General features: G+C 42.9%; 1 protein-coding gene and 1 long non-coding RNA gene across 4 annotated transcripts; one reads left to right on the forward strand and one right to left on the reverse strand.

Annotated features, from left to right (window-relative positions):
- Positions 1 to 1,784: 1,784 nt before the first annotated feature.
- Positions 1,785 to 80,538, reverse strand: SUSD4 (sushi domain containing 4). 3 transcript variants are annotated; one of them, XM_082217688.1, is made up of 9 exons: positions 79,913 to 80,538; positions 78,989 to 79,216; positions 32,280 to 32,492; positions 23,549 to 23,728; positions 20,149 to 20,337; positions 6,723 to 6,914; positions 5,241 to 5,385; positions 3,892 to 4,274; positions 1,785 to 2,516 (listed from the first exon to the last, which is right to left on the reverse strand). In XM_082217688.1, the coding sequence occupies exons 2-9, from the start codon at positions 79,179 to 79,181 to the stop codon at positions 2,488 to 2,490; spliced, it is 1,524 nt and encodes a 507-aa protein (XP_082073814.1). In that variant the 5' UTR covers positions 79,182 to 79,216; positions 79,913 to 80,538; the 3' UTR covers positions 1,785 to 2,487. The 3 variants fall into 3 exon arrangements, with proteins under 3 accessions (XP_082073814.1, XP_082073815.1, XP_082073816.1); XM_082217689.1 differs by lacking the exon at positions 20,149 to 20,337 and having other exon boundaries at positions 79,913 to 80,536; XM_082217690.1 differs by lacking the exons at positions 20,149 to 20,337; positions 23,549 to 23,728 and having other exon boundaries at positions 79,913 to 80,529.
- On the forward strand, positions 16,885 to 17,879 carry LOC309527836. Its single transcript, XR_014217393.1, has 2 exons — positions 16,885 to 17,063; positions 17,761 to 17,879. It is a non-coding gene; the product is annotated as an uncharacterized lncRNA (long non-coding RNA).
- Positions 80,539 to 132,350: the final 51,812 nt, after the last annotated feature.

A 132,350-nucleotide genomic window follows, 5' to 3' on the forward strand; every position in this document is an offset into this window, starting at 1 on the left:
AAAGGTGGTTCTCCTCCTGGACTTTTTTTTAAAGTCGTGATTTAAAATCTAAAAGCAACCTAGTTGCATTTTCTCTGTGCTTTACTGTGAGGCTATATAATGGCAAGATGTAGCTAATATGTCAATAGCATTTGTAATCTGCAATGCTTGTGCAGTTGGGAAAAGGTATTGTTTCCTAAACCAACCAGTATCAAGCTATCGAGAAAATTCTTCTCAGAAATTACATACACTAGAGAAGTAAAAAGTGCACACATTTGGGAAGCATCCAAAATTGTCTTATTTAACTGTTTGTCTAGATATATACAAATTGTTATTGTCACAGGTCAAGATACAGGTGCACCATGCAAATATCTTCCTATCTGCACAAGCATTTTAGATAGCAGAAAATCCAGAGCAAAAACCTATCTTTTTTTTGGGGGGGGGGTTGCATTTTGTTCCATGTGTTTGTTCATTTTAAGCTGTATTTATGTTGCAGTGCTGTGTGAATTAGTCACACTTTTGCATTCCATCGCTAGAATCTTTTGAAGAAGTGTGGTTAAGAGATATTTTAAATAAGTAAAATGAATGCCATTGTATTATGGAATATAATTTTTGTACATATCTTCAAATACTTGAGCATGTGGAAGCCTAAATGAGTTGGATTTAACAGTAGCTGAAGTAACAGCTTAGATGTATTGAGTGGGGAGGATAAATCTGCCCTTGCCCTCCCAGAAATGATATCCATGCTTCCCTTTTGTGTCAAAAGAACAGCAACAACACTCAAGACCATGGAACAAAAGAAAAAGGTTAATCGACACAGTTGTGATCTGGATTGGGAGTGAGGAAGAAGTTGAAGAAAATTCCAGATACAGTGGTACCTCGGTTTACAAACTTAATTCATTCCGGAAGTCCATTCTTAAACCAAAGCATTCTTAAACCGAGGCGCGCTTTCCCTACTGAGGCCTCCTGCAGCCAGTGCCCTTCCACCATTTGGATTCCGTTCGGCTTCCAGGGCAAAGTTCGCTAATCGGAACACCTACTTCCGGTTTCGCAGAGTTTGTTCACCGAATAGTTCGTTAACAGGGCTGTTTGTAGACCGAGGTACCACTATATACAGTCTGGCATTTTGTGTTAATGAAAAAAAGGAAGAAAAATAGGAAGCTGTCTTATACCAAATCAGACAATTGATCCACCTAGCTCCAGAGTTTCAGTCTTTCCCAACCCTTCTTTCTGCATGCAGAACATGTGCTCTGTCACTGAACTATAACCGTTCCTGATCATACTATGTGTAGTATGACTCTATAAAGTTCTTAGTACAAACCTCAGCTTAGGTGTGAAAGCACTAGTAACTAGTAATACTGATATCTCACAACAGAGCCAGTCCGGTCTTCCTCCAGGATGTTTCTCCTTGTAAGTAGCTCAAACAGGCCAATTAACCTCCCTCCCTCTCACCAGTTTCCTCTTTTCCTTTTTCAGCAGATATTCAACATCCCACGATTCTTAGATGCCACTGAGCATGCTCATTCCTCACTGACTTATTTAAGCAGAGACTTCCTCTTTGAGTTGGGGTCCAACCAATGCCATTGCCTTCCTCTTGTTTCTCAGTGGCCTCATTAAACATGGGTGCGAGACACTACTATTTCAACATTTGCCTAAGTTTGGCTTTGCTACTTTTGTTTAGAACTTGGAACATTCATGAGAAAAAACAGGTCAAATGCAATGCAATTGTGATAATATTGTGATAATGTTTCATAAATACTTCTATTTTAGATCTTTCTTTTTAAACAAAAAACAAAACCTTTAGATCATGACTCAAGCCTCTTCTTTCCTTTTATTATACGTTTACCCAGAATAAGTTCTTTCTTGAACTCAGGTGCTTTGTTGCTGCAGCCGCCTCTTTAAATGACATCACCACAAGAGCTTCTCTCTACAAGCATGGTTAAAACAGACCATTCAGGAATGACCTTTCCCCAATTTTAATTTCAACACTGTTTATTTCCCCGCACCCCATAAATTAGGATTCCTTTGTAAATTGTGGTCCATCATAAATATTTAGCAGCTTCAATAAAGCAAAAATTTACATCATCTGACATGCTTTCTTTAGGCAGTTTGTACCTGTGCCACAAACCACTTTCACTGGTGTTTCTAAAGAGCAGTTAAGACTTCCTGCGATGCAGATACACTCATCACTATTCCATAAATCTATAGTTCTTTTGCAGTGACTAGTCTCATCAAATCCTCAGGATTCATTTTTGTAAAGCTGCCGTTGAATAGCTGATGCTCTCAACCCCCAAAGTTGATTAAGATATGTGCACAAAAAAAATCTGGTGACATCATAATGTGGAAGATTTATAAAAACCGAAAATGCCCTCCCCCGATATTTAGTCAGTCTTTATATAGAGATTTATATAGATATATAGGTATGTTTGTATACATATGTGCATGATTCTTTTACGCCCTCCTCCCCCCCAAGAGGTGTGAGCAGGTAATGATCAAGATTTGTGCAGATTAAGGGTCTTCATCCATCAATGGAATTTCTAGAAAATAAAAGAAAGAGTTAATTGGGTTTTAATAGTGAACTCTGTGAAGGGAGGACCTGAAATGTTATTTTGCTATAACATGCCATTAACAGGGCCACTGTTGCTAAGAGGTTAAGGCACTTTATGCATGGAGTCAGACAACCCATTTTTTTTCTTTTACTTTACTACATAGCGACCTGGTGCAATCACAAAGTACGCTAAGTGGCTGCATACAAATCAGGCTAATTGTTCAAAGCACTTTGCAGGTGGCTGTGCAGTGAAGTAGTCCTCTGATTATTCTTTCTTAGGCCAGGCTAGTTTTCAGAATGAGAATTAAATGAAGATTCAATTCCCCACCCCCACCCCCCCGTTCAGCTTGTGTGCTTGAAGCCTGGCACACATTCATGACTAATTTGGAGTCATTTAATTAGTATGTTTCATGAATTTGCAGAGGAATAAGAGGCCATGAAACCTTCAGCAAGCCAAATTTTAAAGATGGCCAAAAATCACATTGGCTGTGGAACCTATTCAATAATGTTGCATCCTAAGCGTGATCTTACTACCTGGGGAAATCCAGCCAGATGGGCGAGGTATAAATAATGAAATTATTATTATTACTATCATTATTTGCTCTCATCATAAAAGATGACTTAGCGTATGTCTTCATTAGAGTAGGTGACCATGAAAATCTGCCGCTAACACCAGTTTGCCACTGACTCTGACTTTGAGCATTACACAAACCACAGTAAACTATACATAGCTCATTGAAATACACAGCTGGATGTTGGGAAAATCAATATTACAACAAGGTAATTGGAAGGTAATTGGATTGGACTTTCTGACAGAGTAACAAAAGACTAGGTAGATACTATGTTGAATTTTACTGTAATGTAGTGTGTGCGCTCATTACTAAAAAAAAAAGAAAGAAACACCAAGAAAAAAAGAACTAGCGCATAGGCTGATGAAACAGGGCATTTTTGGCTACTCTCATACTCCAGGCCCAGACTATAACTCCACATGTTTTTAAAGATGTGCCAGGTACCCAAGAAAACTAGCTAAGCTGACCTCCAGCAAATGTTCAGTCTTTTGCAGTGGGGAACACGTTAACCCTCTCCTGCCATAAAGGAATTTTTAGGCACAAATCCTTGGTAGAATCTGATGCAAGGTGGTGGTGAAACTTTGAGTTGTAAAGAATTTGCTGCTGCTGTTGATGTGTTTGGTGTTTTTTTTAAAAAAAAGTCAGAAGCAAAAGAGACATAGGCTGGAACAGAAAGAAAGACCCAATATGCAGTTAGGTTCCTTCTCCAAAGCACAATCTCATGGCTTCTTCATATGGAAAAAAAACCCTCTGACACTAAAACAAGCTCACATAATGTTCAAAAATCAAAATTACCATCTGCAATGTCAATGCTTGGGCTGGTTGATGCTACTTCCCCGGTGGTGCTATTGATAGCATCAGTTCTCTCTGAGATAGGATGTGCTCCCACTTGACACACAGAAGATGTGTACAAACTTTGAAGAAGTTCCGAAGAGCCTGAAATGCTGTCACAGGTATCAAATTCCGCTGGCAACCTGCCCAAGTCATCTGGCCCCGGATAAGCTGGAGGGTTCTGATCATCAGCCTGTAAAACATACCCCTGGCCAGCAGGGGACACACATCCAGGTGCCAAGGCATTCAATCCACTGCTCACAGCTTCATCGTAGGAAGGTAGCATCACAGGAACACCGTCCACCACCACGAAGTCAGGGCCACTGCTGCAATTCTCCTGAGCTCCTCTATATTGGAAGGAGAGAAAGAGTGTGCGTGAGTGTGTGTGTGTGAGAGAGAGAGTGAATGGCAGAATATCATCTTCCAGCAACATATGAGGTTCACCACTTAGAAAGTTTTTAATAACCCGAAATCGAGGCAATGCATCATTAATATTTACTTCAAATATGCCCAGGTATCTGTTCAGACCGATAGCCATGTGCAATTTGTCACAATAAGCTAAATAGCTCCAGCAAACCGGGGAAGAGGTGGGAGAAGGAAAGCAAGCAGCTGGGTGGCAAAGATAAGGAACTCTCTTATTCCTCATTCTGCACTGTGAACACCAGCCTACATTAAGATTCCCAGAATCACAAGTTAGGCTGGGAAATCCAAGGTTGGCAGTGAGAAAATCTCAGCTAACTTTCACGGTATACTGCATCTGTATTGTGCATTAAGGCGACGGACACATCAGTTGCGAATAGCAACTTTATTTACTTTTATTAAATTTGTCAGTTGCTTTATTTTGCCCAGGGCAACCCAAAGCGACCTGCAACTAAACAAATAGACAATAAATCCCACATGAATACATTAAAACCAAGAGGAAAGAGAAATACTTTAAGAACATCCCACCCACTTCTAAAAGGTCACAGATAGTTAAAGGCCAAAGGCCTGGTTATAGATGAAGGTTTTTGCCTACAGATACATAATGATGGTGCCAGGAGAATTTCCCTGGGGAGAGCATTCCACAAACAGGGAGCCACCGCTGGCAGCCACCCTAGTTTTAGATAAGAGGGTTGAAAGTACATTATTGATTTGCTTGTTCATTCAGGGCTTTTGTTTACCACCCTTGATAATACATATAAGAGAGTGGTTCGCAATATTTATTAAAAAAGAATATAGTGCAGTAAAATCAAGTAAGGATTAAATACAGTACCACACTGCCAACTACTGGGAGAAGGAGAAGGAGGAGAACATAAGAGAAAAGCGTTACTAACCTTGGAAGAAAGCGTGCCTTAAATTTGGTCTGGAACATTCTGGCAAGGATAACTAACAGAAGCACCAGAAGAACACTGGTAGCAGTGAATGCCACAATCTTCCATGTTGTCAGGAGAGTTTCCTGTGTATTTGGCCAAGTTTGTTCTGTAGCACAAACGATAATGAAAAAGGGTCATGTTAGGTAATAATGGTTTAATACTTATTTTTCATTAGAGCCATAAAAGATCAGGGCCCAAATACTTTACAATCATGCAGATGACACAAAACTGGGAGGGGTAGCTAATGCCTCAGAAAACAGAATCGGGATTCAATATGACCTTAAGAGATTGGAGAACTGGGCCCAAACTAACAAAATGAATAGTGATAAATGTCAGGTTCTACATTCAGGCAGGAAGAACCAGCCCATATAAGACGGAGGACACTTGGATTGCCAGTGGAACATGTGAAAAAGATCTAGGGGTCTTAGTATACTACCAGCTTAACATGAGTCAACAGCGTGATGCAAGAGCAAAAAAAATGGCAATGCTAATCTGGGTTGCCTTAATAGAAGTACAGTGTGCCACACCTGGAGTACTGTGTATATATACTGTATATACTTGAGTATAAGCCGACCTGAATATAAGCCAAGGCACCTAATTTTAGGACAAAAAAACAGGGAAAAATTATTGACTCAAGTATAAGCTGGCTCACCACACCACAAACCTGGTGGTGGCGGCAGCGGAGGAGGAAGAACAAGCAGCTCCAAAAGGCTGCTTTCGGGCTGCTCGTTCCTCCTCTGCTGCTGCTGCTCGCTCCTCCTCCATCTCCGCTGACAGCGGAGCAGCCGCTCATTCCTCTGCCGCTGCCTCTGCTGCTCGCAAGAGCAAGCATAGGAGCCCGGTTGGGAGAGGCACAGCGCAGTGCCTCTCCCAGCTGCGGCTCCTGTGCCTTCCCTTGTGAGAGGCGGGCAGCGGCGGAGGGACGAGCAAGAAAGGGCTCCTTTCTCACCGTTCGTCCCTCCGCAGCCAACCGCCTCACTCGAGTATAAGCCGAGGCAGGCTTTTTCAGCATAAAAACTATGCTGAAAAAGTCGGCTTATATTCAAGTATATACAGTAATATGCCCTTTAAAAATTATCTGCATATATACACATCAACATAACAACAACCAAAGCCAAAATAAATGTTACATTGGTAAGATTGTGCACTGTTAAATAGGGGACCCCACCTTTCTACTTCTATTTGCCTGAATGTTTACTGTCTAAACCAGGGGTTGTCAACCTGGTCCCTACCGCCCACTAGTGGACGTTTCAGGATTCTAGGTGGGCGGTAGTAGGGGGTTCTACGGCACAAGATGAATCCTCCTTCCATCGAGCACTGGTGGGCAGAAAGGAAATTTTTACCATCAAGAAAGATGCATTAGTGGGCGGTAGGTATAAAAGGCTGACTACCCTGGTCTAAACTTTCATGTACAGGTCAGGTTCTCAAGTTGTTGCTTATTACCTGTTTTGACACAGTATACTTGATATGACGGAAACCATTCTCCATACTGGCAGGTGATATATTTGTAATCATTGGTGAGAGTGTAGCCAGGATCACAATAGAACTCAACCACAGTCCCATGGTTGTAATGCTCGCAAGGCCGCGGGTGGCAAATGTAATCTCCATGAGTCACCATAGGAGGTAGTGGACAAACTTGGACAAAAAAAGACCAAACATACGTGAGGATGAGTGAGGTACAACATTGCATGACCGACATCAATAAATATAAAATGAATGCAATGTTGGATGATAATCATAATCATAACCATAATTTATACCCCGCCCATCTGGCTGGGTTTCCCCAGCCACTCTGGACGCCTCCCAACAGAATATTAAAAACACAGTACAGCATTAAACATTAAAAACTTCCCTAAACAGGGCTGCCTTCAGATGTCTTTTAAAAGTAAGATAGTTGCTTGACATCTGATTGCATGCAATCTCAATACACAAACAAGCTTGTGCACATCCCTTTATTTATGCCATTTACAAACCAATATATTAGCAAACTACAAGCCTGAGCCCTGTACAATGGCAGTTATAATTTTCATACCAAGGCAATAAAACTAACAAGACACAACCCAGCAGACTACAGAGCAATTTCTACCTCTATTCTCCCAGTCATTATAATGATTATTTTGAAATGGTTTTGTGGTATCTTGTGCTTTATTGCACCTATGTTATATGGTTCGTCACAAGCTTGAAAATTTATACGAGTGGGCAGTCTATAAATATTCTCATAAATAAGTAAATAAAATGAAGGGTTTTTTTTTAATAGAAGAGGACTACCTAGGCATTCAAAATTCAGCCTTGACATCTCTAACGTAGTTCAGGCAACAGAGGTTTATCACCTCCAGCTCTTAAAGACCACAGAAAGCTACAAGTACACAAATAATTATTTCAGGTGGAGGAAGGGGAATAGTAGTTCAATTAGTTTATTGGTTTCGATAAACGTTTCTATCCCCACTGGAACTTGCTATTTGTCTGTGGAGCAGATATACATACACCAAACATTAAATGCTTCCTTGGAACCTCATAAAGAAAGAAAAGTTCAGAAAACAGAAACACTTCCTAATACCACCAGGAGGGGATGAAAGTGGAGTGCAATCCAGCACAAGGTAGGCATATGTAAAACTCACTGAAATTGACGAAATCAATGAAGTACACAGCAAAATACTCATCCCACTGATTTTGTTAAGGAAACCTAACTTTCAATGAATTGTACTATATACCTGCAACAGATGTTAAGGACTGTTCAAAAAGGTACATATGAAAAGAAGCATCAACAGTTTTATATTTCACCGCAATTAAATGTGAAGGGATAGCCATCAATGCACCACCATTTACAAATTGCTCCAATCCACTAGCATTTCATTTATTTTATGAAGGTTGTTTTACAAAGAAAAGAAGCAAGCAACAGGTGTTTAAATTGGCATTTTGGTGTGCAGAGTATTATATAAACATTCACTAACACATCAAGTAAGGCAGGTAACTGGCATTCCTATTTTATAGATACAAATATTTGAATTCATAGTATTTTTTACTAAATATAGTTGTGCATGCAACATTAGGAGCAGTTTTGCAGCTGTTTAGAAAGCACTGGATAATTTAGCTCCATACCATATCCACACAGACTCCAGAAACTCTCCATTTACTCATTGCTAAATAAAAGGTAACCACAACCACTCTCACTTAGATTAGGGCTTCCAGGCAAGAGGATAAAACTAATGGGCTGAATTCAGCCCTGGCGCCCTTCCTTTTACAATTTAAGAATCACCTGTTGCCAGTGCTGCATTAACCATTTACACAGACTCAAAATAACCTTTTTTTGGGTTTTAGCATCATTTGTGTAATGGATCTTTAGAGACTAGAAAGCAAATCCGCTACCTCAAGCCAAAATAGTTAACAGAACAACCCCCTTCAGATAAGTTCCAAAAGGACTTACTCTCAAGTAAGTGTATGATTGCTCTGTATGCGGAATTCCTGCTACTAGCATTTTCATTTCAATAGCTGAACTTGCAGAATATTAATTTATTATTAAACAGCAGCAGGTGCCTAGTGCACTGGAGATAGATTTGGGTTACCTAAAAAGGGTCAGGCTCGGCTCCTTTCCAGGAAAGAGCAAATTTGTTCACTGCTTCCTTCCACAGGCTGCTGTGTTTGGATTTCATGCCTCTATTATGCAGTAAAGACCTACTGCATAGATATAAATAATGCACGCATCAATTCACAACAGTAGATTTCCCACAGAAATCACAATTCAGTAACTTCTCCCTATGCATCTACTTACATGAATAATGTATTTCAAAAGTAATTCCCTACCCCACCTACCCCAAAAAGCACAACAAGACATTAAACGAACCTTCAGAAGAGCCTGATTGTAATGTGCAACACTTTCTATTCTGCATGCCCTGGAGACATGGCTTTGTTTGCATTTTCACTAGGCAAAGCTTTATAAATTATAATATCTGGAAACTAGAGCACATAATTCACACAGAAAGCAATATTCTACATCTTTTCCAAGCTGGACTCAACCTAAGGGAATGCAAGATGATTCATTAGGAAGGTCTGAAACGCTTTCCTTGTTTGGCTTAAAACAACTGCTCTAAATGGGAAGGAACCAAGGGAAAGAAACTGCTGATAAGCTCTCTCAATGAGCAAACCTCTCTGACAAGAATAATCTTAGCTGATTAGGGGACACTCTATTACCTGCTGTCCCTAGCCATTTCTCTGCTTCTCTATCTAAACATCTTGGCAATAGTGTTGATTTGCAAGGGTCTGGCATAGATAACAGGCTGTCAGAGATGTGTCAATACAGAGCAGTGATCCAACGCCAAGCAACATGAAAAGATTTTCCACCAGAGAGATTAACTACTTTAAAGAAGCAAAATTTCAAGCCTGCAGCAATGCCACCTGCTGCCTCTTCTGACATTCAGAAAGGCCCAGTGCATTCACCAAACTGTGAAAAAGACTCCATGAATAGAAAGTGAAGACACTAAACATACTTTTCCTTATTTTTTTGTTTTGTAACACAAGAAAATCTTTTCTTTTTAAACAACCTTTAAAAAATCAACAACAATATTAAGGAACCAAAAACAATAGAGTGGAAGTAAAATGAACAATGCACCACAGGCTCGTTTGTCTATTAGGAATTACCACTTCCAGTTTTTGATTACAGTACAGCAGTGTGCAGGGATGAGCTCCCACAATCACCTCCCACTGAAGGCCTACTAGCACAGATCAGCTATAAAGCCAAATGTCTTCAGAAGACTACAAGAGAACACACAAGGCACACACAACAGTGGAAAGAACAATACTATCTTTCTATCTGTGGTAAGGAAAAGCAACAATTATGTTAGCTAGTGTGTTGTTATCTTTTGGAGAAAAGAGGATATGTGTGTATTTTGGACCTAGAATGCATTGGAAACAGACACAAATTAACAATATATACATTTTAAACAGGTACGGCAAATGCTATTTCTCTATTATTATTTAAACAACAACAACCTCTTGCCTGCTGCTCCCCCCCCCCCAAGTAAGGACCACAGATGAAAGAATAATGGAGCAGGTTTGAAAATAACCAAGTTATCCTTGATTCAAATTGTACTTCGTTCTTATTGTAGTTACACCCATGGGAATAAAGGCTTTCCATTCACTCAGTAATGAATTTTATGCTAATGCAGGCAAATTCAGTCTCTTGCTTTCCAAAAAATCTGTGTGTGCACTAAGAGACGCATTGTTATATTTAAGCTCACAAATTGAGATATTGATATTTTAATTGATAACCTGCAGGCTCGCACAGGCCTTTTCAAAAGAAGTCAAGCAAGTGAGCAATTCTATGACTAAACCTTTTGAAATCCAAGCAGGTGCAGGACATCAAACAGCCCGTAATATTCCCAATTCTCTTCCCAATACGCTGTACATCAATAATGCTAGAAGACTGAGCCATCATCTGATAAAGCCACTAAAAACATTACTGCTTCATTCAACATTATTAGCATTAAGACCAATCTTTTGCAGACTATTAATTCAGAATAGAAAGAGCCGGTTAGGCGATGCCTTTGAGATAGTCCTGTGCATTACAAAACTTCTAGCCTAACCAAATGAAGTGGGGCCTGCTGTGCAGAGTGCTTCTGCCCAGAGCTCTAGTCAGCTATGCTTTCTTTCATAATACTTATTTCCACCCTCACTTGAGTCTTCTGATTCACCCTGACACTTTGTATTGTGTAACATTGTGCATGCTCAGTCACAAGAATGCAAGATGAGCCTACTGGATTGGGCCAATGGTCTTTCTAGACCAGCATCCTGTTGCCACAGCGGTAAGCCCTCCCATGATTCCCAGTGGAGATAGAATACAGCTATCTTCCATGAGTTGGTCTGAGCCTTTTAAGCCATCTAAGTTTGTGGCCATCACTGCTTCCTTGGGGAGTGAATCCTCCATTGGGCTGAGGCTTTTTGTTGTTGTTTTTTTGCAGCGGGGGGAGGGGGGCTTCCCCCTTAGGCTGTATTCATAAGCATTTATCAAAATCTACAAACCTTGGGCTTCTCAGTAGCCCCACTTTGGCTACATAACCTGCAAAAACCCTGAGTTCATTAGTAGCGTTTATTATTATACAGTGGTGCCTCGCAAGACGAAAATAATCCGTTCCGTGAGTCTCTTTGTCTAGCGGTTTTTTCGTCTTGCGAAGCAACCCTATTAGCGGCTTAGCGGCTTAGCGCTATTAGTGGTTTAGCGGAATAGCGGCTATTAAAGGCTTAGCGGCTAAAAGGCTATTAGCGGCTTAGCGGCTTAGAAAAAGGGGGGCGGAAAAAAATCGGAACACTCGCAAGATGTTTTCGTCTTGCGAAGCAAGCCCATAGGGAAATTCATCTTGCGAAGCAGCTCAAAAACGGAAAACCCTTTCGTCTAGCGGGTTTTCCATCTTGCGAGGCATTCGTCTTGCGGGGCACCACTGTACAGTGGTACCTTGGGTTACATACGCTTCAGGTTGCAGACGCTTCAGGTTACAGACTACGCTAACCCAGAAATAGTACCTCGGGTTAAGAACTTTGCTTCAGGATGAGAACAGAAATCGTGCTTTGGCAGCGTGGCGGCAGCAGGAGGACCCATTAGCTAAAGTGGTGCTTCAGGTTAAGAACAGTTTCAGGTTAAGAACGGACCTCCGGAACAAATTAAGTAGTTAACCCGAGGCATCACTGTATATTGAAAGCTGCTGACTGCTAGGGCTGGCGGGAGAAAGGACAGGGCAGCTTACAGCAGGTGGCGCCAGCAGTCGGCAGAACACACTGGACAGAGTAGGTTTAAGTGGTGGTTGGAAAGAGGTTGAGGAAGGGGAGGGAAAGCAGCAGCAGCTTTTAAGGGATGAAAGGGGGAAGGAAGTGCAAGACAAAGGGCTGGGAGGTGGCAGAAATTGGCTAAAAGGTGGTGCTGGGGACTTTTTGTGCTGCATTGCAAGAACAGAAGGTGCTGTCTTGCACTGCAGCACTGAAACCAACATGTTCTTGTCGTGGTTCCCCCCCTGCTCCTGCTTTCAGTGAACCACCTGCCTCTCCAAAGTGGAGTGTTGGCTATCAGTTTCACAACTAAAACGCAGCAGTGATCGGTTGAAGCATCCTGCATGAATTCTGATTTGGTCAGAGGCAGCAGTGCTTCTGAATACCAGTTGCTGGAAACCGCAGGAGAAGAGAGTGCTCTTCTGCTTGGGTCCTGCTTGTGGGGCTTCCGACAGGCATCTGGTTGGCCACTGTGAGAACAGGATGGTGGACTTATCAATGGGCCACTGGCCTGACCCAGCTGGCTCCTCTTATGATTAGTCCTGGGCCACAATCAGAATAAGATAGGTGGATATATATTTTTAAGAGCTTCCTGTGGATCTGTTGTGGGACTCTGTCTGGAAGAAGAATGCAAATTGCAGGAAATAACTGTGTCATCCAGACTGGTTAGGTGTTTCCAGCGTCAAGGAAAGAATCACAACTCTATTTTTTTCTGAAATACAGTACAGCCTTCCCTTTCCCTGGAGAGTAATGGGGCAGTGCCAGGTCAAGCAACAGAGTCTCCAAAGCAGAAAGGCATGCAGAGAGTGATCATGACATGGAAGAAGGGGAGAGTTTAAGTTCTGGAGCAGGGGTAGGCAACCTAAGGCCCGGGGTCCTGGATCCGGCCCAATCACCTTCCAAATCTGGCCTGCAGATGGTCCGGGAATCAGTGTGTTTTTAGATGAGTAGAATGTGTGCTTTTATTTAAAATGCATCCCTGGGTTATTTGTGGGGCATAGGAATTTGTTCATTTCCGCCCAAAAAATATAGTCCAGCCCACCACATGGTCTGAGGGACGGTGGACCAGCCCATGGCTGGAAAAGGTTGCTGACCCCTGCTCTGGAGGGAAGCGGGAGACTGATTGCTGCTGGTGAGCTAGTGTTGTTCTTATGAAAAAACCACCACTGATATTACTATCCCACAGACTGTAGGGTACTTGCCTAATCTATTACCCATTAAAAAGGGATGTATATTTTTTGTCTTCTTGAGAAGGTATCTAGGAGATAATGGGCCACTTTTGGTCTTCATTCTGATTTTACCAGGCATTGTGATCCAAAAGCATCTTTCCTCTGTACAAAAGAAGCAGATGGCAGCAGAAAAAGCAATTCAAGTTCAGCAAGAGATCCGCCTGCATGAGTTTAGAACCAACCAGATAATCTATTTTATTAGCAGAGGAAATGCACAGGAGCCCTTGCTCCTTAAACCTTTGCTTCTTTTCGTGAGGTTTATCACCCTTCAAAAATGTTTTAGAGCCTTTGAATAAAAAGGCATTACATTCCTCTCAAATCCAGATTAGCTGCTGTATTACAATGCACTGGAAAACTGCTGTTCAAAATACTCTGGAAATTATAGAATGCTTTTCAAAATAAGTCCTGCCTAACCTATTATCCGAAACAGAGGGAATCTTTCTTCCTGACAGATGCATCCAGCAGTTAATACCAATTTTATTCTTCATTCTGGTTTATCAAGTTTACAGTTCCATCCTTTTGCCTCCAAGATTATAGTGCAAACACACTCACTATGACCAAAACCTTGTCAAATGCATTTTTCTCAATTGTTGTGAGTATAATTGATAAAAACAAGGTCCACTATGGGATATTACAGATTTAGAAAATGCAATGATAAAAGGACAAAGGTTAAGGTTATGGAGCAAAATGTATGGAATTATTAATTGCTGTGATATTTCCATTAATACATATCAAAAAATGGGTTCAAAACATGAACCTTGTTATTTCAAATGATGTATGGAATTGGGGCTGTGTACAGACTATATATTTAAAGCACATGACTTCCTCAAAGACTTTTGGGAACTGTAGTTTGTTAAGGGTGTTGGGAATTGTAGCTCTGTGGTGTGGTGGGTAAACTACAGTTTCCATGATTCATGTGCTTTGTATATATGGTGTGTACACAGCCTGGGTGTGGCAAAATGTCCCACATCAAACACTAAGTTTTGTTGATGGTGGTACTTGACACCTGTCAGACTGAATCAAATATGCTCAGGAGTGGATAACAAATGTAAAACATCAAATGATATATTTTGATCATAATCTAAAATAATGGTTTTCTGGACAAAAAGCTTTATGCAGCAGAGCTTCATAATAAAATTAAATATACATTTGTCTCTAAAATAAAAAAGATTCATTTTTAAAAATGTAAGTACTGTATATAAAGTCACAATGTGTTCTAATCAGTCTTTTCTATCCTTCTAAGCAGTGCAGAATGTTATTCATGCAAGCTGTTATTCATTAAGAAATAAAGCAGAACAATTTTTTTTTAAAAAATTGTACATCTCTGTATTAAAAAGTGCTACCAGAGCCATGAAATGGGAATCTAAATTTAAAATCTCAATTTATATTCCAAGCAACCTGGGTACAAGATTTGCATCTGAATACTCATTCAGGTGTGCCAAGGCAAGTTGGAACATCCTTGCATGCGAGACTGATGCTCTGAGTGGGAGAGAGATATCATTCCACAGACTGTCCTAAGAAATACAACACCCCTAATTAAAGAATTGATATGACTGCATTGCCATATTTAGTTGCCTCTAGCACAAACATAATAACAGTAGCAAAATCTAAACTACTGCCACGGTCTTATCTGTTATTTGACAAAGTACTAACCAACTGTATAGAGGTATAAGGGTGTGTACTGGCTATGTGTGAGCTGAATAAACAAGATGGATAAGCAGATTCAGTAATCTCTACCCCTCTACCAAGTCTAAATGTGATGTCAGTACCCCCTACACACACACACACAGAGAGAGAGAGAGAGAGAGAGAGAGAGAGAGAGAGAGAGACTCGTTGCTATACTTGTATACTGTTGTGAATTTGTAGGTGACAGACCTTTTACCCTCTGGACCCAGAAATTTCCAAAGGACATCATTTATAACTCTGAGGAAGCCCCTGTACCCCCTGGAATCTCACCCTGCTATGGAGACTGGGGTGGCATGTAACAATAATTTTCTGTGCCATATAACTTTGTTTAATTAGGTATCTATGTTTCTCTAGGTCCATGGGCTTTGTAAGCAGCAGAGTAGTCCAAAATGTTGAGGCTTTGGGAGTTAGAAGAAATGCAGATTCCTGTGTAGGCATTGAAACAACAATAATGTAATTTATCCAGTAATACCAAATAAAGTGGAACTTAATCCAATTTACTAAAAAGAAGCAAACATCCTGCAGCAAAAGATACAGTACTAAACTATTCTTTCACAGCAATATTGTCAACATTTAGTGAGAAAAATCATAGCCCTGTTGAAATATAGACTAGATGGGGCTCACTATTTCTCTCAAAGAACGGGCACGAAGGGGAAAGGAAATAGAAAGGAAAAATATCGCATCAAAGTTGATTAGGGGATCTATTGCTAATGTTGACAGACAAGTTATATAAGGACAGTAGACATTTCCCCTTCAGCTTTCCATAGATATTTCAAAGTACCAAGAGTACTTCAAAGTACCAAAGTACTCTAACCTCTGACTGGAAGAAGGCTAATCTGACTAGATTTTGTGCCTTATTTACTGCTAGCATTTGCAACATTTAATACAATTAAAAACCAGACCACACACCTAAAACTACAGAGAAAGCTGTAAAATGAGGTTGGTGAAGGAAGCTTGAGAACAATTATTTATCCAAGTGGATGATTATGACAGGCACTCTCCCCATCATAACCCCCAAACTGGGTGAATTCAGGCAACCACCACCTACTGTTAATTTGTATGTTCCATGGCTTGATGGCTCTCTTAACAGCTGTTTTTTTAAAAAAATGCTAATTATACAAATGTCTGTAGTGGCAGTTGGAGGTTTAAAATTGCTTTGGATTTATATATGATCACTTTTAGTTTGTGGTTTTATTTAATTGAACCAATTCTTATGTTTTCTGTTCTATGATATAAATCGCCTTCAGATCCCATAGTATAAGGCAATAAATAAAGTACAGTGGTATCTTGGGTTACATACACTTCAGGTTACAGACTCCGCTAACCCAGAAATAGTGCTTCAGGTTAAGAACTTTGCTTCAGGATGAGAACAAAAATCATGTTCCGGCGGTGCAGCGGCAGCAGGAGGCCCCATTAGCTAAAGTGGTGCTTCAGGTTAAGAACAGTTTCAGGTTAAGAACGGACCTCTGGAATGAATTAAGTACTTAACCCGAGGTACCACTGTAGCAACAGCAGCAGGAGTCTGGAAAATGAAATAATCATGAGTATCATTCAAAAGTAACTATAAATGGTATATTGACTTTTAAATCTCCTCTGTGTTAGCTGAGTTTGAAGCTATGACTGATAGTATAGCTTCTAATACAGGGGCCAGCTAACTTTTTCAAGCAGGGGGCCAGTCTACTTTCCCTCAGACCTTAATGGGGGAGGGGGCGGACTATATTTTGAAAAAAGAATGAATTCCTATGCCCCACAAATAACCCAGAGATACATTTTAAATAAAAGTAGAAATTCTACTCACGTAAAAACACCAGGCAGGCCCCACAAATAACCCAGAGATGCATTTTAAATAAAAGGACACATTTTATTCATGTAAAAACACGCTGATGCCTAGACCGCCCGCAAGCTGGATTTAGAAGGCAATTGGACTGGATCCGGGCCCTGGGTCTTAGTTTGCCTACCCATGTTCTAATACGTACAAAACCTTTAGTGGGAATAAAGCAAAGAAGATTTATCCACTGACCTCGTGCTCAATCAATCAATATGGTCCAAGATACAAAACGGTAATACAGCTCTCCCTCCATGACAAAAAGCAAGCATGCTTATCCTTACATAAAATGTAAGTTCAATATTAAAAGGCAGGCCTCAGGGAGTAACCAGCTCTTCTCTCTTATTGCCTAACCCTTTAGCACAATTTGATACTCCAGAGAGGAGGGGAAATGCATTTTTCAAAAGCTATATTGCAACACTTTGGGGAAGAAAATGCAGGTTAAAAAAAAGATGCTTAGAGATTTGATTAACTGGAAACTGTACCAAGGGGTTTCTACACTGAACACACAGGTGACACTAGGAATAAAGTAGTGATTTAGTTTGACAACCCTATTATCAAACCGGAATAGAAGCCATAAAAAGGAGACGCAGATAACAAGCCAATATTTTGTTCTCTTAGCAGTGTATTGTTTGCATGGCTTCAAGCATTATAAACATTCAGCAATGGAGAGGTGGGGAGGGGGAGAACTGCTGTTAGGATATGCAACAGGATAGAGTCACTTTGCAGCCTCTGCCCCCTGCCTATACAAGCCTACAATGTACACAGACAGGGAGGAAAAATGTGTTTGCAAACTTACTACAGTATGGCATATTTCAAAACACTTCTATTATTTCAGCAGTAATATGCTTTCCAGGATGCCATAATGGAGTGGATGGGGGGGGCAACCAAATCAGGTGTTTATATGCACAGATATGACAGCCTTCAAAAATTGATAATATAATTTCATTTTATTCATGCGACACTAACACAGTATTATTTTATTTAGGTTTATTACCAGTTGAAATGCGAAAAACTGTCTCCGAAAGAAGAAAAACGCAAACCTTGCAAACGTGTTATTATAGAGTAAGAAAGAATCCTACATAAACTAGGCCAATTTTGAAAATTCTTCTTATCTCCAGTGTTTTTATTCTACATACAAAATACTTTGCACTTATCTGTTAATACTGAACATTTGTGTATGTATATACAAGCAACAAGCAACAATACAATACAGGTGTAATTCCATAAATATTTGCACCAGTGTTTATGCACAGATCAAGATACAAAACTGACACAGTAAAGGCCAACTAAACCAATTTTCCTGACCTTCAGCAATACCAATTATATCCAAATCATTCCTGACAGAACATCTAATTATCCTTTTTTAAAAGCCTCCAGTGCTGAAAATCTGCATGTTCACATGAATATTTGTTCCTCTGCCAACCATTCTTGATAGACAATTCTTCCTGGTTATTAAAACCTTAATTGATCCATCTTCCAACTTAAACCTGCTGCCTGTACCCTCCCTTCTCACCACTAACCACAGGAAGTAACTTTCCCCCATCTGTCCATATTTAGGAACATAACAAGGAAATAACAAACGTAATTTCTGGAGCCAGGGGTTAAAGGAAAAGAACCGCCCCTCTATCACAGACACACTATTCGTTTTTAGAAGCCAAGCAGGGGCTCTGAACAAATTTCACAGGTGTGTTGTTTGTACAGCACACTAAACTGTAACTTAGTATTAAGTGCACAAACCAGAATAAACTGCATGGGTATTAAGTTAGAAAGAAGTATCAATAGAGTTTTAATTTCCACACCCTGCTTGCTCAAATCTCCTTTTGGCGAAGCTTGACAATTGGGACACAGAAAAATCAGTCACAGGTACTCATTTTTCTATTCGACAATGCATATGTTTAAGACATTTTTTTTTACTACTTATATTATCATTATCTGTAGAACCCCAGGGTTGTTTATACTGTTTGTTTTTTGTAAACTCTGAAAACCAATAAAATACAGTTACGAAAGAAGAGGAAGGAAAGATGTCAGAGAATCAATGGGGGCTTTGGACTACTGAAGGGCAGCAAACCAAGGAAAAGCAACACTGAAGATATATGGCCAAAATATTACATTGTAAGACTGTCACGCTCATTCTATAGGACTGAAAGTGATACAGTTCAACACAGTGCCAATGAACACGATCCCTCCATCTTCACACAAAAGTAAGCACCTACACAGGGCAATTCTTTTTAGTTGATTAGTTGTGCTGAACACTATCACTAATAGAAGTTCCTGCAGAAAAATGTTTCAGAGCAAATCAATAGGTCCAAAAGCAATAATTCACCAGGATCAGATACAGTTTCATCCAGGGTTTTGAAGAAACTTAGATGTATGAAATTGTTCAATGACTGAAAGTGATATGCAGTCTCCACCCCACCCCCCATTGGCCTATGTACTGGAAGGTTAAGAAGTAGATAATGCACTACAAATTCTTGGAATAGGCTTGAGAAATGATCCTGGAAACCAGGAGTACTATTTCAGATGCCAGGACTGAGGAGGACATATTCTCAGCAAAGTTTAAATGGAAGCAATCTTTTTTTTATACATTCACATTTAAATTTCAAAAAAAGCAGTGTATTTTAAGGGCATTTGTTTGTACCACAGAATAAACTACATTAATGTTATTACTATTCAGGCAAGGACTCGTATTTGCTGGACTTGTCAAGAAATGCCAATTGGCGCAAAGACTGAAGGATAGAGGAAAAGCAGAAACAGTCTGTTCTCATGGGCATGTTTTCAATGAGGCACTGCAAAGAATGTGAGAGGGTCATGGGCACACATTTTGATTAAAAAAACAGGTGAGAACAAATGCGGGCGGGGGGGGGGGAATAGAGACAATAAATACATTCAGGATAGTTAACCCGGGGCGGGGGTCATATTCAGAAGAAGCAAGTGGTGTCCAGTCCCCTTGGAATTGTACCACTTCAGAATGAAAATACAGTGGTACCTCGGGTTAAGTACTTAATTCGTTCCGGAGGTCCGTTCTTAATCTGAAACTGTACTTAACCTGAAGCACCACTTTAGCTAATGGGGCCTCCCGCTGCTGCAAATAGAAGGCATGGGGGGGTGACCTGAATTGGCACTGCAGCAGCAGGGAGAGGGTTAAGGGGCTTTTTTCCTCCCATGTCAGACTGGTCCCAGTTTTGGACCCCCCACCCCAACACCTGCAATTTACTTTTAAAAAACCTTCCACATAATAGTTAATTGTGTGAATGGAACATCTAAGTTTGGCTCTGGAGAAAGGTGAAGTGGAAAGTCACTAAATGAAGTAAAAAATATACCAGATATTATCTGACAAGTAATAAATATTTTAAAAAGATATAAGATGTTTTACCTTCCACATCAAGGCACCTAGGTGGGCTATCTGACCAGATAAGGTTATACATGCACTCAAGGAACTCTGTCCCCTCTAGTTTATATCCAGGAAAGCACTGAAAATATATCATAGTTCCTACTGGGAAGGAGGACTCGAACTCAGATATGTTAATGTAACTATGAGGAAGAACCAATGGCCTCAGGCAACCTGCAAATTAAGAAGAAGGAGGTATCTTATTATGAGACGCTTATTTTTAAAATATCCCAATTACAGCTATCAGGCTAAAATATATATTCCCTTCTCTCCCCACAGCGAATGTTACTCCTGCTCATCTGACTCGACTCTCAGATTCATGTGCCAGATCACTAGTCCTACTTGTTTAGCATACAGCTGTTGTGAATTACAGTATACCATCTGCAAAATCAGCATAGGATTAATTAAAAATGGCAGTATTTTCTCTTTTTCTACATTCTGCCCCTCCCCTTAATTTTTTAGTTTAATAATTATTCTTTTTCACATGAAAGCCTTCATTTTTAGACCAATACTTATCAAAACAGTTGCTTATTCACTTCCAAGGTGTGATACTCAACATCTTATATATCTTGTAATCGGTGCATGCAGTTAAGAAAGGAATATTGGCTAGTTCCAACTAGTTGCAATGGGTCTGAACATCCACACTAAGAAGCTTCCACAGTTACCTACTAGCTGCAAAAATATTTAGGCAAGCAAATGGATGCTGCTTGAAAGGAGAGCTTTGTAGTGGGCAGCAAACTTTATTCTTACTTTCTCCATCAAACAAGGCTCAAAGATTCGTAAAACGATCTCAATGAGCACCACGTGTATTTTGTGGGCCTCCTATTCTGAGCTTCATTTAATATAATAAATTTAATGTACTCTTACAGCCATACACCAACATATTTTTAGCAAAAGATCCCCAATGAGGATATTTCAAATAAGAACTTATAGGTTGCACCCAGTGTTAGCCATCATAGTCAAAGTATTTCCATTGAAGTTAATAGACAAAACTAACTTCAGTCAATTCATTTCAGTGGATCTACTATGAGTAGAAATTAATCCAATACAACCCTATGTGAACATACCAAAAAGGTACTTAATTCTGTGACTTTAGTGACTTTGCCATTAAACACACACAACAGTGTATTATCTGTTTTGAGGAGTACATTTGGTTTAAGTTTGCTTACAGTGTCAAAAGGCACTATGGCCTTGTCTATTATTTTGCATCTAGTCGTAGTGCAATCTGTGCTCCCTCAGCCAAGCGTAGCCCATTTATTGTAATTTGCCCTGCTTGGAAACTTTAGGTAACAGGGCATGGCAGATCCCCACCCGACATGGATGGGAATGTCAGACATCTATCTGCACTGGCATCCAATTCCACAGCATGATACAAGCTCCAGATTTACCTCAGAAACCGCCTCTCCTTATGCTACAAATTTTTCCTAGACACCAAGAATGCATTCTTACCACCACCCCAACTGTGCAGATGTGCTTATAATTGACACTAAGGCATTCTTGCAGGCCGCTTCAGAAATATGCAACTTTCTTTTTCTGGACATTTAAAGTACAGAAACTTAACTGCAAAGGAATGCTGCCACCTTGATGTTGGTGATCAGAGTATGTAAAACCTGTTCTTCACCAGCTTTGTCTTTCCAGGACCAACTGAAAATGTAGGTTTTGACCTAAAGTACAATTGGGGACCAAGTTATTTGAAGGACTTACACCCAAATAGGCCTTTCCCAAGCACAAATACCGTATTTTTCGCTCTATAACACGCACCCGACCATAACACGCACATAGTTTTTAGAGGAGGAAAATCCGTAGGCATGCCACCCGTAGGCATTCCCTCCATAACACGCACAGACATTTCCCCTTACTTTCTGGGAGGAAAAAAGTGAGTGTTATGGTGCAAAAAAATACGGTATTTGCTCATCTTTGTTTCCTTGGTCAGTGCCATGGGAGAGAAGGCCTTATTTGTGGTTGCCCCAGTTTATGGAGCGCTCTCTCCATGGAAATGGAGATTGCCTCAACTTCTCAAATTTATAGGAGGGTTTATTTCAGGCAACTTTCCCCCCTCTTTTAAGTCTTTATTTTAAGTCTTTAAAATAGAAAGCTACTTTAAGAAGTATAGCTCTTTAGCAACGAGAACCTGCACAGCTATTTATTTTTAATCGAACTGTGTTTAAAAAAGTTTGTACAGTTGCCATTTTAATTATATAGCTGTGTTTTAAAACTGTATTGTGTTTTTATGATACATACGGTGCCTTGAGTGGGCTATGCCTAAAAAGGCAGTCTATAAATAGATTTTATAAGCAAAAATACAAACACCTCTCCCTTCTAGGAAAAGAACAAGAGGTTGCTTTCCTCACACTGAAGGAGAGAATGGGAGCATACCTTAGGGCTTACTTTTTCCTTACCTGCTCTCCAAGGCTTTAAAAATAAAATATATCTGCTCATTTTCACTTATGGCAGGAAGGCATAACTCCACCAAAAGTAAAATGTGAAACTTTTTTTAAAAACCTAAAATAAAGCAGTCCACACCTGAAAATAAAGCTTTCCCTGTCTAGCAACAGGGGCAACTAAAATGTAGCTAGAACTATTCTCTAAATATATATGCAGAAAAGTTATTCAGTGTACAGTAGGCATATGCAAACTTTATACAAATCTAACATCTTCCATCCACTCTTTAGGTGGGCATTTTATCTTCTGCAGTGATGTGCAAGGGGTCATCCTAAAACAGGAGTAGAAAATCTTTTTCCCACCTGTGGTTGGTGCAAGACATAAAAGCAAAGCTGTCAACGTTTCCCTTTTTTTAAGGGAAATTCCCTTATTCCGAATAGGATTCCTCGCAAGAAAAGGGAAAAGTTGACAGCTAAGCATAAAAGTGGATGTGGCCAGAGACATAAATGGACAAAGTAATGGATGTTACTTCTTCCTTTCTATAGTAAAGCTACATTTCAGCCACTCAAAAGCCAGAGGTTTCTATCCACACACTGCCCCGCTCCCTGCATCCTTCATCCAGGCAAGCAGAAGACACTGCCACAGTTCAAGGACACCTTGCAGCCAGGCAAGAGTATTTGAGGAATTCCCAGTACAGTGTGTAGGGAGAGAAGTAGGGCCTTGGGACTGAGCTTGACCTGGGCAGAGTCCTGAAGGCTGGCCAGAGTGGCCAGAGTGCTGAGCTGAGGTTTCCTACCTTTGTACTAATGCAAATATGGTTTTTGCCCATGTTCATTGAAAAAAAGGCATTTGGCAAAAGGTACTGTATTACTGTACTAAGAACTATAGGTAACCATTATCTCTTTCAGCAGTAAAAGAAATAAGAAATAAGAAAGATAAATAGGCAAGTTACACTGAGACAAGGCGTAAGGTCTATAAAAGAGGATGTTCTGGTGTACTAAACCTTGACAAATGGGCAGATTATCCCACGTTCCATCGTCTTGACACACTGAAACCATGTTGTCTAAATCAGGGTAACGGATCTGGAATCCTTCATGACAGCTGATTATTAATTTATCTCCAGTCCCGTATGTCTTGTTATGAACCTCTGCATCTTCAACAACAGGTGCAAGGCAATCTGTGGCTTCATAAAGAAATTATATATTATTAACTTAAACGTCAAATGTTGACGAACACTCAACTATGTGAAAACACTCTTACACAAAGTCAACCCACAATAGCAGTTATTCTTAGAGGAATCTGCGAACTTTTGTGCCTAAGCTGATTTAACACCACACTTCCATTAGCATCGAGACTATTATAGGATATTACATCCTGTGCAATATAGGCAAGTTCTTAACAATCTTTAATATTGTATGTATAGTTAAACTACCTTTACAGCAAAATAAAAATACAACCACTCCATCAACAATATTACTATAAAGAGTAAAAAAAAACACAACTGGAGGTATATGAAGAAGAGTTTGAAATCATTTATTTATTTATTTATTTATTTATTTATTTATTTATTTTTATTATTATTTACCGGGGGGAGCAATGGTGCCTACCTGAGAGGTGCCGGAACTGCACTCCGGCTGAAAAAAAGCACTGCTCACATACCAAACTTATCTGCTACAGTATTAGACTAACTGAAAGCTAGTAATATGTCTTCCCTTTTATGAAATGTATTTTTTAATGATGTATAAATTTATAATGCGTCAGTCACATCCATCCCCATCCTCAGTCATCTCCAAACCTCAGAGCGCCTCCACAGCATCAGATTATTTCAAATCCCTATTTACTTCTTTGCATCACAAGTGGCATTAAAAGGAGTGTTTGCATATTTATACTTTAGTTTCCTTCTGCTCCACATTACTATGGATTAGTTTACTCATTCCCTTTTCCACCCTTTGTGATTTACACAAGAGTCTATTACAAGCTGCAGCACAAAAGGACATTTAAGGTCAGGAGCTCAACCCCCAACTCAGCTCTATATCTATCCTATAGATTAGTCATAAAGAGTGTATGTATCAGCTGATTAATAGCAGCAGAGGCTCCTGCATTCTTAGCAGGAAAAGGGGTGGGGGAGGGCAATTTTCCCAGATTCCCATCTCAGCAGCAGCCCCCAGCACTGCATCCAACAGCACTCTGGTTAGCCTCCTAATTCCCTTTTTGGGAAACCAAGGAAAATCTAAAAAAAAATCCTTCCTGTAGCACCTTAAAGACCAACTAAGTTAGTTCTTGGTAATGAGCTTTCGTGTGCATGCACACTTCTTCAGATACACTGAAACAGAAGTTGCCAGATCCTTCTATATAGTGAGAAGGTGGGGAGGGGTATTACTCAGAAGGGTGGTGGGAATGGGAGACTGGCAGATAGCTGAGATGAGCCTGTTGACGACTCTTAACGACTGTAATAGGTCTTACAGGAAAAGGCAAGGGGTGAGAAGGTGAGAAATGGCTTAGTCATGTATAATGAGATAAGAATCCAATGTCTTTGTTCAGACCAGGTCTCTCCATGGTTTTAAGTTTGGTAATGAGTTGCAATTCAGCAGCTTCTCTTTCCAGTCTATTTCTGAAATTCCTTTGTAGTAAAACAGCTACTTTGAGATCTTGTATAGAATGTCCTGGGAGATTGAAGTGTTCTCCTACTGGTTTCTCTGTTTTGTGATTCTTGATGTCAGATTTATGTCCGTTTATTCTTTGGCGTAAGGTTTGGCCTGTTTGTCCAATATAGAGAGCTGAAGGACACTGTTGGCATTTGATGGCATACACAGTGTTAGACGATGACTATGGCAGACCAACATGGCTACCTATCTGTAACAAGGAAAATCTGTGATATGCTGGTGTTTGGTTTGTGCTGGGTGACGTGAGCGGTCTGCTGAAATAACCAGTTACAAATTTTATGGATTTATTAATTTATTTTGGTATTGCACTGAGTGCTGTTTGTACTGATTTGCATTTTATAGTTTCATTGATTTATTGCGAACTGCCTTGCAATCATAGTACAGAGCTGTCTATAAACGGAACAAATCAATACTAAATTGTGGGTGTGAGAATCCTGTTCCACTGTGCAGGTCAATGCTGAGGCTTAGTTTGGTTGGGATTCCCAGTTTAGAATCCCCCATACCTTTCAGGTGGCAAAAAGGTCAATTTATTTAAATTGCTCCCCCTCAGACCTCTTCCTAGGCCAAATCAAGCACACATAAGCCTCAGGTTCCATTGACTTGCATGAGGGCTGGTCCTTTGAAATGTTCCAGAACTCTTAAAAACAAATCAAATATATTTTTTTTCTTCAGAAAGAAAAGCAAGGTAGAGCAAGGATTCCTATCTTTTCTGCTAACTTTTTTTTTCAACCTCCCTAGGCTCAGGTGGCACATGCACACCAGGAGTACACAGCAACATTTTGTTGCAGAGCCACACTTGCTTGTACTCTAATATTTTTAAATACAGTAGATAATAACACAACCACTTAAGAAGGGCTTGCAGCTGCTGGGTGACCTTGGGCCAGTCACACTTCTGTGAAGTCTCTCAGCCCCACTCACCTCACAGAGTGTTTGTTGTGGGGGAGGAAGGGAAAGGAGAATGTTAGCCACTTTGAGACTCCTAAAGGGGAGTGAAAGGCGGGATATCAAATCCAAAACTCTTCTTCTTCTTCTTCGTCAAGTGCTATAAAGGATACTAGGTGTTCTATGTTGGCTCTTACTGAACTGTGCCTGGTTTTTTTAATCAATTTCTTTTTATACATTACATTTCTATTGCATTCCTTTCTCCAAATCAGCCTTTGAGAACTACAATAGTCAAGTAAGGTTATTTAGACTGAGAGGTAACACAATTTGCTCAAGGCCACTCGGCAGTCTTCTTAGGCAAGTGGAAACTGTGAAACACAATTTCCTCACGCACAATGCCAGCACTCTAGCCCACTGCGTTATGCAGTGTGGGGAGGATATAGGGCATGGACTCTATCCACAGCAAGCAGTGGGGAGGGGGCACAAGACCAAAGAAGCAAAACTAAGAGAGGAAGAAAGCACAGCATCTTTGATCTCAAGAGTGACATATACAGACCAACTGTGAGCAAAAACATCAATGAATACATCATTGACTTGTGGCTTGCTGTTGTCTTGGAGTCTTGCTGTTCCACAAATAGACACGGAACACAACTGAGGTGAAATATGAGATTTTTTCATTTTCAAAAGCAAGAAACATTGATCCTGTTATACAATGACTTCACTCTCATTTATTTCAGATGATGGCTTGTAGATTGCACCATTTTAATTGTGTGGATGCTGGCCAGAAACACTGCTTCTTTCACTGAGCTGTTAGTGGACTGCCATCCCTGCAAATAGCTTCTGCTATTAAACCAACTTCAAAGCTTCAGCCAGAGGAGACTTGTTCAAGAAGGAAAGTCTGCTGAACACATATGTACAAAGGATGAAACTGTACAGTTTGTTTTTTTACCCAAGACTCTAAAATATTTGGGGGGAAAACCTGTAACTACTAGCTCCCACTTTAGCAACTGGGGTAAGTAAATACATATTCTATATAGAACAGCTCAAAGTTAAAACAGAAAATTTAAAACTCCTCATTTGCTGAAAAGATGCTTAGCCCCTCTATTTTCTCAGTAAACACACTGTTGAAAGCCCAAAACACAATCTCTAAGCGGCAATGGAAATGAATATTAACATGCTTTTCTCTAGACTATTTCTTTTAACTATGATATCTGTGCCTTAAGATATGCAAGAAGCAAAACAAAACAAACCCAGCTTTAGCAGATCAATGTGGTGCTTACCTTTTAACAAAGATAAACAGAGAAAATGCAAGCTCTGAAATCCCCAAGTGTAATATTCTGTTATGACAGAAGTATAGCACTAAGACATCCAACATTAACGAGCCTGAGAGGTACTTTGCACATTACATTTTGCACATGACCTAGTCCACTGTGGCCATGCACAGAGCCCTTTTTGTCCCCCCTTCTCCCACTTATGGACATAAGTAACACAAGGGTTGTTAGGGAATAATAGGTCTGTGTGCATCATTCATATGCCCACTCAGCCATCCTCTGCTGCCTCATGCAAGTTACTTGTGTTCCATAACATGCATACACACAAAAACCAGAGAAGGGGGAGGAAGCAACAGCAAAAAGAGCATCACAATGTATAGGGCTAGTGAAGAGGAGAGGCATAAGCAAAGCAAAACATTCAAATTCTGCTCCCTCTAAATAATAAGTTGAGTCAGGACATGAGTGCTGCGAGAGTAGTAAGAAGTGCAAATATATTGTGTTTTCTGTTTCCCTGTAGATTGATCACACTTGAACAACACAACACAGATGCTTGTACCTCCTGTCCTCTCTACATTTGAAACTGCTCAGAAAGGTGTGTTTTTCTGTCAGTGAATAGAAGCAGTATAAACCCCCAGCTTAACAGGAGCATAGCCAAGTTTGTGACTTGAAAAGCAGTAGCATATGTTAGTTTGCTATGTTGTCAAATCACCTATTTGCCGGGTTTTGGCTCATGTTTGTAATTTGAGACAGCATACCCAACTGAGTTCCTTTTCTGGGAGTACTTTTCTCTGGCTAAGAAAGTAAAAAAACCACAATGCTTCTGACCTTGTGCAGTGCAATTGTCTTCCTAGAACGGGTTCCTTGTATACTGAAAGCTAATGTTGTCCCACCCAGTCTTGACATATCAAGTACCAGAACTGTTTGCCCAATAGACATTTAGTGCAGAATTTCCATACTTTGTTCACTCACTTTTTACAGGGCATCTGTATGACGTACTGGTGTTTCCCCTATGCTCATTCCATACTCTGCCCCCCACCCCCCAACAGAAGAAAATCCAATTTTTAAAGGAATAATGGAACAGTCACACAATCATCCCAAGGGTAGATTGACATGGGTTGGTCCAAGACATTTTGGAGGCTGCATTTTCACATGCAGGGGAAAGTCCCTAACTCACTGAAGGTTTGAGACCCATCGGCTACCCTCACCTGGTTTAGCTGGCCAGTCAAAGCAATTTCCCAAGGTGTGGCTGCCACAGGTGAGAACTGAGTGCAGGATGGGGACCAAAGGTGTACAAAATACCCCAGAAGAAGCACAACGTGACCCCCGCCAAAAGTAATGCCCCTCCCCTAACACCCAGACACCCTGAAAATGTACTGCAGGATTATTCCTAAAAGGAAGAGTTAAGCTCAAAAGTGTTTATTCCTGATATAACTGGTATAGATACCATGGTTGATAGTTAGCGTTAAAATCTATTAGCAATCTATCAATGCAGCTCAACTTGTCTTTTAGGTATTCTTCTACCAACGAACCCAGGATATGGTTTGATCAAAAATTTACAAGCCAATATTAAGACCTCGTGGTCTGTATGTGTTATCTAATCCAGACAACTACAACTAATCCTGCTTGGCAGGGGGTTGGACTCGATGGCCCTTGTGGTCTCTTCCAACTCTATGATTCTATGATTCTACGATTCTATAATCCAGAATGCGGCAGCTAGACTGATGATTGGGAGTGGCCGCCGAGACCACATAACACCAGTCTTGAAAGACCTACACTGGCTCCCAGTATGTTTCCAAGCACAATTCAAAGTGTTGGTGCTCACCTTTAAAGCCCTAAACGGCCTCGGTCCAGTATACCTGAAGGAGCATCTCCACCCCCATCGTTCTGCCCAGACACTGAGGTCCAGTGCCAAGGGCCTTCTGATGATTCCCTCGCTGTGAGAAGCCAAGTTACAGGCAACCAGGCAGAGGGCCTTCTCGGTAGTGGCACCCGCCCTGTGGAAACCCTCCCACCAGATGTCAAAAAGAAAAACAACTACCAGACTTTTAGAAGACATCTGAAGGCAGCCCTGTTTAGGGAAGCTTTTAATGTTTAATAGGCTATTGTAGGCAGAGACATCACCTTGCCAACAAAGGTCCGTATAGTTAAAGCCATGGTTTTCCCAGTAGGGATGTATGAAAGTGAGAGCTGGACCATCAAGAAGGCTGATCGCCGAAGAATTGATGCTTTTGAATTATGGTGCTGGAGGAGACTCCTGAGAGTTCCATGGACTGCAAGAAGATCAAATGTATCCATTCTTAAGGAAATCAGCCCTGAGTGCTCACTGGAAGGACAGGTCGTGAAGTTGAGGCTCCAGTACTTTGGCCACCTCATGAGAAGAGAAGACTCCCTGGAAAAGACCCTGATGTTGGGAAAGATGGAGGGCACAAGGAGAAGGGGACGACAGAGGACGAGATGGTTGGACAGTGTTATCGAAGCTACGAACATGAGTCTGACCAAACTGCGGGAGGCAGTAGAAGACAGGAGTGCCTGGCGTGCTCTGGTCCATGGGGTCACGAAGAGTCAAACACGACTAAACGACTAAACAACAACAACAAACAAGGCTATTGTATTTTAATATCCTGTTGAAAGCCACCCGGAGTGGCTGGGGAAACCCAGCCAGATGGGAGGGGTGGTATTATTATTATTATTATTATTATTATTATTATTATTATTATTATTATATCAGATTGTTAAAAAAATGCTGCTGTGGGTTTTGCCACCAATATGATATACAAATTTGTCTTATCAGTCGCGGCAGAGGATGTGGTTCAGTGTTTTTGGCGCTGCAAATAAGCAAATGTTTGCGTTTCCTCATTGACAGCAATTCCAGATCACATCAGAGCATTGGTGGGAGGCCAGGAGGGGGCAGCACATGCTCACACTGAGAGTAAGTGGGGCCACATCTAGGCGCCTAGAAGGCTGGAAGCAGGGGTTTTTTACTTGCTAAAAATAACGAAAACATAATTACAAGGCTGTAATATGCAATCTTACATTGTGGATATGCGGATACATCATTTGCCGTCCCCAACCATTTAAGGGTTCTGCATATACTGTCGCTTCATCCTTTACCTTGATACTATATGACTTCCAGTGCCAATGTCTGCAAAGGTGTGTGGGCATGGACAAAGAACAGTGCACAAGTGCAAAGCAAAACATAAATAAATACCTTTCGTGAGATTACTACCACAGCATAAAATGCACAACCATCATCCTAAAGAAAAATTGTCTTCTAGGCCTAAGAAAATTTGATTCTGTTTGCCTTCAGAATGTAATAATGTGGAAAACAAACTTAGTATGCACACAAAGCTTGCTAACCTGAAGCAAGAAAGATAAAGTGTAAAGTGTGGCAAAGAATCTCAAATATAGTGTCACTTCCATGCAGCTAATGATCATGGCCCAAAGAAAATAGAACAACCTGCAATCCCAAAATCATTGGGTTCTACACATTATTCAGCTGATAGAAACTAGGAAGGCTTCTGATTCTGATTGACTTCTTTGAAGAGCTGGTGCTCCTCGTGATTTCACTATTCTCATAATACACTATTGCTTGGGACTCCATGCTACTGATGACAATACCTTGTCATTCCCCTCTTTTGAACCATCACAAATGTCCAAAATATCTATGCCAATTTTGCTTTAGCCAATGGCAACTTGTGAAATAAACATTTCACACCTCCAGTTAGGCCAATACCACCTTGTTGGCAGCTGCAACACAAGGAGGAGACTTAAAACATGACAATACTTGAAGTGTCTCAGAGGATGAAAAACAGGTTCCCCACCTCTTTGCCCCCCCCCCATCCCCAATGTTCAGTTGATCTAATTTGCTGCAAATGCATGTATTGCTCATGACAAGAGCTTGATCAACACTATTAAAATACATAGCAAGCTGATTCTTCCAGCAAAACGGTATCTGAATATTTTTAGTGGTGTGTTTATCCATGTTTGCACATTCATGCACAAACACACTAAAGACAGACCATATTTTTAAATTTCTTGATCACAACATTATCACTGACAAGCACCCAATAAATCAAAGAGCTGGAGTTTTAGTGCATGTTGTTTAATAAATGGTGAAGCTTTTCCACGGACAAAAATTTTTTCCCAAAACTCCTGCTGGCAAGAGCCAAAGTTAGACCAGCAAAAATTGTCAAATATGTCTGAAGCAGAAAATGAACATAAGAAAATTGAACTAATTACATACAAAAGAAAACAAGTTCTTTTATTCCCACAGATGTGTTCCTAAATATAGAAGTAAAATTGCATTATTACTGCATTTTATAATCTGGCTGCCATTCTTTTCCGAACCCAAATGAATAATTTACAACATCCCCCGCAATACATAACTGATTTAATACTCCATTTAACACATACCCTTATCATCATTATAAATTTAACCATAATGCCCAGTAAAACATAACATTAAAATTTTACAAAGAGCACTCATTTGTCAGAATAGTAATTAAATACAACTAATAACATCAGATGAACTTTTCATCTGCTCATTAAGATGTATCAAGAGACTCCTGAATCTTCTGCCCCAATTCAGAGCCCACCAAACACACAGGGATAAGAATGTACCAAATTTGTCAGCACACAACATTCTTTATAAATATTTTAACTCTAATGATTGTTTGCTCAAGAGGAATTGAAGGTTTTGCCTGGGGAACCCAGGATAACGTGGAATACTACTGGTCAGAATGAAAAGGATATTGCATTTATTGCCTGGATTCAGCTAGGTCTCTAGTTTCCACTTGTTGTAAAAAAGTCTTCTCAGAAAGAAAGAAAAAATGAGCATGATCCTGTGAGCTGGAAGCAGAGATATGATAGAAATATGGAGTTTTCACAAGCAAAGTTTGTCGGCAGTAAATAGACTTACCTTCTTGGAGGCACACGGGTTTCTCACTTGGCTTCCAGCTGAGGGAGCCGTTGAAATGTCTCTCACAAAGCTTTTTGGATGGGCCCTTAAGCCTGTATCCTTCTTGGCAATGGAACCGGACTACTGAACTTTCAAAGAAAACACCTGCGCCAGGCATCTTATATCCATATTCAGGGAATCCAGGATCAGCACAGGCATGGAGTTCATCAAAACCTACGTCAACAAAGAGGCAAAATATTTGATGTTTGGTCAGAAATGTAGACAGTGTTCTTCCCATCTCCAACATCTGCCAAACTGAGATTCCAAGGCAATGTTACAGTCATACTCATTTCATAAAGTGACAAGTGGGGTCTGCAATAAAATACCGCTGCTAATTCCCAGGTTACTCTATGTGTTAACTTTGTTTTGCCAATATACAATTCTCTCCACTACCAGGCCATTTTAATCCCATTCCCAGCTTCCAGACTTTGTTTGCTAAAATTACATCTTTTCAAAAACGGTGTTCAAGGCAGTCAACAGCAGTAAAATACAGACCAACAGGGTTTTTAAAAAGCAAATAAAATGCATCAATGAAACTACAACAGCCAGTTTAACAAATTTCAACACATTTACTCTGGCTGTAATAACTTAATCAAAGCCCTGTCTGACTAAGACTATCTCTGCCTGTTGGTGGAAGCTCATTAGAGAAGAGGTTAGGTGGGTCTTCTGTGGTAAGTTGCCTGTAGATGCAGCTACCAAAAAGGTATTTCTCTTGAGTTTCCAACAAATGAACCCCAGCTTTTGGTGGGAGAGAAAAAGGAGCGTCCCTCAAAGATCTTAAAACATGAGCAGGATGAGGCTCTTGCAGAAGAATATGCTCTTTCACTGCAGCAACTTTCCCTCTGATCCCTCTCTTTGCTGACTGCCTTTCAAAGGCTTTTTCTCATCCACAGACATTGAACCCCTGACCTCAATAACCCCTCCCTTGAACTCTCTCCCAGGTTTCCAACTCCATGTTTCTACTGCACCCACCCCCATTCTGACCTAACTTTTTGTCCTCTGCCACATCACTTTTAACACCAAAGTTACATTTTAGAAGTCTCCCCACCTTTGCACACATGTACACCCCCCCACACACAGCAGAGGTAAAAATATGCAATGCTTGTGGACTTCCCATGTACATCTTAGAGTAGCAGCAATTATCATCATATAGGATCCTGCAGACACTGTTACCTACATACTTATCCTGGTACCCGGATTTCAGCCAAGTGTTTTGTTCTACAGTACAGTTTTGGTTTCCTGTCAATAGCAGATTTCTGCCTGACTTCTACCAAGCTGCAATGGAAGGTGGTCCATTAGGGCAAATGTGGCACCATCCTCAGCTCACCAGAGATCTGTCTGCTAAGCTGTCTCAGAGCCTTTCTACAGCTACCTGAGCTTTATTTAAAACCTGGGCTGGAAATACTCCAGACTCTGGCAGGCTGAGTTTTTGAGCAAAGAAAAAGCAAACAACAAAAAATTGTTTTTGTGAAACCTAATGTAATATTAGGAAAGTGAGAAAAACAACCATAAAAACAGTATGTTGACATGTTAAACTCCGGAGATAAGGGACAACTATATCAAGGAAAGAAGGCTGGAGTTACAGCAGTTTCTTAGAAGGCTTACAACCAATTGCATTTTGACTCTCAACCAGAGAAAAGAAGAGCCCTTCTCAAACTGATCTTTCTTACTGCTGCCCAGAAAAAGGAAAAAACGACTTCCTTTGTAGGAGGAAAACTCAGTTAAAAGTGCTGATAGGGCCAATTGACACAGCTACCAACCTGTCTATTGTTAAACTGGCAATTCAATTGTTTAACTAAAAAGGTCAGAAGACCTGCATGTGGGCCCATACTTCATGCACAAAATATAATGTTGTGATGGAGACTAAATCCCTGTGATTCTTGCACTTCAAAAAGGAGCTGATGCATGTGTTTTGCCTCCAAGATTGACCCACCAATGCCTGAATCTACATACCTCTGCAGTAGCCTCTCTGACCACTGCCTTTAAAGCTGACAATTCTATGATGATCTAGTTGAGATTCCTGCACTGCAGGGGGTTGGGCTAGATGACCCTCAGAGTCCCTTCCAACTCTACAATTCTAGATTCCATTAATATTCTCTCTCTGTGTGAAAATCTCAATGTGTCTATGCCCATATCAGATAGGAAATTCCCCGATTTAAGCTGGGAGAGTGATCATGCGGCTCAGGTTTATATGCTGGATTTCATGCACATTCATATAACCTCTTTCCAAGTGTCACTCCTCTGCATGGGCATCAAGTGGCCTCAGAGATGAGGCAGCTGCACTATGTGTGAGCAGGAAAGGGAAGCAAGATAAGTGGCAGACCAACCAGGGGAGTGATATCTGTAGTGTGGTAGGGTCAGCAACATGATTCAGTGCCAGGCTTCGTTTTCCATCTACATGTTAAGATGAATTACCAAGGGATGACCTTTTGTAAAGTATAAGGTGACAACTGCTTTATGAAGCTTATTTCAACATACACAGTGGAGGTTTACAAAGAAGCTTTACAGGAAACGAATAAACCCCCAGAAAATGAGACAGACAAACTAAGCAGGTGCTGAATGTTAAACAGCTTCACAACTGGCACAGCAGGAGGGCAATTAATGCCAGTGGGGGAGAGACCTGGAAAGTTTGAAAGCTACCAACTTCTGACTTTTAATGCTTTGATTTTGAATGAGATGTATCTTAGGGGCTCTCTATTTTCTGCACATTAAGCATCTAGAGACACCAAGGGAGAAAAGTATCACAGTGGCTCAACACAGAGAACAATTTTCTCCCAGACACCCCACCCCCCAAAAAAAGTCTGTATTGCATGGTACAAGTATCAACAACAACAGAAAATCCCACCACCACACCAGGCTAACAGCTTAGAGAGGAACATCGGTCCCCCAATGTCCCCAAGTGCAAATGATGCTGAAACAATTAACTTTAACCAGGATGAGGATATAATGTTTCCTAGCCCTAGGCACATAAATTCTCTGGTGTATAAAACTGGAATCCAACATGTTCCCCACCCCTGGGATAGAGCCTTTTTGTCAATTCATAATCCAAGGTCATAGTTTATTAATGCAAATAGTGTCACATTTATATAAAGGTCAGCCTTAGGAAAAAGTGTCCAATAACTTATAGCTGTGTGTGTATATGTTGTAATGTTTTTCATATGTAGACTCCGCCAAACAAAATGCAAAATATGACCACGCTGGACTTCATAGAACTTGAATAAAGGCAATATCAACACAGATATTTTTTACAGTTTACAAAGTAGTTAAAACTCAAAGAATCTCAGCTTGCCAAGAAACAGTATTAGCAAGGTCAGTTACTATTCAGAAGAGAAAGATGCCTGCAGCAATCTTGAAATACATTTTTAAATGGAAAGAAAAGAGGAGACTGCTTGGATAGGTTATCCACTCGTGGGTGTTTCTTCCTCCTCTTTTCCCTTCTGAAACATAAAGCCTGCCTGTTCTGTTAAGCAATTCACCAAAAAAAAACACCATAGATAAAATGTAAATATAAATGCTTTTAAAGCTGCTAAGTAGTCCCAACGTTAAAGTCAGTTATCATAACAAACCCTTAAAGGCCACTAAACATGAACTACATTAAAGAAATGTAACATAAAATGGGCTGCTGCAATTCTTAAAAGTCTGCTCAGGAAAGAGATAGTGTCCTTCTAGAAGAATACAACATTGTGAATAGTCACTGTGGGTCACACCCCCCTCAATATTTTAAGTTTTAATATAATTATCAGTATCTGTACTTTTTGCTTCTAACATGACTGCTTACAGTTTGCCTATCACTCTACAACCATGCGGCTCTACCTGGCAACTCAAAATAACACTTTGTGTATCTGATGAAGCAGGCTCTAGTCACTGAAAGCTTATGCCATAATAAATGTGTTAGTACTTGTGGTGCATAAGTAACATGGCTACACTCCTGGAAATTCTTAAACAATCTAACTTGGTGCATATTTAATTTTCAAATGAGGATTTGTGCATTTTGCTCCAACCTAATCCAGAGAAAAACACAAACAGATGCCTCTTTAAAGCAGCTTTGTAAATAATCTCAGAAAAGTTACTAACCTGGGGGGGGGGAACCCCCAAACCCTAGCCCATTCAGAAGCTAGTAGCCTATATTTTTATGCTGGCCTCAAAGAAGAGAGGCCCCTATAGCCAGCACGGAAACACAGGATAATAGCATCTTACCAAGATAGTGATATAGAAAAAAACTTCTATCAAATAGGCTGGTCGAAAAGGGAAGAACTGAGGGATATTTCCTTCATTCACAGCCAGGACAGAAACCATATGATTCTATCATTCCTCCACCAGGCCACTCACTCACCCCCTAGCGACCTTGCTAGGTTTTACATAAGAGTTCACTGTCAGAGGGTCTGAAGGTCTTGTATTCTTTCTCAAAATTCCATCCTAGATACGCCTCTCACATTGAAAGCATAAGCACCTGATCTAGTGTACACCAATGACCATTTTGCAAGAATGATACATCCACATACTTGCTATGAAAGCAGGCCAGCCCAAGATGTTTTGCCGCCTCAAGTAGACAAGCAAATGGTCCCCTCTCACCTGCAAATCAAGGTGCATAACACCCACAGCTGACCAAATTATTCTGGCATCTGGGGCAGAATAACTTTTCCCTGGGAGTGAAAACAAAAATAAAAATAAATGGTTGCAAATTGGCTGCCCTTTCATAACACCCAAAATCAGATACCTCCCTCTGCCTAAGGGTAGGACTGGCACTGGTGAAAATAACACTAATGATGCACTTCAGAATATATGAGATACTCTTATCTGTACGCAGAGATTACCACTACATAGGAAAAATATAATGTGAAGCATTGGGTGTGAAATAGAGGATTTGAAACTAGCTTCCCACCCATACTGCTTACTGCAGTTATCTGGTGCAGCTAGTTATCATGTGTGATGAAAGATAGAATTTTTGAACATATCAGGCATCCTATTACTAAAGATATCCTGGAATGATGATAGTATCAAGATATCAGGCTTCCATTTTATTTAATAGCACATTTTTACCATCTCAATAACCTTCTTTCTATCCAATCATAACAGAAAAAAATGTGCTCCCAGTAATCAGTTTATATAATGTTATGACATTTAGTGCTTTTCAGTGACTATTCAAAAGCCTCCTCCTATTGCTCATCAGCAAATTCAGAAGAGTTAAAGTTTGAGCAGCTCTTTCACATTAAACATATTAAATTAACTCCAGTGTTAGTGTAAAGGCCTTGACATCTGTTGCCCTGGTCACTATAGAACATTTTTAAACCAGCCAAGAGAATTTTCAGAGATAAGCCTTTGAAAAGAACCATGGAAATGTTGTAAGCATGAAAACTAATTGAGCTGGTTCCAGCTGAAAAGCCTTATCTTGCAGGGAAGGTTATATCCAGCTAGGCAAGAATTGCTTTAGAACCAGGTCTGAATCCATTTCTCTGTAAACTGATAGAGAAATAATACAAGTTTTTATTCTATTTTCCGGAACCCTTCTTGTTGCTGTACTGAACAGCCCATGACCGAAAGAATAAAAACTCACAATATCAACTGTAAAAGCCCTCACAATATTATAAACTTAGAACTGGGTTGCTGTTTGTTTATCTACTGCTACAATGCTTGTAATCTAAAGAGGTTAAAAGTAATGTCAAAAACCCTTAAGGATAATAAATATAAAATCAGCAAAATTAAATAAGAGCAGTAGTTTTCTTCCCTAAAAGGTAAAAGTAAAGGACCCTTAGCAGTTAAATCCAGCTGTGAATGACTCTGGGGTTGCGGCACTCATCTCGCTTTACTGGCCGAGGGAGCCGACGTTTGTCTGCAGACAGTTTTTCTGGGTCATGTGGCCAGCATGACTAAGTCGCTTCTGGCGAAACCAGAGCAGCACACAGAAAATGCCATTTACCTTCCCGCCGGAGCAGTACCTATTTATCTACTTGTACTTTGATGTGCTTTCGGACTGCTAGGTTGGCAGGAGCTGGGACAGCAATGGGAGCTCACCCCATCGCATGGATTTGAACCACCGACCTTCTGATCGGCTCAGTAGTTTAGACCACAGCGCCACCCCTATGTAACCACAAAAAGTGACAGTTGAACAATGTCCAAAGACCATATCAGATCCAGCGGCCACACAGCAGCATCTTGACAACACTTCCCTCCCAGCAAAGGATGGAAAATAATGGCTTAAAGTTAGAGTACAGTTCACACCTGTAACTTTTTCAAAGGATTTTCATTTTCCTTAATATTTAAGGATGAATGTCTGTGTTTGTCATTTTCACATTCATTCATTCATTCATTCATTCATTCATTCATTCATTAATCCATTCCATCCCATTTCCATATTACTCTGTGAATGTTTTTAAAAATCTGCATGAAAAATAATATTTATCTCAATGTATGAGATACAGCCACAAGGTGACTACATTTAAGTTTGTTTGTGGTAAAAAATATTTGTGGAGGCTTTATCAAGAGTGAAACTCACTTTTTTTGACAGCCCAAACAGAGAAGAGAAGCTTGAGGGTTGAGTAACATTAGCTTTAAGTCTCTAGAGACTGACTACAGAGGAATTGTGAGACTGCTATGATGTGATAGTCAGAGCCCCAAGAGACAATCCTCATTTTCAAAAAAAGATGGGAAGCAAAGACATGTATCCAAGGCAATTCTGTCACCCTTAAGAACAAAATTGTGTAGATCTGAGCATTGTCCATCTTTCTACTTGCCAAGGGTTCGCCTTGGTTGAACCCACTTTCACAAGCAAGTTTTCTCTGAAACCAATTCAATTTTATTTCTTAGGCTTCCAAATTCACCTGGCCTTTTTTCTCTGTTGCTCTGCTGTGTCAGGAAGCATAGGCTTTGCTGCTGACAGCAGGACATGATCTTGTGCTCATGCTTCTCATATTCACTCAGTGTACACTGCAGCTGCAGGGTTACCTCAGATCAACTTGGAACAAAATGCTGCAGAGGGACTACAGCAGAAGGGGCACAAATGTGCCGTGTGTCACACTAAAAGAGAAAGAAGCCATTAGAGCCTCCTGAACAATAGCAAGCACTAAGAGCCCCTTCTTTTAAGCATGCAGATGCAGAGCTCTCCTGCCTCTGGGTGGTTTTCTCCCTCATTAGGGACATTAGCTAAAGTGCCCACTTCCAGCTATGACAAGAAAAAGGACAGACGTGCACAGATTAGCAAGCTTTTCCTTAGGTACTGAATGCCACACTTACCATTTAATCAGAGAAGCAACTTCTGCAATTGCACATGTGTGTTCGTCTTCCACACCTATTCCTTAGGGGCTTCAGTTACCTACTGTTACCTGTTTAAGATGCAGGCATACAATAACCCCTGTTTAAGATGCAGTTTGCTTACCTCTTTTGTCAGATGACTTTCTGGGATGGGTCTGGCATTAGCAAGCACAAGGCGGATGGCCTTGGCTATATTACGGTTAGGAAAACCAAGACAGAGGTGGGATGAGCCATCCAGCAAGATTGGGACAACTACAGGGCTGTTTATAGGGTAGCGTGAATAACAGGAAATAAACAAAGAGAAACAAAGGAATAAGAACAAGGTTGCAAAGCTTGGTGTCGGCTATTATTGGAGAAATGCAGGCAAGAGCCATTGAATAGAATGCCAGTGGCTTCTTTTAATCCTGTCACCACCCCAGCAAAAAAGGAAAAAAAGGCTCAGGAGGTTTAAGGAAGGAGCTGGCATCTCCCTTAGCAAGGGAGTCAGAAACTGTGAGCCCCCAGAGTCATGTATCAGAATGAGTGTCAAATAGGACCTGGGCTTAGATTCCTGCCTCAGCTGAGAAACTTACAGGGTGACCTTGAGCCAGTCACTCTGCATCAGCCCAAGCTGAGGCAATCAACAAACGGCATCATTTGCCACACAATCACAGGAGAGCAGAATGCGATGTCATCCACAGCCTCAGAAACAGTCCTGACATCTTAATGAAAGAGTCTGGAAAAGGAGAAGCTGCTGTCATCATGAAAAAGTTGGAATACATTACAAAAGACTGAGAGGCAATTATCCAGCACCATATTTGTCGTGACATGTAAGATAACAGATCCACTTCAGGGCTCACAACCAGCTGCTGCAGATCAGATCACTGTGCCTGAGACTGTTTGAGAGGAGCCCCCAGAATAACCTCCTTTACCATCAGGTTCTTTGGGGCCAGATCACGATCCTCACAGGTGCCTTCTGCTGAGCTTGAGGAAGCAAATGCCTCTCTCAGTACCACACACTAGTCCAGTACTGCAGGACACACACCAGGTGGGAGAGCTAGAGAGAGAGGAGTGCTCAATTTCAGGCCCAGAGAGTTGGCCCTTTAAGAAACTGGAGTTCTCAGCAAGGAGGAGGTTGTCTGGAGGTTGAGGTTTAAGAGCCCTCAGACTGCTCTTAACCTGTGCAGGAGCAAATTGCTCACTCAGAGCTATCCATGGTCCTGCAACTCCTGACCTGCCTTGCTGCCTTCTCCATGGGATCCGGCAGCAGACTAGAACACAGCCATATTTTACAGGCTCTAGTGAAGAATACCAGAAAGAATCACATATCCTGATGAAGGAACTTACTACAGATATGCAGAAGCAATCCTATACTGACACATCCAGAGAGCCTTGGCCATTTTTTACTACCCAAAATAAAGAAGCCAGCAACTATTGTTGTGTATTCATGTTATCACCGTCTGGTTATATTAACTCCATTTTCGGACCACATGCCACCAATACTCCGAGTTACTTGTGGAACACTACTGATTTCCTGATGAAACTACAGCACATTGACAGTCTGCCAGAATATACCACCATAGTGACCATGGATGTTGCGGCTCTTTAATCAATACCCCCCTCCCATAAGCCATCAGGAATATCATCCCTGATACAACATATCTAGCTTCCAAATCCGACCACTTTATATTTACCCACAACTGAAGACACCTTGTTCATATGTGTCAGGGGTTCAGGAGCAGAGACGCAGAGAAGGGAGGAAGCAGAGAGCGAGGGGGAGGAATCCGAAGGGAAAATGAGTGATGATGACGACCCGAGATCTCCAAGCCTAAGCAGTGAGTCAGAGGACTCCCAAAAGGGAGCCCCAGTGAGCAGAGCAAGGGGGGGATCCGGGGGGACACCCCAGGAGGAAGGGAACAGAGGAGATTCAGAGAGTAGAAGCTGGAAGTCGGGACCCACGCTCATAACTGAGGGCGGCAGCAGCTGGAAGTCGGGACCCACGCTCAAGACTGAGAGCAGCAGGGAGGAAGGTAGCCAGGCATCGGGTTCCGGAGGCTGGCAGCAGGAGGGAGGGCACGAGTCAGGGGTGGTCACGCCCTCCTCAGAGAGCGAGGCAACGGTTAAGAGGAAAGTAGAGAGTTGGGCGCGCGCGCCAAGTTCAAATGCAGCGGAAGCTGGAGCAGTAAGCAGCCCGGAGAGTGAGCCAGGTCCCAAAGCCCGCCGACCTAGGGCAGAAGGTGTAGAGCTGCACGCTGCAGTTCGGAAATGAAACCTGTAACTTAATAAAGACTCTTATAAAGTGAACGCTGGCGGACTTGGTCCTATGTGAGCTGGGACTGGGTGGCAGCTCTGACAGTAAGACCCGTCTCACAAAAGCTTCGGACACCTGATATCTCGCAGCGGAGAGAGAGGCAGCTGGAGGAGGGGATCGGTGTTTGGGAGCAAGCTCACGACGGTTAGCAGAGATGACGGAAGCAGAGACAGTTGCAGCGCTGCAACAGGCAGTTACCCAATTGAACGCGGAGGTACTGGCATCCAAGAAGAGGGAGGAGGATGCGGCAGCCGCCTACAGAGATCTCCACGCCAGGTTTGAAGCATGGGTTAAACACGGGCAGCCAGGACCCAGACCGGAGGGGGTTGGGTTGGCACGGAGAGCAGGAGGGCTTGTGGCTCACTTCGATGGGAATTTACAACAGTACCCCAATTTTCGAGCAGACGTAATGTGCGCACTGCAACTGCTGGCAAAAGACTTTAGAGATGAGGAAGAGAAAGTGGGGTTCATACTATCCCATTTGCATGGGGATGCTAAAGCGTGGCTACGCAATTTGTGGAGGGATAAAGATCCGGCGCTTCAGAATGCAGATGCCTTTATCAAAGCGATGGATGCGTGTTTTTTGTCTACTATTGATGTGGATCTTGCCCGACGGGAGATTCATGGACTAAAACAAGGGAGGGCAAGCGTCCGGCAGTACCACGCCAGCTTTTTTGCGCTGGTCAGTGCCTTAGAGTGGGAACGGGATTCGCCCCCTGTCAGAGACCTGTTCTGGGAGGGTCTAAGCTCTGCGGTCAAGGATGAGATTGCAAGGGGGGAGAGGCCCCGAAGCACGCAGGAGGTGGTCCAAAGGGCGCTGACTGTGGGGGTGAGGCTGGAAGAACGTCCATGGTGCAGAGATGAAGGACGTGGAGGGCGCGAAGCAGCGAGAAGTTTCTCTTTCATTCCAAGAGAAGCAGCGCGTGCGCAATCCACACCTCCGCCTGGAGGGGGAGGGGAACCGATGGAGGTTGGAGGTGCAAGGGCTCAGTCAGCAGCCAGAGCCCAAGCACCGACAGCAGTGAAAGCGAAGCCTCCTAGAGGGAACAGGAAGTGTTACATCTGCGAGGATCCAGGCCATTTGGCGAAAGAGTGTCCCCGGAGGCTCCACAAGCACACTGCAGCCTCAGCAATGGTGACTGCAGCAACGCAGCAAGGAGAACCACAGCAGGGAAACGACGATGTCTGGCTGGAGACAGAGGCACTGGGGCCCAGCCAGACGCATCAGTGAAGCAGTCCCCAGCGATCTTGCAACCCACGGACCCCCTCCCACCCAAACCAGTAGTGCAGCTCACAGCATCTCTCCAGCTACCCGATGGCGTCACTATCGAAGTGCCGCTTTCTGTGGATTCTGGAAGCAACGCAGACTTTATAGCGCAGGATTTTGTGGAGCAGCACGCTATACAGCTACTGCCTGCCACTCTGCCCCTGCAAGTCGTCACAGTGGATGGCAGAGAGTTGCTAGGGGGGCAGGTGGTGAAGCAAACGCCACCGATGGTGATGCGCCTTGGCAACCACAGGGAAGTCATCAGTTTTAATGTCACCCAACTGTCGGACACGCCCATTGTGTTGGGCATGAGTTGGCTGGACAGGCACAGTCCGACACTGGCTTGGTACCAGAGACAGCTGATCTTCGGCTCCTCTTATTGCGCAGAACACTGCATCCTGCCCAGACAGGAGGGAGAGGAGGAGGAATCACAACTGCAGTTGGGAACGTTGCAAGCAGTCCCCCACAAATACGCAGACTTTCTGGAGGTCTTCTGCGAGAAAGAGGCTGACAAGCTACCACCGCACAGGCAATATGACTGCAAGATTGACCTCCTACCAGGGGCGACGCTGCCGAAAGGGAAGCTGTATTCCATGTCTGAGGACGAATTACAGGAACTCAAACAGTTCATAGATCACAATTTGCAGCGCGGTTTCATCCGGGAGTCCAGGGCAGTAGGGGGCAGTCCTGTTTTCTTCGTGAAGAAGAAAGACACGCCCCAAAAAAGACTGGTGGTGGATTTTCGCCTCTTAAACAAGATGACCAAGCCTTCTGATTTCCCCATGCCCAGGATTGACGACCTACTAGCGACGGTGCGCAAGGGACGCGTGTTCACCAAGTTGGACCTGCGAGGTGCGTACAATCTCATCCGCATGAGGGAGGGCGATGAGTGGAAGACAGCCATGTTCACGCCTCTGGGCACCTACGAATACAGAGTGATGCCGTTTGGATTGCAAAACGGTTCTCACTGTTTCCAAGCTTTCATGCATCATGTGTTGGCGGGACTCCTTTACAAGAAGTGCGTCTGCTTTCTGGATGACATCCTGATATTCTCCGAATCGCAGCAAGCCCATGACCAAGATGTTCGGGAGGTGCTGAAGAGGCTGCAGCAGCATAGACTGTACGCCAAACTGGAGAAGTGCCAGTTCGACACGACGGAGGTGGATTTCTTGGGTTACAAGTTGTCGGACAAGGGGCTAGCCATGGACAGCGCCAAGGTTCGTGCGGTGTTGGATTGGAAGAGCCCGCGCAACCGGAAGGAGGTCCAGCGGTTTGTCGGCTTCGCCAACTTCTATCGCAAGTTTATCAAGGGGTTCGCGATGCAGACGGCGGCCATTACGGACACGCTAAGCTCCAAGAAAAAGAAATTCATCTGGACGGAGCAGGCGGAGCAGTCCTTTCAAGCACTCAAGCGTCTCTTCGCGTCGGAAGAGCAACTGCTGCATATCGACCCCAGCAGACCGATGCGGGTAGAGACAGACGCGTCCGATAGAGCAGTGGGAGCTGTCCTGCTGCAAAGGGACCCACAGGGGGTCTGGAGGCCGGGAGCGTTCTACTCCAGAAAGCTCAGCAAGTCGGAGCAGAACTACACCATCTGGGACAGGGAGTTGCTGGCCATTCATGCAGCTTTCAAGGCGTGGAGGCACTTCCTGATCGGCGCCAAGCACACGGTGCAGGTCTGCACGGATCACAAGAATCTGGAGCACTGGCGCACGGCTCAGTTCCTGAACCAGAGGCAGATACGTTGGGCGGAGTTCTTTGCTGACTTCAATTTCCGAATAGAGTACGTCCCAGGCGACACCAACGTCATGGCGGATGCACTGTCCCGCAAACCGCAATACCTCGAAGAGGCGACGCCAGCGGCAGCCATGCACATCTTCGCGCCAACAGCGTGGGCGTGCGCTTCAGCCACAGTAGACCTGGATGCGGTGCGGCGGGCGTTGCAGGACGACTCCTTCGCGCAGGCGAAGATGGCAGAGGTGCACAAGGGCACGGCGAAGGGCGACGAGTTCCAGATACGAGACGGCTTGCTCTTACGTAAAGGGGCCATCTACGTGCCGGGAGACGAACTTCGCGCCAGGGTACTGCAGCAGCTGCACGACGCACCCACGGCCGGGCACTTTGGCACGGAAAAAACGGTGGAATTAGTCGCAAGGGACTTTTGGTGGCCCAGACTGAGAGGGGAAGTCGCGGACTACGTTGCGAGGTGCGACACCTGCCAGAGGGCCAAACCGGTGCACAAACCACCGGCGGGACTGCTGGAACCGCTGCAAACGCCGTTTGAACCGTGGGAGAGGGTGGCCCTGGACTTTGTTACGGATCTACCCAGCTCGAGAGGCAAGACAGCTGTACTAGTGGTGGTGGACTTGTTCACCAAGATGGCACATTTCATTCCGTGTGCGAAGGTGGCCACGGCGGAACAAACCGCCAAACTGTTCATAGATCACGTGTTCAAAGTGCATGGTCTGCCGCGGTCTATCCTGTCCGACCGCGGGCGCCAGTTCGTCTCGAATTTCTGGCAGAAGCTGATGAGTTTTCTAAATGTCAAGGTCGATCTGGCATCAGCAAGACACCCGCAGACCAACGGGCAAGCAGAGAGGGTCAATGCCATCATGCAGCAGTACCTGAGATGCTATGCCAATCAACAACCTGCGACCTGGGTGGATTACCTGCCGCTCGCCGAGTTCGCTTACAACAACACGAAGCACGTGTCCACAGGGGTGACGCCGTTCTTCGCCAACAATGGGAGGAATCCCAGAACCTTCCCGGGACGGGAGAGAGTGGGGGACGGAGAACCACAGACGGCGGACGCGTTCGCGTCAGAGTTGCAGGCGGTACACGATCAACTCAGACGGCAGCTGGAGCTAGCTAAGCACGCCTACAAGGTGCAAGCTGACAAGCACAGGCGGGTTGGCGAAGAGATCCAAGTGGGAGACTGGGTCTGGTTGGCAGCCCACGCAGTGCCGACCAGGTCACTAGCCAAGAAGAAGTTGGGGCACAAGCAAATTGGTCCGTACCAAGTCGAAGCACAGATCAACCCGGTAGCCTTCCGACTGGTGCTGCCGGAGGGTTCCAGAATGCATCCGGTGTTCCACAGGTCGGTGCTCACTCCCTACAAGGCACCTCACAGATTCCAGGAGCCAGGGACGGCACCGAGTCCGTTCCGGGAGCGGACGGAGACGCGAGGGGTGACGCAGCAAGACCCCATCAACGAGGTCACGGAGATTTTGGACTCCAGATGGGGGGAAGAGGGAGTCGAATACCTCCTAGCCAGAGAGGGCACCCGGGCCAGCGCCAATAGCTGGGTGCCAGACTACGCTTTGGAGGAACCCCTGCTCAAGGACGAGTTTCATGCCCTTTTCCCACACAGACCCATGCCAGCGAGCTTCTTCGACGACTGGCTGTTCACGCCCACACTTTCTTCCAGCACGTTCCATGGATTCGACTCGGACGGGGAACCCGCACTGAGCACCCGTTCCCCAGAAGGATCGCCGGCGGGTTCGGCGTCAGACACCTCGTATTGGTGGGACGATCGACCGGAGGAGCAATGGCGCCGGAAGTGGCTGGAGATGCCAGGTCGAGCGACCGACGCAGAGACTGACATGGACGTGTTCGGGGAGGACCTTGGGTTCGAGCACGGCGGTACAGAGATGGAAGCGGAACAGGTCAACGTCGGCGACCGCGAGGAGGAAGACTCGGAGGTCTTCAGTTGGCGGCCAACCACGGGGAGCGAACTGTATCCGGCATTCCCTCCCGTGATGATGGAGCACCCAGCACCCACACCTGAAAGCGGGGAGGGGGGAAGGGGGGGCTTCGAGGGGGGGATGGATGTCAGGGGTTCAGGAGCAGAGACGCAGAGAAGGGAGGAAGCAGAGAGCGAGGGGGAGGAATCCGAAGGGAAAATGAGTGATGATGACGACCCGAGATCTCCAAGCCTAAGCAGTGAGTCAGAGGACTCCCAAAAGGGAGCCCCAGTGAGCAGAGCAAGGGGGGGATCCGGGGGGACACCCCAGGAGGAAGGGAACAGAGGAGATTCAGAGAGTAGAAGCTGGAAGTCGGGACCCACGCTCATAACTGAGGGCGGCAGCAGCTGGAAGTCGGGACCCACGCTCAAGACTGAGAGCAGCAGGGAGGAAGGTAGCCAGGCATCGGGTTCCGGAGGCTGGCAGCAGGAGGGAGGGCACGAGTCAGGGGTGGTCACGCCCTCCTCAGAGAGCGAGGCAACGGTTAAGAGGAAAGTAGAGAGTTGGGCGCGCGCGCCAAGTTCAAATGCAGCGGAAGCTGGAGCAGTAAGCAGCCCGGAGAGTGAGCCAGGTCCCAAAGCCCGCCGACCTAGGGCAGAAGGTGTAGAGCTGCACGCTGCAGTTCGGAAATGAAACCTGTAACTTAATAAAGACTCTTATAAAGTGAACGCTGGCGGACTTGGTCCTATGTGAGCTGGGACTGGGTGGCAGCTCTGACAATATGCTTTCCTTTATATAATGTGTTGCAAAGGCAATACTTGGGTCATATTGTAGGGAGAGATGGGGAGGTGAGGTCTGACCATGACTCAGTAATTAATCTTCTGGTGGACAAGATAAATATAAAACTGTGGAAACTGCACATTTTTTGTACAACTGTAGTAACTGATGGGAGGAGAAAAGTCTTAATAAAGAATGCTGTGTCTTGACTGGGAGATTCAGAATTCAAAGTTTGCTTCATGCCCTTATTCACTTAGGTTTTATATAACTTTATTCAGATTTGTGATGTTTTGTTTTATTTTATTCAATTATATTTTAATATTTGTTACAAGAGGACCATTTCTTTTTTAAAGGGGCATGTTGTGAACTGCCAGAGATAGCCAGCATTTTAAGTTTATACTGTAATTTAATTGGCTCTGAGTTAACTTCTGTTGATTTTACCTTATGTTACTTTCATATTGTTAAACTTCTGTTTGGTGATGGCTTAATAACTAGATACATCAGAAGTAACCAACATTACACCCTCCATGTAGCTGTGGAACTAAAACTCCCATCCTCCTTGACCATTGGCCGTGTCAGCTGGGGAGTAATGGAAGTTTTAGTCCAACAGTATCTGGGGGGCATCAGAATTTCTGTTCTTTTTTTTTATGAAATAGGGCTGCCATATGCCAGGGATTTTCCAGACGTTAGTGGTATTTCAAAGGTGGAAGTGATGTCCATGACAGCTTTTCCTGGATTTTCAGCAAGTAAACTGAAAAATTGTGTTTTCTTGGACTTTTGTTGTTGTTGTTTTGTTGTTGTTGTTTTTTTGCAACTTTGGGGTTTGTCTTAAAAAAGCTCAACTTTTGGGCTTTCCTATAAAAGCTCCCCCTTCATGGATCACTGCCTTGTCGTGGTGAAGGGGCTTGGATAACTCCAGGAAGCTATGAGCTATGCCGTGCAGGGCCACCCAAAACGGACAGGTCATAGCTGAGAGTTTAGACTAAATGTGATCCGCCTGGAGAAGGAACTGGCAAACCACTCCAGTATTTTGCCAAGAAAACTCCATGGACATAAAAAAGGAGAAGCTTTGAGAAGAAAGTGAGAGTTTCCAAGGCATGCTCTGGTTCAAGTTGAACACGACTAAGACGACTAAACAACAACAACGAATAAAAGCTCAACAATTTTTGGGGTGTCTTGGTTTTTACTTTTTGAAATATGGCAACCCTAAAATAGTTTTATGAGTAGCTACATTTTTATAATTGGTTTCACACTACTTATTTTTCTATTGGCTTGTATTTGTTTGTGAACCACCTTGGTGTATTTCTAGAAATCAAAAGTGGTATATAAACAACAACATTTAGTTCGAATAAAAAGATGGAAAATGACTCCAGGCAGCAGCCGTACTCAAAACTGAGATTTGGATTGAGCTATTCATATACACAAGGCAGATTTTAATGCTTCCAGCCATTTAAAGGAAAACAACATGACAAGGCCAACTGCATAATTTATGATTGCTTGTTAAATAGGTGTTATGTACTATTCAGCAATTCCCTGGATTTAGTTCTTAAACAAAAGGCAAAAAATTTACAAAGCAAATCTGCCAAAACTTCTTTCAGAGCATTTAGCTCTTACTAGCATAACTTTTGTTTCCCTATGAAAAGATTGCTATAACTGTCAAAAAAGGTTTATTGTATGTGTATTCTACTTCCTCCCCTCAAGGGAATTTTTAAAATTTCAGACAGGAGGTAACAGGCCTGCAAGTCTCAAAATGAGCTTTATTGGTTATGCCACCAATAAAACTAAATGTAACTTAAAAATTAATGAAGAAAGAAACAGAATTATAACATCAACAGTATTCATACTTCTGGGTGTTGATTTTAGAAAATGCATTTAGCGTTCATTTGAAGTACTATAGTGCTGAAGCACTTGCAGTTTATCTGTCACATTTTTGAGCAGTCTGGAGGGGGTAAAATTAATTACTATTGCCATTCATTAATCTGAATAATTTTATACTGCACATGTATCCCTTAGGAAATGTAGCAAAGCAGCATCAGAAATGAAGTGTGTGTTTGTGTGTGTTTGTGTATTGGAATTCAACATCACACTATTCTAATCATTTAAACTTTGCAAGCATTCCTGCTTGCCAGACGAAATGTTCCCCCCTTCTCCTCCCCCCACCATGCTCTGGTCTCAGGGCTCTCAATCCCCAAATCCAATTTGCAGGCAGTGTGGGAGAAGGAGAGGGAGAGGAAGTCCTATTGCCATAGTCTTTGTGTATGGCTTCCGCTGATGGGGCTGGTTAGGTGGACCCCACTCATATGTTTTTATTTCTAGGCCAATAGCACAAGTATACATTAAAGAAAACGCAGAGTAATTAAATGGCGCTTACTCCATTCAATAGAGGGCCTGGTTTCTTCAAGGCTCTGGAATCAAACACAGATGTCACTTGAAGTTACAGCATTAAAGTGTAACTATTATAAAGCTCCGTTGTACTTAATTCACTGTTTTCTTTTTGTTTCGGGCATAATAGCAATTTTGCATATTCCAGAAATTCTGCATCATCCCACATTAAGAATATAAAATTATGGTTTGGGTCAGATTCAATATACTCAGGTCTTCTTGCTGTTTCTGAATAATCAGAAAGAACTGACAACTTAACAAGGACAGGACCTCCTGTAGTACCTTCTTGCAGCTAAACATCCTGTGAGGCAGCTACCTGACCTTTTCAAGATTTTGGATTACCTTCACTGCAAACCCTATTTTATAATTCATTGTTCTTCACAAGTCCATGTAGTCATGTTCTCTACATGAAAGCAGTCCCAAATCATTGTCATACCTCCCCAATACAGGCATATGTTAGTGTGAACTAAGCTGCACGTGCAAGGCCAGTCCTTACATTTGGCAGAATGAGATGGCTGTTTGAGGTACGCAGGTGCAGGGGTGAGGACTGGTGGGGAGCTGTTGATGCCCACAGTTGTGGGCACCATGTGGCCTGCACTGTACCCTCTAAACTACCCATCTGCTCTCAGCTGCAGTGGAGACAACCACCAGTGTTCAAGTAAGATTAAGCTACCAGTCCAAGAAAACTGGAGGGTGAGTGTTGCTGCCTTGTTCTTTGCCTCAGGCAGCAACATATCTTGAATGGCAACATGAAAAGGTGGTTTATTTATTTTTAAAGGAGCAATTAGGTAGTTCAAGGGTGCAAGGGGGACTTCACATTGCTTGAAAATGCTGGTGCTCAAATTGTGGGAGACTTCCAGGAAGTAGTATACCAGTTTTAGAGCAGCTAACAAGAATTCCACTTTTTCTCTATCCCTAGTTACATTTGCAGGTAACTGAGAATGTAGTCTTGGCAGATACTGGATTCAGTTTGTGAGATTTCTGGGCACAACAGAGGATACTACCACTCTGGGCTCATTCAGGGAAAGCCACACAGGTTCCCGGAGCTCAGCAAAGAGACCATTACTACTTGGCTTCAGTTGCTAGCAAGGTGTCAAACAAATCCACAAGGTCAGCATTGTGAATATGCCTCACTTCAAGGTTTATTGAGGGTACTAAGAGGCCCCAAACCAGGTATTCTGCCTGCATTCCTTGCCATCTAAGCATGATATTATTTACTTTTTTGCTTCAGTAATATTTCTTATAACACTACAATTTTGATTTGTGCACAGTTCATAGTTTCCATCAAATTTATCTTTGATGTCATTTAAATTTCTAAAGGTTTTCATCTGGTTTTATATTACAATAACATCCATTTGATTTATGCTCCTTGTTTTCTATGCTTCTGGCAAGCCCCCTTTCATTAGTCACATGAGAAATCTTGCCCCAACCTTTATAGTTGCTCTTTGGAGATGTACTAGAGCTTTTCTTTTCAGCTAAACACTCCTCTGAGATGGAATGACCAAAATGAAACCAAGCATCTAAACTGAGAGCAGGAACAACCTGTGCCCAAGAAACATCTCTCAGTTTTATTTATTTCTCCCAACTCTGCTCAGTATGTGTGTGTGTGTGTGTGTGTGTGTGTGTGTGTGTGTGTATATTACTGCAGGAATTTTCTGGCACCAAAATGACAAAGCTGATATCAAGAGAACCTCTTGGGGAAGCTCCAGCTCTTTCTCCTCCCTCTATGTGCCAACCTTCTCTATGGAAAAAGACAGGCTGCAGGGTTCTGGGACTGCGTGTGTGTGTGTGTGTGTGTGTGTGTATGTTTATTTTAAAAACCCAACAGATATAATAGTGTACTCTTCATAATACTGCACATTGTAATTATTCTGGTTCATTAAGAAATGCACAAAATAAATGTGCTATAATAGATATACGACATATCCTACTGCAGTCTTCTTTCCTTGGCAAAATTTTTAAGAACAGGTACTAGAGAAACCTCCTGCTTGCTTCCGTGAAGAGGAGGTTAAAGGGTGATATGATAGCCATGTTCAAATATATAAAAGGATGTCATATAGAGGAGGGAGAAAGGTTGTTTTCTGCTGCTCCAGAGAAGCGGACACGGAGCAATGGATCTAAACTACAAGAAAGAAGATTCCACCTAAACATTAGGAAGAACTTCCTGACAGTAAGAGCTGTTTGACAGTGGAATTTGCTGCCAAGGAGTGTGGTGGAGTCTCCTTCTTTGGAGGTCTTTAAGCAGAGGCTTGACAACCATATGTCAGGAGTGCTCTGATGGTGTTTCCTGCTTGGCAGGGGGTTGGACTCGATGGCCCTTGTGGTCTATTCCAACTCTATGATTCTATGATTCTATGTGATTGACAAAACAGAAAGAGAGGAAACAGAAAAGAATCCAGGATCTCTCTTGAAATAATGAACTATTCTTGTCACAGCGAAATGACCATATTACTGAAATTCTACATTATCAGTTCTCTGCTACACAATGAATCATCCTGTCTGTGGTTTGCAGGTTGAAAAATTCTCAGAATTAGGACAGAATGGATGTGCACTTTTTGAATCCCAGTTAAAAGCAAGCATCCCTCCATCCAAAGAGGAAGGCAGAGGACACATAATTAGAGCTCATCACAATGAATTGTAGTCATGTCTGGCCAAGGATTGGGGCAGCAGGGTCTGGTTATGACTTAATTAATCTAGTCTGCAAAGAACTGAATGCTAAAGGAGGAGCTTCAGTGCCTAGTTCTTGAAGGACAAAGGTGCCAGTGGGACTGATATTAAGAGTCCTCTCTCCCAGAGACCTAGAACAAGATGAAATGTTATGCATTTCCTATACAGACATTTCTGAGTAAAAATTTACAAAAATGCATGGAAATGTGTCACATCTATCAATCACAGGCACACACATTCCCCCTTTGGCTGTGCTTACACACATTTATTTATTTTTTATACTTACAAAAGTATTAATATGCTGCTATTTATACTGTAGAATCAGGGTGGTGTACAGCAGTAAAATGTAAAACATCAATAAAAACAGTATAATGCAATCATTAAATGATTTACCAGTAAAAGAAAAGCTACTAATCATTGCTACCTATTGCAACTTTGTGCAACAAAATGCACACATTTCATTATTCTTTTCTACATGGAAATGCTCTCCATACAGGAGAATTCATTACATTTGAAGCAGATCTTAGCTTTAAATGCAGAACCTGAGCAGATCTCACTATGAGCTTCGCAGGCAAGTCAGAATTCTGTCATAGCTGTTCCAGCACATCCCCTTTTTCTAACACTCTGGATCTTGTGTTTAAAGGGAGCATTATTACAAATTGATTGTGCCAGTTAAGATGAAAAAGGAACTTCAGGCCAGCCAGTTTTTGCTGGCCAGGGGAATGTATTTTGTTTGCTTGTTTACTCCAGGCAAATTCAAATCTCTTGCTACTCTCAATGCCTTGTCCAAATGCTGGGAAAACATTATAGTTCATTTATAATGCAAAGGGGAGATAAAGCTGGCTTACCAATCTATTGTCTATGTAGAAAGGTGCACAGATCCCCATCGGTTTGGCTCAAAGAATCCCCTACCCATCAGTGAAAAGGAGAAGAAGAAATTGAGGGAAGTACAGAGGGTGGCACCAACTAATAGGCTCAAGAATGAAATCTAATTGATAGTGTTATCCATGAATGCTTCAAAATCATCCCAAAATGGTCCCAACATGTGGGGTCAAACCAGCCTGTTTCATTCATATATAGTTCATCTATATGGGCAGGGAGGACAGTTATTGGTTTGTGTTGGGGTTTTTTTTGTTGTTGTTCTTGTTTTTATCTTGTATGTTGTGCTTTTATGTTGTAATTTGATGTTGTGAATCATCAAAGTTTCATTGGCCATTTCAGGCACTATTTCTGGTGATACTAAACCCTGAGCAACTTGGGACCCAAATACCTGAAGGAGCATCTGTATGAATTTGCCTGTTCTTTAAGACCTTCTCCCAAGAGCTTTCTCTATGGTACTTCCTTCATATGAAGCATGAAGATCACCTACACAGGAGACAGCTTTCTCAGCAGCAACGTTCTGATTATGGAATGTCTCGCCCTGCTAACATTCAGCCTCCAGGCAAAGATGTTTTTGTTAACCCAGGCATTTTAAACTATTTTATTGATTTAATCAAGCAGGTTTTGGGCTGCTATCATTTAACTGTCAGGCAAATGCATTTTTGTTTACCCAAACACTGTAAAGTACTGTATTGATTTACTATAACAAGTTTTAGGCTGCAGTCCTATATACACTTATGACTTGTCCACATTTCTGTTTGTCCTATGTTTACTTCCATTTGTCCCGTGTTTTCTACGCATGTGTCCAAGAGGTTTTTCTTTTGTCTCACCACTTTCCCCAGGAACTCACCCACTGTTTACTGCTGAATCAGAACAAACGTTAATCCCCAGAAACTTGATTGATTCAGTGGTAAACAGCGGGTTTTCCTGGGGAAAGTGATGAGACAAAAGTAAAGCCTCTCCGACCTAGAACTCACAGTAGAAAAGGAAGTGGACGAGCCCATACCTATCTTCTTTTCATATAAAAGGTAAAGGGGACCCCTGACAATCAGGTCCAGTTGTGGCCAACTCTGGGGTTGCGGCACTCATTTCACTTTATTGGCCGAGGGAGCCGGCGTACAGCTTCCGGGTCATGTGGCCAGCATGACTAAGCCACTTCTGGCAAACCAGAGCAGCACACGGAAACGCCGTTTACCTTCCTGCCGGAGCGGTACCTATTATCTACTTGCACTTGACGTGCTTTCGAACTGCTAGGTTGGCAGGAGCAGGGAGCTCACCCCGTCGTGGGGATTCGAACTGCCGACCCTCTGATCGAGTCCTAGGCTCTGTGGTTTATCTTCTTTTCATATAGGCATGCATATAATTGTACTTTTAGTCTTTTGTAAGGTTTTGTCTGCTGGTTTTATCTTCTGTTCTCTTGGGTTTTGTTGCAGGGTGTGTATTACACTTTCCATCATCCTGAAATCTGGTATTATGAAAGGCGGCATAGTTTTTAACAAATTACATATCCAGGGCACAAGTTATGGGAACCTTTTACAAAGGAGAGGCATAAGAACATGGCAGACCGTATGTGTTTTAGAAGTAACAGTTTTTTGTTGCTAATTAATGTAGCTCAAGTTTCCAATTCCTAGGCAACAACAACAAACTTTTGTAAGCCAAAATCAAATGATTTGCTGACAGCCCTACACAAACAATACTGCAAAAACAGAGCATAACAAATTATTAGGTAATAGCATAGAAGCTATAAGACCTGGGCAACCAGTCACAGGCAATTTTTCAGCTCTAGAGATAATGACTTTCATATGCCAAGTAAAAAAAAGAGGAGAGCAAGAGAATATTTTGAAATGACAGTTTGCCGCAAATTAAGGGGATTCAAATGACCACATTTCTCTTATTGTGAATTAATTTATGCAACCCAACCACCACAGCACAGTCACAATGGAACTGTACAAACTGAAAGGCAGAACACAGCCAGATACTATGTTTTCAGCAAACTATTTTTAGCAGGTTGCAAAAAGATTGGCAATATCAGAAGAAACTATGTACTGCATCCCTTTTGGCGACTCCCTTCCATACAACTTCCAGGGACTGAAAAAGTTAAAAATCTATGGGTTGGATACAGATCTGTTGTTCCATGATTAGACAGACTCCTTCAGTTTGCAGGACTGTGCCAGATGCAGCAGAGGCTCTTGTTATGAGAACTGGATGCTCACACAGGTGGAAAAACAGCCTCCTGCTATCCTTGGTGCCACCTCCCACACTGTTCTGGAGGTTCAGGGCCTCAGAGGGTTGAAGGTGGAGGTGGGAGAGAAAAACCAGAAAACACACCTCTCATGCAATCTTATCTTGCCTGAACTCCTCCATATGTAAGATCCATAACTCACGATGCAAAGAAAGCAAAATCCACTGAAAATCCATGGAAAGGTAGATACCTTTTGTGCATTCTACAGATTCCTGGGTGCCATCACTTTTTCTGCCATGTGACATTCTTTTACCCCTAACCCAGATATTTTATTCTGATTCTGAACTTTCCGCCATCACAGATTCCCTCCATTATCTATCTATCTAATCTATCTATCTGCATTAGGCACTAAGGCACTAATGATTGGTGGAATCACAACAGAGAATCTATGGAGTCTGATAGAAAGATCAATCATTTAAGTGACAGGGAGAAAATAAGGATTGCAGCCAAACATGAAAGCACTTGCTAATTCAGAATACATTTGACTTTAACAGAGGTTTTTGGTAAAAGGAAACTTACTATTTGCTCAAGTCAGCGACTAAAGCAAAAATAAAGACACATTAAAATGTTTCTTCTTCAGCAGCTTAAATTTCTCATAATTAGGATCAACACACTTGACCACTTTAAACTGAACAGCAAGCCACTGAGTTTGTCTCTGCAGCAACTATATTAAATTTAGATCACTTTTTAAGAATGCATGCTTTTCTAAAGGAAAAAGGCTGCTAAGTTTGTGTAGATACAATTTCTTTGTTGTTGCAATGTAAATATATATTTATTATGTTTGTGCCTGTTCCCATGCCCTACTGCAGCCTTTGTTGACTGCGGCTTATGGAAGTTGTAGTCCAAAACATATGAATGGCATTAGATTGGCAAAGGCTGTCCTATGGTAACCAAACCTGGGACCAGGCCTAAGTACATGTAACTGACATAGCAGCACATTCCTTCCCTGTAAACTCCACCTACACTTCCCATTGGTGGTACTATACCATTTTATAGATACATCGATGTCTGCCCATGATCCAGAGGAACTAGGAACTCACATGTCTTGAGGGAAAGGCGTAGTTCCAGTAGAGAAGGAGTTTATGAAAGACAAAATGCTATCAAATCCAGATACTGAAATCAGCAATGCCGTCCACTGGACTAGAGTTATACAAATCTCTCAATTTCATTGCCTCTCATTTTTCCAATACTTCTCCCCATTTCCTTATCTGTTCTAGATTGGAGAATTTTAAGAAGTCTGGATTTCAAAATGATACCTTTGTTTTGGTTCATCCATTGGTTCAGGAAGCACAAATTAGGCAGGTTAACAAACCAAACAAATTTCTTCTCCAATCCTTTACTTGAGTGAACAGCTCAAGCCTTCCAGGAGATCTACTCATCAATTATCCAAACCCCACACTCCCCTGTGTATTCTTGCATTATGCATTGAGCTGAGCTGAGAGGCAAGGCTTCGGGGGGTGCAGGACCTTTCAGCCCAGGACAGAACATCAATATAGGGCTCAGTAAAGTTCTGCAGCTTTCAATAGTGATCTGTCAATCTTAGAACTGATCCATCATCCAGCTGATCTCCCTTTGATTCAGACTAGGACTCAGTTCTCAAAGAAGCAGAAGAGGCAGTAAATCTGTTTCTGGTTTATTGTATCAGTTTTGACTCCTAAGTACCATGGAGGAGAGTCTGAAACTAGTTTTCTTCCCCACATGCCATTTTACTATATGTAGGGATCAATTTTTACTGGGGTAGCATTCCATTATGTAACATTTTACACCTGGACCTAAGTGAAACAGTTCAGACACTAACTTACCTGTTCAATTGCCATTGGTAACCATTAACTGCAGAACTGCTATTGATATCTTTCTTTGCCGCCTACTCTCTTCCCCACCAATTACCAGTTGTGATTTGAGGACCCAATCCCCACTTGGGGAATAAAGACACGTGGACACAGTATATTAGGTTAATGGGCTAGAAAAGGCCACAACTTTATTGATTACAGCATGTGAGAAGGTATTGGCTTAGGCATTGGACCACAGAAAATTTGACTCCACCCACTCGGAGAGGGGTAAGTCAGATGAGGGGTTAACCACCAGTCGGGGGAGCCTGTTGATGCAAATACAACTATAAGCTCTCCCCTGATGTCACCGAGGGTCGTGCCATGGCTCCCCACCACACAGGATCCACGACCGCTGGATTCCTTTAACGGAATACCCATAAGTGAAGGGGTAGGCGATGGCCGCACCTTGCTCTTCCATACACCAACAACACATTCCAATGCCTAACCGCCAAATACCAAGAAAGTTGTGACGATTGCTATGAGGTAGGCGAAAAAAACCAAGAGGCCGGTGCCAATTTGCCAATTGGAAAAAACTCCTACCAGGCCCCCTGGGCAACCAGGGCAACCAACCATGGGTCCATAGCAAAGCCGAGCGAGAAGCTACGCTGTACAGGGAGTGGTGGGTGGGTGACCCGTGGAGAAAACGGGAGCACAATGGCGGGGAGAGCTGGCACGGGTGCATTTGAGTGGCTAAATCACGCCCCCGCGGTGTCTCCTGATTGGGTGCCCAACTGGGAGGCGTGGCGCACCAGCGAAACTGATAGGGCAGGGGGCAGATGCCCCCTGCGCGACGCTGGAATCGTCTCCCGGTCACAACCCCTCCCCTCTGGAAGGAGGAGAGGCTTTGCCATAACCTTCTGTCAACCCATTATCAAAGTCAAGGCTCAGAGGAACTCGCCTTGGTACCTATGGGGCCCAGGCAGCCAAACCAACGCCTTCCTTTTAAGGAACCCAAGATGGATATAGACTTTCTCATTTTACACTCACTACTGCCCTGTGAGGTAGGTTAGGTCAGGAAATACTGACTGGTTTCCATGGCTAAGCAGGGATTTGAATCCAGGTTTTCCTGGCTCAGGTCTGATAGATACTTTGTTCATTCCTCTGGTTTGATTCATGATTGCTTTCAGGAGGCATTAAGTATCAGTAAGAGGTATCAGTAAGAATGATAACTATATACCATCACTGGTCATGGTGTGCATCACTGGAAATCATGTCCCAACTGCCTCGCCCACAATAAGGACAAATGTGAAAAAGGGGAAGAGGAAAAAAGAACCCACATTAGCTGCAAAATCAGTGAGCCTATACACAAGCTGACGTATCCACCTGGTTGGCTCCTGAGTGCAAACTGCACTTGAAGATTGATAGGTTGCATTGCCCTGGACCAATTTCCCTTGAATACTTGCATTTCTCTGGAACAGTCTCACTTGTGTCCAGTCTTAAATGGGTGGTTGCTGGCCTGTACGTTACCTTCAGCCCCCCAGTCATGCTAAGTTAGCTTGTCTATGAAGCTCAGAAAGTATAGACCCCTAAATACAACAACAAGCCAAAGGTGATGCCAGCATGGTTAAATATCAGGATTAAGGATAATCCACATAGCTGCCTGCTTTGTATTTAAATGCCAATCTACTATGGTCTGGAGTTTCAAATTTCTGTAGGAATATTTCCATTACTAAATCCAGATGTAGATTTTATCTCATGGAGCGGGTCAACCTTCCATAATTCTTTCTGCCCTTCACTATATTTAGCATAAGATCTGTTTCTTAAATTCCCATTTTGGTATTGCAGTGTTGCAAATAGTTCCAACAGGCATCTATAATTCAGGCATGCATTTTGCCCCTTGTCCGGTCATCTAGGGTGGGGGCAACCATTAAGTATACATTTGCTGACCCTGGGCAAACAGATGAATGGTAAAGAATGCCCCTTTCTGCTGTTAGCTTGCTCACTGCATCACTCCTGGCGCAAGGCAGACACAAAACAAAAGAAGACACGTAAAAAATGAACACAAAGTAGTAAGCACTGAAGTTGGCACAGATAAGATGGCAAAGTAATTACGTCTGAATTCCTCCAGAGTAATTACACCAGAATTGGATGTAATTACTCTGAGAGAAGTTGAAAGGGATTATGGGCAAACACGACATTATAAAACATTTAACCTGATTTCTTGGTTTGCTTATAATTTAAAGTCGCCAGCCTTTTACAAAAGTATGCTTTTCTGCTGAATGCTCTTTATGTAGCAATAAGCCAATATCTCCACTATCTGAACTCATTGCATGCAAACTTAAAACATCCAGCACTGGAACATCAAAACATAAAGAGATAAGCTTTTTAAGTCTCCTTAGTGTTGCTTTTCAATTGCTAGCTTATGTGATCAGTTGGCTGCTTGAACCACTCCCTGAAGGAGGAGGTCATTCTTATTTTCAGTATGTTTTAACACTACCATTGAACACATGCCACGAGCTGAAGCTTGTCACTCAAGGTCATACCCCAAGTGCAAAGACTAGAGAGTCCAATTATTTATTTAGGGAAATTGGACCCCATATTTTGCAATGAAACATGACAGTTTCCTTATGCTATATGGCAGGGGTCCTCAAACTTCTTAAACAGGGGGCCAGTTCACTGTCCCTCAGACACTGTTGGGGGCCGGACTATAGTTTGAAAAAAATATGAACAAATTCCTATGCACACTGCACATATTTTATTTGTGGTGCACAAAAAACAGGAAAAATGTTTAAAATGAATAACCATTTTAATCAACATAAACTTATAAGTATTTCAATGGGAAGTATGGGCCTGCCTTTGACTAATGAGATGGTCATTAGATGGATATCTAAATAGGAAACAATTTTTAAATTTTTTTTTGGAGAATCATTTTCCAAATCACAGAAGCATTGGAAGGGGCCACCATAATCATAGTCCAACTCCCTGCCATGCAGGAATATTTTATGACCCTGAGACTGAGCTAACCAACAAGAAATACTGGGGAGAATCTGCAGCCACAAACAGTACGTTCTTAGCACACACTTCCTATTTATTGTGCGTGTGTGTGTATCATAAGGATTCATTGCTTGCCCTTTGCATCTTGTTGCTTGAATAATTTGCATGGTTAATTTATCATCAACCTTGCACTGTATCAAAACAGACCATGAGCACTACATGCACCACCACCATGGAGCATCACTTACAATAGTAGCAAAATATTGCATGGATGTGGTTACAGATGAGCAAACATTACAGTCATAAGCTGATGTATGCATATGCACTCTCGGTGTCCTTTAACATTCTCTTCTGGTGGAGAAAATAGACTGGCAGTCACCACAGACCTTTATTGTAAATACAAAGAGCAGTTTAGCTCTCTCCTTGCTGCACAGGGTGCAAGCACATCAAGGCTGGCTTCTTAAGCTATTTCCTCTGCAGGTACTTTCTTTAATACAGTTGTTTTCTACCTGTGCTCAGTCTGTGGGGCCTGCTATACAGATGGCCTTGCTGCATGGCAGAACTTGGCAATGCTTAGACTTCTTTAACTCTGTTGTTTTCAAGTACTATTTGTCCATTAAACTTAAATCCTTTGAGAATTAAGGATTTCCTCTTAATCTTAATAACAGAACTTTTGAATGATTACAGTCATGACAAAATTTCCATGAACCCCCCTGGTCTAAGTGTGATAAAACATGACCCACTTTAAAAGGAACCTGGGCTAAAAAAAAAAAACTCTGTTAAGATATGAGGGTCCAGGATTCTTGAGGCTCTTGTTGGGGACAAAGGATTGCACTGGGAAGGTCAGGTAAGAGCCTTGCTGTGTAGTCCTCCAGGGACAACTCCAATTTACATGGGGAAAGAGCAAATAGCAAAACTTATTCATCTAATCCAAAAATAGATTTCTTGTGTCTGTGTGTGCACCCATGCCATTAGATTGTTCACTGTTCCAGTAGACACTGTGAGAAGGTTAATAGTTCAATAATCCATTCTTTTTCACTGTTAAGATATCTCTGGAGATTTCCCAAGGATAGAGTAACTTGTCTCTTCTCAGTCAATATAAAGGACTTGCCCAATATGAATACAGCATATAGCATACAGACATCTCCATGAGATATCCCTGGATATATTATTTTGGAATAAGCTAAGAACCAACATAATAAATAAGCAGTATATTGAGCAGTACAACATAAGCATCCATTTGCCTCATCTGTCTCCCCAACACCAATTCTTTGATTATAATCTATCAGACATGACAGAAAGTTGTATGTGCCATGAGATTTTCGTGTAATTCAGCTGCCTTGTAATCATTTTAAAAGGCTATTGAAAGGCAGGGCAAGAATTACAGGGGTATCCTGTTCTGAACATGAGCAGGAGCCCATAGACAATGGATGCCTAAGTGTACCTTAGAATGGGCAGGTAGGACCTGGTAATAGTTGCAGGACCTTGGGCAGCTCCAAGCAGACAATTGGTTTCAACTGGATCTTCACAGATGAGAGACTCTCAAGCTCCACTTCCTTCTTGAAGAGAGGGAAGTCTTAAAGGAATAGTCTTCTAGCCTAGAGAATAGCACTCTGTCACTTCTCAATCTGCTCCTGCCTTGTTAAGTTGTCTGAGCTGGTCACTGGGCAGCAATGAATAGGCACTAATGAGTACAAAGGGAGACCATTTCCTCAGAGGAATATGGCTCAGGGTACTTTCTCTAGGGGTTCCAGTTCAATAAGCTCTCAGCTGACAAGCTCCAGATCAGTTCTAGGACCTGAAATGAGCACCACTTATCTTCCTAAACCAGCTGATTCAGAGTCCTGGCTGCTGCTCAGGGTCAGAGTCATAACAGAGGAAGACCTGAACCTAAGAGGGAGGGCACACATGTCACATTTACAAGGTCCCAAGTTCAATCTCCAATTAAAAGGTTAATGGGGAAAAATCTCTGCTTGAGACCTTGGTGAACTGCTGCAAGCATGAGTAGAAAATATTGGGCTAAATGGACAACTAGTCTGATATAGTTTTCAGCAGCTTCCTGTGTCCCTAGACACTTGGCATGGGTGTGTGCTCTTCTGTACAATGATGGGTTTTAAATTTGAACCATCTCTTCAATAGATGCAAAACGAACACTTCACTTTTCCTTTTCCTGCCAACGTTACAGTTTATTTATAAGATAAGTTTTACTCAAGAACTTTAAAATTACAGCTCTGTGAATGGACTTCACACACAAACACAGCTGAAAAGATGGGGATAGTGTCCCCCACCTACAATTGCTTAGGCACTTTCATAATGTCAATGTTTCACTACAGCTCAGAAAATAAGGTACTAAAACAGAAGAGATTATGAGTAAATGCCATGCTAGTTTTGCCCTGTGGGGATGAAAGAACAGATGGACAAATTGGCATGCATGCATGCCAAAGCTATATCTAATGCAACATCGTACAAATCCTATAGATTATATACATAGCAGAGGAATTAAATATTAATACTATTGATAGCCTAAAGAAACCTACCACCTCTCCACAAATTCTAAAATTATTTTATCCAGTAAATAATCCATAATTTACATTATTGTGGGATGTATTCGATGTGAAATATGATCTCAAATATCACTTCTGAGCTCCTCTGCAATTAGATGATATTGTGATCCTTCTGCAGAAAGTTTATGCAAGTTCAACTCCCACAATGTTGATTTTCCTTGAGGGTAAACTACAAACAACAGCAACAAAGCAGACCTACTACACTGAGGCAGCAAGGAGGCAACAAAGTACACCCACAGACCCTGGAATATTTAGCTGCTGAATCACTGTAACACTCACTATTCGGCAGGGTTCCTCCATGCTGAGGAGGCTTCAAAATAGCACTGTTGCGGTTCGATTGCTTCAGCTTTGCCTCCCAGTGCTGATGCAATTGAAGCTGCCAGTTCCAATCTTTGAAAACTGCTCATGTATGTAAAAGATGTGTGCACACAATCAGGGCTTGTCACACTTCCACTTGTACCATGCCTAGAAAGCATGGGTCTGAGAGGGTTTCCCCTTGCCCCACTCCTTTCTCACGGAAAACCTGCTCTTTAGTGCTGAATTGGAACAACCATCAATCCGGAGGAAACCCAAATTGTTATTTGCTCCGACTGAGCAAATTGGTTGTCCAGAGGAGGGCAACCAAAATGGTCAAAGGCCTGGAAACGATGCCTTATGAGGAACGGCTAAGGGAGCTGGGCATGTTTAGCCTGGAGAAGAGGAGGTTAAGGGGTGATATGAAAGCCATGTTCAAATATATAAAATATATAAAAGGATGTCACATAGAGGAGGGAGAAAGGTTGTTTTCTGCTGCTCCGGAGAAGCGGACACGGAGCAATGGATCCAAACTACAAGAAAGAAGATTCCACCTAAACATTAGGAAGAACTTCCTGACAGTAAGAGCTGTTCAACAGTGGAATTTGCTGCCAAGGAGTGTGGTGGAGTCTCCTACTTTGGAGGTCTTTAAGCAGAGGCTTGACAACCATATGTCAGGAGTGCTCTGATGGTGTTTCCTGCTTGGCATGGCGTTGGACTCGATGGACCTTGTGGTCTCTTCCAACTCTATGATTCTATGATTCTATGATTCTATGACTGGCTTTCCCTCGGGGAAAGCAGTGGGACAAGAAGGAGTGTGGGTGTACAAGTTTAAAAACAATAAACAGGTGTGCATCAACAGAGATTTATGCTGCAGGATAGGGAGCAAATATATGCACAGCCAAAAGACAGAATACCATGTGTATACAGAGCAAAATGTTATACCATTAGCTCTATTTTTAAAAATATGAAAGATGAGGTGCCCTAATGCACAGTACCCTGGGGTTTTAAGCAGCAGAGCTGAAACACAAACACTATACCCAGCTATTGTTTACAGACACTGTCTTTGCTTGAAAATAAGATTGCCACAGTCAATGTTGAAAGAATGCCAAACAGTTTCTGCAGGAGAAACTGTCAAGAATAGGTTGCTGTCGTCTTCTTCAAATGCCAAGGTCAGCACTGATTTAGGTTATCAGTCATTACAAAGCTGAGTTAAGTTGAGACAGACAGAAGGAAAGCATTCAATGAAATGTCCTAATACCAGCACTTGCTCTCTTAAAAGTGAAGTTTCTAGCTCACACATTGCACTTTCCCCAGTCCTCATCCTCTACAAGTTCTCTTATTTATTGTTTTGCCCACTACTTTCTAAAACAGAGGTCTCTAGCCCGACACCCAATGGTATTGGCCTTTTCCAGATGCCTTTTGTATGTATATAGACTTCTATGATCACAACACAGACCCAATTAAAAAACTACAACAACCAGCTATGGTGCCAATTCTGTCTCCATCAGAAGTGTCTTGTTTGGTGCCTACCAGGAGGGAGAGAGGTGAGGGAGTGGGGTGGTTGGCTTGATGCAGTGGCTGAGTCAATCAGGTACTCTTGCTGCTGTACTCACACTATGCCAACCTTCCCACCACATTGTTCCTTCCCATCCTGGTAAGCACAGTAGCATACCTGAAAGGATGCTTTCTTTGTGGCTCTGCCTCACTGGGCAAACCACATCTGTCCCCCATATCCAATGGGACAACACCTTCAGAAGCTTCACACACATTTTCTAGAGTGATACCAGCTACAATCTGCCAGCAATGCCGTAACACCATTTCTGTGGGTCAAATAGGCTGCCTTACATAATGACGATTCTGGGGTGGTTCCCAACATGTCAGGATAGACTAGTCTGTACACAAGTGGATAAATGGACCCACAGACAACAGAAAAAATGGTTGACAGAAAGAAACATTGGCCTGGTTCACATATAGCACTAAATCATAAGTGCGGCTTGCTTGGATGTTCAAACCCAGCCCTGAAGACCAATCATGGTTTGTTTTCCAATAACTAACTATGATGTGAAGCCATGTTTGTTGTTGGCCTATGACCCATGGCTTGTTTTGGCACCATGTCTGCACCCAGCAGCCATATTTAACTGTGATTTGTTTGGCCACTCCACTGCAGATGAAACTACACAAGGTCAGAGCAGCTGGATAACAAGCCAAGCTTTGGAGGAAATAAGACACGACTCTGCCCTTTAAAAGTGTGTGCAATTCATTAGCCTTCTTTTGTTCCAAATCTCTTCTGCTGTTTTCATTTTTTTTTTGGGGGGGGGGAGAGCATGAATATAAAAGGTTTATAAGCAAACACAAAAAAGATGCTATTTCTTTTTACTATTATTTTGTCATGGTTGTATCATTAAGTATCTACGTCCATTAACTATGTGGCTCAGCATGAAATGACCAGGAGCATTTCAAGCCCAGATTAAAGGTATCAAAACTCCTGCTCAGAAAACATGTTAGAATTTATTCATGGAGCATCACCGCCACCACTGCCCTGTGAACTATAAACAATCAGTAAGAACAGGAACCAGATGACTGGAATGCATCATTTAATCTGTCCTACTTTTTTTTAAAAAAGCATTATACATTTAGATGCAGTAAAACCCAAAAGCTTGGCTGCGTTAGCATTATAATTTTAGTCTTGTTTGAAATACAAATAAACCCTTTAGAAAATGATGACCCTGAAAAATCTCTCTCATTGCCAAAAGGAAAAGAAAACTCTGTACATTTAGAACACCTTTAAGCAGACATCTCTCCCCTCCTTCGCTTATTCTGTCTTGGCATATTACTTTAAATTCACATCCAAAAGGCAAACCTGTTGATCTTGGTACTGCTTTTTCAGCTTGGAGGTACAACACAGTTACGGTAGTTAGTTATTTTGCATGTTGTTTGGGGAATAACCCTCAATTTTTGTTAGGTTTATGAAGGAATGAAAATATACCTCATGCCAAGATTTATTCTTATATTAACTTGGCTGCCAAGAGTGGGTAGCATTTAACAGGTGTATTAAGAGTAGATTTTAACAATATTTGGTCACAGTTCCTGGGGCTACTTGACATGCAGATTCCTGTATATTCATGTCTATAGCACTTCTCACCTCTCTTTTTATCTCCTGCTATGTAAGTTGATTGACAGTTTAGTTGAAAGCTTGTGGTGGTAGTAGACAGGATAACAACAAGTGGGGGGACCTACTTCTCTATTGGTATTTGAATGGTCATAAAAAATTAAATAAAAATCTAGTTAAATTTGCTGGGCCTCCCTTAAGACAACCACTTTATATGCAATGTTTTCTCCAAAAGGCTGTATATACAAGTATATGCGGAAGATTCTATACACTAGAGTGTGCTGCCATGCATACCTGCTATTGAAAGCATCAAGGAAACTATTTAAAGTGTCTCTTGTAATGTGATAATAAACTAGAATATAATTTTATTCATATGCACTCCCACAGCAGGGGGTGAGGAGAACCCAACTGGGCTGTCAATAATAATAAATTCTGAGCTTCTCGGTCTTGCATATGATTCAAAGTGCTGGGATGACACAAACTTCTGGCAGCAGAGCAGCCATGATGCTTCAGTAATTCACAGGTGAGTCCTGGCCTACTACAAAGGAACTGCAGGAATTTCAACAAGACTGGAGTGGGGAGGGGGAGGTTTGCTTTTCAAATCCATTCAGACTCAAGCTAAAATGCCAACTTTGACCCTATTTACAAGACTAGCTGTCCTTGAAAAAATTGGCCAATTCATTAAGAGCATAACTACAGCCCTGCTGGATCATCCAGCCCTGCATCCAATTTTTTTCCTGTAGCTAACCAGATGCCTCTGTGAAACACAAGAGCAGGATAAGATAGCCATAGCCATCCCAACTCTCATTTCTCATCAACTGCTATTCAGCAGCATGCTGCTTCTGAACCTGGGGAGCTCATACAGTCACTGTGACTAGCAGCTGTTGAAATACATCATCCATTACAGTCTCCAACATGTTCATAGGTGGATTAATTAACCTCTTCAGTCAATGGCTGAACCAAATCAAGGAAGAAGAAGAACACCCCAATGTATCCACAACTGGATTATCCCACACCGTGTAACACAGGGAAAGCTGCCGTGGCACCCTCCAGATGTTGTTGGACTTCCAACTGGTCATGCTCAAGGGCTGATGGATGGGAGTTGTAGCCCAGCAACATCCGAAGGACACCATATTGCCCATCCCAAAGTAGCACAAGCCCAAATATCAGGTCACCACAGCAAACATGCTTGAAAACAAGGTCAACTCCCTATGATGTTCATCAGTTGTGAGCTAGAAGGCATGACTATGCTCTCCTGGGGCAAGGAATCTACCCATAGCTCTTGGAAATCACATAGCAAGACTCATTAGCTCACCTGTACTTCTACTGCCACCTACCTGCTTGTGCCTTTACTGATCCTCCTTTAAGAGAGAGTGCACACAAATACCAGCAACAGCTATGGATGATCCTTCACACCCTAGATCAAAAACACAGTGAACCCCTGGGCCTCCTGCTCATGCACTCCTCTTTGTTTTTCCCTTTTGCAGCCAGAAGATGAGAGAGAATCCACACTGGACTTCTAATGCAAGCCAAAACAGAACAGTGGAGGGTAATAGGTAGTTATTTTGCATCCACTTGCTCTCCTGTGTTGCCAGTTTCCCTATTGCTTACTGTACTTCCAGTTCCAGCTCACGTCTATCTTACCCCCAAGTCTTTTTGTACCATCAGTATTCAGCTCCTTCTCCTTTCAGTGAACACTTTTTGTCCCACATACGGAGTATGGATCCAAGGTCCCCAGTGTTTTGGGACCTAGGGGCACATTTGGAAACTGAAGGAACTGTTGTGGGCACCACAAAACACACATTTCACAGAATAATTAAAAAAGTGTGATGTCCAGAACCCTCCAGCAAACAGGAAGAATACATATAGACACTGCAAATAAAACACAAAGAAGCAGAAATACTCTCCCCACAAAAATAGGACATTTCCTCCAAATAACCACCCCTTGCAAACAAAAAACAAAAAACAAAAAACCAACCCTTTTTAAATTGTTTAAAATTTTACCATTTTAAACAATGGTAAAATTTTGGGAAGGGTGTTCACAGGCACCGCACTTGAGATGCCACCAGGAGACCATAATGGACTTCAGGTTCAAACATTTATGCAAGTTGCTTCAAGCCTAGCATAGAGAGGGGTGTCTCTCAATAGATTGCTTCCATTTCTCCTTTTGGAGTTTCTTTTTAGCCAGACCTTTCCCTACAATTAAGTGGCATTTGGCATACCTTTCCCTGTCCCCACATGCCCCATAAGCAGGTGTTTTTAGTCATCTGCAAAGAAGTTTCTTCCATGGAATTACCTTATACAGCACAACTGTGTAGACTTCACCCACATGCACATTTTGCCTACAATGATAAGCCATTATTTTGCCTCCCTTGTCATTTGGTTCCCAGGTTGTTGTGGTTAAGGTTAATAAGCAAATTAGTCCCAATTATGCTGTTCGTAAAGGGCACTTAGAATTTCAAGCTATGCTAGCAAAAAAACCCAAACCAAAACACCCCTAATTACTACATTATTTATTTGTCTTTTGGAGTGGGCTGAGTCTTTTCAGTTTTACATTGTGCACACAGGGTCTTAAAATATTGCAGCATTGTTTGTGTGATGTGATGCAGAGAAAAATGTCTGTCTCTTTCATAAGTACTTATGCTGCTTGAATACTAATTATTAGTGTTACAAGAATGTTTTATATTGGCATCTAACACATTGCTTCATACGCTGCATGCCAATAAGTAGACAAAATAGTGTGATCCTACTTCTTTATTCTGAGTTAATGCCTCATTTCATTAACTGGTGGATTTAGCTCCACTACAAACCCCAATCATCAAACTGTCAACATCACCCAGGCCAAACCCAATGGTGCCAATTGCTGTTCTCACAGTTTGTCATCCACTGGTTCCTAGCAATTTATGGGCGGTAGCCCCTGGCCAGCACACTGGAGCCATGCCACCTCCGAGTGCAATTGTGTACTGACATGCAAAATAGTACAATGATGAGTGTGTCAGCACCAGCTGGGCAATAAGACTTGAAATCAACACATGAACAAAGCTTTTTGTCTGCACTGGCCAACTGTGTATCTATGATTGCCATTCCAGACAATAATTTTAGTGGGGGTGGGGGGGAGAGAAAATGCATACCCCATTGTTGCTAAGAAAGCACCATTCCCTGCTATTGTTAGAGCCACCTTTCCTCAAAAAGCTTCCATTTTGTCTGGAAGGGTAAGCTAGCACAGGACTAGTCACAATGGGTAGGGGAGCACAAGTACACATTGAATAGCCATGATGAATATAAAAGTGCAGTCCATGTAACCCTGGTCTCTCCAGTGCAAAAAGGAAACCTCCTGGTTCCCAGCAAAAAGGAAACCTGGGGGAGTGTCCCCCTCTACCCCATTCATTTTCAGAAAGCTATTCCAACTCTGATCTCCCCTGCCTCCCTGTTTCCCTTTTTGCTTCTCCCAACTTTCCAAGTAGTTATCCATGACAATTTAAGCATGCTGATGCTTTCGTTTTGTTCCCCTCCTTTACCCTGCTTTAGATTCCTGTGTGCCTATCACCTTCTTATGTCTTATTTGACATTATATTTCCCTTTCTTAGCTTTCTTATGCTGCTATTAGGGTGACTGTGACACAGTGGTAGACCATCAGCTCTGCACATCTCCATGTAGGGCTGGGAGAGGCCCTTGTCTGAAATCCCAAAGAGCCACTGCCAGTCAGTGCAGACAATACTGAGCTAGATAGGCCAGCATAAGGCAATTTCCTACGTTCTTATGTTCCCAGGATATTAACTCCTCTGTAGATTTAACCAAATTCTTCCCAGTTCTTTCTGACTAAGTTTTTATTTTTTGAACAAACCACACATAGCCGTACTCTAAACTCTGCCTTGTTGTCTCATTGTTCATGGCCCTTTGCAGAAGCATCAGTCCTCTGTCACAATACACTATGACTCTGTATTGAAGATCCTTACACATATTGTTTGGATTTACTGTATTAGCCAGTGTGGTGCAGTGGTTATTGTAGGGCCTGGAAGACCAGGGTTCAAATCCTCACTTAGTTAGGCCTGAAGCTCACTGGGTGACCTTGGACTACTCACTGCCTCTCAGCCTAACCTACATTTGTTGTGGGGATTAAATGGGGAGGAAAACCCTTATGCCACCTTTAGTTCCCTGAAGAAAAAGATGGGATATAAATGCAGTATAGATGAGGACCTTAATTGTGCTCTCTCTACTGAAGCCAGTGCACTTGCTGCAGGAGATGCAGGTGCTTTTTCTCAAACTAGCACTTTTGTTGCAGGGAAGTTGCATGATGCCAGCACCCAAACCACAATATAGTCTGGTGGCAGAAACCCACTCACTGCTTTCTTTGCAATTGTTAAATTTTAAGTGGACTGCATTTTTTCCACAAGTTAATTGGGTACCTTGGACAGTGCCCATGAGAAGTAGCACAATCTCTCTTGCCATTATTTGGTATACCTTTTTAATGGCTTTAATATATAAATTAGCTTGTGCGCACAAACACTTGCCACAAGACTCATTAAACTGAAATAGCAAGCATCAGCAGAATTATCTCCTTTGCAGCAACTCCAGAGATATTTCAGGCCTTCTGGTTTCTTTATTAAATTTATATTATTATTATTATTATTAGGGAAACTCCACACCCCCTTCTGCAATGCAGGACTTGTCTCCCTCGAGCACAAGAACATCTTGTCAATTTCATTTCTCAGCTTTCCATACACAGAACAGGTCAACTTGGCAAAGTTCCATAAACACAGGACTGCATTGCTGTGCACTGCCGCTGTGTTGTTAACTTTGTCATTGGTTATTTTTGTGATTTATTATTATTAGTATTATTAGTATTATTAGTATTGTTAGTATTATGTAAAATTTGTTTGCTTTAATTGTGAGAATTTTTGCAATCCACCTTGGGACCATTTGGTGTACAATTAATAAAACATTTTTAAGAATTAGAGGCTTACTGAAGATTGCAAAAGGAAAAGAAAAGAGCAGCCTACTCAGAGTAGACATTGAAATTAATGGATATGACTAGCCTATGTACATTACTTTCAATGGGTCTACTCCTACCTTGGAAACAACCCTGTTTGAAGCTGGGGTCCACTTTGAAGAGCTATCTCACACAACTAGTTCTTTACAAATGCAACCCATTTCATATAAATCATTTCCCATAAAGAAAATTAGTCTATTGGTTCAATTAAGTAGTATTTATACAGAACTCCAGAGATCAGAACTTGATTCAGTTAGTTGTTGGAGGTGGAGTTTGCAGGTGGTAGGAAAAACCTAATATTAATATGTCTGAATTTTCTCTCTGGTATGCAAGCTTAAATCGGTTTTCCTAATTATACATTTAAGTCACAGGAGCAAACCTGCATGTCTTTGCTGTGCTTAGATGGGAAAGGTTTATATACATGCCTATTTCTGGGGGGAAATATCCATGTAATGTGCCAAGTCATTCCATAAAAAATAAGACAATATGACATGGGTTTCAGGAGGCTGCTTCCTAACTCCTTGTCAAAAACACTAGTCGTGCTGTTAATGGACTTTGATGCACAATATACGTGTTGCAAGTCAGATAAGTCTTTAAAAGTATGAGGCTGCTCTTTGTCCCAGAATACCTCATGAAAGTGAAACTGTTCTGTCCTCCACTACAACAACCCAGTGGAAAAATATGGATTCTATTTGCAAGGTGCTGCAGAGCTTATTGCACAAGTTAGCAATACGAACCAACCAGCTTCAGAAACAGAACAAATTATCTGCATACCTACAAATTAAATGCATTCATTCATGCACTCTTTGAAGGGTAAATTCATATTAAAAATGAATATGAGCCTATTTGTAATTAATGTTGATTCAAATATGCAACCCTCTCCCATAAAGCCTATTAGGATAACTGCAGCAGGTATAGGCATATCAATGAAAAATCCATGGGACCATGAACAGCATGAATTGAGCCTTTTGGCAAGGTATTAGAAAACAGTTTCCTCAGCCCTGTTTTATTATTAACTAAACTATTTCCATATCACCTTTCACTGCAGCAACAAGACAATGTATAGAAAAATAAAAGCTAATAATAATAGTAGTAGTAATAATAATAATAATACTAATAATAATAGTAATAATAATAGGCCCAGCAGCCATAGGTCAATGGGAAACAAACAGAAGCCAACTGGTATTGCTTGCTAGCAAATGGTACTGAAAAAGTCTAGAGACAGGGGGAGGTCCAAAAACAGGGGCCCCAGGCAAACAGGGATGCAAGTCAAGGACAGTGGCGGAGCTTCGTGCTCCGGCACTGGGGGCCAGAGAGCAGGCGGGGGCTGGTGCACATCTCGGGGGCATGGCACGCCGCCCGCAGGGGTGTGGTGTGTGTCCTGGGGGTGTGGCACACTGCCTGCAGGGGGCGTGGTACCCATTACTTTTAAGGAATAGCTAACTCATGAGTCCCAAGGGGTCCTTCTTCCTCTGGCAAGCTTTCTGACTGACGGAGCCTGCATCTTTAGGTGCTTGCACTCCTTAGGACTTAGTGGCCACTCTGTTTCCACCTCATATTCTGTATCTTGAAGTGGTTAGGTTACTGTGACCCTGAAGGCCCTGAATCCTTCTGCTCTGCCTCATGGTCCTTTGATGAGGGATGCTGCATTGTGATGTTTGCTTTGAGAAGCTTTAGGTCAGGCATAGGCAAACTCGGCCCTCTGGATGTTTTGGGACTACAACTCCCATCATCCCTGACCACTGGTCCTGTTAGCTAGGGATGATGGGAGTTGTAGTCCCAAAACATCTGGAGGGCTGAGTTTGCCTATGCCTGCTCTAGGTCATCCTCTGAAAAGGATTACTCCAGTGGTGGCATGACAGGGAGAAAATGCTCTTAAAGTGCTTAACTTGGACTACATTATGCCTTAAGACGCTGTTGCTACTAGGTTCTGCAATGTTCTTAACTGAGCAAAGGTGGCAAAGTCCAATAGGGAACTTAAACATGAAAATCCAGAGTTTTATAAGCTCTATACTTCTCTTTTAGAAGTCCAAGTTTATATGTAACTTATTAACATATCCACCACCATCAAACTTCCCCAATAAAATGTGCTGTTTTATTATGAGTGTAGGTGTAGCTGTGAATCATTTATGGACAAATTAGGCAACAGGCTCTCTAAACACATTGAAAAGTAAGATAGCAGAGAATTTCAGATTGGCAGGATTATTAGAAGAAATGGTCTGTGTAGTTTCTTCAGCGTTAAACTTTCCCACATCAGTTGGCAAGTTCCATCGCTCCAGTGTTTCATAGACAGAACAAAATACATTAACAGTTGCACCGAACAAAATATGTTACTCACCACAAACACAAATTAAAATTCCGCTAATCTTTTTCCTATCAGAGGTAGGTAACAGGTTATATCACTTTCTTAATCCCCCCATGTATTTAAGGGTTTTGTATTACACCCTTCACCAGTCGACCCTGGTTTACATCAAGAAAAATATATAATAGCCTACAACGAAATATAATAAGAATAATTATATTAAGTCCCAACACAGGGAAGAAAGACAGCAGCATTAAATTACTCTGAATCTATAAATTTTTCACCTCACCTCTCCTCCAAAAAGAAAATACTGAAAGAGGTATATCTTGACTCGTTTTCTACAACAGTGTAATGTCAGCAGAGAGTGAATTACAAAACACAGAGTCGCCTTCAAAGGCCCTTCCCTGAATCCCTACTACGCTATGTAGGTACTTCTCCAAGATCTCAAGGCGCAGGCAGGTCTGTGTGGTTGAAGGCATTCTCTCAGATACTTAGAAACCTGGTTATTCAGAGCTTTAAACACTTTGAATCTGGTCTGGTATGTAGGCTTATATACAGCACAATAAACAAAGTATATCAGCGGTGAACATAACACATCCATAAAATAGGATAAAAATGCTTAGTCAACATCTAGACAGGGATACACAATTGCTGATCGCTGAGCAATGCATCAGAAAAGGTCTGTGTAAACAGAAGAGTCTTAAGCAGGTGTTTGAAACAAAGTACTGTACCGTACTGATGGTGCATTAAAGGACAAAGAGTTCCACAAGCAAGGCACAGACACACCAACTGCCTCGTTTATTGCTGAAGCAAGGCAAACATCATGTGTTACCCTTAATAGTGTATCACTGGCTGAACATAAAGATCTGGAAAGAATGTACAGTACTGTATAACTTTCCTAGGTGCTATTCATTTAGATTGACTTATGGAAATAATTTTATTCTGCATCCTTTTCAGGTTTGCATTTTTGGGAGCAAAAATAATATGGAAGCGGAATTATTCTTTACAGAGTTACTGACAAGAAAAAGAAAACGTTTGCATGTTATATTGATTTGGGGTAAAACAGCAGAGCCTTGCTGTCAACAGAGCCTTCAGAGCAGGAAGATATAAAATAAAAGGAGTTTAGAAGTTAAATTCTGTCCTCAGGCAACCATTAATTGAATCCATTACAGAACCAAACATTAAAACAGCCAGGCACTTCATTATTACATGGAACAGTTTGCCATTGCTTACTTTATTCTCAGCATTTTAGAGTAGAGAGAGAGGTCAGCTTTCAACACAATTCGTACATTTTAAAAAATGAATTCTGTCTCTGCAGGAATAATATCTTGTGCAGATTGTATTTGTTTTATTGATATTTTATTTTGCTCTTTGGCAGAATATATATATATATATATATATATATATTTGCTTTCGTAGATTTTCACGGGTACAGGAATGCAGGTTTTGGTGTCTTCGGGTGTCTTCCCGCGTAAGAGTCGGGGTGTCTGTGCGACGTTTCGACGAGGTCTCACTCGTCATCTTCAGGCTGGTGCTTTCGGCTTCTTGTTACTGGAACAGAGCTCTGTTCCAGTAACAAGAAGCCGAAAGCACCAGCCTGAAGATGACGAGTGAGACCTCGTCGAAACGTCGCACAGACACCCCGACTCTTACACGGGAAGACACCCGAAGACACCAAAACCTGCATTCCTGTACCCGTGAAAATCTACGAAAGCATATATATATATATATATATATATATATATATATACATATTTGCTTTCGTAGATTTTCACGGGTACAGGAATGCAGGTTTTGGTGTCTTCGGGTGTCTTCCCGTGTAAGAGTCGGGGTGTCTGTGCGACGTTTCGACGAGGTCTCACTCGTCATCTTCAGGCTGGTGCTTACGGTAACAAGAAGTAACAAGAAGCCGTAAGCACCAGCCTGAAGATGACGAGTGAGACCTCGTCGAAACGTCGCACAGACACCCCGACTCTTACACGGGAAGACACCCGAAGACACCAAAACCTGCATATATATATATATATATATATATATATATATATATATATATTAGTGTCTTGCTGTTAAATGTCTGCTACAATTGTTTGTAAGGTTTGCATTGTATTGACTTCGTATTGAGTTAATTATGTACTTTTCTCCATCTATTCTATGGTGGCCTGTGGCTGACAGCAATAAAACTGAATTGAACTAGGCTTATTTCTATAAAAGCTCTGTTCTTCACATTTAGCTTTATTATGTACACTTTAATACCATTAGACCTAGAGAACACTTATATTAGTACAGATGTTGGGGGGGGGTGCAATGACCACAAGATTCAGTTCAGATCCCAATTCGGCACTTGAGAAAACAACCAACCTCAAGCTTTGCAGGGACTACCCAAATTTACTTCATTTATCTCTGTTTGTTACATATTCACCATTGGAATTTTAAAAAAAAGATTTTTAACTTTTATTCCTTCTGAAATAACTTGATAAAATTGCACACTAGCCCCTCCAGAGTGGATAAAGCCTGCCAATTTACAAACATATACCCTAGGTCCAGGGACTTTTATTGTGGATAACGTCAACCTTGTGTGTTCTTTTTTAAAAGGAAGTATTTATAACTATTTCATTTGGTGGCAGAATTAGATTAAAATTAGCAGGGAAATTCATTCATTCTCAGGGCATAAATCCTGACAAAGGTCAGAAGGATAGCTGCCATGGTTCACCTGCAAAGGCAGTCATTACAACCTGGGGGTAGGTTTTTTTTAAAAATGAACTCCATTTCCCTTTTCTGGTTCGAATATTGCAGGCACAGGAGAGATGCCCTGGGTAAGAAAGATTGCAGCCTCAACAAAACCAAAAGAAACAATGCAATCTGGCAGCAGTAATGATGCTTTCTTGTAATTAAGCAATGCCCACAGTGGGATGAAAATATGTAAAAACATCAGTGGTTACAAAGCTGTTTCAAATCTTGGCCATCTGGCACAGTACTTAGCATCATGCCATAGTGCCTAGGTCAGGTAGCAGCCCCACCTACTGAAATCTGAGAAATGAGGAAAATATGGGAATTGCATGCACAAGGTTTTGTGGAAAGCCTTATCTGCAAAAAGAGCTGCCTCATTTGTCTGCCATTGGCTGGCCCACAGAAAACTGAGTGACATTATCACACATTTCACAGCACTTCAAAACATTGGTATATCCCTCTAGTTTTTATTTTCTATATGAGACACCCTCACTTTTTAAAAAAAACTTCAGATTTTTTGTGTCCTTGGATCTCCTGCCAAAGTACCCATACAGCTTCCTGCGAACTCTCAGGCAGAGAGAGTTAAACAGAGTTAGCAGAGTTAAATGTGTATAAACCCATTGGTTTCAATGAGCTTAAATCCTATGTTGAATTGTGACTGGATCATTCCCATGGAATCGCCTCTATTAAGCAGCTCCAACCTTGTAAACGTACACAGAAGCATAGCACAAAACATCTGACCACAGATGCAAACTTAAGCTGAGTGCATACCGATGATGACCATCTTCATGGCCACCAAAAACCTTCAGACTCCAGTTAAAACCAAGAGGCATTACATACTATTTGAGTCCCAGCTTGGCACCTAACCTTGAACGCCATCTCATTTTCAACCACCTCTACATGAGAAACCCAAGCAGTTATTTCACATACAGACTTCCCTTCAGTAAATGTGAGGGATTTGATGGCCACATCTGGACACAGCACTATTACATAAACCAAGGGTGTGGGCTCCCCAGATGTTGTTGGACACCAACTCCCATCAGCCCCAGCCAGCATGGTCAACAGTCAGGGACAACTGACGTTGCAGTCCAGCATTAACTGGAGAGCCTATTTGAACTGGTGGTAATAGTCTGCCTTGCTCCAAACACATCACAATCATAGAATATTAGGGAGAAACAAACAAACTGTAAGTGCTGGTTTGGAAATAATAACCAAAACCTTAAATCCTAACTAAAGAGTTTTCAAAGTTGATGGAATAAACACAGATTTGAAAGTTTCCAGTATTATCCCCAAATGGAACAGTACTCTTCTGAAAGCACTGCAAGGACTTTCTTCTGGTGCTGGCCCCAAAAGTTGAAAAGCATCTTACAGAAGACAAATTCCTCTTTAGAAAAGTGGGGGTGGGGAGGGGATTTGCAAAAATGACACATGCAAATTTGCTCTAACAGTGGCATTTAGCTCAACTAGTACTCTGGACAGCAACCGGTAATAGTTTCCTAGTAGGGTCACTGTGAGAAGCCAGTTGGGGTGATGGACTAAGATCTTCGCCTCATCTCACTGGCCCTTTCTGTCTCACTGCTACAACAATCCCTCACTGCCAGTCTTGACTCGGGGTTAGCCACTGGGCGTGGGGTTTCTGCCTGTATCGGATCAGCCTCCAAATGCTGATCCCAAATAGCTATTGTTTTACCTCAGCCTGTTACTCTGAAGAGGGGGGTGCAAGACTCCCCACTATTTAAGGACTGATTTGTTCAGTTCATTGTTTATGTATGCCTGGCGTATCCCAGGGGGATTTCTAACCATGTGAGTGGATGCCTCATATCACTGTAGGAGGATTTTATTTTTTTTATCATCAGGGCCGAGAGGAAGTCTTTTCCCCACTGAGCATCTGCGTGCAGCCTTTCCTCTTGTACATTTGGGAGTGCAAGGGTGCTTGGACTTCCTCTGATTAATATCTCTTTTTCTTGGAAGGCGGAACACAGTGGTTCTCCCTTTAGCACGAAGTAGAGCATGAACAGATTGATGACTATGTGTTTTCCTGAAGAAGAACCTTATGTGTTTGAGCCGGGTGGGAGAAGGTCCTTCCATGTATCTAGGGGGACGGAAACATCTAGGGGGACGGAAGAATCAGATTCTTCTGCTCTTTACAAGCAATCCTCATTTTCAGTATGTTTAGGTAGCAGTCATTTAAGAGGTCATTTCCCTGAGCATTTGCAATGAGGGGAAGGGGGGGGTGGCCACTTTGCCTTCAAGATGGGATGGCTAGGTTTTTCCCCTTTTTTGAACCGGCTGGTTTGAGAAGCAGCCGGGCAAGACCGTGGGATGATTATTTTTCCCCCTTTTAGCATTTGTGCATAGGAGATCAATAGTCGGAGGCTGTCTCCTCCTACGTGAAGGGGGAACCTGTCCGTCAGCAGCTTGCCAGCCTCGCTCGCTCCCTCCCTCCCGGTTCTGCCTGTCACATGAGTTCGCCGCTCACTCACCGCCTGTGATCTGCGCGGGGCCAAAGCACAGAGCCAGCTGGAACCACAGGACCACCAGGGAGAGTCTGGACTGCGAGCGCTGAAGCAGCGGGGGCGGTGGAGGTGGTGGGGGCGGCGGCGGTGGCTGCTGCTCCTGCCGCCGCCTCTTCTCTAGGAACGGATCCCCGCTGCTCGGGTTCATTCCATGATACATCTTTCATCCGCAAAGGGCATCGGGATTGCAACGGTCTGCAACGGCAGGAACAGGCAGCTTTGCTTCAGCAGCACACGGGCAGTTCCCTCCGCACACCTTCCCGCCCCCTCCCGGAGGAGGCGCCCCTCACTCAACGGCACTTTCTGGCCCTCCGCCAGCAAAAAAGGAAAACCTATCCCACGCCGGGTCGCCCCCCGCGCGCTGCCCTTCCGTCGCGCGCTCCCTGGCGGCAGGATGGCAGTGGTGCTTTTGCATGCGAGAACCGGCCTGCCCTCCCCAGGCTTCGCGCCGGGAGGCGGCCACCCCCTCCTACCAGCGTCACCTTAGCCGAACCCAGAAAAAAAGCCCCGCTCCGGCGGCGGGAACTCCCGTCCCCTCCATTCTCCCCTCACCCCGGTCCCTCGCCGGCGACGAATACGCCTTTCCTTGGCCGCGCGGCTCCATTCCTTTCTAAAGTCCCGCCGCTGGGGGTCTTCCTCTGACTGACCGACCTGCCCGCCCCTTCTCAGGAGCTCCCGGGCACTTTGGGAGGCGCGCGCCGGAGTCCCCCGCGCGGTTTTGGGCAAGGTGCCGAAAGGGAGAGAGAGAGCTGCGAAGTTCTTTCACCTCCTCGGGTCTCTCACCTTCCCCGACCGCCGCAACCCTCCCTCGGTGGTGGCCACCAGCCCCTCTCGGCTTTCCCGCCTCCTCCTCCTCCTCCCCGTCGGCGGCGCAGTGCGCCCTTTCCTTACCTGAGAGCTGCCCGCCTGCATGAGGGAGCCTCTTTGCTGCCTTCCCCCCTAGCCAAGCTCTACCGCTGCAGGGCACGCGACCCTTCGCCGCCGCCGCTGCTGCCGCCTCCGAGTCCGCACTCCCCTCAGTTGCTAGCGGAGAAGGAGGAGGAGGACGGAGAGAGAGACACACGGCGCGCGCCGCTGCTCGCGCTCACCCTACCTGTCTGCAGGGGAGGAGGAGGAGGAGGGGAGCGAGGGAGAAGGAGGCAAGAGCAGAGAAACACCCGCGAGGCGCCGGCTGCCGCAGCTGCTGCCAATGAGGAGGCTGAGCGTGCACCTGCTTTAGTGCACGCGCCGCCTGCCACGCTGCTGCTGCTCCCGGGAGGGGGGCCCTCCGGCTGGCGCGCGGAGCGGGCGGCCCTGGCTGCGTTTTCCCGGTGACGAACGACGGGCGCCAGGAGCGCGAGCGGAGGAGGGCGAGAAGGAGGCGGCGACGGCAGCAGCAACAACTGTGGAAGCCATCCTCGGTACTACGGTGGCTCCCGAGGCTGTCACCAAAGCCTGCTCTGGGACTGCTGCAAGAGCGGCGAGCATTTCGGAGAAGGAGGCGCCTGGGCTGCCGGGCTCCCCTCCCGCCCTTCAGGAAGGGGGAAGGCGCCTTTGGAGCCGAAGCGCGAGGGGGGTACTTGGGGGCCGAGGGGCACGTTGGTCGCGATCCCTTATGGATCGCCACCGACAGTAAAGGGGCATGCAGCTAACTCCTATGTGGCAGCTCTCTCTTTTGCAGTGGCGGCCATTTTCCAAAACTGACACCCGGAGAGGTGGAGAAGGAAGCCGAAGGAGGCGGTTGGCATTTAATAACTTGTTTTAACATTGTAAACTGGATGCGATTTCGCCTCCATTTTTCAATTTGCAGGAGGGGGCCGCTGGGGGCGCTGTTTGCAACCTTTGCTTCGGCATACTGTATCTAGGCTCGCGGGCCCGCGGTTGGAAGTTCAGAGATTTTGGCCTGTGGTCGGCTGCTACGTCTAAGAAAAACTCCACCACCCATAAATATTGTTGAACATAATAAAAACGCCGGTTTGGCACCGTGGAAAAAAAGTGCAATTTCATAAACGAAACCAGCTCCATTTGCAAACCCACAAGCCCCATCCCTTGACCCCCAAAAGTGTTCGCCAAGCCACGGGCCTTGTATAGTTAATTAACACAAGGGCTGGTTTAGGGACTGAATCTCCCAGATGTGGCAGGTGGCAGATTAATTTGTCACTAGGAGGGTTTGTGGAAATTTGGCTCGACCATAGTGTTTTGGCTCCTGAGAACATATTGATATCAGGCCAGTACGCCTTGTGAGCAGCTTTAGTAATAAGATTTATTGCATGTTAATCATACCCTATTCATTCTGAAGTGCTTGGTTTCCAAGCTATGTTTATTAAGTTTGTTAATTGCTTTACAATTTTAGGTTTGTAATTAAAATGTTTGGTTTCAACGAGTAGGCAAATGTCATTCACAAATCAACATGGCATCCACAGCAAAGGAAATCAAGCACGTTGCTCATGTAACTGTCAGAGATTAGCCATGCAGTGATAATAGCATTGCAGTTATGTGGCCTGCACGGGCAATTTGTTAAAAGAAGCAAAACAAAACAAAAACTTCAAAGCTCGGTAAAATTAAAATTCAATTATCTGACTGAACGTTCCAGGCAGGAATCTCTCTAGACCCTACCTGGAAATGGCAGGGATTGAACCTGTGACCTGCTGTAAGTAAACTATGTGTTTCACCACTGAATTATGAGCTATTAACAGCTTTGTACCTGGCATCGCTCAGGGATTCTAAGAAACAAAAAAAGCAGTGCTATTTTGAAAGGTTCAGCCTGCCATCTTGATTCAAAATGGTGTTCAGTTGTATCCAAACTTAAAGGAAAACCTGTTCCTTGTTCTTGTGAATCACATACAAAATTTGGTTACAATATCTTAAGAGGTGTCCAAGTGCATAACTAACAGGCAAATCACTTTCCAAAATATATACAGTGGTACCTCAGGTTACATACGCTTCAGGTTACAGACTGCCAGAAATATTGCTACAGGTTAAGAACTTTGCTTCAGGATGAGAACAGAAATTGTGCTCTGGTGGTGCGGCGCCAGCAAGAAGCCCCATAAGCTTAAGTGGTGCTTCAGGTTAAGAACAGTTTCAGGTTAAGAACGGACCTCCAGAACGAATTAAGTACTTAACCCGAGGTACCACTGTAGTAGATGACCCATCTCCTGTTTTTAAGTCTCTCTCTCCAAAATGTACAGAGCTTGTTTCAAATGATTAAGTGTAAACAACATTATTACATATACACTGATTGTAGCCATTGCTGGTCTCAGGATCAGATCTCGGGGATGAGATGTGCTCCTGGTGTTTGAAAATGTCATAAGAGAAGTAATCTGGAAAGTCATATTTACTGTGAGAGCTTGTTTGTCTTCCTAACTCTATTTGTGAACACAGCCAACACAATATAGTTTTTCCTACACATGCCCAACCAAGAATGTATGCAGTTTGTGTGCCACATGTTCTCACAGCTGTGGTGGGAAACACTGACCACAACTTCCAAAGACTTATTCCATGGAATGGGCATTTCATTTGTGCAGCATCCAGCTAAACTGTCCAGCTTAGATCAATATGCTCCCATAATAGATCAGTCACTGCCAAGCCACAGCAAGTTTGCCAAGTTGCAGAAGGATAATACAATTACTACTAGCAGCACCAGCTGTATCTCTCAAGTTGAAGGTGTCGATATTTCCTGAAATGTCAGCTGATACTCAATTACATTCTGGTGCGAACTCTTCAGACGTTGTGAAAAAGGGAACGTACAGCGAAGGGTGCAGCTGCAGCCCTCCAGATGCTGCAACTTCTATCGTTGGCCATGCTCTCTGGGGCTGACAAGAGTCCAACAGCAAGTGAAGGGTTAACCGCCCCTCCACAGCACTGTTAGACACACCACAGTAGGAGTGGGGAACATTTTTTAGCCTGAGGGCTACATCCCCTTCAAGACAACCTTCTGGGGCCTACATTCCAGTAGTGGGCAAGGCCAGAAACAAAAACGAGCAGAGCATTGGATATAAATTTTACTTTTGTACAATAGGTTTGTTTATGTGCACACACACCTTTCTCTATCATCAAGATAAGCACAAGTCATTATTAGAGTTTAAGAACACATTCTAGCCAGGCAAATTAACGTTCAAGGAGGGTGTGAAGCAAGGCTGGTGAGAGGTGTAGCCCAGGGACAGAGGGTGTGACTATGGAGATACTGTGGCCTGGGGATTTCCACAAGGTCCAGACAGAGTGGCCTGGAGGGACATCTTTGTCCCGTAGGCTTAAGGTCCCGCCCCCCCGCACATGCACATACAGTGGTACCTCGGGTTAAGAACTTAATTTGTTCTGGAGGTCCGTTCTTAACCTGAAACTGTTCTTAACCTGAAGCACCACTTTAGCTAATGGGGCCTCCCGCTGCCACTGCACCACTGCCGGACAATTTCTGTTCTCATCCTGAAGCAAAGTTCTTAACCTGAGGTACTATTTCTGGGTTAGCGGAGTCTGTAACCTGAAGCGTCCGTAACCCGAGGTACCACTGTACTGCACTATAGCATTACAAAAATAAACAACTGCACTACATGTAGCTTGGACCTCAGAGATCCAAGCATGTGTGAGTTCCCCACTCCCCAATAATGGAGTTCATAATTTCACAGAGAAACACAGTGACCCTGAGTAAGCACCTGGAACACCTGGAACCTTGCACTGCTCAGAGATTGGGGTGGCATGCAACCATATTCATTGCGAAAGGGGGTTTGGCTCAAACACATTTGTACAGGGTGGACAAAATTACAGCCTTAGCCTTTTTTTGCACCCCTCTGGCTCTTTTGCTCTGGAACTACAACCTCAAAATGAGACTCTGCTAGGAGAGTGCTATCAAAGATAGATGATCTGGGATTCTGCATGCCTGGTGCAAGCTGCAGGTTGCCTTTGAAGAAGGTTTTTCTGTATTTCTTCCATCTGTATCTCCTTCTAACTCCAAGTTGCTCAAAAATGTATTTCAGGTTCACCTGAGGGTAGCATGACAGTCTTTATTTTACTTTATTTTAAACTGCTTTACAGAGAGGATAGCTGAAAGCAGCAAGGGGGGAGTGAATGCATATCCATTTCCCTGCCACATTTATTTTGCTTCCAGCTGACCCCAACCTAAATTGGGCTTCACGTATACATATTCTTAGCAGTATGATGTGGGGCTTTTTAATGGTAACTTGTGTTACAGCAACCACAAAGAAGTGCTGAAAGGCACAGGAGTATAACAACAATATATTAATGAGAAGAAGCTTACAATAAAGTAGACAAAACATCATTACAGTTGCAAAATGTACTTTTCAGTAAGGCTTACAAAGAACAGTATAGCACAAAATAATGATTACTTTACAGTGGTACCTCGGGTTACAGACGCTTCAGGTTACAAACTCCGCTAGCCCAGAAGTAGTACCTCAGGTTAAGAACTTTGCTTCAGGATGAGAACAGAAATTGTGCTCTGGTGGCGGCGTCAGCAGGTGGCCCCATTAGTTAAAGTGGTACCTCAGGTTAAGAACAGTTTCAGGTTAAAAACAGACCTCCAGGACGAATTAACCCGAGGTACCACTGTATTGATGAATGCTTTAAGCAGCTTGCGGGAGACGAGCTTCCGAATAAGGTCCTATTTTGAAAAATTTCCTCGGATGGTAACATCTCAGAAATGTTTCAAGGTCATGATTGCAGTTTCCACAACTGGGAGGACTTCAGGAATGTTTATCTCTCCAAACAAGTCACACAGTTCCACCAGGATAATACCACTGCAAGGGATTCAAAATTGTAGGCAGTTGACTTGTGTTGTGGGACTTTTACCAGTTTCTAGAGTCAAGATTCACTCAAATAGGTTAGGATAACAGAGTGGAACAAAATCCAAATGTGAGCGTATAGAGAGATGAAGACAACCTTCTCCAACCACGGAAGGAATTCAACGCAATGGCCTGCTATGGCAATCATTCCATCAGGGCAAGTGTTTCAGCTTTTCAGGCAAAACAACCCCCTTTCTTCCCCCTTGTGCTGTTTGGGGGTTCCGACCCCCAAGCTAATTTCAGGAGCCATGGGGGACATAGAGGCAGACGGGAAGAGCAGCCCTGTTGTGAAAGCCAGAGTCCTTGTGCAGGGTTTCCACTGTCGGGATTCCTTAGCTGAATCCTGCCCCTGATATTCTGGACTATTTTTATGCAGTGTACTGTCCTCGTAAGCTGCCTTGCAGTCATGGGGAAAGCAGGGTACAAATGGATAAAAGAAATGAAGTTTTGCAGACAGTGCTTTTAGCGGTGTCATCTCCCTGGCTGAAGATAGTGTTGCTTGTACAATGGATATGTATTCTGCCTTCTTTTTGCTTGTTGAATCAAAGGAATGAAATCAGGAAGGGGGATTCATTATCACTTACAGGCAAGAGCACAACCATAACAGATCTTCCAAGCACAAGTGTAAAATGAAGTTATTATAGTTTTACCAATTACTGCTAATTAAGCGTTATTAAAAAGGCTGCAGGCAGAGGAAGAACTCTGATTGACCCTGCGCATCCCTTTGGCTAATGTGACCTATATAAATTATTATTTGACTTTTAAAAGCTGGTTTCAAATATGTTGATGCCAAAATCAGCTTCGGGAAACCTTTTTTTTTTTTTAAAGTATTCTGCAGACATTTGAAGCTGGCTCATACCAAGCCAACTGATATATCAAGCCTAGCACCATCAAAGATATCCTAGTTTGCTTTGACACTTGACCTTTCCTCTGGTTCACTCATTTTGCACAGAGCATCCAAACTACATTCCAGTGTTTTCTGTGGTCTCTTCTCATGCTTTTTGAACTGTCACGGTGTCCATTCCCATTCCTGCAGGGGTATGGATGATTTCAGGAGTGCAGGCAAATTTATGTGCCAGTTCTTGAAAGTTCTGGCTCATAGATGTGGTCAGTGTGCTTCCCTTCTGTTCTGTTCTATAGCATACGGTTTCAGAATGTACCTGTCCTTCAAGTGTTTGGTTTAATCCTTCTTTACATTTCTATTCTACAATTCCTCCAAGGATATCAAGGGGCTATACAGAATTTTCTGCTCCATCCCACATGAGTTAGGTGAAGGTGAGGAAAGGTGACTGGCCCAAGATCACCCAGTCAGCACTGTGGATTCGTTCCTTGTGTCTCCCTGATCTAGCAGCTCCACCACACTCAAAACAACAAAAACAAAGCATAAGAACACAAAGCATAGCTTGCATGGCCTCCATCCACCAATTGTCTCCGTTGTCTACTTCTTCCCCATCAAAATTTAGACTGTACACTCCTTGAGACTTGTCTTTTTGCTCAGGTTACTATTTAAAGCATTATATACATACTGTAGATGTGCTATAAGAACACAAAAGAGCCTGCTGGCCCAGACCAAAAGACCATATTATCTAGCACCCCCAAAGTGGCAAACCGGATGCTTCTGGAAAGGGCAAAAAATGAAACCTTACTTAGGTAAGTAAATGAAAATCTCTCTTTAGGCCCCTATTTCCTGCAGAAAATGTTCAAAGTGCACTCAACAATGAAGCCTCATTTTTACCAATTTCAAGCAGTGCTCTACATTATATCTAAGAATAGTTGCCCAATACTTTCTTCTTATATAGTCTCAGAGGAGGAAAAACAGATTCCTTGAGCAATAATTAAGCTCTTTGGTATTCTGTATTGATTTTTAACACCTATCTGAACAAGAAAGCCATGAGCAACATGTATGAGTTTATGATTAAAGTTTCTAGGGCAAGGCAGAAGTCATAGGGGATATTGTATTTCAGATGATATAAAATAGGATACGGTGCCTTTCACTTGCATGCTGCTTTTTCCTGCTCACACTTTCTGAAATTGGTTACTAAGTTCAGAGTGTTGAGAGAGAAAAATATTATGCAAAATGAATTTACCCTCAACCCCATCTGAACACATTGTTTTCCAAATAATATCATCTAAAATATCTCCCAATAAAATAATATATGGGACAGCAAAGGCTATAATAGATTCTTATAGAATAGTAATATATTGTAACCAGAATAGAAGTTCAAAAGGGGAAGTAAATGTATTTTTAGTATTTTCATTATGGTAATAGTTATTACTACTTCTTATCGGTAGAAGGCAATGTGAATTTAAGCTTCTTCGTTTTGCTGTCTGTATAATTTTCTTGTCAATAAAAAGGGGAGGTATATCATTTAAAATATCAAATCTTTAACTTTTCAGGTGAAAATATTTGTTATGTACTGAGCTTGGATCCTAGAACAATAGGCAGGTAGGAGCCTGGAATGCAACAACCTGATTGGCCTGCAGGAGCAGTCCAATCAGGCTCCAAGAGGGAAGCAGAAGCAGCCAATCACACGAGACCTATTGTATAAATAATATATATAAAGCCAGTGGTTTGGGGGGAAATTCATTCACTTATTTGCTGCAATAAAGAGCATGAAATCACTACACAACTCTGAGTATATTTCACTATTATTATTATTAAATGTGATTTTTTTGGAAGATCTGTCCTGCATTTTTTTTTTAAGTGTCTGTGTTTGCAATTAAAATAACAATGCCCGCAATGTTTGGCCACCATGTTTCTTCACTTTTCTCAGCCCAACTTGTTTCCAATTATTGCTTTTCCCCCTCAATTCTTCATTCTCTCCAAAATTAAACTAAGGCATTATAGGCAATTCCTCAATCCAAACCATTGTTTCCCCATAACAATGGTCTCTCATGTCTCAATAACTGCTTCTTGCTCGCTGACCAGTATGGGCCCATTTGTCACAATTGCCCGGTATATGATAGCTGCTGCCTGCTCTGACTTCCAGACGCAGGTGCTATGTGCAGAGATGTGCACTATGCTGATCACTGACATGTCCAGAACCCCACACATTGTTTGAGCTCTCCACTGAGCTTGCTGAAGGTTCTCAGCAGCCTGAAAAATGCCACTACAAGTAAAATCCATGCACTGCCAGCCTGCACAGGCAGGCAGTGTGGAAACTGATCCATAGCCATAATCAATCATATTTCACGTAAGGTGTATGGTGAGTATGGTGATTTCAAGACTACGGAGAGGTAACACCTGGAGAAGCCATCAAACACTTCCATGTGTATGAAATATTTTGGGGTATAGATATATGCCAGGCTTTTAGGCAAATTCTTTAGCTGAAATTCAGTGCCTAGCTTTCTTACCTTATAAGTGAGAAAGTGTTAACTGCTAGGGCAGAGCACAAGAGCTACTATTTGTATTTGGGTCTCTAATGACAACTTTGTGAGTATTCAGGGCTAATTCAAAATTTAGAAACCCAGCCCTTTTTTACTGATGCCTTCATCAACCATCCTTCTTTTGTTCTCAGTGCTTTTCAATTCATCTGTCTCTTCTCTAATCATATTCTTTACTAGCATTTTAGTTTTACTTTTATTAAGCTTGAATCCCTCTACTTGCCCAAATTCATCATTTTTCACCAGTGCTTCTTGTACACTAGATTGTGGATCTTCTGCAGTTAAGACCAAATCATCTGCAAAGGATTTTAATTTGTACTCTTTTACACCAATCTTTATACCTCTAATTTCTGGCAGCTCTCTCAAATTCTTATTTAATACCTCAAGGACCTTGAGGTTCTCAGTGCTTTTCAATAAATTCTACAGGCCCGTGTTTGAAACTGATCTGTGCAGGTGTGGAGAGCTTTGCCGTGTTTTGTTTCCATGCATAATTTGTTTCCTCCAGTAGCGCATGCAAATGCATGCACAGCGTAATCGGAGGCATAGAGCACTATGCAGCACTGACCTCAGAATCTGGAAGCCACTTTGGGGATTGAAACATGCCATAGAAATCTTCCAAAATGAAGAAAACAAAAGGGGCAGCAGAAGTGGCAAAAAGGACAGAAGGGAGTGAACCTCTGGATTTGTTCTGGGAGTAGGTTTTGGTGCTCAGACCCGAGACCCAACATGAAAATAGAAGAGTATTTCATTGTGTCATGTCCATTAAGGAGGAAAGAGACACATTTCACTTGAACCTCCGTAGGCATGAAATCAGCCCTTTTCAATGTTTCTCAAAGTGTCGGTCTTTTAAGAAGAGAAATTCACAAGTTCCCTGGGCTTTCTTGCATAAAAGCAAGTCCCTCCAGTCCTAGCTGAAATGCTTCATATTACTGTCAAAAAGAGGCTTCTCTTGCTATGCAGTTCATTTCGTTTTATAAAAGGCCCATTCTTTCCCTTCACAATTAGTGGTCAGGAGTGAAATATTTATATTACACTGAAAATGGAAGCTTCTTTTAAATGAAAGAATTCAATCACAGAAGAAGGAAACAAAATTAAGCCAATTTTTCTTTTCACGTTTGTATGTCTCCTCATAGGACTGTGTGTGCTTGCAACACAAAGCAAATTGTTTTCTTTGAACAGATGAGCCTGAGGCTAGGGCTGTGACAAATTGCTTCACACCGAATAATAATTTGGCTAATCCTGGAATATGCAGTAACATACTTTGGGATGCATTCTTGGCCAGTGTTGTAGAATTTTACTTTTCCGTCTATAAATCCTCCACATATTTGATTTTAAGTTCAAAAATTTGCATTTCTCAAAACATTTTTTTGTTATATTTTTTATTACTTTTCCAATATACCCCAAATAATAGCCAAATTATAACAATAACAATTAATTCCCAAATTATACAATTATCAAAGTGCCAATCAACTTCCAATTAATACATTTTAGTTAAAGTGGCTCCCTGCATGATAGTTTGGGTGCATTTCCGATCTTATATCACTGTGTTCCATAACCTTAATTAAGGTCAGTTACATTTCAGTTGGAGGGACACGGGTGGTGCTGTGGGTTAAACCACAGAGCCTAGGACTTGCTGATCAGAAGGTCAGTGGTTCGAATCCCCGCGATGGGGTGAGCTCCCGTTGCTCGATCCCTACTCCTGCCAACCTAGCAGTTCGAAAGGACGTCAAAGTGCAAGTAGATAAATAGGTACCACTCCAGCGGGAAGGTAAACGGCGTTTCCGTGCGCTGCTCTGGTTCGCCAGAAGCGGCTTAGTCATGCTGGCCACATGACCCGGAGGCAGTACGCCGGCTCCCTCGGCCAATAAAGCGAGATGAGTGCCTCAACCCCAGAGTCGGTCACGACTGGACCTAATGGTCAGGGGTCCCTTTACCTTTACCTTTTTACATTTCAGTTATAATAATCTCTTAGTCCAACAGCTACATAAGTAATGATTTCCATTCGTGATGTTATAATATATAAATTTATAAAGATTCAAGTGACGAACTCAAACTATTATCTTTATTTTGCCCTGTGCGTGAAAACTGTTATATCCATGGAGATTCCTTCTGTCCATACATGGTGTTGTCTCTTTCACTCCCTAGCTGTTGTTTTCTCCCATCGTGGCTTGGAGAGGAACTGAATCTCAAAGCCAGTGAGCCAGTGTGGTGTAGTGGTTAAGAGCGGTAGTCACGTAATCTGGGAAACCGGGTTCGTGTCTCCGCTCCTCCACATGCAGCTGCTGGGTGACCTTGGGCCAGTCACATTTCTCTGAAGTCTCTCAGCCCCACTCACCTCACAGAGTGTTTGTTGTGGGGGAGGAAGGGAAAGGAGAATGTTAGCCGCTTTGAGACTCCTGAAGGGGAGTGAAAGGCAGGATATCAAATCCAAACTCTTCTTCTTCTTCTTTCTCAGAGGTCTTATCTCTCCATCCCTTGCTGAACAGGCGACAGTCTGCTAGAAACCATTCTGTCTCATTAGTAAAACATGTCGCAGATCTTCGCCATTTTCCCCTCAGCCTAGGAAAAGGTGGGCAGTTTTTGAATGCACTGAAGATTTAATACTCCTTAAGAACTCCCAGAATCTCTGCAGTGTTCTTATCACAGCCCCCAATTCTTTTCCTTCCAACAAGAGATTTATGGCCCAATTAAACTTTATCTTAGATTCCATTCCATCAGGAGCACACACAAATCTCAGTCTCTTTTTCCTTGTCTGTTGTTTTTAAATGGGGGTGAGGGGAATTACTCTGTCTTTTCAGCACAGTCATACTTGAGCTTCCCCTCCCCCTCCTTTCTTCATTTCAGATCACATGTAGTTTCCCTTTTTGCTTGTTAATATCACTATTACTCCAACATCCCTTCCTCACTTGTAAATATCTTTTTACAGTCCAGAGAAGGTTGCCGAATCATAAATATATAGAAGAAGCTTAGAATAAACAAACCGTGGGCATCCCTCTCCCCAACTGACTCTTACATAAAAGAAAATCTTATCTCAATTCAAACCTTTGATCCATATAGCTGGTATATTCCACAGTATGTTGTTGCATCCCTTTTCCATCACACAACAGTACTTTAAAGCAAATTAAAGACCCAATTAAATTGAGAACCTCTGCTTCTTAATGGCAGCATAGGAGGGTTTTCTCCAGGTGAAGTGCTTTTGCGCTCAGCGCCTCCCTGCCTCTCACATTCCATGCTAGAGCAAGAGTCAAGTATCAAGACGAACTGCGGAGTGCAGCCCATTCCCCCTGTCCCTGGGGGGGAATTTATAAGGATGATTTACCCTCTGTCATCCTTGTTTTTCATTCACCAACAATCCCCCGCTGTCATGGTGGCTGCCTCAATTAAGGCAGGCGGGACCGGAAGCCTCAAAACTGTTCCCCCTCCCCCCAAACAATTCATTTGCTATAACCCAGAACATCCAAAATACTGTATTTCTAGAAATCTAGTTATCCAAAGTTTGGTTCCGAATCTCAAACAACACGTTGTGGTTTAGATGTTTGGGTGGTGGGTGGCAAGATCTAGGCCAGGGGTTGTGAACATGGTGTCATCCAGCTGTGCAACTCCCAGCAACCCAGCTTAGCATGGCCAAAGGTGAAATCACGGGAACTTTAGCGCAGAATCTGGAGGAAACCACATTGGTAACCCTGACCTGCACTACAAAATAATTTTAATGAAAATATAGGCCTAGAAGATTGACTGTAGATCATTTTATTTAAGGTATTCAGCTTCTCCAACCTGGTGACATTCAGATATTTCAGAATACAGTTCCTATCAGCTGGCTGTGACTGATGGGAATTGTAGTCAAAGCCCTGGGCAGCTCCAGGTTGGACAAGGCTGATCTAGACTACATAGTTTAAATCATGATGTAGTCTTTCACTAAAAGGAAGATCAACAGCCTTCAAAAGCTTTATAAATCATCTTAATATAGAAGATAAATTTATCCTCTGGCAGTTTGATTTATTTGGAAAACTAAAGTACTTTAGTGCAAACTCCTCAGGCAGAATGGCAACACTGGTAATTATTGTGCCACACTCTATTTTAATTTTCTGTATCTTATACTTTCTGCATGCAGAGTACCCATGAATGCAAATCAGAGAAATAACTTCATTAAATCATCCACCACCACCCCCTTTTTACTTTTTTCATAACTACTGAGCCTCAGTAATTAATTCCTTTCCATATCAGCTTCGAAGTGGTATGACACGCCAATGAACTACCTTTATTCCTTTATAGCCAAAAGGTATGGTTTACAAAATCAAAAATTAGCATTTGAAAAGATTTCAGGAGAAACAGAGCACAATGGTGAGTGATGTAAATTTATTCACATGTATTAGCTTTCCCCCAAAAAACTCACATTGAGACTAGTACCATTGCAAATAAAACCTTTGAGAACTGTTCTGGTTCTTAGCAATGGGAGTGGGGGGATCAGAAAGGACATACAGTTTTGCAACACCATTTAAACCTATTTATTTACAAAAAAAACTGTGGGAGGCAGTGGAAGACAGGAGTGCCTAGTGTGCTCTGGTCCATGGGGTCACGAAGAGTCGGACACGACTAAACGACTAAACAACAACAATCTACAAAAAAATAAAAATCCCGTTTCACCTGGAAACATATTTTTCGAAGCAGTGCTATTTTCCTAGGAGAAGAGGTGCTGGAACTCACCACAATCACCTCCCTTGTACTCTTAAAATGGCAATGGCACCCACCAGAGAGGTGCTGGAACTGATTTCCAGCAAGTTCCAGTTGAAAAAAAGCCCTATTTTTAAGCATGTTCTAAAATGTTGGATTAAAATTCCTTCCACATTGGGAGGACCAGCAGGGCCAGCTCACCCATGAGACAAGGTGAGGTGACTGCCTCGTGGCAGAATTCACCAGGACAGCAAATCCTGATGTCAATCTTTCTTCTCCCATTGATCCTGATGTAGACATTCCCTCACCCCATTTCAGGGTCCGCCTCAGGTGCCAAAATGTCTTGGGCCATTCCTGAAGATCAGAATAGCTTTTGTCCAGACCTTTCTAGTACAGCCTGTATAGGATTTCTAGCACAGCAGTAGGTTTTGTGGCAAAATCTGGCCTTCATTATGCCTAGAAAATGAACACACGATGTTCCAAATTACCGCTTTTCTAGCAAGGAGATAGAGAAATATCAGTGAGAACCATCTCCCCCAGTCCCCAGGAGGGATCAAACTATGGCCATGCGTTGCCATGAGTTGCCAGTATGTGACTGAATCCCACCCCAAAATAGCAATGATCTAGAAGTGCACCAGTTCTCAGGAACTGTAGCATCTGGAGAAGGATTTCCTAAAATGAAGTAGGTATCTGGGAAGGTTCATATAGGAGGCTGCAAGTGACACCAGGAAAGCCAAAATAAATATATCAGTGTCTACATTCATCTAGATCACTTCTTGTAGCAGTACTGTGATGCTTCAAAACCATGTAGAGCCTATTTTGGTATTAAGTGATATACAGTATATGAAATAATTAAATAGTGCAACATTTTAAGACTGCAAGCTGGAAAACTCTCTCTCTCTGTTGTTGCTGTTGTTATTGTTGTTGTTGTTGCTTCTATAGTTCAATCAGCTTCAGTAATCTGCACAGGATTAGAGGTCTTGCAAAGATTGTAGATGATCTAAGCTACCGGTACATGGCCAAATTTTTACAGGGGCTGAGCTGTCTTCCAGCATAGTTTTGCTTTGATCTGGCAAGTTCTGTGATGAGAAAGCTTAACTTAATTGTCAGTCCTATTGTATAGAAAAAGAAACTTATTAGAAGAAAGCAAAGGAAGCAGTTCTTTGAGCAGCAGGGATGAGGATCAGTTTTTTTAAAGACAGCAAACAAAGTGCTCAGAGACAGAATTAATATGCCCGCTTGTAGGCAAATTTTGTTAGATAGCTGGAAATAATTTGTTTTGAATAAAGGAGAACTTCTTAGGAAGCAGAAAGCTGCTTCTGGTGGGTAGCTGTCTGATTTTGCAGGCTTCAAGATGGTTGTACATCCTGTTTCTGTATAGACATAGGGATTCCAAAATATATTATTTCTGGCCACAGTGTATTCTTCTCCGACACACGTAACTAAAAACCATAACAAAAGTATGTGCAGGTTTGTGCATGCAGCATTTCAAATCAAATAACTAAAACCAGTGCTTTTTCCCCTACAAAAATGTTTAGAGATACTCTCATTTCCCTACTCATAGTGAAATAATGCCCCTCAGTGAGGACAAACTTAGATTCACAAAATGTTTAGGGGTATGTGTACCACTGCATCCCCCCAGAAAAAAGCACTGACTAAAACCATAACAAAAGTATGCGCAGGTTTGTGCACACAGTTTTCTGCCTAAGCACAGTCTGGCTGTGAGCTTGCTGGTGTCTGAGGAACACCCTGGCAAGAGTACCCTATGTTAGGCATGCCATTGGAGGTTACTTTCATCAACAATCTAGGGATGAGTTTTGCTGTGCAGATAGAAAAGAAATGTACTATAGCAGTGATTTACTTAAGATAAATGTGAGGGGAAGGAGCATAGAATGTAAAAGCAAAACAAAACACACAAGTATGAATTATGTGCTCCAGCAGTTGTCCTCTGGCTCCTCCCTCCCCACCGGGCAATGTTATTAAAGAGACATATGGATTCATTTTCACATCTGAGATTAGCAGAAGCCTCATTGTGAATATTTAGGGGGAAGCATACGACCCCCTGAGGACCAGTGGAGGTTTCACTCCCCTTTGAAGAATCTGTTCTAGGAGCGACAGAATTGGTCAAGGTCATAAAAGGGATGTGCAGTGCTCCCCTTCCTGTGGCGTGGCTGGTTTCAATTTTTGCTGCAGCATGATATCAGCATTTGCATAACAACTTGCTCTTAAGCATCTTACAAGCATCATCCAGCCATTAGCTAAGTCAGTACCACTCTCCATTTTACAGATGGCAAGCAGGCACAAAGCCCAGTTCTGTTGCCACTGAAAAGCTGCTCTTCGATGCATTGCAATAGTGACCGAGAGCAAGAATTTTCATAAAGTGTTCAAACAAATTAAAAAGGTTCCTGGCACTGCTACATGCACATGCAGTGAAGGGTCAAGATTTTGCCCCCCTCCTGGGCTTCACTTATCCTCACCCTGCAGCACAGATGCCTAACTCATGCTTTCTGCACACCTTGAATTTGCTTTGCACAAATTTGGCATCCACTCAGTGTGCTCTCCATGGGACGCGGGTGGCGCTGTGGGTTAAACCACAGAGCCTAGGACTTGCCGATCAGAAGGTTGGCGGTTCAAATCCCTGCAACGGGGTGAGCTCCCATTGCTCAGTCCCTGCTCCTGCCAACCTAGCAGTTCGAAAGGACGTCAAAGTGCAAGTAGATAAATAGGTACTGCTCCAGCAGGAAGGTTAAATGGCATTTCCGTGTGCTGCTCTGGTTTGCCAGAAGCAGCTTAGTCATGCTGGCCACATGACCCGGAAGCTGTACGCCGGCTCCCTCGGCCAATAAAGCGAGATGAGCGCCACAACCCCAGAGTCGGCCATGACTGGACCTAATGGTCAGGGGTCCCTTTACCTTTACAGTGTGCTCTCTGCACATGTAAGCTCTTTTCCAAGCGTTAGTTCCAACTAGAGGGAGGTTAGGCACATGAAGGAGATCCTGATGTCCTATTGTGCATTGAGCTTGAACAAAGAGTTACAGGCAATCTGTGATAAATATTGCCCCAAAGTTGCAGAGTCAGATCAGGCCACATGACAGTTACCCAGGTTACTCATTCTTTACAGTATGAAATGGCCTCAGATCTGATTGCCTTAGGGACTGCTTACTCCCATATAGACCTGTCTAGATTGGCTGCAGCGATCCTGCTCTTAGTGGCAGCTTGAGATGTTTGATAGGTGAGCACAGGAAACAGTCTTTTTTGTAGTGGTGCCACTATTTTAGGGATGCGGGTGACGCTGTGGTCCAAACCACTGAGCCTCTTTGGCTTGCCGATTGGAAGGTTGGCAGTTTGAATCCATGCAACAGGGTGAACTCCAGTTGCTGTGTCCCAGCTTCTGGCAACCTAGCATTTTAAAGCATGCCAGTGTGAGTAGATAAATAGGTACTACTGCAGCGGGAAGGTAAATGGTGTTACCATGTACTCTGGAACTCATCACATCCTCCATGCGCCAGCAATAGTTTAGTCATGCTGGCCACATGACCTGGAAAGCTGTCGGTGAACAAACACTGGCTCCCTTGGCCTGAAAAGCGAGATGAGCGCCACACCCCATAGTCACCTGTAACTGGACTTAACTATCAAGGGATCCTTTACCTTTTTTCTTTTACTTTGCTACCATTTTGCAACATCCTTCTATTCCAGATGTACCAGGTCACTCTTTGAGTGTCTTTTTTTCCCCCCTGCCAGAAATGGCCAACTCTTTTATTTCTATAGGCTTTTAACATATATATATTAACTGATAACTTTAGCTATTTATTTATTTTTACACTAGCTATTATTACCTGTGTTTGGTGTTCTAGATAACTGCTGTTGATTATTCCGGCTTTTTACTTTGCATTTTCTAATCATTGATTTGGTTTTATGTGTTTGTTTTAAGCTGGTTCGAGCACCAAAGTAGAAGAGTGAGAAAGAAATAAGAAATGATTGTTGTTATCAGTCCTGAGTGATTAGGTCACAGTGACTGTTGAGAAAGAGCCAAATAATTCTAGTGTAGTCTCCTCTCTCCATCCTCCTCTCTGCTGAGTTCTGCAAGGGCAACACTGAGACTAAGGATACTGACCAGCATTGCTGCCCCCTGGGTTGTTTATAAGATGGAGGTAGGCAGCAGGGGGTGTGAGCTGAGGGCAGACAATTTGGTGGGTCAGTGCCCCATTCGCCCAAATGGACCGGCCTCAGCTGCATGGAGGAGAATCATTCTGGCAATTTTCCTTTGCATTTCTCCTCAGTTCCTGACATCTCTCCTTGTCCCAGAGAACCAATCAGATTCAGCCACACAGTTATCTTTTGGCAGATGTATCTGTCGACAGGGAGGGATATATGGGGCTCTTCACATCACTGACGAACCTGCTGCTTCCTGGTGCTGGCAGTGAGAGGCCAGATGGCTGGATCTGATTAATGGCAGCTCTAAATTTCATCTGCAATCAGTCCATTAATCAATGCATTCTTTTAGCTCTTAACTATTTTCAAAGTTTTTTTTCAACCCAATTCCGCCACAATCCCATGTAGGGGAAAAAAAACTATTTTAAACTTAGGAAATATACATTCTAAGCTGCTCAAATAAGACCTGCTGATTAACGTTGTTTTTTTGTCCTGTGATGGAAGAGAGATGAATCTACCTGGCGGAACATAAAATCAGCACAAATGTTAGTATGAGCCCAGAACAAGCATGGTGGCCCTGCAGTCAAGAGTCCCAGGATCAAACTCATGTTCCATCACTAAGTTATGGGATGGCCTAAAGCAAATATCTGCCCCCACCCCATCCCTGTAGTTCACTGTGATAAGGCAATATTAATTATTATTTTTCCTAGGACTGCTGTGAGGAACTGGCTCTGGTGACACATGCCTTGTTACATCACAACTGGACTGCTGCAATGCGCTCTATGTGGGGCTGCCTGTGCAAAGGGCCCAGAACGTTCTGCTTCTTCAAATTGCAATAGCCATCTTATTGACTGGGGACGGGTGACGCAGACCTTATTGCTGAAACAGTAGTTTCCTCTTTCCCCATCCCAGATGCTAGCTATGACCTTTAAAGACATACCGTACTTTTCCGTCTATAAGACACCCCCATGTATAAGATGGGGAGCTCAAATTTAAGAAATTGGAGGGAGATGGCACAGGGTTGTTGAGTAATTTTTCAGGGGGAATGCGAAACCGAATATCACTCACCCAGCTGAAAAACGCTAACAATTGCAAGCAACGCAAGCCAAATTGCCGAAGCAGCAGCCAATCCAATGCAGTCCTTGCTGCATCCACAAATAATCCACCCAATTGACAAATCATGTCCTCTTCCCAGAGAGCATGCAATCATCAAGACTGACCTCACTGCTGTTGTGGATGGGAGCGACTGGATAGCCACAACAACCCGATTGGTGGTCCCTCAGTTGCTGGGGTAAATCTGGCCAATGGGATCGTTTCATGCATTAACCTAGAGACCCATACATACCACTGCACGTTGCGTTGAGCTTCCTCTTTTTCGCCTCGTGCACCGGATCACCCGCCCACCCTCCCTATATTTAGGGTTCATTATGACCTTGCTATGCCGTCGTGGGTTGCCTGTTCTTGGGACAGGGGCCCGGTAGAGATTTTTCCCATTTGGCTGATTGGCCAGTGCCACTTGGGTTTTGCCTGCCGTGTAGCAAATCGACACAACTTTGTAAGGTTTGGCGGTTAGGCATTGGTTCAAGGTGTGGTGGAGGGGGAGGCTGGAGCACCTGCCCCTCCCATGCGCAAAGGGTATTCTGTTAAAGGAATCCAGGGGCTCACCTTGCTTTTGCTGATCCCCTTCCAGTGGTTCGGGACATGCCAGACTCCTGGGAGCATTTGGGGTGAGCTTGAGCCTGAATGTGGTCCAATGCTTGCCCAGGATGTTTTCCCTTACTGACGTCTGCCGGAGTCCAGGCGTCAGTGCTGCCCTGCCAAGGTCAGGTGCAGCTAGTCGGGAACCAATGCCTAAGCAACCTGCTCACAATCTGTAATCAATAAAGTTGTGGCAAAAATTATGCCAATAACCCGAAACTAAATTCCGTGTCAATTGTGTCTTTATTTATTGAGGGAGGTTTTGGGATCTTAACACACAAAGCAGCAGCCAATACAAATTAGCCCTCGCAGCAGACACCATTCACCCACCCAATCGCTAGATCCTGCTCACGGATGCAACAAATTGCCCATCCCCCCTCTACATTACCCATGTATAAGCCCCCCCACATTTTTACTTTATTTTGGAGTAAAAAACCCTTGTCTAATACACAGAAAAGTATGGTATATGGTTTAGGGCCAGAGCATATGATGGCCTGTTTTCTCCGTGGTAAGCCTATTTGCCCAAGGTGGAAGGCTCTGCCACTGCTTTTCCTTTCTCCCTGATTGAAGTGTTTAGGGGCTGCTAATGTAGCAGCAGAGCTGGCAGTCGCTCCCTTTCCCCCCTGTTTCACTCTGAGAATGTCAGACCAAAGCAAGGCATTCTGGGCAAGGTGGCCCAGAAGAGGACCTACGCCACTGTTGCTTTCTTTGATTTCTACTACTGTGGGAAAGGGGCAACACTGCATGCCTTCTCCCAGGCTGTCTCTCCCTGACAGTCTCACTCTAAGGAAGGGCACAAGAGCTGAGCAGATGGTGACAGCAATGGGTAAGTGGGCTGGCTGGCAGGTCAAGGCAGCAGGGGCTCAATCCTGCAAAGTTACCACCCCCCACTGCCTGAGGCAGTTGCCTCAGTTTGCCTTAAGAAAGGACTGGACCAGCTGCTAGTTTATGAAGGTAATCTACAGAGGTCCTATTTGTTATTCACAAAAGGTAAAAAAGGTAAAAGGTAAAAGACCCCTGGACGGTTAAGTACAGTCAAAGGTGACTGTGGGGTTGCGGCACTCATCTCGCTTCCAGGCCAAGGGAGCCAGTGTTTGTCCATAGACAGTTTTCCGGGTCATTTAGCCATCATGACTAAACTGTTTCTGGTGCAACAGAACACTGTGATGGAAACCAGAGTGCACAGAAACGCCTACCTTCCCGCCGCAGAGGTACCTATTTATCTACTTGTACTGGCGTGCTTTTGAACTGCTAAGTTGGCAGGAGCTGGGAGAGAACAACAGGAGCTCACCCCGTCATGGGGATTCGAACCGCTGACCTTCTGTTCAGCAAGCCCAAGAGGCTCAGTGGTTTAGACCACAGCGCCACCTGCGTCCCGTTATTTACAAACCCACATTTGGCTGTGGCAAAGGTGAGAGTCTTTTCTGCTGCTGCCTTGGTGAGACCCAGTGCTACACCACAGCATGACAGAGTGACCATCCCTTAACCTGAAGAAAATTGGAGGGGGGGAATTCTACCCCCTATTAGCAAAGCTCCAAATTTCCCAGCTTGGCAACTAGCGGAGTATAGCAGAGGACGGTGCAATGATGTTTTAATTTGTTTCCATTACGGGAAGAAGCCACATCAGTCAGTCACAGATTTTTACTTCACACTTGTGTAATGAAGTAGCGTTCAGTCTCCATAAAGCTTCACTGAACCGGTGGTGCTGAATCATAATGATTTTAGATGCCAACAGCCAGGAATCTCATTATTGTAGGCCTTTGCCATAGATCAGGTCTCCCCGGGCAAAGGTTGACAAGTGTGACAAAATGAATATAGAAATCTTTTGCATTCAAGTAGCATGAACACATCACGGACACCAGAGGAGAAGATAAATGGGCCGGAGTGGACATTTCCCCTAATTACAGCACAAACAGAGGCAAGACTAATTTGTTAACTCAAGTCTAAGTTCTGGAAGAAAGTTTCAACTAATAGGGTGGCTAATTTCAGGCTTCTGTTCCTCACTGTCAGCCTGATCCTATGAGGTCTTAGCACCCTGCATCAGGTGTTAAAAATGTAAAACTAATCTAATTATATTTGTCTACTTCCAAAGGCAACCCCAGGAGCAGACATAGCTCAAAACTAGAGCCAGCACAGTTTTGTATACAGTGAGCAATTGTGTCTGGAAATCTTCTCATTTAGCCCAAATCAGAAAAAGAAGAATAATTTTCCCAAAGGGAAGATGTGATTCACTATGGAAGACCTTGTGATAATGTTGTACTTTCAGTCCTGCACACAGAATAATCTGTGCTGCACTTGTTTTCAAGAAAGGTGGAAGAGCATCATGGGCTCATCTCAGGATACACATAGCTTACATACAGCACAATTAATTCAGATCCATCAGGGCAGGGCAGCAACAAGATTTCTACTGTGCCTTTAACTTTAGATAGAGAACATGGGTCCAGAGACTATATACCGTACTTCTCCCACCAAAACTCTTTATGAAGGCAGCCCTGTTTAGGGAAGTTTTAAATGACTAATGTTTTAATGTATTTTTAATCTTTTTTTGGAAGCCACCCAGAGTGGCTGGAGAAACCCAGCCAGATGGGCAGGGTATAAATAAATTATTATTATTATTATTATTATTATTATTATTATTATTATTATTATTATTATTATCATTATGCATTATAACTGAAATGTAATTGTTCTGCAGCGCAATCCTACCAATGTTTACAGCAAAGTAACTGTGAAATAATTGATTTCAATGGGATCTATTTTTCAGATGCTATATCCAAGTACCTGGAAGTATGCCTCCAAATGAAATGAGTCAGAATTTTAATTCAGAGCGTGGGAGAGGAGGTAAGGGATCACATCTCCATATTGTTTTGCCCAGTGTCTTACATGTTCTCTTTTTTGCAAGATGTGTTTGGCGAGAAGCCTCAAGATGGAGATTTCACGCATCATCTCAACAGCAACAAGCGCAGTATTTAAACACGCTCTGGAGGTGATCAGCTGGGCTGGGAATTCTTCCAGGAGATGATTTAATTAGCTTGGAGTAAAGCTAGCAGAGGTCTGATTGCTCAGTCTGAAGAAAGCCAGTTGTTTCTAGAGCACAACTGTTACAGCACTGAAAAAAGACACCCCAACATTTCCAACCAGCAAGATTTGCTAGCTAGCATCAAGGAGTGGGAATAGAAACCGAAAAACAATTGCTGACAAAATAACAAAATAAAATTATGGGCAATATTCATGAGTGGGCCAGAAAAGTACCATTGTCTTAAGTACATGTTGTTAAGTTGTGGGTGAACATATCAGATGACACAGCGATTCTTCAAACAGCTCTTGTTTATTCACAGGCCAGAACAGAACTGAACTGAAGGGTTCAGCCAGCCTGCTTATATAGAGCTCCACTACAACGCAACAGTAACCACTTTCTGTAACTATCCAATCACTGAACGTCACTTTCAATCCCTTATTTGCATATGTGGACCTGAGTGAAAACTATCTACAGTATCCCCCTGCTGGCCCAGGGTGAGAACTTCAGTACATAACATATGCAGATTGCTCAAAAGGCCTGAAATTGGCATCCGTCTGTCTCAGGAGACAATTGAGGAGTGTGCCTTTGGGGGTGAGGTTACAGTTCTTCCTGTGGCTGTAGAGACATGTTTTGTTGCAGTTGGGGCAGATGAAGGCATCCGGTTGTGCTGTTGCAGATGCACCATGGCATTTCTTCTCTCTGCACTTCTCCCAACGGTCATTTCTTCTCTGCTCACTGCTATGGATACATGACCTGACTGTGGTCATCTGCAAGGGATTCCCACATGACAGGATTGATGCCTCCAGCCTTCATGTCACAAATGCGAAAATCTTTGTGCTGCAGAGTTGGTCTGCCAATTGATCTGGTGCCAGAAGCCAGCTCCCTATAGAGCACATCCTTGGGGATCCAGCCATCTTCCATTCTGCAGTACCATCAGCTAAGGCAGAACTAAAGTGAGAAAGATATAGTCATAATATAGATGATAGGCTGATGCAAGCACTCTAGAAAGAGAGCCCAAAAATGGAAAACAAGCAAGGTCCCCCCAACAAAAGAAGAATGGCAATTAAGTTGACAGAATATGCACAACTTGCAGACTTAACATATAGAATAAGAGAACAAGAAGAACATACGTTTAAAGAAGATTGGAAAACGTTTACTGAATACAGCTGAAACCGTTGGCAGCATTAAGATAAATTCAGCAGTGTAAACAAATTTTGACGGATGCAATAATGGAATACTGAATGGTATAGTTTTTGTGAAATATGCAGGGATTTATGATATGTAAAATGAACCATGGAAAGAGAAGGGAAGTCTTTGATATCCTAGAATCATAGAATCATAGAGTTGGAAGAGACCACAAGGGCCATTGAGTCCAACCCCCTGCCAAGCAGGAAACACCATCAGAGCACTCCTGACATATGGTTGTCAAGCCTCTGCTTAAAGACCTCCAAAGTAGGAGACTCCACCACACTCCTTGGCAGCAAATTCCACTGTCGAACAGCTCTTACTGTCAGGAAGTTCTTCCTAATGTTTAGGTGGAATCTTCTTTCTTGTAGTTTGGATCCATTGCTCCGTGTCCGCTTCTCCAGAGCAGCAGAAAACAACCTTTCTCCCTCCTCTATGTGACATCCTTTTATATATTTGAACATGGCTATCATATCACCCCTTAACCTCCTCTCCTCCAGGCTAAACATGCCCAGCTCCCTTAGCCGTTCCTCATAAGGCATCGTTTCCAGGCCTTTGACCATTTTGGTTGCCCTCCTCTGGACACGTTCCAGTTTGTCAGTGTCCTTCTTGAATTGTGGTGCCCAGAACTGGACACAGTACTCCAGGTGAGGTCTGACCAGAGCAGAATACAGTGGCACTATTACTTCCCTTGATCTAGATGCTATACTCCTATTGATGCAGCCCAGAATTGCATTGGCTTTTTTAGCTGCCGCGTCACACTGTTGGCTCATGTCAAGTTTGTGGTCAACCAAGACTCCTAGATCCTTTTCACATGTACTGCTCTCAAGCCAGGTGTCACCCATCTTGTATTTGTGCCTCTCATTTTTTTTGCCCAAGTGCAATACTTTACATTTCTCCCTGTTAAAATTCATCTTGTTTGTTTTTGCCCAGTTCTCTAATCTGTCAAGGTCGTTTTGAAGTGTGATCCTGTCCTCTGGGGTGTTAGCCACCCCTCCCAGTTTGGTGTCATCTGCAAATTTGATCAGGATGCCCTTGAGTCCATCATCCAAGTCGTTGATAAAGATGTTGAATAAGACCGGGCCCAAGACAGAACCCTGTGGCACCCCACTAGTCACTCTTCTCCAGGATGAAGAGGAACCATTGATGAGCACCCTTTGGGTTCGGTTAGTCAGCCAGTTACAAATCCACTGAGTGGAACTTCCGGGTTGGCGCCATCGCCGAATGGCGGACTCCCTCCGAGCTCCGGAGGGAGTCGGCTCGGCAGGGGCTGGGTCCTACCGCGCCGGCGACGTGGGGACCCTTAAAAACCACGGGCACGGAGCCCGTGGACATGGTGACTCAGCTGGCATCGTTATCGCCCTCCCGACTTGTGAAGGAGCCTTTTTAAAGGCTACGGATCGGGTGCCGGGGAGTGGCGTGGTGCTTTGAGTCCTCCGCTTCCCCTGCCGAGCGCAGCCGCATGCCATTCGACGGAGAGCGCTGGCTTCTTCTTTTGAAAATTTGGACATTTGGCGATAACCCGTGAGTAATTGGGTAACCGGGTACAAAAGGAGAAAAAAAGGAATTTTTTTTCGGATTCGGAACGAGCGGGGGGGATCCAAAAAGGAAGTCAGTCCCCTCCCTGATTGTAAACATGCTAAAACAAGGATTGGGAAACCAAGATCGATTCAGAAGTTTATTGATGACAAAAATTATGAACTCCACGATGTGAATTATAAGAACTGTGCTGGAGGAGAAGAGTCGAGGGTGAGAGGAAAAAGGCAAACCCCCCCCCCCCTGGGAACCGGGGCGATTCGGAGAGCCTGGTGAAGAGAGATGGAGAATTTGACAGCTGTCAAAGGAGCTGTCAAAGTTGGAGAATATAAAGAGGATTTTGTTACAAGTTCTTTGCTGGTCAATTTTGTTACAATTTGATATAAATATGGATATAAACTGTCGGGGGAAAAGAAACAACAAATTGACTTTTGGACTAGAGGATACAAAGTTATTGCAATCCCCCTAGAGGGGTTTCGGGACATTACAAGTGTCGTATGTGGAAAACTACTCTGGGATGTGCACAGGTCTTATCTCCTGGGAAAGCTGCAGAACTGAAATACTATTTTGTCTACAGAGGTGACCATAATACAATAGAATCTTCTATTGAAGCAAGAAAGGAACTGGACGTAAGTCTTTGTCCCTGAACAACAAACCTCTGTAGAGACACTAAATTTTGGAACAAGAATGTTTTGACAGCTGAACAAGACAGAAACCTGAGAAAGCAAGAAATAAAAGAGAAAACGACTAAATACGACACGGAAAGAACAACGGGAGGAGCAACAAATGATTAAGGAAAATCAAAGGCCTCTATTAGACTGGATTTTTGAAGTTAAATATTAATTAAAACAACCAAATCTAAAGAAACCGGCAAGATGGACTGAGAAAAATTTGGCTGTGGACTTAAGATCTCCAGGCCGACAACATACGGACAAATGGACATGGGGAATCAAAACCGGGGAAGGGAGGGGGAATCCTAGAATCCAAAGGCTATGTAACCAACTTTTTGAACTTTTCTATATTTTCTATCTTATATTCTTTATAACTTTGATCTTATATGTTTTTGTTTTTTCTTTTTTTAGAAAGGGGGAACTCGTGGAAGGAAATGAGAGCTGATCTTGGGGGGAAAATTATGTTCTATTATAAGACGAGGAGTGATGTTAAGATTGTGTAAATTTAAATTGGTTTATGAGTAAAATATATTAGGTTTAAATTGGGAATGAGAGCTTGTGGAACTAACTTAGGGAAAGGGGAATACAGTCGGGAGGGGAAGGAGGAAGTCCTAGAAAGAAGGCTATGAAAAGAAGGGTCTAAAATTGTTTCTCTTTTTCTTTCTTTTCTTTATCTTTCTTATTTTTCTTATTCTGTTATTATTGGAAATTTTAATAAATATGATTATAAAAAAAAAAAAAAACAAATCCACTGAGTGGTAGCATAGTCAAGACTGCATTTTACCAGCTTCTTTACAAGAATATCATGGGGCACCTTGTCAAATGCCTTGCTGAAATCAAGGTAGGCTACATCCACTGCGTTCCCTTCATCTACCAGGCTTGTAATTCTGTCAAAAAACAAGATCAGGTTAGTCTGACATGACTTATTTTTCAGAAATCCATGCTGACTATTGGTGATCACAGCATTCCTTTCTAGGTGCTCACAGACTGTTTGCTTAATGATCTGCTCCAGAATCTTCCCTGGTATTGATGTCAGACTGACTGGGCGGTAATTATTTGGGTCCTCTCTTTTCCCCTTTTTGAAAATAGGGACAACATTTGCCCTCCTCCAGTCTGCCGGGACTTCGCCTGTTCTCCAGGAATTCTCAAAGATGACTGCCAGTGGTTCTGAGATCACATCTGCCAGTTCTTTTAATACTCTTGGATGCAGTTCATCTGGCCCTGGAGACTTGAATACATCTAAACTAGCCAAGTATTCTTGTACTATCTCCTTAGTTATTCTGGGCTGTGTTTCCTTTGCTGAATCATTTGCTCCAAATTCTTCAGGTCGGGCATTGTTTTCTTTATCGGAGAAGACTGAGGCAAAGAAGGCATTGAGGAGTTCAGCCCTTTCTGTCTCCCCTGTTTGCATTTCACCATCTTCTCCTCTGAGTGACCCCACAGTTTCTTTGTTCTTCCTTTTGCTACGGACATACCCATAAAAGCCTTTTTTGTTGCTTTTAACCTCTCTAGCAAGCCTGAGTTCATTCTGTGCTTTAGCTTTTCTGACTTTGTGTCTACACGTGCTGGCTATTTGTTTGAATTCCTCTTTGGTGGTTTCCCCCCTTTTCCATTTTTTGTACACATCCTTTTTAAATCTTAACTCAGTTAAAAGTTCTTTAGATAGCCACCCTGGCTTCTTTAAGCACCTTCCATGTTTCCGTCTCATTGGTATTGCCTGATGTTGTGCTTTTACTATCTCCCTCTTAACAAACTCCCAGCCATCATGAACTCCCTTTCCTTTTAGTATTACTGTCCCTTAATTTTGACCCAAATGCTCTCACTTTGGCTTTGAGGATCTAAATCTTGGATCTCTTCACAGGTATACACATCCCTGACATATAACGCCACTCCTCCTCCTTTCTTGTCTGGTCTGTTTCTCTGAAATAGATTGTATCCCCCCATTATTACATTCCAATCGTGGGACTTATCCCACCAGGTTTCAGTGATGCCTATTATGTCATATTTAGTTTGCTGTACCAAGAGCTCAAGCTCATCTTGTTTATTTCCCATGCTTTGCGCATTAGTGTACAGACATTGAAGTCCATTAATCATTCCCCCGTGTCTCTTATTTAAGCATTTTTTCCTCCCACCACTAGGTCTGTGTGCTGTTTGCTCCATTTGGTCTATGACATTTGGATGATCATCTTCATCATTTGATAGACTCCTACTTTCAGGAGCACTGTCTCCCTCCCCCACATTAGTCAGTTTAAAGCCCTCCTGATGAGGTTTCTGAGATTTTTGGCAAAAACATTTCTCCCAACCGTTGTGAGGTGCAGCCCATCGCTTGCTAGAAGTCCATCTTCAAGAAACTGCAGTCCGTGATCTAAGAATCCAAACTGTTCCTGTTTACACCATTTGCGAAGCCAGCTGTTCACTTCCACTATTTTTCCCTCTCTCCCTGGGCCACGTCATTCAACTGGGAGGACAGATGAGATGACAATTTGTGCATTTAGTTGCTTCAATTTCCTGCCGAGAGCCTTGTAGTCTCTTTTGATCTTCTGGAAGCTATTGCTTGCAGTGTCATTGGTTCCTACATGAACCAAGAGGAAAGGGTATTTGTCAGTGGGTTTTATGATTCCTTGCAGTCGTTCAGTTACATCTTGGATCTTAGCCCCGGGGAGACAGCACACTTCCCGAGACATCTTGTCAGGCCCACAGATCACTGCTTCTGTTCCCCTCAGTAGGGAATCCCCTATCACCACTACACGCCTCCTCTTAGGTTTGGTCGGGGTTCTTCCGTGAGCTGTCCGTTCCAAGGTCGCCTGCACATTCCCTGAGGACTGACTTTGCTGCTCGTCTTCACGTACCTGATCAACTGTAATGAGGGAGAGATCCTCAAATGGAGTCTGCTCTTCGTCTTCCATGCTAGGGGAGAGGACCTCAAAGCGATTGTGTATTTCTAAACAATCAGAGCGAACCCTGGGCCTACTACTTCTTTGAGTCACGTTTCTCCATATATCTGGCTCCTGTGTTGGTGAACTAGCCTCCTTCTCAGGGGAGTCCCCCGTCTCCTCCTTGGTGGAGACGGTGTGCTCTGTTGCTTCCAAGAAGAGCTCCAGCTCTCTAATTCTTTGGAGCGTATCTACACGTTCCTCCAGTTGCTGGACTTTGTCTTTTAGGAGGGCAATCAACATGCAATTGCTGCAGGTAAAGCTGCCTGCAACCTTTGGCAAGATGGCAAACATTGCGCAGGAATCGCAGGCGACTGCAGCTGTTCCCTCCCCCTCCATCCTGAGAACGTGTCGTTGGGGATGGCTACAGTGGTCCTCCATCATAAAAAGCGTGAAGACATGAAAATAACTCCCCCCACAAGAAAAAAACCTAGGTCTCCCCCAACAAACGTTTGAGACTAGCTCCCCTAAATCTAAAAGATGGATCAAACAAAAAACCTTTTTTGCTCCTTCTTCAACTGCTGCCCTGCTAGGTCTGATAAGCTCCTCCCACAGCTAATCCCCTGCCTCAACAGAAACCCTGCCCCCTCTGACCTTTGCACAGGGAGAACAGCTAATCAGCCACAAAGAAACACACAAGAAAACCTTTTTTGCTCCTTCTTCAAGGATTGAAGGATGTAAAATGAGTATTTTAAATTGTAAAACAGAAAACTTAATAAAAATTATATATAGAACTCTAAAGAGAGAGAGAGAGAGAGAGAGAGAGAGAGAGAGAGAGAGAGAGATGGAAAAAGCATTAAAGAGGACATACACAATCTAATGATTATTAATCAAAATTAAGCAATTTTAAGTCCCACTGATTTGCATGTGCTATCAGAGCATATCCTTCACCACTTCAGTTAGTTTGAAGTGTGGAACTTTGGGAGGTTCATGCTGAGGCTTTGCATGCCGAGAAAGTTGAGAACATAATTACTATAAAAAGTTAGAACAAGCATTATTTCTTCCCATGAAAGACCTAATGAATAATATTCTGGCAAATGGAATGCTTCCGAAAACCTGGAAGGACAGCTTTATTACTCTTATCCACAAACAGGGAACAGATGCCTCAAACATGGCCAATTACAGACCCATTGCACTGCTAAATAACGATTACAAGATATTCGCAGACATTCTTGCAAATAGATTAAAAATGGTGCTGAAAGAGATAATTCATTCCATCAAACAGGATTTCTTCCCGGACGATTTATGCAATCCAATATTAGATGTGTGATTAATGTATTAGAATATTTGGATATAAAAATTGATAAACCAGCAGCTATTATGTTGGTAGACGCTGAAAAAGCTTTTGATAACGTGTCCTGGAAGTTTATGAAAAAATTAATGGAAGAAATCGGACTGCGAGAAAATATTTGTAAAGGAATAAATGCCATCTATTCGGAACAATATGCAAAATTGATCATCAACGGAAGAATTACTAAGGAGTGCAAAATAAACAAGGGAACAAGACAGGGCTGCCCACTGTCACCACTGATATTTATTTTGGTGATCAGATAAGAAAGGATGAGCTTGTTAAAGGCATCACTCTGGGAAACAAAACATATAAAATCAAAGCTTTTGTGGACGATTTACTTGTTATGACTGAAAACCCTAAAGAAAGTTTGAAAAGAGTGCTGGAATTGATTAAAGAATTTGGAGATGTGGCAGGCTTTAAACTGAATATAACAAAAACAAAAATGCTTGTTAAAAATGTAACCACAGAAGAAAAGGATGACTTAGAAAAAATATTGGGCCTGAAAATCTCTTCAAAAGTGAAATACTTGGGTATTTGGATCACCCCCAAGAACTTATTTCAGGATAATTACACCAAAACTTGGTTAGAGATTAGAAAAAACTTGGTAATCTGGAGTAAACTAAAATTAACATTTCTGGGTAGGATTTCCATTATAAAGATGAATGTGCTTCCAAAATTAATCTTTTTATTTCAAATGATTCCGATACTGGGTGAAGCAGGTTGTCTCAAGGTATGGCAAAGAGAAATTTCCAAATTCTTGTGGGAAGGGAAGAAACCTAGGATTAAACACCTGATCTTAATAGACATAAAAGAGAGAGGAGGCTTTTCCCTACCTGATCTAAAACTTTACTACGAGGCTGCCTGTTTCACCTGGCTAAAAGATTGGTGCACGTTGCAGGATCCGGACCTCCTGGACCTGGAAGGTTTTGACAACCATTGGGGATGGCACGCCTACCTAATATATAGAAAAGCAAAAATTCATAAAAATTTTACCAACCATATAATAAGAAAGTCACTCTTTGCTGTATGGGAAAAATATAAAGACCTGATGGAGCCTAAAGTCCCGTGGTGGACTTCTCCAGTAGAAGCCATAGCAGTAAAACGGAAAAATACTCAGGAAAGCTGGCCAACATATAAAATACTTCTAAAAAATGAGGATAACCAAATAAAATTTAAAAACTTTGAGGAGATAAGAGAACACATTTCAGACTGGTTCCAATACCATCAGTTATTTGAAAAATTTAAATCTGACAAACAAAAGGGGTTCTCAGCAGAAATTCCCCGACTCGAATCTGATCTTGTAAACTCTAAAAGAAAAACTCTTTCCAAAACTTACCGACTCCTCCTCCTTGACTGGACAGTCAAGGAGGAGGAGGTAACAGTGGCAATGGTGAGGTGGTCCCAGGATTTTGGCCATCCAATAACCATGGCCCAATGGGAAAATTTATGGAAGATCAATTGGAAATTCACAAACTGTTACACAATTAGAGAGAACTTTCAAAAAATGCAACATCGATGGTATCTAACACCATGGAAACTTTCAAAAATGTATAAAAATGTGTCAAGTAATTGTTGGAGATGCGGAGACTCAGGAACATTCTACCATATGTGGTGGATATGTAGGGAAATACAGGTATTCTGGGAGAGTATACATGCAGAACTGCAAAAAATGCTAAAGATCTCTTTCAATAAAAAACCAGAGGCCTACCTCCTGGGAATAACAGATCTGGATATTCCACAAAAGAGGAAGGGTATCTTTTTATATGCGACGGCGGCATCAACAGTTTTGATCGCAGCAAAATGGAAGAGTAATGAAATCCCCTCTATACAAGATTGGATCCAAAAGCTGACAGAATATGCCGAATTAGATGGTTTATCAGAAAAAATAAAGAATAAATCAAAACAGGAATTTGTTTCTAAATGGGAGGTTTTCAAAGAATATCTGAAAAATAAATATAGTAGTTTAAATTCTGTTGCAGCATTCGAGGAACTTCAGTGATAGTTGCTAGGTAGATAGAAGAAATTAGAAAATGTGTATTGGCAATATGTAATATGAATTTGAAATATGGAGTAGACGGGAAGTTGGGTCTTTAGTGTTAAGACCAATAGATGTTTTATTGTTTGCCAAGAAAATTATGTGTCTATGGTTATTTTTGTAATTTGTGTGTAATTTGGTATTTGTGGTTTTTGTGTGTGTTTTTTCTTGTTGTATGTATAAACAAACAAACAAACAAACAAATAAAGAGAACATAAGAAGAACTCTGCTGGATCAGACCAAAGGTCCATCTTGTCCGCCATCCTGTTCTTGCAGTGGCCAACCGCACGCCTGCTAGCAGAACCTGAGCACAACGGCATTCTCCCCAGTTGTGATTCTCAGCAACTGGTATTCAGAGGCATATTCTGCCTCCAATCCTGGCTAGGTACTGCCAGGGCCTCTTAAGCATATCCGGCACAGGGTGCAAATATCTCTCTGGTGCGCCCCCCCCGCATTTCCCTTTTTTAGGGTGGGGGGACTTCAGCCCGGCTCATTTACATCGCGTGGTCCAACGCGCACTCGGCGCTGCACGTAAGAGGCGCCCGGATTGCAGGCCAGACGGCCTCCCGCGAAGCCTCCCTCTAAACGCCCGGCGCCCCTTACCTGCCCCCGTCCAGGGAAGTTCGCGCGACAGGAGGGCCAGCAAGCAGATCAGGTGGCTCACCGGCTGTGCCATCCTCGCTTGGTGTCAGGATTGCACAGGGCGCTTCCCTGCTCCGCTTGCAGACTCCGCAGGAAGGCGCGCAGGAAGCAACCGGGCCAGAGAGAGGCGAGAGAGACATGCCCGCCCCGCCCCCGATTGCACCCACCAGGTGCCCCGGCAGCCCCGGCAGAAGGGGACGCAAAGGGGTTTCCCTGAGCCGGACGCAACGCACTCCGATGGGCAGCTGAGAGCTGAGAAGAAAGGAGTGGTCTGCCCCAGAGCGGGGAAGGGAGCGCGCCCTGACTCTCCTTCCCGGACACTCAGCCTGTGGCGCCCTCCAAAATCTGGCACCCTGGTGCCCCGCGCCACTAATGTCTATGGGTAAGATGCCCCTGGGTACTGTGTTGCTGTGAGGCACATGGGTTCAAAGACGGAGAGATCTGTCTACAAATCTTGCTACAAAGAAAGTATATGGGCAGAAATCCCAGGGGAGAAATTCCTTCCTAGCCCAGGTCAATTAGACCCTGAAAGTGAAGCTAAACTCATCCACTGAAGAGTTTTGACATGCCCTACATTTCCTCAGATCATTATGTAACTCTCAGGCTCCCACTATGTTCCTTTCTTCCAGGCGCAACTGTCTTCATTCCATCACTTGAGCCCTTTATTTTAAGCTCAAGCCCTTAGGTTGCAAAGCGACTGCCTGACTAGAACTTGCTGTCCAGCAGAGTCAAGATTATGTATTACCCGGCAGCAAAGATCATTGCCCTCGGTAGGACAAGTTCTTTGGTCATAAATTTCCTTATTTTAATACCAGAGCATCACAGATATAAATCTCAGTATGCTGATTCAACCGGAGTAGGCACCGCAATATAAAAACACATTTTTTCCCCATGCTTACAAGTTGTTGGGGGCAGGGAGACAAAGAGGAAGTGGTCATCTAGAGACATTCGCTTGGCTATTATTCAAGACAGAATGTTGGAGTAGTTGGACCCTCGTCCAGCAAGGCAGTTCTTGGCATGTTTTCTATCAATGGCTATTAGGTTTGATAGCTAAATGGAGCATTCACAGTCTGAAGGAGAATACCTCTGAAAAACAGGTGAAGGCCAGAAACAGGGGTCTTCTGAGAGGCAACTGTGACGATCACACAGGGTCCCCGGACGTTTCACCGTCTATTGATCCCTGTGCCACCACTTTATTTCTCGCTGCCACCACCCAGGCCCTACCTGGTACAATACTGAGTCCAGTCAGGGTTAAATTGGAACATAAACTTCTGTTTATTTATTGCAGTTTAACAAGCATGTGTTTTCATAAACGGTATCGGTCAATTACAATCATGGGGTGCCTATCCAGACCTATAACTTCCACTACCTGCTCTCTTACTAAACCACCTCTCAGATATTTTCTTGTCTTTCTAGTCCCGAACTGTTCCTGACTCAGCTTATTTCGCTACACTAACTCAACCTGGAGTGCTCTGCCTGGCGTGCTCTGGTCCATGGGGTCACGAAGAGTCGGACACGACTATTAGACTAAACAACAACAACTCAACCTACCCACAGACTATCCCAATTCACTCCCACTCCAACCAACCACCCAACTCCCAACAAACTCCTCCCTTTGCCCCCCCAAGCTGGTTTTATAGTCCCTCTGACTCCACCCCCCTGGGTTCTGATTGAGTAACCTGTTCAACAATTTCACCTCCAGCACTCTCATATGTTAACATCACAGCAACTAGTCAGTTACTCTTGGAACAGAATGCTGGTTTAGATGAGCTTTGGCCTCATCCCTGAAGATAATCCTTAAATTAAAAAATAAATCTTACAAACAGGAAGAAACCCCAAATCTCTAGGCATTTGTGACCTTGCCTTCTAAAATTGTTACATGTGGTGTAAAGCATTGCAGATTGTGAGTTCAGACACTAATTTTGACCACATCGTCACTAAGAGTTAATACAGTGTTTCCCAACCGGTGTTCCGCGGCACACTAGTGTGCCGTGAGACACCGGCTGGTGTGCCGTGGGAGGGAGGCGGGCGAGTCGGGTGGCGAGAGACGGCGGCGGCGAGGATCCGCGTCGAGCCGGGGGCGGCTCCGCGGTGCTGGTGCCGAGCGGTGGGGCAGCGCGCGCAAAAGGGAGGAGCGCGAGACAGCGGAGGAGGAGGAGGCCGGCATGTCCGGGCAGCAGCAGCAACAGCAGCAGCAGCAACTCCCGGCGATGGCTCCTCCTCCGCCCGCTATCGCCGCCACCACCACAACAGCCGCCGCCGCCTCAGCTGTCGCCGTCCCTCAATCCCTCGCTCTGCTGCCTCCTCCCACCCCGGCAAGGGGAAGGGAAAAAACTTTCACTTTTGTGCGTCCCTCCCGGCGTGACGCTGCGCGCTGACGTCACGGGGCGGGGCTTTAATGGTGGTGTGCCGCGAGATTTTTTCCCGGTAAACAGGTGTGCCGTTGCCCAAAAACGTTTGGGAAACACTGAGTTAATAGTCTCCCAAAATAGCAAGCTAATTGGAGAGTTTTTAGAACTGTAGCATATTAAATAAAGTGTTTGGATTAAATGTATTAGAGCAGAGGTGGGAACCCTGTGGCTCTTGAGATGTTGCTGGACTACAGCTCCCATTATCCCCAGCCATTGGCCATGTTGGGTGAGGGGGACTGAGGTGAATTGGAGTCTCACATCTGGTTCCCCACCTCTCTCGTAAACAGATAAGCTGGCAAGAAAGAGGCAGCTGCAACCAACATTTCCCACATATATCCAAAATAGTCAGGTGAGGTGGAAGTGTTTGTTCTATGCATATCCCTCAAGGTTTAAGGAGAAACACGCGCCCTGTTCCTGCAAGGCAAGTAGCAGATTTAAGAAGCTTCAAAAATTTTAACATCTTCTCCCTTACAGCCATGTTTTCCTAAGATGACTGAAAATTCTACATCCATTTTTCGAAAAACACCATGGTCCATTGCACTAACTTGTTTACACTGAAGATAATGTTCAATGTTTCCTTGTAGAACTTATTTGACAGTCTAACATTTGCCTCAGTGAGGCAAGCCAGGGTAATCTTAAACTCTTCCTTGGAATCTTCTGATTTTGCCACTCACTTTATGAACACAGTATAGCAGTTAACTATCCAGACGAGAGGCGCACCTAGTCTGCAAAGCCGCAAAGATGTGCAAATTAGTGAGAATAACATATACAAATTCATTACGTTTGGAAGGATTGCTTGCAAAAATGCATACATTTGGGAAAACCACATACAAATATGTATATATCTGGTCAAATGTGCATGAGAAACAGGTACACGTTTTTATGTGGACTTGGTTTTTTTTATTTAAAAAATGCAAACTCTTGTGGAAATGCAGTGAATAGAATTTTGGAAAATTACACAGATGTCTGGAGTTAGAGATGGACAAATTTGTCAATTTCTCAAATTTGAAAAGGGGCTCTGCAAAGAACAGCCTTGCCCAAAGAACATTCCCAGTCTTTGAGAAGTGGAATTAATTTATTTCTTAACCCTCCTGCACTTGTATTTTGAAAAATTAAAAGTAACAAGAAGCAAGTCTCAGTGAGGCACATCAAATTTCCAACGAAAACCCCTAAAGAAAAAATGTTTCCTTCCCTTAAAGGAAAGTGAAGAATGGAAGCTGAAGCCCTTAAGGTATTTCCCGCTCCGGTTTTTAACAGCTACAAGGTGCCCTGTGCAGTGTGCAGAAAACCTTGAAGCAGCAACTTCAATAGAGCAGCATTACTCTCCACACTTGCATACTATATATAGCCTGGGGGCAGAGAGAAATACAATCCTGTAATCAGCAACTAAAGCAGGCCTTCCACAACCTACTGTCCTCCAGGCATTGTTAGACTACAACCCCATCAAGCCTTGAGTCAGCATGGCCAATGGTCAGGGATGATGGACATTGCTGACCAGCCACAACTTTACACAATTGCGTAGCTCAGAAAGCAGTTGCAATGGATTGTTTTGATGGTATATACAATATTGGCATGTCACTGAGAAGGAAGAGACACAAGGAGAGGCAAGAACAAGAAACAAGGCAGCTGGGCTAAGCTAAGTTAGGTGAGTATGAATAAAAGCTCTACTTTCCTACTGGTCTGCCCCTCAAAAACCTTGCGGATGAAGAAGGAACTGTGCTGTGTTGTTGGCCTAATGGAATCACGTTGCTTTCCGGACACATTCTGAGGTGTTGCCCTTGACTTGCGAAGCCATAACAGCTCAGCACCAAATACCACAGAACATCTTTATTCCATCACTGCAACCACCTTTAACATCAACCAAGAACGCTGTCATGGTGATGCAGAAAGGAAACATTTTAAACGTCAGTTTCATTGCGTGCCACATAAAGGAATGCATAAACCCCCAGCTCTTGCAGCTTTCACTAAGTGATCTTGAAGGTCCAGTATTATGCATTACACAAGCTCATGAGAGGGGCTTCTGGGACAATACAACCCTTTCTTTATTCCCAGGGGAAGGGCAATAGCTCAGTGACAGAACATGCAGAAGGTTCCAGGTTCCACCCCCAGCATCTTCATGTAGGGCTACGAGAGAAGCTTCTCTGAAATACTGAGGTAGATGGACCTGTGGTCTCACTCAGCATCCTATGTCCCTAATGATCTCATGGAGTGTGGCTAAGAGGCGCAGAACTTTATGAACGGTAGTGTAGTGGTCACTTCTTCCTCAACTATCTTCAGAGACATCTAGAAGACTTCCCCATTCATCCATGCAGAAAGAGTAGATGCTGAAGGGAGGGTCGCGGTCAAGCCTCCTTCTGATCACACACACACACACACTGATCTCCACATGTTCTGGAGCCTTACATACCGACCAATTGAGGGAATTTTATAAGCAAGGGCAGGTTCACAGTCCTTTTAACAAATAAATGCACAGAGCCTACCCCCAGACACCCGGACCCATGGATCTTCCCATATCGATCGATAGACTGGATAAATGGAACATTGGGTTCATTCATGCAGATGTCTGGATGCTTAGATATTGTGAAAACAAAGGCATTGAAAGTATCAACATCAGGGCAGACACAACTCTTTCTTTCTTTCTTTCTTTCTTTCTTTCTTTCTTTCTGTCTCTCAATCTCTCTCTCTCCGATGCTCATATAAAACTTTATAAAAACAGATGATTATAAGTTATTAGAAATTATTCTGACAGCATACTTTAAGTTACCTGAAAAGTTTTAGCCATTGTTTTAGTAATTGGCAATCATTATTAATTGAAGTATTATGATCAGAGTGATTTTACTGTATGCCACCTAGAATGTACAGACAATAGGTAGGACAAAAATTGGGGGAAACTAAATAAAAGATCTCCTGATGAAATATGCCCTACCCTGACATGATAATCTGAGTTAAAGAGAATGCACCAGAGCTAATCTTACTAGAAGGCTGTATAATTAAATTTCCAGAATGGCTTATTTAGTAGAATTGTAAATGATCAGTGTTGTGTTATCTCACTAGATGACAGGTCCATTAATTTTACGCTGCCTGAGGGTGTGATGCAGAAGAGGGCTGTAGTTACATTGCAAGCCTGTGTATGCCATACACATCTATGTATGTATGTGTATTAATAGTCTCCACACAAACTCCACAGCCAGCTCTTTGGCTTACATGATTTCAAGCACGTACAATGGCGGGTGCAGAGGGGAATCCTCCTGATGATCAAAGGTCAGGGCATAGTCACTCATTCCCAGCTATGTACAGTATTAATCAGGGTTTAATTTCAGCAGCCACTATTTCTATTGAATTTGTGAAATACAGTTCGATACAGTCCCATCCCCCCGGTCCAGCTGCGTAAGCCAGTTAGCATTAACATTCACCAAGACCCAAAGTGTATTGGAAAAGAGCTCTTTAGTTTGTCAACAATTTCCTGGAGCTGCAAAGGTGAGGGGGAAGTGGTTCCACATGGTATGCAGTTGAGCGGCCGTAGAGTTGTTTCATTGCTGTATTATCCAGCAGTGCTCAAAGCCATGTTGAGGAATGATGCCTCTATAAAGTTTACTTAGAAGTAAGTCCCATTCAACAAAGCCTCCTCTGACTCTCACGAGAAGGCAATTAGATTTTTCTTCTATACCCTACATGGGGAAGGATGTGTGACAGCTTTAATTGCCGCCTTTTTATTTATCCAGTTAGCATTATTTCACAAATTCGAAAGAAAAGAAAAATGGAAGAAACTAGAAGTTGACCAGCTGAGGGCTCTTAATGAGGAGGAAGAAATTAGAGACATAAGCTCCTAATTACAGGCACAGTAGTGCTTGTGAGTCCACACTGGGAAAGCTTTCACTGCAATTTCTGTTTTTAAAGAACTGGTAAAAATAACAAAGTCATATCTGAAAAATGGGAGGACATCACTATAATATAAAAAACAACAACACTAAAATGCAACAGATGAGCCACAGTGGGAAGGGCAGTTACAGGAACAAATTCCAGGTGTAGTCCTGGGATTTCTGAACTAGTTCCGTGAGTTTGGTTCAACTGAGCTACCTCATTCCAAGGACCGAGGGCACCAGCTGGTACTTTCGCCAAGTGTCCCTCAAGCCTGGCTCAAGCACACATTTCCGTCTTCTGCACTAAGACTGCAGCATACAATGAAATCCCAGAGGACCTTTCTGTTAAACACAGCACACTCATTCTCTCTCTCTCTCTCTCTCTCTCTCTCTCTCTCTCTCTCTCTCTCTCACACACACACACACACACACCATCTATCTATCTATTCACCTCAGAAGTTCTAAGGCATTTCTCTCTAGCAGAAGAAAAATTACTCTGGTAGTGTTTGAACAAGCCAAAGGCTTTAGGCATCATTATCATCAGGAGGCTTTGCGCTTACATAGAAGGAACCTTGCTGAGCTGGACTCTCTGAGGGCATGTTGGAAGAAAAGCCTTCAAGAAAGACTCTTCACCATTTGAAGAGGCAGAAATGATGTGAGCCATATCATCACATTGCTAGCGTCCTTTCCTGCTCTCAAGCTTTGCCCTGGGAATCCATTTCAGTTTGGAAGACTTATATACTTCCACCTTTTTTTGTGTGCTATGGTCTTTCCTTTAGATCAGGCAGCAGTGGTGGAGACAAGATGACTACTAAATGCATTTATTAGCAAGAGACACAACAAACTACCTAATATTAAAACCAGTGTGGTACAATGGCTACTATGCCAGACTAAGACTCAGTTATGAAGTCAGTGGATAAACCTGGGCCAATCAGTCTTCCTCAACCTACCTCACAGGGTAGTTGTGAGGACTAAAGAAGGTGAAGAGAATTTTGTGTCCACCCTGTGTTCCTTCAAGGAGGGATGGAATATGTTTGTAACTACACAAATTACATGTTAACCACTCAGCCAGTTAAGCTTCAGCAGCACTGAGCTCCCTCCTAGTCACTTAGCTATGTGACTCAGGTATTGCTCTTTTGCTGTAGATCCTCTAGGAAAGGGGTAGCCAATGTGGTGCTGTTGGACTACAATTCTCATCATCCCCGACCACCAGCCATGCTGCTTGGGGCTGATGGGAGATGTAGTCCAACACGTCTGGAGGGCACTAGATTAAGAAAGGGTGCTTGCTATATTGGCTATGATCGATCCCTTGACGATATCAAAAAATGTATTTCAGCGATCCCAACTGTATGCAAGCATAAATCAGGACTTGGCATTAGCTCTTCAAATTTAGACCATTTCCCCAACAATTAAATTTTATTGAAGAAAACATCATGGCAGAGGAGGAGATTTTAGACAGCAACAGATGTGTAATCTGTAATGATCCTCTAGTGCAATATCCTTTATACAAACGGCTTGGAGATAGTCGAGGTGTTTGGATAATCAGAACAGAGACAAATGAGAGCCTTGCTAATATAGGAATATTATGCTAATATATTATGCTAATATATTATGCTAATATAGGAATACTATGCAGGGGAGGGGGCTGGAAATTTCACTGGGTGACTGTTAATATTGTTCTGTATTCTCCCTTTCCTGTGCAGAAAGATGCCCAAGGCAAGTAACAAACTACACTCTGATGCAATGATATTGGTTTATTATTGTGTGAATGAGCCTTGAGTTCATATGCTCCCCCACTTACCGCCACACACAGACCTTCTGGAACAGCCATAATGAGATGATTGGAAGCTTTGGCTTCTGTTTTTAACTAACTGCAGTTTAGCATTACAGTATGTTTGAAACCAGTCAAGTTGCAATTTATCTTAACTATGGTTTGTTGAAATGAGTCAACTTCATAGCCTATGGTTTGAGGCTGGTGTTCCAGTAAACCATGTTTAAGTTGTCTTGGTTTATGTATGGCACTAAACTGTGATTAAACCTAACTATGATTTACTGGAACATGCCAACTTCAAACCATGGGCCATGAAGCTGTATTGTTTCAGCAAACAAGTTAAGATTAAAGGTCTGGATGTAGCATGGAGAGGGGGGAACTCCTTGAGCTCGAGGTTCAATGTGGTTCATGTTTGTCATGATTAACTATGGTTTACTGTGATGTCTAAACCAGCTAAAAGACCATAGTTTCACACCAAACAATGGTTAAGGAATCTTACGTATGGTTCAGTGTGATGCCTGTATTGCCAGGCCATGTTTCATGCTTGGTCACCAAACTGGAATCACGAACAACAGCTTTGAACCGGGCCTGCAAACCAGTTCGTGGTGACTGATTTGGCATCATATCTGTATTGCAAGAAATTATTGCTACTATTACAGTTATTATTATAAACATAAGGCTGTTCCTGTGTCTCTAGCAGCTAGAGTGCCAAGCAGATGAAAATGGAAGTAGAGTAGAAGTTCTAAACTATGGTTTGTACATTTCAGTTCTCAGTTCTAAAGTGTAGTTAGGGCAAATGTCTGAACTGAGCCTCTGTATCTTTCATTCTATATTTACTCTTCTCAGTACCAATTAGGCTTTTTTCTCCAGACAGCAAGATCTGGATGATTTAATATTAACTGAGCTGTAACTGGGCTGCATTGAATATTGGGATTCAAGAAAATTAGCTCTGCTTGCCAAAGTAAGTAGCACCCAGTGCTGCATGGCAATTCCATTATCTTACCTTGGTATTATCAAAGCAGGGATGAATTTAAGTGGCTTGAAATTTGCAAAATGGAAAAATGAATGACCTCCTCTCCAACTGCCCCAGGGTGTTCCTCATTTGTATATGTTCATTCATTTAAATATGCACGATTTAAAATTGCTGATGAACTAACCATGCAGTACACAGATGAATGCCAAAGAAAACCAGGAAATAAAAAACCCAAATGAGACCAGTGCTTTTCTTCTAGGAAAAAAAGATGCCGGTACTTAAGTACTCCCAGGAAAATAAGAATGGATTAGACCATCCAGGCATCTCTAAATGGGCAGCAGCTACGTTGTAATGGATGCTAAAGCAGAATCATGGAGTCAACCATTTTGAAAGGGAGCTTGATTGAAAAAATGTGCTTATGAAAAACAAGTGATCAGACAGAAAACTTTGAAACATCAAAATTTATTCCAGGGTAACCCAACAGGACACGCCTAAGGGCAATGCTTTGTGCATTCTATAAACACATGGGCAAAAGTTGGGATTTGCTGTGAGGAATCACCCTGGGATGAACCATCCACTCAGTAGGCTCTTGCCTAGGAAAGTTCATGGAAGTATACATAATACGCATTAAAATTAATATCGGACTGGACTTTAGCTTGGGCTGGCGTGGGCCAGTTCTAGGCATATGAAGGAAGGTGTCTGCGTCACTGTTGCTATTCATAGCAGCACTGCTTGAATCAAGTTTTCCATCCACATATCTTTACAGATAGAATTTTGAAAAACCACAGTGTGGATGGTATTAGGATAGAGCCAGCAATATCTACTACTAAAAGGTATGTGGTAATACATATCGCAGATAAAGACCTTTTAATAGACTAGAGTGATTTTCCTTGTAATTAGCAAGGGCATTGTGGTATAATTAAGGAAATCAATTAATAGAACATTTAGGGAGTAGATGCTGAAGTCATACCACAATCCAATCTTGTCTGCCATCTCCTTCATTCCCTCCCCCCACTCCCACCATCAGTTACCATTTCTCATTTTGCACTTTGATGCAGCAGATATCCAGGAATGCAAGACATGCACTCAACTGAGAATTGCTTTCCAACCTCACAATCTATTCTTGGCAGCATCAGTTGGACTCAAAGCAGCAGGAATGCATGTGAGTTTGGATCAGACCTATGAATTCCTGAAAAGGTATAGAGCCAAGATGCAGCTCTTCTTGAAAAATAAAAATAGCCTTCATTAATAGGATTAGTAATTCAAGGCCTATCCTCACTTAAATGGGACTAACTTCTCACTATGCACATATAGGATTGCACTTCTAAACCCCAATCCTATGCCTTTATAGTCAGTAGAATCAGCTCTCTGGAGTCATTTTCTGATTGAAAATGGGCACATGTCTATCATTCTTGCTTTTAGGATGCTACTGAAAGCTTACATTTTCAAGTGGGCCTTCCCTGAAGTAAGACTCGGCTGTAAAAAATACCATGGTAAAATCTATGGTATAAATACAGAGTGATTTAAAAGCATGCCTTGAAAACATTAAATTACACCATTTTACATTGTAAAATATACTGAATTGGTGTAATTTAATGTTTTCTAAAGGCATATTTTTAAATTGCTCTGCATACGTTCATTTCTACCATAGATTTTGTTTTCTTGTAATTTTCTTGTGTATTCCTTCAGAAACTTTTGTTAAGAAACGGTTTGTCAATGTTTAACTAAACGAGAAACCCAATCCTATGCTATGTAAGGTATATTCAGAAGAAAAGATTGGTGCAGTTTATTTAGTATAATTGCTGTTGGAACATTCAGGGCAGGTAAAAGAAAGCACTTCCTGACGCTGCCTATCATTCAAGTATGGAACTCACTCCCACAGAAGGCAGTGATGGAACCAGCTTGGGTTGCTTTAAAAGAGGATTAGACGAATTTGTGAAGGACAAAACTATCAATGGCTACATCCATGATGGCCGTGTATTGCTGCCACTGTCAGAGACATCATGCTTCTGAATCCCAATTGCTGAGAATCACAGGTGAGCAGGATGCTGTTGTGCTCATGCCCAGCTTGCAGGCATCTGGTTAGCTGCTGGGAGACCAGGATGCTGGACTAGATGGGTCATTGAACTGATCCAGCATGCTCCTCTTGGGTTCATATGTTCCTCTGTAAAATGGAGCTTGTTTCCTGGAATGTGTGTAGAGGATTTCTGCCTTCAATGTAGCAGTGGTCACCAACTAAAAAGGTAAAGGACCCCTGACAGTTAAGTCTAGTCGCGAATGACTCTGGCAGTGCTCATCTTGCTTTACTGGCCAAGGGAGCCGGCGTACAGTTTCCAGGTCATGTGGCCAGCATGACTAAGCCACTTCTGGGGAACCAGAGCAGCGCACGGAAACACCCTTTACCTTCCCGCTGGAGTGGTACCTATTTATCTACTTGCACTTTGATGTGCTTTCAAACTGCTAGGTTGGCAGGAGCAGGGACCAAGGAGCTCACCCCGTCACGGGGATTCGAACCGCCAACCTTCTGATCGGTAAGTCCAGGTTCTGTGGTTTAACCCACAGCACCACCCGCGTCCCTGGTCACCAACTAGAATCACTTTAAAAGGGGATTGGATAAATTCATTGAGGATAGCTCTACGAATGGCTACTAGTGTCGAGGACTGGGCCGAGGAGGAATGGTGGGGGCTGCCTGCCCCCTCATCCTGAACCTTCCTGAGAAGAGGAGGACAGTATAGATTTACAACAGTGGTTTGCAGAAGGTCATAGTTTAGAGGCTGCAGAGGGGAGAAGCTGGGAGATATTGGGAGAGGAGCAGCAGGAAGAAGAAGCACTAACAGACTCAGCCCTTGGAAAGCATTCCCGACCACCACCCCTTCTCCTGGGACCAGGCGTTCATTGAGAGTAGTAGAACAGAAAGCTCAGAGGCAGAAAGCTCAGATCAGTCAGCACAGGAATGACGTAGAGTAGGAGAGACGGAGGGGGTGCGACTTTACTCGGAGCAATGCCATTATCTAAGATAGACGGCATCATGCGTCTCTCTCTGTGAATATTTAATAAAAGACCATGGTAAGAACGTCTTGTTTCCCATTTCTGACTGCCAGCCGTGAGGAAGCGGGGTCAAATTCCCTGAAGCCTGACAGCTAGACATCAAATAGCGGCCAGCAGAGGTGGGGGCGCCACAGAGCTGGCCTCTGTGTTGGGGCCATTCACCAGGATGGTGTGGGGTTGAGGTAGGGCAGCAAAGAGGTTGGAGCAGTGTGGGCATACTGGCAAGAATATCAGACGGACTCTGCTGTTGTGGCAGCACTTTCCTGTCCCTGCCCCACACTGTCCCAGTATATGGTAGCCATGCTGCTGCCAGGAGGACAGGTCCATTGCACTGGCTGCTAGCCATTCATGGCTAGTTTACCTCAAGCATCAAAGGCAGCATGCCTCTGAGTACCAGTTGCTTGGGGTCCCAAGAGAGGAGAATGTTGTCCTGCTTGTGGATTTCCCATAGGCATCTGCTTAGCCTCCGTGAAAAGAGGATGCTGGACTAGATGGGCGTTTGGCCTGATCCAGCAAGGTCTTTGTTATGTATTCAGTGGTCTGTTTGCCTGAGCTTGAGTCTGGACTAAGGATTCTGAGCCCCTGTGTTCTGATTTGATACATGATATCCAATCACAGAACATTTCAGGATTTGGGCCTCTGCCATTGGCCCTTAAACTCTAAGACATGATTTGCAGCTTGGAAGTTTAAACAGCCAATCACATTGGGAGTGGGAGTGGCCTAGGCCTTCAGAAATGTATATAAGCAGTTGCTTTGCCCCTGTTGTCCAGTTCTGTTAGTTCAATAAAGGTTCCTGCTGTTATCACTGTGTCTTGCCTTGTGGGAACCCACCTACACTTCAGCCTTTGTAGTTAATCCAGACAAGAATCTTGGTTAGGACACACAGGAATGTCTTCATCTTCACAGCTGTTTCCCCCCTACAGTTTGAGTTTATTTTGGAATGCACAGAGTGCCAATAGCTACTGCTGCTATGGACTTAAAATAATAGCCCATACTAACTGAATGCCAGGACAGTCCTCTCTGTGTTGTACACAGGAGCAATTACCACTATGATAAATGAGGATGTGGGTTTTCCAAGCACATGTGCCTACAGATGCAGTAGGTCTGAGTATGACCAATGTTGGATATCACCCATTGAATCTAGTGGGGCAAAATTAGCTTTTGTGTTAACATGCAAAGAAATGCATTCTTAAATTGGCTTGAACTGAGTGTTTTACTCCAATGCAAGATGCACCTGGGTGTCTAGGGCAGTAAGGAGTTGAATAAAAACTGTTACAGCAGGTACATCTGGAATTCAGAGTAACAGGTGTTTATTTTATTTTATTGGAGAAGGTGTATTACCCAGTTGATACAAAAATCTCTAAGTAGTGTAAACAGAAAATTTACCAAGAATGTACAAATAAAAATAAGCAAAATGTAAAAACAAGTATATGAGGGTTAAGCTGTGTCTATATGAGGTGCACATGGCAAGCACTAAACCTCTGTGTTTGGACTTCTGTTGTGCTCAGAAGCAAGCTCCAAATAAAATTAGTTCTACTCAGGGCATTTTTTCATCAGGAAGTCACTGGACCTCAGTTCTGGCACCTCTCAGGTGGGCGCCATTGCCATTATAAGAGAACAAGGGAGGTGTTCGTGGTGAGTTTCGGTACATTTTTTGTAGAAAAATAGCACTGTTGCCATTGATGTAAAACTAAGCAAACTAAGATGCTGTTGTTGTTGTTGTTGTTGTTGTTTTACTTTTTGTATCCCAGAGGTGAGTTATCATGCATGCATATCCCAATTTACCTATCCCAACTTACCTGGGACATTTTTTGGCATAAGCATGGCTAGAATTTCAGCCGAATTCTAACAATTCAGCAAGGAAGGCAAGAGTTAATGCCCAAGGAAACCAGCTGCTTTTGAAAACTGCATTTTAGGAAAGCAACTGCTTAATTAAATATTCAGGCTTCCTGTATTCACGCTATTAATTTAAATGGTGTGCCCATGTTCTGTTTCTTGGGCGCATCTCCCTGGGACACCTGCTCAAAGATACTTTGATGGATGGTGTTTACAAATTAAAGTGAAAGCTGGTACTTTATCATTTCCTCAAGTTCTTCTCTTTTCATTTCCTTTTCTTGGCTTAATCTACTCTAGTCCAGTTCCTTCTAAAACAGATATTTCCCCATCAATCTCCTCCATTTGCATTGACACTTTGATTCTCTCTGAGCAGCCAAAATGTGTCACCTCATGAACAGTGCAATATCTGAAGGGCCCTGTGCTTGTATTCACCCTACAAGACATACAGTGTAACAGCTGGACCACTTGGTTGAACCGAATTGTTATCACTGCCCTCTAGTGAGGGCATGTGTAAAAATTCAATGAGTGGCTTCAGGGCTGGTGCACAATTATGTAAAGCTAAATAAAAGCACAGCATAACACTCTCGCCTGAATAATCCCCAAGCTTTAATTCTAATCACTCTTGCTTGGCTCCCCTGAAAATTAAGAGCTGCAAAGAAGTAGAATGCAAGTATTATGTGTAATTAAATAATAACCAAAAGGGAATGTGCTGTGAGCAACACTGTGCACAGCTTGTCGCCATATCTTTAATCCCCCACGAACGGCTCTGTTGCCAATGTACCACCCTATTCTCTCCAATTGCTGCAGATAAGGAATTAATTCTTGAAAATGGAATAAGTAAAGCAAGCAGAATGGAGAGAGAGAGATCTCTCTCTGGCTGATTTGCCCTCGAGTTGTTGTGTCATAACTGCAATTTCAAAGGAAATCAAGATGGGGCAGAGATGCTTCACACATTACAGATTTAGCAGGTATACACCAAACACAGAACAGATGCCCATTCATGTGCCATACTGTGGGAGGTTGAAGCATTTATCCACCCAACGTGCGCTACAGAAACATACTACAGGAAGCCACGACGGGCTGCAGCTTCCTCTGCACAAGGGATGGGGACTTGTTTACCAAAGTTGAACTTCAAAACAGGAGGACACCATGTTGGAGGTGGCTAATTTATGGCTTTGAAGGTAATAACTGACACTTTGATATGGACTTAGAAACGAACATAAACCAACTAAGTTGGTGCAGCAGTGGTCAAGTGATCTAAAAGACTTAATCTGGTTAGAACTTTCATAGCTTCATTTTGCCCCAGCTAAATTTTCAGGCATTTTCAGAACATTTGAGATGGAGGCCCATGAAGAGTGTGTTGCACTAATTCACTCTGGGTGTATCTAAGGCAGGGGTAGGCAACCTAAGGCCCGGGGGCTGGATCCAGCCCAATCGCCTTCTCAATCCAGCCTGCAGACGGTCCCGGAATCAGCGTGTTTTTACATGAGTAGAATGTATCCTTTGATTTAAAATGCATCTCTGGGTTATTTGTGGGGCCTGCCTGGTGTTTTTATATGAGTAGAACGTGTGCTTTTATTTAAAATGCATCTCTGGGTTATTTGTGGGGCACATGAATTTGTTCATATTTTTTTTCAAAATATAGTCCGGCCCACCACATGGTCTGAGGGACGGTGGACCGGCCCATGGCTGGAAAAGGTTGCTGACCCCTGATCTAAGGTATGAGTGACAGTGGCCAGATTCGCTTTCTCCAGGAAAGGGCACAGGTAGCATCAGTCTAAGATGAGCAAGAATACTCTGGGCTATAGCTACTCAGGAGTGCTCTCAAACTGCTAACCGGATTCCTCAGTGGGTGAATTTTTGGACAGGGCTACATACACATTGAAGAATCAGATTAGCAGTTTAAGAGTACTGCTGGCATATGGACTACACAATAATGAACCAAAACAGTGGACTCTAAAAGTGTGTGCGTGTGTGTGTGTGCGTGTGTGTGTGTGTTTTAAGGCCTTACCACAGCATGGCGAGTTAACCTTGTATCTCATCACCAACTCTTTTATCCCTAGGATAATCCCTTATCCTAAACAGTCATGCTGGTTTTTCTGCTTGTAATGCCAGTGCAACATTTGTGCAATCCCAGAATCATGCCTTAGTTTTTGACAATGTATAATTATGTGCTTTAGTGAGGCATGCAACAGCCAGAACCTCACTCAAGCAGATAATCCTGTATTATGTTTGACTGAACCAATGAGAAGCTAGCAAAGAGATACTGAAGAGAAGAATCAAATAGAAATTCAAAGGAATACCTAGCTATTATATATCCTTGAAAATTAGGCCAAATTCTCAAGTACTTGTTGAGCCACTACTAACCATTATTTTGAATGAAGTAAGGTTGAAAGGAAGGCCTGCCACATTGGTTCTGCCTTCTGACTCACTCCTTTGTGATGCAACAACATGGGGACCCAGGGCTCTTAAAATCCCACTAAGGAAATAACAGCAGAGAGTTAACACTACCACCAAAGGAGAGCAACTGAGGTCACCAAGGGAGAACTTAATGCTAAAGCCTTTGTTGATCATGCTGTTTACCTTACAATCATACAGTTGGGAGGTACCTCAAAGGTCTAGTCCAACTTGCTGCCACTGCATGAAATCGGGTGCTATAGCATCCCAGGCTGGTGGCCAGCCAACCTCTGCTTTTAAACCTCTAGGGAAGGAGAGTCCACTCTCTTCCAAAGGTGGCCAAAGTATTGGAGCCTCAGCTTCAGGATCTGTCCTTCCAGTGAGCACTCAGGGCTGATTTCCTTCAGAATGGAGAGGTTTGATCTTCTTGCAGTCCATGGGACTCTCAAGAGTCTCCTCCAGCACCATAATTCTAAAGCATCAATTCTTCGGCGATCAGCCTTCTTTATGGTCCAGCTCTCACTGGAGGCTGGAGTGGTGGGCGTTGCCAGAGGCAAAAGTGGGTTGGGCAATGGGTGTACTTCTTACCTTTGTACAGTAGGCCGTGTTTCAGATATGCAAACAGCAGAGGTTTCTACAACCACATTTGGCCCTCAGGCTTAAAGTTCCCCACCTCTGGCCTAGGAGATCCTTGGCTCCTTCACCCAAGCTTGCCCCATTCTGTTGGGTGTCGTGTTGAAGTGGCGTGCAGGGCATTTGGGGAAGCAAGTTATGAATACTATAAAGAGAAGAGGGATTGATGAGCACCGACTTGTTCAGTTCGTAGTGTGATGAAGAGACGCATGACAGCCTCAATCAGCTTCTCGCAGATGCAGCCTCGAGAGGAAAGGGAACGCAGATGCCATGAAGAGCCCTTGCTTTTCAGCGGCTGTCTGACACAAGCTACCTGAGTTCTGTGCTCAAAGCACAAACAAAAGGAGCCGTGCTTCCTCCAGAAGGGCTTGTCTTCCGAAGATAAAGGACGATGGAGTACAACATACTGCTCTGCCGGAATAGGTGGGGGAGAGGATGCTACTGAGATGGGTGTAAGCAATAATGCAATTAGGATATCTTGCCTGATGAAGAGAAAAGGAATAGGAACATCCATTTTGTATGTGCTTGACTCTTCTCAGACCTGCTACGGGTGCCTTCATGACTGAGAATAAGCTTTTACAAACAGCAGGTGTAGGGAGAAAAAGAATGCAGAACTGCCTGCTGGTGGCTCACTATGCTACAGAGTTGGGGGGGAGGAAGGCAAGGAAATGCCTGGAGCTGGCGCAAAGCTGGAAGGAGATCATTAGACTCCTGGGGTAAGCAGGGCTTGATGGGGGAATTGCAGGCCCCTTTGGAGTTGAGCTCCTCTCATCCGCTGATGACACATTCCTGGATTTGAGTTGTGAAGGCGTTGCTCTTTTCTCGGCCTAAAACAGACACTTAGTCCCATTAACCCTGTACAGTGGTACCTCAGGTTAAGAACTTAATTCGTTCTGGAGATCCGTTCTTTTTTTAAAAAAAAAATTATTAATATTTATTAGTAGTTTCAAAGTTATAAAGAAAAAAGAAAAATTAACAACAACACTGTAATACATAGAAAGAAAGAAAAAGAAACAACAATACAACAACAAAAAATAAAAAGAAAAATGGAAAACACAGGAAAAAAGAAAACAACATAGATCCCAAATTACATATCTATAACTTCCATTTGCTTGTTTCATTGACCTCCTCACACCTCCCTTTTTGTATTCTAGTTTAATTAATTATTTCAGCAAATTCTTTCCATCTTTCTCAATTTTTGTTAAGAAACTTATCTTGACAGTTTAACTTAATAATTAGCTCAGCAAATCCTTACCATCTTTCCCCATATTCTATTATTCAAATTGCCTTAATTTATTTAACCTTATCTTACCCTAAAATACCTTAAAGCTTAAATCTTAGTTTTCAAATATACATAACTCCTGATATCATTTCTGCTAGAGTCATATAGTTTCATTCCAACATTTTCCCTAATATTCATTAATTTTTAGCCAATTCCCTAAATAAAAAGTTTCCTTTATAAATTTTCTTCCAATCTTCATCCAACGTCTCATCTTCCTGGTCTTGGATTGTGTCGGTTCTTACTGTCCAATCCATCTAGTCCATCAACCTGGAAGCCTTATGTCCGAGACCCTTAAGTCTCTTCCATGTGCCTTCTGCATTTCTTCTTCTTGTTGTTTATACTTGCCCTTTTCCTTGTCTTTTGTTGGTCTCTTTCTTAATTCCTTTCCTTTCTCATTGAGGAGTAGTTCTCTGGGGGGTTCCAACCCAGAGTTGTCTCCATCTTCCTTCATCAAACCCACCCATTCCCCAAAGTCCCACTCCCCACAGTCCTCGATAAAATCCAAAAAATATTTAAAAACATATTTCAAGGTCTCTCCAAAGTTAGGAACCTCCTCAACACCAGATTCCCCCTGGCCCATTCCAACTTCAATCTTCAATGACAGCGGCTTATGCTCCTGTAGGGCCTCGGGTCTCTCCATTTGTATTATTTGAGGTGCAACCGCATCCTCCTCCATTATCTTCTGTTCTTGCCCAGTCTGTACTGATTCATGAGTTGGTCCCTGAATAATTTCTGTATCAATGTTCCCTGTTTGTCCACAGTTATTAACCACAACAGTCAAGTCCATTTTTTCATTCATCAAGTCCATCTTCTCACGCATCTGTTCCAACAGGGCACTTGTCTTGCATAAGGCAAGCACCCAATCTTCCTCCCAGCTTTTTTCCTCCTCATCTTTAGGCAAGGTCAGAAAAGACTGTTCCCACGGTCTTAATCTCGCAGCTGTTGAGTCCTCAAGTATACTGCTGCAACAATTTAACAAGCTCCCTTTAGAGGAGACAATTTCTATTTGTATCCATTCCCCCCCCCCCCGTTCTTAACCCGAAACTGTTCTTAACCTGAAGCACCACTTTAGCTAGTCAGGCCACCCGCTGCCACCGCACCGCCGGAGCACGATTTCTGTTCTCATCCTGAGGTAAAGTTCTTAACCCAAGATACTATTTCTGGGTTAGCGGAGTCTGTAACCTGAAGCATCTGTAACCTGAAGCATCTGTAACCCGAGGTACTACTGTATACCTGCTTTGTGGAGGTAACAATGATAAGGTGCTTGGGGCAGTGCGATTATTACCCAGTCATCGTGAAATCCAACTCAGCCGTATGCCAGTGTCCTCTCTTAATCAGGCAAAACTGTTTATCCAAGGCACACAAAGCCAGACAGGCAGGGACTAACCTGAAGGTCAATAGCTTGAGTCAGTCAGCGTCAGGCTGCAGATTGGATGGATTGATTGTGGATTATTTAATTTCTATACCTCTTAATATGTTTGGAATATCTCTAAGCAGTGTACGAAAAAGAAGCAACAACCTAAAATATTACAAAAATACACAGCATCTAAATATGTTACATTAAAACACAATTGCTAATATATAAAAATCAATATCAGTTCATTTTCCTTCTGGCACACTCTCCCTCTCAGCCTCTAGGTTCTCACCCAGGGTCCAAACAAACTCTAAGCACACCCCTAAAAGTCTCCCAATGAGAAGAGTTCCTAGAAAGAGCAGACATCACCCTAGTCTCTACAAATATTTGTATGCAATCTTGCCTAATATCTAATTTTTCATATGCAATACAGTGTATTTCTGTATGTTATTTTCACCAAAAATGCCTTTATGCACACCTTCCCCTGATATATTCATTTTTGTAAGCATTATTTGGTTGGGAAACTGCATTGCAGATTTAAAGAGGAAATTTTGAAGGTTAGCTATGTTTTGGGTCACATATTGTTTGGGGAAGCACAAATCAGCTAGATTCTGTCTCGTTTCCTTCTGTTTTTTTTATAAGATATTTATTAAGACTTTCAGAAAAATTACAAAATAAAAAGAAAAAAGAAAAAAGAAAAAAGAAAAAGAAAAATAGTTAAAAAACAGTTCAATCTTTCTATCACATATTTTTCATTTGCTTATTTCCCCGACCCC

The sequence above is a fragment of the Podarcis vaucheri genome, assembly GCF_965113315.1.
Source record: "Podarcis vaucheri genome assembly, chromosome: 3".
In the NCBI taxonomy this organism is placed as follows: domain Eukaryota; kingdom Metazoa; phylum Chordata; class Lepidosauria; order Squamata; family Lacertidae; genus Podarcis; species Podarcis vaucheri.

Excerpts from the sequence above, each read along its gene's own strand:
- SUSD4 (XM_082217688.1), bottom strand. The coding sequence starts at position 79,181 with ATGTATCATGGAATGAACCCGAGCAGCGGGGATCCGTTCCTAGAGAAG. Across the intron at positions 32,493-78,988 it reads CCCCGCGCAGATCACAGGCG|GTTTTGATGAACTCCATGCC; the intron begins GTGAGTGAGCGG and ends TTGTTGACGTAG. Across the intron at positions 6,915-20,148 it reads TAGGTGCCTTGATGTGGAAG|TTTGTCCACTACCTCCTATG; the intron begins GTAAAACATCTT and ends TTTTTGTCCAAG.